We start from the raw sequence: 102638 nt of genomic DNA, 5'->3' as shown, positions 1-102638 counted from the left end.
AGACATACTTGCAGACATGTGATTCTTAAACAAACTTAGTTTCTTTCCACTTTATGCACCGATGTTCATCACACGAGTAGGTGAGTAAAACTCAGAATTCACGATTCCTGATCACCTTCCTACAATTTTTTTTTTCTTTTTTTAATAAAGGCACACAAACACACACACACTTTCTGAACCGCTTTTCCCATACTGGGTCGCAGGGGAACCAGAGCCTACCTGGCAACACAGGGCCAAAGGGGGGAGGGGACACACCCACAACGGGACACCAGTCCATCGCAAGACACCCCAAGCGGGACTCGAACCCCAGACAGAATGACCCGGTCCAACCCACTGCGCCATCGCACCCCCCGTGGTACACAAACATTTAGGTACAATGCAGGAGTAGAGGCTGTGTAAAGGCTTATCTGGGGATGATCTTAAAATTATGGTGCATGAACATTTACACCTTACATGATCTTAAGAGATGATAGGCAAAGTGAGTCTGAAAAAGGTGAGTTTTCAGACCCTTTTTAAGTGTGGACAGACTTTCAGCAGTTCTGAGTGAGAGGGGGAGGTCATTTCACCACAACAGAGCCAGAACCAAGAGCCTCCATGCTTTACCTTTCATGCACGGGACCACCACGCGAGCAGAAGTAAATATATAGAGTATACAGTATAGCAGAGTACAGCATACAGTGTATACAAGTATATACATATATAAATGCAATAATTATAATAATATTTACCTAAATGACTTGCTTTTGTTTAAGTGTTGAAACACAATCAAAACAAAACAAAGCAAAAGCAAAGGCAAATCTAGCAATATTCTAATTTTAGTAAAACTGCTGGATCCTTAAGCATACTTTTACGATTGTAATTAAAGTAATTCACATATGTGGTTACTTCATGTTAAGTATTTCATTTCATTCAAATTAATCCCCAAGCTTTTATTGCTTCCAAGTACAGAAACTACTATATATATATATATATAGTGTGTAATTTAACATGTACTGAATGAAGTGTGGTTTTGAGGGCTCCACAATGCATTTAATGTACATTTAACATAAAACTAGCTTTTGCTGAGTTGTGATAATTATTTTAAATTCAAGTCTCTGTAGAAGTGCAACCGACTGTAATTTCATTAGCATGTGGCAGCTGATGTCTTATTTTGAACGAAATAGCTTCTTAATGCTGTCTTGGATCACTTCTGCCATTGCACTCATGGGCACCTTCTTCAGGGCTGTTTCACGCATATTATAATAGGCATCTTTGTTCTGCTGGAACAAGCGAAGTTCCACCTCTGTCTGTGTCCGAATTGCCTGGTGACACAAAGTAAACATGAAGCAAAATACAACATTAATACATTTAATGAAATATTGTGCAAATGTCAATTAATGAAATGAGACATGTAACTCGTCAAATTATTTACAGTGGAATTGTAACTTATGTGAGGGCTGAGGGAAATGACATGACACGTGAAGCCAAAAACGGCAAACAGCAAGTTCATCATAGGAGTCCTCACCTTTGAAACACAACTGATACCATAAATCTGTTCATAACTCAGTTTGTTTGTAAATCCAAAGTCACCTTCACCCCAAGTCAAAATCAATAAAACCTCAATAATACAGAGGCTGTATTTGCTGTATATGAGTGTACATGTGGTGCTAGGAACTGGGCACTAGGATGGGTAAAAAGAGTGCGGCGATTAGGATGCCATGCAGAAAAAAATCCTTGAGTAATGATCATCTTTTAGTCAATCTACACAAAACCTTAAGCGTTTTAAGTCTGACATTTATCATTGGATAAATGGTACTTTGACTTTATTTTAACATTTTTAATAAGTTTGAGCTACATTAAAATTTAATTGACTTAAACTAAAAATACATTGTCCCTACAAACACCTATTTAGTCCTGATTTGTTGTCTGATTAATTCCATAAGCTTACAAATGTTTGCATCTTGTTCTTCATCTTGGACTTTGAAAAAAACCCACATATTGATAGTAAACACTAAAGAATTGAGCTGAAATAAAAAATAAAATAATTTATTTCATTGGGTGCAAGGTTATTGATTTCTTCCAAACCCACACTTTTACTGAGTGCTTCATACTGCTGACTGTCCGCTGGGAACATAAGTTCACCTGAACTTCTCAGACCAGAAGTCTGTTCATAACTTGGAATTGAAGTCCAACCACTGTGTCAAAATAAATTAAATTTTCATAGTACACTTTAATCCCCAGATTAAGCTGTGCGGTCCTCTGTCCTGAAAGCACAGAGTGTGAGGCAGGAAACACTGTGGGTGGGATGCCAGTCCATCACAAGGCTTTTATTCTATTGTGTTTCATTGAATTCAAACTCCAAAACTAAAGATGACTTTAAGATGACTGAAAACTACATAATTCCCACAATTTTATGTTATGTTCTGCTTTATATATGCTGAGATAAATAAGCAATGCCGTGTTCCTCAAGTGCATTAGGTAAAATAAAAGTGTAATAAAGGATCAGATGAGGGAAAGTATTAAGTGTTTGACCTTAAAAAGCAACCGCATGTCTCATTTGCAACTGAGGACACGACAAAACGGGAGATGAGTGTCTCATCCCAGACAACCGCCCAATAGTTCAAGAGAGCACACTTGCACTGAGTTAAGGGGAGGTATCAAGGAAGCACTGTCTGAAGTTACAGAATCTCTAAGATTCTACCTAACCTGCGTCAGTGATTTCTTCTGCTCCTGCTCCTGTTGCAATAGCGTTGACCTACACTCTGCCTCTTAACCTGATTTTTGGACTTGGCTTTGACCTGGACCAAGAGCTTGACCATGACATTAATCATGTCTCCGCTCACACAATAAAAGGCCTGACTCTTCTCAACATTCAACATCACTTGCAATCCCTAGCTTACCTGCGTCCCCTGTATGTGCCAGCGAGGATGGGAATGATTCATCAGATAAATATGTGTGATGTTTGTCAGAATTACATTTATTCATACAGCTGACAATTTTCTACAAAACAGCCTACAACACTAGTCTGCCTATGATTGTTTATCTATTTATACAGCTGGGCAATGTAAGTACCATGCTCAAGGGCACTGCAGTGAAAGGTGGGAACTGAACCTGGGATCTTTGGGCCCAAAGGTAGGAGCTCTAACCTACTACCAGCTATCCTGGTGCTACTGCCTTCCTTTCCTTTCCTAAAGAAGCATAATAACATATTTACTGTATATTTGTTCTCTGGGTATTTACTATGAAAATCTCAGGCAGTTTTTCCAACTTAGTGCTGCAAAGGTCCATGAAGTTATCTGGACAAACAGTGCTATTGTTTCTATTCTATTTCTGTGCGTTTTGCTGCAGAACTAATGGCATAAAGCAGAAATATTCATAACTTGAGGGACCAGTCTATAAATCATGCTTGCACCGCAACAAATAGAAATTGTAGACAATTGATAAGACTTTGAAAATGTGAGATAATAAAATAGAAGACATTTGTATCTTCACAAGTTCATAATTTCTACATTTGTAAAATGTTATTCTAAGGTTATATCTTAAAGTGGACAGTGTAGCTTCTATGTGAGGCAGATATTATGTAAAATGTACAGCCCCATGCATCAGTCTCCTCATTACCATAAGCCTGTTCTTCTATAAAACAAAATTATCACATATGATAATAAGCATGTTTATGAATACATTTTAATTACTCATTAAGGTATAGAGTAAAGCATGTTTAAAAAACACCAATATACAATAAAGCTGACTGCACACAAAACAATACACTTTAATTGAGAAGGAGAAAAATGGCTGAGGACAATATCTATCCATGAGTGACCTAGGGTGTGGTTCATGTCCGTCCTGTCACTCAGTTTGCATGCAAAGCATTCAGAACCTCATGTTTTGCAAAGTTTCAGAAAATCTTTTTTTCACATATGTTACGGCATTTTCTTCTGTGAACGCTCTGCTGTGGCAGAGTTGAAACCTTGCAAGGAGTTTAAGATGCAACTGGACTTTCCTCATTGCCACTGTGGTGTCTATATACAGGTAAATGACCTGTAGATGTGTTTTACTCATTTTGTGGAGGCAGCTTTTTGGAAACTGTCAGTTTCAAATTTCAAGAAAAATCAACATCCATCCAAAGTAAAATGGTTTTTAAATTTACAGAATAATCAGCTTCTCGTTGAGTCAGATTATTCATTATTTATTCAGACTATTAGTCCTAACAATGGTATTTAAACACGGTTCATTAACTATGTGCAAAATGGAGCTGACTTGTAAATCTTTGAGGGGTCATCATTACCTCCAGGTCCTTGGTGATGGAGTGGGTGGGCCCATGGGTGATCATGAGGATGCCATAAGCCTTGCATATCATGCTATGTCCAACTTCAATTTGGCCAGCATGCCAGTGGGTCACTCCTGCCCGCATCAACGCCATACCCAACTGGGCATTGTTTGGAGGGTAAAGCTTCCTGTGTCGTGAAAATGAAGTAGTTGCAGAGATCACACAAACAGGCTCTTAGTGTAGAGTTTCAGGCTAGTATAGGAATGAATATCATGATAAGCGTGTCTGTCTGAAATTACAGTGGAAGAATTACAATAACATGTACCTTACGTCATGATACATTCATTTCACACAGTAAATGTAAAATCCAGAGGAAATAATCTCAATATCCATCTAAAAATTTTAAGTATAGTTTCTTCAGTTGAAAATAAAAATCCTAACATTACTTACATTTTGACGCAAATGATTCTGACATATACCTTATAAAGTCTACATTTACGTTTATTCATTTAGTAGATTAAATGAATGAAATGAAAAATTAAGTAAAATGAATATTTGAATTTGTATTACAGCTCCTCAGCATTCTTTTCCTTATTTTGTCCTGAAGCCCCCAGCGACTGAGCCATATTATCTAGAATTATATGTCGAAGCAAACAGGTGTTAACACTTACATATATCCCTCTACCATCCTTCGTGCGTAGTCAGCAGCCTCAGAGAAATAGTGCAGGTAGGACAGCACCTCGCTGGCTGTGCTCAACACTCTCAGCTTGTACAGGTGTGTGTCTGCCAGCACCAGCTCTTGTTTTTCCAGGCATTCCTTGCACAGGTTCACCACCTAATACAATAGCAGACCTCTACAATGGAGCTGCATAACCTGAACCTCATAAGTAAAGGCTGATTCCACATCTGTAGCAGTTTGTCCAGCTCTGGATGACGGCAGTGCAACAGCATATGGCACTGAGCAGGACACAATCCGTCAGGATCCGGGACCCCAGCCTATCCCAGGATAGCTCAAGCCAAACACATTCACTCACACTGACACACTACACTCAACAGAGAGTTCAGAATACAGCTGACACCTTCATTCGATCACACAGCCCAGGTGCTCTGAGGCATCCACCCTGCACACTACAACACTGTGTAAGCCCAGGTAAAGCGTGGAATACAGCTTCTAATTATACATTCGTCAGCATACAGAACAAGAGTGCACAGGTTTCGACATTAACAAATGTCAGAATTGTTAGTGTCTATCGGTTCTGAGAGAATGTGAACCTTACCTCATGGTAGTTTCCCTCAACGCGTGCCTTTTCAATCTTCTCCAGTGCTTTCAGGCTCAACTGTGTCACCTCTTTCACCTCTAGATCAGATGGCTGGGAAATGGAGGGATATTAGAAATATACGTTCACAGTTCACTCTCCTTCGGTTTGTGTGCTGCACTTTTCACATTGTTCTCGGAGATGTGCGTCACTTTGGATAAAAGCATCTGCCATATGAATGTAATATGTGAGGACAGCAACTCCAGCGTGAAATGTAAAAGACAATGCAAAGTGAAGGTGCTCATGTCACCAAGATGTAAATGTGTTTGTAGCGGTTCATAAATGGTAATACATACACTTGGTCTTCAGTTTAAGGAAACTGTAAGTACATTCATAAATCTCTCACTGCACCAAAATGAACAAAAGCTTAGTAATACAGGCATCCTTCGATTATTCATAGATTGGGTTTTGTAATAATCTCAGATAAAGCTATGATTAGTTAAAAATCCATTGTAAGACTTTATTCTGTTTTCATCAATACGCTTGTTCTGTGCAGGGCTGCTGTGCTTCAGAGTTTGTCCCAGAAAGAATATTTTTTATGACAAAATACTCTGAGAAGTCATTTTAAATGACCGAAGATTAAAATATATAATGTCTACTAATTCCTGTTTAATGCTGATTCAGTACATAAACATGTGCATAATTGAAACATTCACTTGTGTTGCTGATCTATATCTGGAAGAGCAGGCGAGAGCTGTGAAAAGTGGCAGCAACTGAATGAAGACAGTCCCAGATTCCCACATTCCTATGTAGTGTTTTACTTTTAACTGATGGCTAGATGCAGAAACGCAGGTGACACAATTTTAAAAGTAGACAAGTGTTAGTTGAATAAATAAATAAATAAATGGGAAAATGTATCCTTGACAAACCATAACTCAAAAGTTTGTCACAAATAGTCTATACAGTGACGTTGTTAGTGCTTTCGTAAAAAGGCATTTACTGCTGTTCTGTCATAACGTTCTTGTCATGGAGTTTAATGTAGTTTAAGCTCCTTGTTTAGATAAGAGCAAAAGAAAAACAAGAAAGAAGGAAAGTTATTGTCCATGAACATTTACACCTTACATGAACTTAAGAGATCATGGGCAAAATGAGTCTGGAAGAGGGGAGTTTTAAGTCCCTTTTTAAATATGGAGGGAGATTCAGCAGTTCCGGCAGAATCACATCACACATTCATTCAGGTGATGTTTTCCAAAGCGACTTATAATGTTGTCGTTACAATTATTACAGGTACAAGCTTACAGATATTTACCTATTTACAGAGCTGGGTAATTTCACTGGAGCAATTTATGGTAAGAACGGTGCTCAAGGGCAGTACAGCATGCAGCGGGATTGAACCTGTGACCTTTGGATCCAAAGGCAATAACTCTAAGCACTACAAAACCAGCTTCAGAGAGTCTGGAAAATTTGCGTAATTAATTTCTTGCATCTGAGAACGCAATATATTCACTCCCCAAGGCATCATTCTCTAAGTACCATTCTGCAACCTAAAACAGTAATGGATGAGTTAAACCCATGAGTATAAAGAGAGGAAAATAAAACTTAATTCCAGTTTTATTGAACAACACTGAGTTTTTCAGAATTAGCCCTCAGATTCGCCCTTAGTGATGTTGTCGCCAATGAATGCACAACCGTCATGCTGTTTTTTTCGTACTAAATTACCCCTATTGTAACCTTCTGTGTTTATGTGGTTCACTCCCACACATTGGAAAAAGATACAGTCAATAAGTAAGTTCTGAGATTGGCTGCTATGTCACAGTGTTGTGCCTTGTGCACTCCTGGCTTGCCTATTGTTCCTGTATGCCAAGCTTCTGAAATTTCAAGGAAACAGGTTGACATTAAGAGGGCAGAAACTGCTCTTGGACTCGCAGTGATGGATGCAGATCTGCAGCTGCCAGTATAATGGAAAGATGACAGTAAAACGTAGCACAGAATGCAGGTCAGTGGGAAGAGGAAAGGCAAGGATTTACCAACCTTCTTTCCATTCACCTCTTTGATGGCCATCATGAGGTCATCTTTCAGGTGCTGGCTGCAGCACTCACAAGTACAGTCAAAAAAGTACTGCTGCTTGAGCAGCTGCTGGCGATCTGTGGACACATTGAGCAAGTCCACATAGCTCACTGTGAGCTCCTCCCCTTGAGAGATCCTCTCTTGGGCACGCAGCTCAATTCTGGAAATTACCACAGAGCGTGAGAGAACTGATGGTGAACAGAAAAGGCATTTCATGGAACTATGAGCAATGGAATTGACATTTTAATGAGATGAAATTTAGCCAGGCATATTACTGGAAGTGTTATTGGAAGGCAATACATGAAGGATGAGGTTACATGTTTACACGGTATCTACAATGTTGCCACAAAGTTAGTACAGCCACTGGAAAATGTTTGCTTGAAACACAGATATCAGTCCTCACTTACTGTAAAGGCAATCAAGGGGTTAAAGTGGCCAAATGTAACAAAAGCATGTTTTCTCAATTGTTAAACTACAAACCCAAAATGCAATTTCTTGGGTCTAAAAAGTAAGTATTGTAGTTTTTCAGTACATTGTGTGCAGCCCCTCTGGGGAATTTATGTAAACATTTCAGTAAAAGCACTTTGGCCTCTTTTTGTACACACAACTGCTTGCATGGCACGATGTTTGAAGGCACTTGACTCCTTTCAGCTCACCCAGCACCATTTCAGTTTGATTTAAACCTGGAGATTTAACTGTTTTCTGATTATTTAAATTGTGTTCTTTAGCCAAAAGGAATCAGTTTTCTTATTCTAATAGCTCTATGCATATGTGCCTAGCATCTCCACATGCGAACGTTTAGTCTAAGAAAAAATAATAGTCTTTCTAAAAGAGCTTTATTGACATTCCTATTTTAGATGCAAAATGTTGAAAAAGCTGTTTTATTAGATAAACATATCATTGTACTTTATTTGCTTCTGTAAAAAAATAAAACAAAACTCATAATACATTGCAAAATGCTTTTCTGTTGTAACAATTAGTAATGTCTTTCATTATGAAACAACAACTTGATCTGTATATCATGAAGTACAGAAGGTCCTCCACTTACAATATATGTCTATGTTGAAAACACAACCCCCAGGAGTGGTGGGCAGCCACTAGCACAGAGCTTTCTTTTTCTCTTGCCTTTTGCTTGAAAGTTTTTTGTTTTCCTTTCTTCTGTGGCCACTGAGCTTACTTTCTAGTTTTACTATCTAGTATTGCTGTATGTATTAATGAATGAATCAGTTAATTAATTTAATTGTTAATTGAAATTTTAATTTTACCAGCCTTTTATATTTGTTGTTATGTCTTCTGAACTTTTGTTCAACACTCCCGAGTCACTATATGAGAAGAACTCTGTTAAAATAAATTTGAGTTGCGTTGACATTGTCTGTGTGAACCAGGATATTAAATATGCATTAACATAGCTGAGTGTTATCATTCATGTTAAAATAATACAAATATAGAACAATAGTTATTATTATATAAATACGGTGTAGGTAATCATATTTTAAAGTTGCACTGTAACTTTCACTTTCACTTCTAAATCTGCTTTATTCAGCAGTGATAGCAATCATCATTAGACATCACAACCAAACACACACACACACACACATTTTCAGAACCGCTTGTCCCATACGGGGTCACGGGGAACCGGAGCCTACCCGGCAACACAGGGCGTAAGACCGGAGGGGGAGGGGACACACCCAGGACGGGACGCCAGTCCGCCGCAAGGCACCCCAAGCGGGACTCAAACCCCAGACCCACTGGAGAGTAGGACCAGGTCCAACCCACTGCGCCACCGCGCCCCCACGTCCACAACCAAACATTGAAACTCAAAAGCAATATTATAAGATTAATGGGAGAGAATCATAAGTTGCATAGTCGGACGTCATTTATGCTAAAGTCTACAAAGATTCGGTGACCTTCATATGAAGCCAAACTTAAATCTTCTTTGTAATCAATATGTTGCACTTTTGAGTAAAGGTAAATTAGAATTACAGATATTGACAAAGTCTTTTTTGTTATGCTGCAATCTAATCTTTTTCTAATGATGTTATTGTTTGTTAACTCATATCAAATGTAACCAGGGACAAGTTGCACAATTGTGACAATTTTCAGTTTTCTAGTTTTTAGCACGTTCACTACAAACATTCAAACCATCTACAGCCTTCCACTGAATAATGAGCATAATTCACTCCTGAAACTGTGCTCAGTGCATGGTAATTAATAAGAATATTGTTAAGTGTGATCAAACACCTTGCAAGCTTACATGCTGTTTGACTAAATTCTCCATTCCTTGTTTAAATCGGAGCTAGTATGGCAATATCTGGAAGTATCTGAGGTATTGGGGGGAAAAAGAATAGCCTGATATCAGAGGAACATTTCTTCCACAGGGAATGCACTGGTGACTCAAACTCATAAGTCACTAGAGGGTTAGGGTTAGCTAACCACAGAACGTTAATTTTCCACAGAAGATTGTTTAGCTAATTGGAAGTCCAGGACTGAAACTAATGCATCTACCAGAATGCATCCAGCTGCAAATCCTTGCTTTACAACAAACAATACATTGGAGGTAGACATGAAAATAGAAAAGCAGACACACAATGTTAGTCCATCCATATTGCGCACCTATGACCCCAGGTAAAGGATTTCCTGGCATTAAAGGAATACAAATATTTCATATCTGCTATATGTTACAACTGAAAGACAAGCAACATAATTCTGCTCTTCCATGAACCCAAACAAAACAGCATGTACTGTAGAAGGGTTTGCAGTTTTCTTCACTGGGTCTCCACTGGTTATAGATGGAGGATGTGTTTATTTTTCAGTGCAACAGCATTTTTCCCCTGTTAGGTCATCATTTACTTCCATAACAGGTATTTCATTCACTGCTTACTATTCATTTTGCTCTGCAGTATATGCAGACACTGTGATTCTTCCATGGTAAAACAAACTACACCCATTCTCGCATAATGGGCTTAATTTGTTCTGTGAAAAAATGTTAATTTAATTGTGAATTTAATTTAAAAGTGAATTTCTATTGTGAGGGAGTCAAACTACTATTATTTCTAATAAAAGAAAAAGAGTTGGTTCCCAGATTTAAAAATTCATCACCTAAAATAAATTAAACTATTTAAATAAAAGTTATTGTCATGTGAAAAATAATAATATTAATCATAATTAATGAATAAATTATTGAATATATAAAGCTAAAAGTTAAGCAAGAAATAATCCTTTTGTTATGAATATTATACATGATACACTGAATAAGTTGTTGGACTCTCCACCGTGTAGCACTGTTTTGGTTGCAGCTCTTGGTGTGGCACAGCAGGTATGTGGGAACCAGCCTTAGAATAACTGACTGTACAGTGTAAAATGTATTGCCTTTTTATTCTGGTATTTTAATTTGATCACCTCACAACAGCAATTTGGCTAGAAACAAAAGGTGGTTTTGCTAAATTAGTAAAGCCTGTTATAAAAGGAATAGGTGTATATGTCAGCTATGGGGACAGACTTTGTACATTCCTTGAATACAAAATTGTGTTACTCTTTGCGCAATACAAGCTATGATGCTGTAATCACAGTGTTCGGTCTATAATAATAGTAGTAATAATTATTATTATTATTACAATAATAAAAACTTCAGAGCTCCCTAGCAGACTTGTTCACAGACTTTGTATTACAATATTCCCTCTATCATTTTAACACCAATCTGATGTCATGTAATCTAAAGTGAGATCATATCTGTGACCTCCAAATGTATTATTTTTACCTTCCTTTTTGATTCTGCTTTAGCCACTATCATGCTGGCTTCATAGCAGGATGAAATAAAAATTAGAGGGAAAGTTAGAGAATGATCAGGGGGTAATTCACACCAAACAAACCCACCTACTCTGAGTGTGAAAGAGAGGGTTCAGAGCAGTCTGACTGGAAGAGAAAATATCAAAATCATTTAAACAAGGCACAGGTAGGTATACTCAAAACACTTGTGAGACAAGCTCTTTACTCAAGACACAGCCAATAGAGAAAATGAAAGTAAAACTATTCCATCTTTTCCGTTTCTATTGCTCTACTTACAGGATATGTAAGAAACCCAGCAAAATAAAATTCAGCTGTTGCTGTAACAAATATTGACAAGCATTCACAATGTTTCTGTCTGGTAAAAGGTAAAGTTCAGCTTCTGAAACATACCTCCCATGATTGAGGATCACAGTGCAGTTGGGTAAGCAGTTGTGGTTCACCAAAGACAGGTTGGGAAACAGTCCCACACCGACAGCTTGCAGGCCTCTCTGGTCACTCAGCGTGAAAGCATTACATTTAATCTGGGAACGAGAGGATGCATGAGCAAACAGTTTCGGAAACAGAAAGTCAACATTTCATACATGGATACTGGACATTTAGATTGTCTGTTAACATAAGATTGTTAACTGCATTATAATTACGTCTCCGTCCAGGTTATCTGAGTTAAACTCAAATGTATTCACATGGTCTGACGTAACAGAAACACAAGCTTTCCCATTAAAACTACATGTGTATGTGATGCAACTCATTAAATATTAAGGGACTTCCTTTTCCAGCAAAAAATGTTGGGGCAACCCAAGAGACACTGAGTTACATACCACTCCAAAGATGTGTGAGACCCTGTCCACTTCATGCTGTTGACTGCTATGTGGCCAGTAGTCCAGGAAGTTGTGGACATTGCCTTTCAGCTCCTTCAGGCCATCGGCACTCATGTCTGCCACATGATCCTCAAGTTGGTCCAGTGTGGTGAGCTGACCCTCGGAGACAATACTTCCGTCTTTCTCAATGCGCCACAAGGCACGAGCTGCTAGACTGGACATTCCAGGAGGGGCATTTATTCACACTCTTGGAAGCTCAAACTTTGGTTAATTTAAGAATAAGCTGTACACAAAGACATTCCACCTCACAAACTGAGTAATGTGTATAATCATATGTTAACCATAAACAAACATACATGGTTGGATATGGATTGCATCAGGCATATAGTATATTTTGTGTGATCTCTGTTAGTTCATATTGTGGAATTTGACAAATGAACTCTACTCTAGAATCACGTGTCTGCATCCAAATTTCTCCTACTGTTGATGTAACGCACTCATTGTATTTTTCTCTGAGATGTTTGTTGCTTTGGAAAGAAGCATCTGCTAAATGAATAAATGTAAATGTAAATGCATACAAAGAGAAGTTTTGTTGTTTTTTCAAATATTGTATGTATAGGCCAGAAAATTTTCTTCAGAATTGAGCCAATACCTCACAATATTTTTTACAGAGTAGCTACGTTCATAAAAAGTCTGATGTATCACACCCTCTGACCCTGTACATCTTCCTCACCGGATGGTCTCATTGGGCACCTTGCTGCACTTCTTGATGGCAGCACACTCTTGTTTATGCTCATCCCATCCAGCACGCTGGCAGGTTCGATCACAGTAGTGGGCAAACCTGCATTGACTACATCGATGAAGCTTGTCCTGATGCCGGAAGCAGGTGTGACAAACCTGTTGTGAGAGACTGTGGGATGGGTATGATTATGAACAGTACTGAGTGATGGTAATATTGGATAACAGAAAGCTATTTTTGATTTTTTACAAATTCGCTGGGTCACAAATACACATGCACATTGGCTGAAGCTGCTTGACCGAGTGGGGTCGCGGCAAGCCGGAGCTCAATGTGGCAACACGGGGCCTAAGGCTAGAGGGGGAGGGGACACACCCAGGACGGGATGCCAGTCCATCACAAGGCACCCCAAGCAGGACTCGAACCCTAGACCCGCCAGAGAGCAGGACCAGACCAAGCCGCTGCGCCACCACACCTCCCAGTCACAAACAGACATGTTAAAAGTTTTCAAGGACATTAACATTTTCATGTTTTTTAATTTGGGGGTGCGGTGGCGCAGTGGGTTGGACCGCAGTCCTGCTTTCCGGTGGGTCTGGGGTTCAAGTCCTGCTTGGGGTGCCTTGTGGCGGACTGGCGTCCCGTCCTAGGTGTGTCCCCTTCCCCCTCCGGCCTTACGCCCTATGTTGCCGGGTAGGCTCCGGTTCCCCGTGACCCCGTAAGGGACAAGCGGTTCTGAAAGTGTGTGTGTGTGTGTGTGTGTGTGTGTGTGTGTGTGTGTGTGTGTGTGTGTGTGTTTTAATTTTTGAGTCTCATGTTTCTTTTTCAATTTTGTTTGTTGTGACCTGCATTTCCGTGAACAGACATTAGTCAGCAGTAAAGAGCACCTGAACATAGCAGGAATTTGAGACCATTCATTCAGTCCATCTCTGCAGCACTTTAAAGCTCATCCATGGTTTTCTTTAATGTTGGTGAGCAATTAAAGAGGAGTAATCTTCCACATTAATGGGATGAATCACTTAACAGTAAGTGGCATTAAATAGCAATATTTTGGAGGCAACTTTTTCATTGTTTTAAATTAGTAAAAAATACAGGTGAAAGCCAATAAAATTGTTAAAATAAATAATGACAATATCTGAGCTTTTAACAGAGCCTAACCGAATGAAGGTATATATCTAGCTTTCATTGATTTCAAAACAAAAGTCTCAGTCAAAGCAAAGAAGTGGATGAAATTAAAATTAATGATTTTCCAGCTCCTACCAAAGAAAGCAACACAATAAAGAAGGGTCACAGAAATAAAACACAAAAAACATCAATTAACAAACTAAAAACTTCGTATACCTAATCAGAAATAGTTTTCACAGATCTTCATTTGTTCCTTTTTAACAATAATTTCACATTATTTCAATAATGTGTTAACAATCACATTATTGGCAATGACAACAGTGCTTCAGAAATACTTGTTTTATACATAAGGTTTGCACTTTACTGTTTAAAACAGTTTCCACATCCTTTCCGAGATGTAAGAAGAAACAGAGACCTAAGTCTCCTCAATAAAATTCAGCTTTGAACATTGCTGCAGCACGATAGATGGTTTGCAACTGAACTATTGAGGTATAGCTATTTCTAGCGCATAATTTAAATACGTATTCATTTTATATGTAAACGCAGGAGTGATTATACAGGCAGCCCCTGGGTTACGAACGTCCGACTTACGTACAACCCGTAGTTACAAACCACCCCCTTATTGACCTGAAGGTAATTTTTTGTCACCCTTAAGTAACAATCAGATGAAAACTTCATAATTAAGCCTACTGTATAAAAAAATTGAGTTACCGTACTTACACTGGTTTTTAATTACAGATGAGTACTACTTTGTGACGCATATCAAAACATTGTGCATCTACAGCTGTTTGTCGGCTAGTGGGCAGGGCGCATGAGCCCAAGGTAGGACAGACTTCATTCTTTTAAGTCGGACCAAGTTGCTGTTAACAGTTTCTTGTGTGTTACTGTATTCGGCTTTATTTTTTTGTTTTCACCCTCTTAACCATGGCAACAAAGCGTAAATGTGATGCAAGTAATGCTGATGCATCCAAGAAAAGGGACTCAATCATGAATGAAACTAAAGTGGAAATAATAAAGCAATCAGGAAATGGTGAAATGCCAACGAACGTTGGAAAAGCGAACGTTTAAATGTCTTTAATGTTTTGCGCGTGTGCACACAGACATACTCTCTTTCTCTGAGAGAGCACTCGGCTATAAAAAATACTTCTCAACCTCTTCCCAGTTGCGGAATCTTACTTGAAACAATCGTCCTCTCTGTTCTCAAACCTACCTCGCTTTGCTCTTCCAAGTCCTATCCCTCATTGTTCCCCAGTCCCATTCCATGTCTCTTTGACAACGACTGCCCGCCTTGTCCCTCGACCACAATTTCGGATCCTATCCTCTGTCCAGTTTGCTGATCGACTGAACATTCGCCAGTCCCCAACCACGAGAACATGTCCTAGTCCTTTGATTCTGAATAAACGATCCTGCACTTGGGTCCAGTTTCCTCCATGTTATCTGTTCACCATGACAGCAGTAACATTTATTATTATTTCTTTCTATGCCTCTGCCTATTTTAAATACTGTAGTTACATTTATCTTTGTTATTACTGTATTCTTATATTAAAGATGTTTTAGTGTATCCAGAAGTGTTTCTTTAATGTTTTTATGCACAGAAAGGTACACAATATATGGTATAGTAAGACAAACATTTGACTAACTGACGTTAGATACCCACCATACCTAATTGTTCCGACTTACGTCAAAATCCGACCTAAAGACAGACTGAGGACAACGGAACTCATTTGTAATCCGGGGACTGTCTATACACTTTTTGAATGATGGTCTTCTCAGCAAGCTGACACAGAGGACTGCATACTGGCAAGTGCATTACTATTTCATTATGAAGAATACCACATCAAAATGACAGAAGCATTAGATATTTTTATATCTCTAGTACCTGCCAATGATATCCTCTACTAGCATCTTTCACTAAGGGAAAAGATTTGCATGTACAAGGGTGATCATTCAAAATTTGTTCATTTATTGTGTTTCTATTCTACCTTTTAATAGAGTATTACAGAAAAAAACTCAGGTTGAAGCACTGAAGCATAGCAGAAGATATTGAATATGCATTACATGACCACTGAGAAGCTCCAGAGAGTAAGAAGAAAGTGAAGAAGGAAAGAATGCATGTCTCCGTGGGTTTGTGCAGCACAAGAAGCAAGTATGGTTCTGTCTTGCATGCGATTTACCACAACTGACATTTTGTAAGCATACAGCCAGCAGTCTTGCAAAGCTGGTATTTTCCCATATTTTTTTTGCTGCAAAGTGGACATGACATAGGGCTGAATTTCAGGAGATTAGGGGATCTGCCTTCCTTTCATCCCCTCTTATTTCATCCAAACATAGCCCGCCAGGACACATAAGCTTTCCTGACCTTACTTGACATCGTCACATGCTGAGGGTGGCATAGCTGTGATTTAATAACTGCAGTACGGACACCTTGGGCTCTCCCCGGACATTTCATACTGTCACATTAACATCACTAGAATCAGAGAGTTTGGAAACTCTCTGGTCCAAACTAAATTTAACTCAAATATAGAAATCATAGTTATTACAGTAAATGGTCAGATTGTGAAAACAATAAACAGCTGAGCTGTAGAACATTGTCATTGTTTGTTAGAAAAATCAAACTGCACAGTCGACTCACACATTAGACTCAAGTTCATATAACTATGTCTGAACGAAGAGATTTGCAGTGCTGTCTCAGTCATTTTACCAGTTTCACCTTCGCCCTTTATTTAGTTCAGTTCAAGGTGACATGTGGTGTTAGGTTTGTGTACTGAGCTCGTTAATATTTTATCCATTTAAACAGCTGGGTAATTTTTACTGGAGAAATTCAAGGGACTGCAGCAGTTAAGGGGATTTGAACTGGAACCTCCAGACCTGACCACCACATATAGAGCTTATGAACTACACAACTTACACTGTATATTGGTATTAAGGCAGTGGAATATACCGTTATAAAATCATGCGCAGTTATGTTGTTGTATTGTTTCACATAGCTACACGTGCAAGAATTTCTACTTTCACTTTCAAAATTCAAGAGACTCATTTCCAAACATGGTCTGCACTGTAGAAGTAGCGAAAGTCGGGTAGAATTTCATACCTTTTAAGTGCAGAAAATCCCATAAGTACTATGTGCTGACCAAAATGTTTCACTTTCAGTCAAACTTCCATTGTAAGTCAGGACTTACCTGTCAAAGACCACAGCCGCAAAGCTGGGTTCAGTAAAGATCACATCCCCAGCTTTGAAGACCTTGGTGGCCCTCAGGCCCCTGCCCTTGTTCAATGCGTCAAATACTTCCACATTCTCCATGGTTTCCAGAGTCGTGCCAAAGAGGCAGAAGGACAGAGATGACAGGGGATAACAAGAGTTGCTGGTTTTCACTGTACCGCTGCAGAGGAACTGCTCTTTCTTGGCGCTGAAACCCTCAAGTTCCCTGACTAAAATAGATAACTCCACAAGCTTTCAGTATGCTTGTGTATGGAGTTATAGTGGGGAGGGGTGTCAGTGCTAGAGGGGATCCAGAGATGTTTGAGGTGGTCAATGATACTACTGAGAAGATCAGAAGACTGCCTTCATTTCCTTTCGATGGTAGGAGGAGGTCTCATTCCCGTTTTCAAGAGAACATGTGTCATCACAAAAGTATTTTTATCTGGCAGCTGTGCACGCCTGTCAGAGCAGGAGGCCTAAGTATGAAACTTGTGCTCCAGACCCAAGTGGTGCCCTGTTGGAAAACCTCTTACTCTGCAACACCCCTCATTGCATATAACGTGATCGTGTTGTAGGGTCACATTCAGACCTGCTTGCTTTTCTCGAGTCTCATTGCCTTCCACTGCTTTCTCCGTACAACCCATTTGATAGACACGTTTCTTTCTGAGTGTAATACAATTGTTTTGCACCTTGCTTTCATCACTTCACTGACACTGTGAGCTTTTCAACGCTGACCGGTTATCCAGGCGAACTGCCTAAAACGGACAGAAGTACAAACAGCAGTAACAGTATAACAGTGGCGAGTACAACAATCTACATAATTGTGATTACATGTTGTTTAAGTAGGTTTAACAGCTCTCTCATTAAACTCTGCCCACAATCTAGATTTAACATTTTTAATGACTCACCCAGGTTATATTCATATTTCACATGCAGCACCGATCAAGACTGTCAGAAACCATTTTTGTTTTTCACAAGGCATTTGATGCACAAGTTTCTGCAGGACATCCTTTAGCACATCTTCCCAGCTCTTCTGCAGTAGTTCCCAGAGGTGTGGGCTACTATTGTGGTGCTCTGCTTTGACCCATCTGTCCAGTTGATGCCACATGTATTGCCCAAATGTACTCAAACTTTTGGCAGGAACTGTATGTTTCTGTGTCAAATAAGACGCTATGAAGTGAACCAGAAGAAAAATCCTGACTTGGACTTAAGACTAGAAATAGGACTTGTCACTTTCCTAGTGTGTACAGAGTGATTGATTCTCGGAAAAAGTGCCATCATCATAAACAAGTAAGGAGGCTTTCAAGCCTTCTGCTGTCTAATTTAGACAAACTGTTTGGGTAAAAGAGCAAGAGCATTTTAGATTTGGAGGGAATGGGGCAGACATCCAAAAGTGATCTTTTCCAAGAGGTAAAAACAGAACAGAACTGAATACTTGACAACATATAGTATTGCCACAACCATACTAAAATGTTCTACAAAACTTGGGCACATTTATGAAGTTTCAGCAAATGAGTCTGCTTAATATCAGCCCCAAAGTAAAAAAAAGTGTGTATTTTATTCAAATGTATCTTTGTTCTAGTTGGCGAAGACAAAACCAATATCAAGGAATAAAACATTCCAAAAATTTGCAGAACAATTATGTAGTTTTAATTTTAAAAACATGCTAAAGGTTATTCATGGTTAATGTTTATATGATTAATTTTGAATAATTACCTAGAACCTGAGAAAAACATAACTCTGACATCATCAAGTCCTGGGTCTACTAGATGATCGCCACCCTGGGTGCAGTGAAGGCAGATCTCTGGCATTAGCGTTCATAGGCTGCTTCCTCAAATATATGGAAGTTCTACAATGCCACAATTAAATAAAATACAATGGCAATACAATACAAAATATAAACAATACTCTGAGTAGCTACTGCCTTACATTTATGATCCTTAAATAAAAGGAAAATACTAAGGCACATTTCATGAATTTTTCCCATCTTTTGCTAATAAAAGCACAAATATAATGTGCTTTTATTATATACAATATAAATATAATACAGTAGTACACTGTTTTCATATCAACACACACTGTAAAACACTGAGGAGAAACAACAGGATGACCTTATTATCACTTTCCAAAATGAAGAGCGCTGTTGCCCCATCGGACCTACTACAACACATTTCCAGACTGATCTGGAACTCCTGGCTCATGAGAAGAACAGTCACACCCCAAGATAAAACCACTCAGGTTACGAGAATTCTGCGTAACAAGGAGTTTTGTTTAATGCCCCAACTTACACTGCCTTTACATTTATTCATTTAGCAGACGCATTTCTCCAAAGCGACGTACATCTCAGACAAAATAGTTTGTGCATTATGTTAGAAGAAAGAGAGACATAGTTGCAGACATGTGGTTCTAAAGTAAACTTAGTTTGTTTCTTTCCACTTTATGCACCGATGTCCATCGCACGAGTAGGTGCATAACACTCAGAACAGACGAATCCTGATCACCTCCCAATTTTTATTTTTTAAAGGCACACAAAATCATGCAGATACAGGTCAGGAGCTTCAGTTAATGTTCACATCAAACACCAGAATGGGGGGGGTGATCTCAATGATTTTGATTGTGGCATGATGGTTGGTACCAGATGGACTGGTTTGAGTATTTCAAAAACTGGTCATCTCCTGGGATTTTCACGTACAAAAATCTCTAGCGTTTTCTAAGAATGGTGTGCAAAAAACATCCAGCGAGTGGCAGTTCTACGGATGGAAGTGGTAACAAAGTGTCCCATGATTGTATGCTGACAAAAAAAGTAAAAGTTTACCAATTTCTTTATCTGCTGTACTTGAGAAAAGGCTAACAGACTTGCCCAGAATGAAGATAAAGGAACTCCGCAGAATCGTTTCTGGAGTTAAGTGCTACAAGAGGTATCGATAGGAGCTGACCTTCTTTCATTGACACATTATTTATATTTCAAGTTTTTGAGAAAATCAGCTTGTCAACCTGTAGTTTTCCAATTTCCATAGTAAGGCAAATATTTTTCAAAAGAAGTGGACAGATGTGTGGTGTTCAATGCTGTCTGTACATCTCAGTTTATGGACATGAACTTTTCCACAAGGTATGTAGGCAGACCACTGATGGTGTCGAATTGTCCTGCTTCAGATCTGTATTTTCAAAGAATAATTGTTCCTTTCAATGCATACATTTTATCATTAGCAGTGAATAATGAGATGTTTTTACCCTTGTTAGATTCAGTGCACTCATTTTATATATATTAGCTAGGTAAATCAGTTATTTGACAAAACATAAATCTTTCCACTTTATCTTGTGTTGTTTGAAATCAGTGAGAAACATGAGGATTTCAGTGCATAACTGAAACACTCACAAGAGCACTTTTCCTTGACTGAGCCAGTGAACTCCTGTGTAAAATAGTAAGAACTTGTAATCACTCATCTCATAGTAAAACCTTTCACAAAAATAAAAAGCACTACATCACTGAAAACAAAATCAGACATTTCCAGAAATCCCTGAAAATCTACTCTCTAGAAACAGGAATGGTGTAAAAATGCATGTTCACATGCAGTCATCTGAGAAATGTTTAGTCAGAAAGTGTAAATACATTTTTTACTAAAAATGAGCAAACGAAAAATATGCCAGATTAGATGCAACTCCTGAGGTGCCTTGTACGCCTTGAGGTACCTCATGGGTTGCCATATCCCCATGTCAAAGTCAACAGTCTATTTCTATGACTGTTCCAACAACCCAAGTTTGTATACACCTCCTACTGTTAAATAATAATACTTTTGATATGACATTACACTGACATTAATGGATGGATGGATGCATGGATGCAGTTAGTAGAGACTGTCAACGTAATAGGACATTTATTACCCATCTTGCCTTACACTAAAAAAGTTTCTGGACACAGTGTGAGCTGGTGAGTGATCTAAGCCAGGATAGGAGGTGGGAGGAGAAAGATGAACAGCTCCCAGGGACCTGCTCCTGCCCGAGTTGAACAATAACCAGTCGTACAGATGTAAGAGTCAGTTATATGGACAACAAAGGCGGCAGTTTTAGGCTTCCTGCCAGTATGTGAGTGGTTTGCTTTTGGCCCTGATAAGCCTGCAGCTAAGGTGGAAAATGTGATCGTGGTCAGTCTGACCTGAGGCGGAAGTCAATTGAAACCCTAACTGAAACAAAACAACTGCAGACACATAAGAGCAAATTATATCAACAATAAAGGCAGCTGGCCTGAGGACTTGAGGGGATGGTATGCTTTGGAACCGGTCTGGGTTGAGACTCGGGCTTTCTGTTTGTTTGTCTGATAGAGTGCTGTTTTGTGTCTTTTTGGTCTGTAATAAACCTATCTCTGTAGTTTAAAGTCCTGCTGAGCTGAGCCTTAATCCTGCCCTGTGACCGCCTCTGCCCCAGAAAAGGCCAATTTCCAGAAGAGACTGCCCACTAACCTTAATTTACTTGAAGATTTTAATATTTAAGATCCTCAGAGCTATTCTGATGTAAATTGGTATAACTGTGATAAGTCTTCAACACAAAAATTTTGCCAAACATTAGATGGAAACATGTATACTGTAAATTGAAAGTGGATAAGCAAAAGATAAATGTCCACAAAAATCTTTACTACACAAGCTCCTTTTTCCTTTGCACTGGGTGGCAGTTGTCTGTTTTCTCCTCAGCTAAACAAAGGAGGTCATTCTACAGATCATAAAAATCAAGGTGGGCACCAGACTGATAGCTGTCCTCCAGCAACACCTTTATCAGTTTGGCACTTGACTCTTCACATGTCAGTAGCTGACCTTGGGCCTGCATGGTGCTGATGGTAGATCTGAGATTGGGGTCTCCTGTATTAACTCGTGCTTGTACTTGCATCTCTGTGTCAAGAGGGCCTAAGGGGACAGAAAAATAACTTGTATAGACAATTTGGAAAGGTCTGAATTCAAACAGTCAAGGCCAGTCATACATGCACACCTGTTCTAACATGCATTCAACAGTAAGTACTTAAACAGTCTACCTGGGGCATAGCTTAGAACACGAAGATCAGGCTCTTCCACAGCCAGCACCCGGAACATCATGTCACGAGCAGCTTTGCCAGTGCAGTACAGGACCCAGGAGGGAAATGGCTGCAGGGCACACAGGGAGCTAATGTTGACCACGGTGCGCCGCAATCCAGGTCGCCGCGGGAACACGCTCAGAACCGCTGCAGTTAAGCTGAGTGCAGAGCTGACATTTAAGGACAAGTAGTGGTTCACTTCGCTCAGGTCCGTGAAGCTTGTGGCAAAGCGAGATACATCACCCAAAGAGGCTGCAAGACAGGAATAAAATATTGTAATGGTGCAGAGGAGATTGCTGCAAATAGTTGGGTGTGTGTGTGTGCTCGTACATAGTCCTGCCTGTTCATTAGCATGGTTTGTGCTGATTAGGTGTTCAATAGCTTGATCAAGGGCTTACAACCATGGTGGGACATTGGAAGGCTCAGAGTTGCCTGGTGGTGTGCAAGTGCTTTCAAGTTAGTGTTTCCTATACTGCTCACTGTGTCTTTGTTAAGACAACTCAACACATGAAGAATACCTAAGGCAATCCAGTGTCCGGAACTTTCCACTTGGTAGGCCACAGTTTCTTTTTTGCTTTGGTCTATACTCTTTACACTGAGGTAGGCAGCCAAGTTTCCATCAATAGCTCCCCTGCTGAGTGGATGCTCCAGTGTAGCGAAGTAAGGCTGGGATGTCCTTTGTTACCTCTTCGTGATGCACTTTATTTCAGCGACTGTCAGCAGCCATTCGGTCCCACCCAGGGGTAGACAATCTGCCTGTCACTGGGGGTTGGTGCTAAAGTTGACTCAGTACACAGACAATACTACTCTGATCGTGTGCTCAGACCAGTCACTTGGTCAAGTGTAGAGCCTGGTCCAGTCATTTAGGAGGGCCTCCAGCACAGCACTAAACCCGAATAAGATGGTAATTAAGTCATTTGGTAGCCACTAGGTTGTCTTATCCTGTGACGGACCTCTCAAGGTACTGGAAGTTAACTTTTTCCCCACATCAGCTGAGCAGACAATTTCAAGGGAGATAGGCAGAAACACCCCCTTAACCGTTTGTGAATTGTCTTATGAGGTTTAATAGTGTTTTTGCTAAAGATCTGTTTTGATTGGGATTTGCGGTGGTGTTCTTCTATGCCTGATATTTCAGTATGAATATACTCATTTTTCTACAAGTTCTTTTCCTTCATGTTTTAATTTATAGTGTTCTACTCTGTATGGATATACAAAATTCTCATCAGTATAATTAAGACACCCAGTGCTTGATTTGTTTAAAATTATATTTTAATATGTACAGCAGTTCTAATGTGGAACTTAATTCAATAAAGTTATTATGAAACAAATCAAGGCTGCAACTCAATGCATGTATACATATGAGTATTTATTTGGATTCTTATCTTCAGACTATTTCTGTAAGGGAGGTGGATGCTACAACATATCTGAGTACAGTGCCACAAAAAAAATGGCAAACTGCTATGTTGGCAAGTTATCAAGGCTGAACGAACTTCTGAATTCTCATCCTTTAACTGAGAAGCTGGACATGTTTATACAGATACCTAAATATAGTATGTAATGTTGAAGCTAATCTGATGTACTTTCAATAAAAGATTTTTTCTTAAGACATAATGAAAAATTGAGTTCACATTAGCTGGATCTCTCAAACACCAACAGCCAGCATGGCAGGGAGGGGGGGGAAGAAAAAAAAAAAAAAACCTCTACTGCCCCAGGCTAACTGTGGTTGGGGTGCAGCAGTTGATCAAGTCTTGTAAATAGCTGGGAGCAGTTCTATTGATGCATTTGTAGGCAATAACCAGGGTCTTGAATTTGAGCCGGGCAGCTATAGGAAGCCAATACAGAGAAACGAGGAGGGGAGATGGATGGGAATGCTTTGGCAAGTCAAACAATTCGTGCAGCAGCATTCCGTGTCAGCTGTAGAGGTTTGATGGCAGTAGCAGGAATAAAATAGACAAGAAAAAAAAAAAAAAAAAAAAAAAAAAAACACTCCCCCTCACCCCCAGTGGAGTAGTGCATGAGTCTTCCTCAAGCTCAGGTCCTCTACCCACCAGTTTGGGGGTCACAGCCCCCGAGTGCTCCCATTACCACTGGGACCACTCTGGACTTCACCTTCCATATCCATTCCAGTTCTTCCTTTAGCCGTTGGTACTTCTCAGTCTTCTCATGCTCCTTCTTTCTGATATTGCCGTCACTTGGGATTGTTACATCTATCACAATTGCCTTCTTCTCCTCCTTGTCGACCACCACTATACTATGTCTGGTGGTTGGCCAGCAACTGCCTGCCAGTCTGGAACTTGAAGTCCTACAGAACCTTAGCTCTGCTGTTTTCAACCACATCTCCCATTTGGACTTAGGGACTTCCAGTCTATGCTGCACAGATATTTCTATACACTATCCCAGCCACTTGGTTATGCCTCAGTGTACGCTGTCCCAGCTTGCATCTTACACCCTGCTACTATGCCTCTGGAATAGTCCAGCACATCTTTGCACAGCCTGCACCTTGGATCCCATCTGCTGTGGTAGATCCTGGCCTCTGTGGCTCTGGTGATTAGAGCCTCTATGCTGTCCTTCAGACCAGCCTTTTTCAGCCACTGGTAGATGGAGTGGCTGATGACAAGAAATCTTATCTGCCGATGGTAGATCTGTGGAGGGACTTGGTTTACATGATGTCTCCTCTTCTTCCTCATCACCCTCCATCTTCTGCTGTCTGAAGTACTCACTTAGCAGTATGTCCTAAGGGGCCATGTTCCTGATGTACTCATGGATGCTCCTTGTTTCATCCTGGATAGTGGCTCTGACACTCACTAACCCTCGGTCCCCTTCTTTTCACTTATTGTACAGTCTCAGGGTGCTGGACTTCGGGTGGAACCCTCTGTGCATCGTGAGGATTTTTTGTGTCTTGACATGACATACAGTATATAAACTGTCAAAACAGCAAATACTATGCATGGAGTTTAAAAAAAAGAAAAAAGTAAAGCCAAACTGCAAGAACTGGAATGGTACAAAAGACAATGGAACTTACATCTCTGTGGGCTTGCACAACAAGGAAAGGGAAACATTAAACAAGAAGTGGTGGATAAATGTGCCTCCATTCTTCCCAGTGAGGAACGAGAGTTGCAACACTTGGGAGGAAATTAAGAGGGAATGATAAGAAACCAAGAAGTGTGAATGTGCAGTTTACGTTAAGAGCCGTGAGGGACCTAGTGTAGAAAGCTATGAAGGAATGCTCCAATCTTCAGGAAAACAAAAGCTGAAGTTCGGTGAAGATTTGACCACATCGGATCAGGCTCACAGACAGGCACTTTGGCCGAAGGTGGAAGTTACTCAACATGAAAGGAAACAAGCATATTTCACCCTAACGACACTGAAGAAACAACACGAATGGGTAACAGTAGCAAGAGGCTGTTATGATTTTAAGGCCAAATTCTTCTGGAAAGTATTTGAGTTCTGATTGGATTATTGAACCCAACTGTTATTGGGGAGTGGAGACAAGTTCAGAACTTGAGCAAGTCCTCAGCGTCCCCGACCACAGCTTTTTGTGTTTCACATTTCAGAGTTTAATACAAAGAGAAACCACAAAAATGCTGTTTAATCAGTAGCAGTTGAATAGTTTTTTTTTTTTTTTTTTTTTAAAAAAACTTCTTTATATGCTATTTTTCTTCTCTTTTTAATAATGTCATCTTTTGTTTTTGTTCATTGAATGTTAGGGGTTTACATGACTTAGTAAAAAGAAAAGCCCTTTTTGTTGGGTAAAAAAAAACACTCAGGTGTGATTTTGTTTTTATACAATAAACTCACATATGCATCAGATTTAAATTTTTGTTCAAAATATGATGTACACTGGAAAGGAGTATGGACTGTACTTGGGAAACAATGTCACACTAATGAAATAAGTTTTCCTTTAAAAATATCCATCTGATATATGATCAAACAAGATATTGAAAGGATATCAATTTATGCAAACTGCTCTAGAACAAGAAACCACATTTGACTATTTACATTATTTGTATATAATATAATAATTGTGAATAATAGATAATTCATAGCATTTCCTAGTTATCGTTGTGTATGTATATAATATGGATAAATGTATATACATATTTTTAAAGATGTATGATATATATGTATATTATCTATACATACACGGTATACTATCCTTGCTACTGCTGTACATACTCTATAGATATTTGTATACACATTATTACTGCTACCTGCTCAACCGTTTCTGTACATACTCTCTGCCATATTGTATTTATTTCATTGTTGTACATATATTTAACTGCACTTGTTCATTTCCACAATTCTACTATTTGCACTTCTGGTAGATGCTAAACTGCATTTTGTTGCTGCGTATCCGTATGCAATGACAATAAAGTTGTATCTATCCATCTAAAACATTCTGGTGTGAAATGGGAAGATTAAGGTAAGATACCAGAAAGTAAATGTGAATTTCACAGATAAAGATGCCTCCTATATATTCCTCAACCCACAATCAAGAGACGTGTTTAAGTAAAGCTGTGCACAGTTTTTGCCAATATTATTCAGAAAGAAAAATAGTCAGAGTAAAACTAATATGACCCTTGTGAAAAGTGAACAAAAATACTATGGTAAGATTTTAAGACACAGAATAAGAAAGCAAGACGTACTACTGACTTGTTTGAATTGCGGTGGCTCAGGGGGTTAAACATCGGTGCCCCGCAGTGACGGTGGTGTCGCAACACCAAAAATGCCGTTGGGGGGGGGAGGAGCAGTATTGAGGGGGAATAGTGAGGGGAAAAGGGGGGAGTTTTGTGAGGGGGGAACAGAAAAGGGAGTTTTGTGAAGGCAAACACACGAACGACTCCACAGGTAAAGCTGCAGCGCGGCAAACGGAGCTCCGCACCGAGAGCCTCACCGGCGTTGTTGACGAGCAGCAGGTGCTCCATCATGTCGGCCGCGGCGCTCTCCTTCACCACCCGCAGCGTTTCCTCCACTCCCCGCTGCTCTCCCAGGTCGGCGACCACACAACGGACGTGGAGCCCGTCTCGGCCCCCGCTCGAGGCGCCTATATGCGCCTGGAGCTCCCGCAAGCGGTCGCCGGAGCGCGACACGAGCAGGAGAACGGAGCCCGGTCTCAGCAGGGCGGCCGCCTGCGCGGCCAGAGCTCGGCCGAATCCCCGCGAAGCCCCGCTGACGATGCAGAGCGCGCGACCCAGGTCCTGGGCGCCCAGAGCGGCGACGCCGCCGTCTGACGTCTCGTCCGAATGGAGCATCGCCAAAAAAGGAACAGCGAGCGCTCGCTTCGTAGGTGCGGCGGACCAGGCTGAGCCGCGGTTTACCTACACGGTAGTCACGTGACGGCGCCGCCGCGGGTCGGGGGAGGGGGTGCTTAGGGTTGCCAACCGCTGCAGGAGGAAATGAGGAACACTTCTGCCTTTCTTTGAAGGAAAATAAATAAGGGACACTCGGAATTTCTGTGTAGCTAAATGTATATGTTAAAAAGAAGTCCTGTTGACTGAATTAAATGCTAAAATGAATCTGAGATACATTTAATTTGCTTTAGTTCGCTGACATACGTGTCAGTTGTAAAAAATAAATTGATTTTATGTCATGCTAAAGGGAGGGGGGTGCAGTGGCGCAGTGGCGCAGTGGGTTGGGCCACAGTCCTGCTTTCCGGTGGGTCTGGGGTTCGAGTCCCGCTTGGGGTGCCTTGCGATGGACTGGCGTCCCGTCCTGGGTATGTCCCCTCCCCCTCCGGCCTTACGCCCTGTGTCACCGGGTAGGCTCCGGTTCCCCATGACCCCGTATGGGACAAGCGGTTCTGAAAATGTGTGTGTGTGTGTGTGTGTGTGTGTGTGTGTGTGTGTGTGTGTGTGTGTGTGTGTGTGTCATGCTAAAGGGGGGGGGCACGGTGGCGCAGCGGGTTTGTCCGGGTCCTGCTCTCTGGTGGATCTGGGATTCGAGTCCCGCTTGGGGTGCCCTGCGACAGACTGGCATCCAGTCCTGGGTGTGTCCCTCTAGCCTTACGCCCTGCGTTGCTGGGTTAGGCTCTGGCTCCCTGCAACCCCGACTGGGACAAGCGGTTTCCGATGGTGTGTTGTGTTTTTAAGCACAGCAACTGATTGAAAGTAAGACTGCATTTCACCAGTTTTTATGAACAGCACAAACAAAAGTGCAATATTCTGACCAGTTAAACAAAAAGTCCCTTCTCTTTCCTTCTTCTTAGATCCTCCTTATTTTTTCCATGAGTACTTAACTTCTTCTCACTTCTCGCAGCAGCAAGAATTTCTTTGTCCTTGACCCTCTCACGGGGGGTGTTCCCCTTGCCCCCCTACTGTCAAAGGTATCATCCAGGTAACGTAGCAACGACTAATGACAGTCGGACTCACGCATGCAACACAGCTGTTTTACATCCATTCTTGCGATGTTTTCCGAATCTCTGAACACTTTCATGCGAACTGCTAAGTTTATTTATGCAGTCAATATATGTTATAAATACTTTTAAAGGTCTCTGGGTGTGAAAGGTTAAAATACGGGACAAATGCGTTCCGTATGGTTTTAATACGGAACGATTCCATATTATTTACGGTTGGCAACCCAATTTGTCATGTTAAAGATACCAACGGTAATTTACCACACTAATAGAGCTGGGTACCTTTTACTGGAGCAATTCAGAATTTAAACAAAAAAAGACAAACCAGTTGTGGTGTTTTACACCAAGAACAAATCATTGAGTTTTGTAAATGAAAGGTTCCTGCCAGCCTGTAGGGTGTAAGCTGACCAAGGATAATTGTCATTGGTTAAAGATGGTGAAATGGAGTAAGGTCATTCCGGCAGACACTGACGCAAGTAACCTCCTCAAGCACAAAGTGTTATATAATGCTTTGTTGGAGATGAGGGGAACGCGAGTGATGTTGGGCCTTGGGGAAGACATTCGGACCCGAATTCAGCCAAAGGGGCTCGACAATAAAATACAGGATTTAAACTGGCAGTGCCTCCATGAAAGATTACCCGTAATGGAGAAACTTTATAGGTACGGGTTGACCGGACGTCCCAACTGCCCGCGACCCCAGTGTTTGGGTGCGGAAACGATCAAACGTTTTTTGGGATTGCGGTTATGCCGGGACAGTCTGGTCACTGGTTGAGCCCTTGTGCGGAGAGTTAGACGGTAAAATGGCGTTGACTTTTGATGATATCATGAAGGGACTGTCCCCCAAGGTAAACCAAGCAGCCTCTGGTAGGATATGGTTGATTGTGAGTTTGACAAAGAGAGAATTGTGGAATGCACGCATTAACCTTGTCCGAAAGGGGTTGGAAATGGGAGCCTATGGCGTGTTTTTTGAAAATTCGAGCTGAACTGAAGTTTAGGATTAAGCGGGATGTGATCGCCTGGGGCTACCACGAGGCAAAGGACAGATGGAAAGGCCTCGTGGAAAAATGTGCTTGAAGCTCTGAGGATGGACGTCTGCTTTATGGAACTGCATTCTTTTAAAACATGTTGTACTTTCTTGTATCCTACCCCCATGTATATTTTTTTCTTTTATATTTGTTTAATATGTGTGGCTTTTACCTGTGTAGTATTTTATTCAGAGATTTTGGTAAGTCTTGTTTTATAAGGTTTGTTCTGTGCACTTCTAAATTTTTTATATTCATGACTAATTTATTATGTGTATGTCTGCTTTGTATTTGTCTGATTTTAGGTTTTAGGAGGTTTGGTAAAGTTTTATACTGTAACTTATAAGTATTTTATGTGTTTTGGAAGATGCATGTATGTGATACAATGACTCAGGTTAAGCTGCTATTGGGGGACAGTCATTTCATGGGTGTGTTGATGTGAGGAAGACGTAGGTCAGTTATACATTTTGAAGCCAGGAAGGGGGATTGTTATGGGAAAGAGACTTTGTTATTGTCTTGTCCAGACCTGGGCATTTTACGGCCCCCGGGCCACATCCGGCCCTTTGGCTGTCCCTGTCCGGCCCGTGAGAGATCAATCGGAAATTAGAAATAAAATCTAAATAAGTGTACGCCATGCACAGAATACAACCGCATTGATTTTATTTTGAAAGTGACGGCTATTTTTTTTTTCAATTTACGTATGTGTGTGCGTGCCATAACGAGAAGGATCGAGGACATCGGTCGCGGGAAATCTGGAGCTTCAGCTGCAAAACAAAGCGGACAATTTTGACTTTTTCTCCTTGGCTTTGATGAGAGCTGCGATGTCCGCAACACAGCCCGGTTACTCGTCTTTGTACGTGGGATAACGAAGGAAAGTTTAAGGTCACGGAGGAGCTGGCAGCAATACGGTCAATGAAAGGGACGACGACAGGCGGGGAGTGATTTGTTCATGGAGGTAAAATGCATAGTTGGACAAGCTGGGACTGAAATGGGACAAACTGGCAGGTGTTAGGATGGTTGTCCAAATCTCATGGGGAAATTGTCGGACTTTTGAAGCGGATGCAGGATAAAGTGACTGAAATTAACCCAGAAACTGGGATTTTTACATTGTATTATATCAGGAGGTAAGTCAGTGTAAAAATTAACCATGTTATTGATGTTGTAACTAAAATAGTTAAATTCATCAGGGCATGAGCACTGAATCAGAAATAGTTTGTTGCACTTTTCTTTATCCCCCTGCAGTGTGGATAATACACCCAGCAATGTTCAGCTCAAGGGGGTGCGGTGGCGCAGTGGGTTGGACCACAGTCCTGCTCTCCAGTGGGTCTGGGGTTCGAGTCCTGCTTGGGGTGCCTTGCGGCGAACTGGCGTCCCGTCCTGGGTTTGTCCCCTTCTCCCTCTGGCCTAATGCCCTGTGTTGCCGGGTAGGCTCCGGTTCCCCGTGACCCCGTATGGGACAAGCGGTTCTGAAAATGTGTGTGTGTGTGTGTTCAGCTCAAACTCATTGACCTGCAGTCTGATACACTACTGGCAGAGCACTTTTAGTCAGTATCACTGCTGGATTTTTACTCTTCTCTCAAAGAGGAGAACTTTCCACACATGAGGAGGCATGCTCAGAAGATGTTCACAAATGTAGGTAGATCCATTCTCAGTGATGAAGTTCAACAAATCCTAGATACAGATCCTCTCTCCCTCATGATCACCTGTCAGCTGTCCTTCGCATATCCACCTCAGACATTCAACCAGACTTCAGTGCACTTCTTCAAACCCAAGACAGACTGGATCTCTCTCACTGAACATGAAAAAAGAACCAAAAACATCAAAAGCACTTATTGCTTTTTATATAAAGTGAATTAATTGCTGGTCTTTAACATACTGCAAAGCATACACATTTTCAGTATTGTTTTTGTGAAGGTTAAAAGTATGTTATGTTAAAAATAAAATGAAATAGTGCTGTAATGATTGGTTTTTCTTCTACTTTTTACTGCTATATTTGACCTACTCCACATTTTCATACCCTTATCGTAACATGTATTCTTACATGTAGCAGCTAATCAGAACCATACAACTTGCTGCTTTTTATGAAGCGATAAAATTAGTATTGATCAGAATTAAGTTCAGCCTATTGGTTTGGCCCTCCACAACAGTCCCAGTTTCTCATGTGGCCCCTTGGGAAAATTAATTGCCCATCCCTGGTCTTGACAATGCATTTCATGTAATGGCTTTTTGGTAAGCTTTGTTGACCAACTGTAGGAAATGTGGTTTTGGATTTGTTTGATCGTAAATTTGTTGGTTTGTTTTTAATTGTGTATTGTATTAATAACTTTATTAAATAAAGTTTAATGAAAATAAACTGTCATTGGTTAATTCTTAATTGAAGCGGGAATTGTTATAGGCTGCACTATGTATAACGGGGGCTTTTCCACACGGGAAACAAAAAAAAGGTTTTACGGTGAGAAGTGAGATTATGACACGAGCTGCTGTTCTTAATAAACTCTTTTATTTGTGCACTCCAAGTGTTCCAATGCTTTGTTTCAGTAAAACCTCCAAAGAACGGTGCACTTTCATTTCGGACACCACACCAGTCAACAAGAAAGATGATATTGCAAAGCATTAAACTTAACCAGTTACTATAAATTAGATATTTCCTCATTTTTATATTATTGTAACAACCCGAGGGGGGTGCGGTGGCGCAGTGGGTTGGACCGCAGTCCTCCTCTTCAGTGGGTCTGGGGTTCGAGTCCCGCTTGGGGTGCCTTGCGACGGACTGGCGTCCCGTCCTGGGTGTGTCCCCTCCCCCTCCGGCCTTACGCCCTGTGTTACCGGGTAGGCTCCGGTTCCCCGTGACCCCGTATGGGACAAGCGGTTCTGAAAATGTGTGTGTGTGTGTGTGTAACAACCCGCGTTACTGCGTGTTTGGGCGCGAAGATTTGCTTCTTGTACATAGTTGTATTATGGTAAATTGTAAATAGAGTGTACAACCACTGGGTGAAATGATGGGATGACCATGTTTACCAGTATGTTGGAGAAGAGCCTGGGTGTGCTAAGCATACTGGGAAGGCTGGTTGTATGAAAGCACGCACGCACACACATTTTCAGAACCGCTTGTCCCATACGGGGTCGTGGGGAACCAGAGCCAACCCGGTAACACAGGGCATAGGGCCAGGGGACACACCCAGGACGGGATGCCAGTCCGTCGCAAGGCACCCCAAGCAGGACTCGAACCCCAGACCCACCAGAGAGCAGGACTGTGGTCCAACCCACTGCACCACCGCACCCCCTGTTGTATGACAGCATTAAAGCATTAAACTTAACCAGTTTGTATGAAAGGAGGTTGTATGAAAGGAGGGAAGATTAGCACTCTCCTTGACAAGGATGGAAGAGGTCCTAGTGGCCTTCAGCACACATATGGTTAAGGCATGAGGCACAGGTCCTGGAGGAAATGGGGTCCTTGGACCAGGAGCATTATTTCCCTGTGTGCTGATGTTCAAATAAATCATTTGACATGAATGCTGCCTCTGTGTCCTTCTTTGCCCCATCCAAACCCATAGCGTTGCGTGCCACGTTACATTATATTATATTACAGGATAGCCATACACACACACACAGTCACTCACCCATTCACGCACTACAAGCGATTTAGATCCACCAGTTCACCTAAACTGCATGTCTTTGGACTGTGGGAGGAAACCCACGCAGACACAGAGAGTCCATGCAAATTCCAAGCTGCCTGAAATGCATTTTAAGCCATATTCTCTTGCACCTCCAAGGTGCAGTGGGGCAGCGCAAAATATTATATTATGTAGTATTATATTGTCTTTAACCATCTAGTACGTAGTTGGCCTATAGGGCGGTCAATGAAGTGCTACAACATGGGACAGTCTTTGCTGATGAGCATTTGGCATGTCCCTGTCTTATGTAATACTGTATGCTCATGATTTGTCTCTCTTCTGTCCTCATAAACATGCCATGTCCTCATTCTAAGTGCCATGTTTTGGGAAGCGTTAGCTTTATTTCAGTAACTAAATCATCTTATGTAAGCATTTAATCTGACCAATGGAAGTTGTTAGTAGATGACAGTCACTCTAATCGTTTTTAAGGAGTGTTTTGTTTTTGCTCAGGAAACCCTGCCTCCCCAGCGCTGGTTTGAGTGCTGAACTGCTGTCCAGCGGTCTGCTGAATGAAACTCTACTACTTTTTTTGCTGAGTGGTGTTCAGTGTTAACAGAATTCCCTGACACTTGGTATGTCTACTTTTTTGAGTGTCATATCAGTAATGGTCTTTTCGGGGTGCCATTGTTTAATGGTTTTTTTTTAATTCCTTTTCGTAAGTTCAGTTTTCTATTATTTGCTTCATATATATTATTGCTACTATTACCATCATAATTACAGCCCACATTGTCACTGAATCATGTTACGTGCACCACTTAATTGCTGGCGTCTTGTGTTGCGTGTCCAATAATAACATCAACAAGCACATGATCAATAAACTCATGTGATGTGAATGCAATCAGTGGGAAAGTGTTTGTGTTTTGGGCACAATTAAAGTTGAGTCTGTTGGACAGTCCTGCCCCCTTTTTTATTCTGAAGGAGTACATTCAGAGGGGGTTTCAGCACCTGAGCTCAGTCACTTGTGATGTTGTCGGCTGGTGGCGCAGAAACGGTTCACTTTTAAAGCTTTACTATTCCACAGTGCACTCTTTCATTTAACGCTGTCCCCAACTCCTTGCTGATGGAAGCCTTGTCCCTGATTTTCAGTCCAGATTCAGATTTATACTGAGAGAAAAGCAGGTGTGAAGGCCACAGCACAGGAATGCAACATGGAATCTTAAAGGTATCTCTTACTCTTTTTTCCTTGCGCATCCCAACTGTGGCCCCTGTGGCAGTCGGTCAAAACCTAGACGCACAAACAAGGAAAGCAAATGATGAATATATGCAAAAATATACTCTGACCACCTTGTCTCTTTTTAATTCTAAACAATTCTAATTCAGATAGGATTTTGGCACCCAAGCTCAGACCCTACATTTACATTTATTCATTTAGCAGATGTGTTTTTTCCAAGCAACATACATCTCAGAGAGCAACACAGAAAGCGTATCACATCAACAGAAGGAGAGATTTGGATACAGAAATGTGATTCTTAAGTACAGCCAATTTGTCATTCATGCCAAGATATGAAGCAGTATACATCACATGAGTAGCTGCATATAGGCCTTTTAATGATTAAACAAAATTTTCTTAAAAATTATTGAACATGTGTTTATTGAGCTTTATTGAGTTTATTCAGCACTTATGAGATCAGGTCCAAAAGAGATGTGTTTTCAGACATTTCTTATATGTTAAGAGAGATTCAGCAGTTTTGAGTGAGAGGGGAAGGTCATTGCACCACACTGGAGTCAGAACTGCCAGAACCGTGCTTTAGGACTTCTTGTGCGTGGGACCACCAAGCAGACAGTTGTGGAGGAATGTAGCAGTCTGGTTGGGGTGAGGCGAGTGGTCAGGTCTTGTAGGTATTGGGGAGCAGATCTATTGATGGTTTTGTAGGTCATAACCAGGATCTTAAATTTGATCCGGGCAGCTATAGGAAGCCAGTTCAGAGAAATGAGGACGAGCGATATGTGGGAACGCTTCAGCAAGTTAAATATGACTCGTGCAGCATCGTTCTGTTTCAGTTGGAGAGGTTTGACGGCAGAAGCTGGGAGACACCTGTGGATGTTCTGGAGGATGTGTCTGTGGCTTTGTTATGTTTAGACAATGACAGGCATGAGTCAATAATTACTCTTAGGCTCTTAGCCAGCAAAGTAGGCAAGATGAGGGATCTATCAAGTTTGACAGAGAGTTCTCAACAGGATGACGGACCAGCAGGGAGGTGAAGGATCTCCATCTTGCAGAGGTTTAATTGTAGGAGGTGGTCAGATATCCAGGTGGTGATGCAAGAGGAAATATCTGTGGCTCTAGGGGGGAAAGAGCTTTGAAGATTCGTTATGCAAACATTGCTAATATGAGGACCTAGTGTATGATACAAGGAAGGATGACAGCGTGGATAAAAAGAATGCACTGTAAAAGGAAAAAAGCAGGACACTGGTGCACTGGGTAGTGATGCAACCTCGTGGCAGGGTTGTTCCAGTGTAGGATTTGCATGGGTTTCCTCCAGGTGCTCTGGTTTCCTCTCACCATTCATAGGCATATCTTACCTGTTGCATGTGGGAGGGGCTACCCTGCGATGGACTGGCATCCCACCTATGGTGTACTCTCATTAACCAGGAGCCCTGCGCTTCCGGGATAGGCTCTGGGCCGAGACCCAGAAAAAAAAAAATGAAAAAAAATACAGCGGCAGTGAACCACTGACCCTGTGCAGCAGCAGCACATTAAGATGTAGCCCGACACATTTTTTTTTTCAAGATTAACTCAGGGCTGTGCCTGCGCCTTTAAGAGTGCTACGGCTCATTTCCTGTACTCGAGCCGGAAGGGCTGACGCAAAACGCGTCGTGCGCATGCGCTGTTGGGCCCCGCGCGGAGGAAAGTGCAACGATGGCGACGAGGAGAGCAAGTGGCGCGGAGGCGTTCGAACGCAACGTTACTGCTCGTGTGCCTTGTATAAATGCTGTGCGTAGAAAGTGGTGATCCTCGGCGGAGCTTCCGTCCGTCCGTCTGCCTGCCTGCTTGCCACTAGTAGCGGTGGTCCTAGGTGGGTATTTGTGTTCTAAACAAAACAGAGCTCAGTGCTAACAGACTCAGAGCTGAGCGCATGATGAGACGAAGAACTTAGGTTTCCCGCTCGGTTATATTGCCGACTGTTCCGTTCCTCTCCGTTCTTTTAGCTAACAGTTTCACTGCTCTACTTGGTCTTGGGGACACTTGGCTGTCTTCTTCAGCGCGCGCGCTCCGCTCGGTGTCGTCAGACTCAGTGGTGTCTGAACTGAAGTGAAGCCGGGCTCCACGTGGACACGTCACGTGTAGTCGCGTGACACTGACAGTTGTGGCCTCGAGGCCTTACAAGTACCTTTGCAGAGATCCAAAGGAGGAAAGTAATATTGACAGTCATTTCTGCTTTAAATTGTTGTGTATTAATTGTCTGCATTTCCCTCCAAGTCACAAGTGTACATGTCTTCTAGCTGTGTCCTTCCCTTTCTTTCTTTGGCTGAAGCACTCGCAGGGATTCCTTTGTTCGAGGCTCTACGCTACAGCACGCAGCGATCCAGTGGCGCCCTAGGCAGGTCACCTTGGCACGACAGCAACGGGGACCGTAGCTTTGGTACAGCAGTGTGTGGCGCTCCTGTCAGCGTGGTGACGCATGGCGCACGCACCTGGCACACCGAAAGTGACCTTAAAGAGAGACTCTCGGCCTGCACAACTTTTGCTAGCATTGCTATATTTGTGCCCTGTTTTCTCTATGAAGTTGCCTACAGCGAAGGCTGTAAAGCACATGAGAGTGCACACACACACACACACACACACACACACACACAGTCTGAAACTGCTTGTCCCATGTGGGGTTGTGGCGGACCGGAGCCTAACCCGGAAATGCAGGGCGCAGGGCTGGAGGGGGAGGGGACACCCAGGACAGGACGCCAGTCTGTCGCAAGGCACCCCAAGTAGAACTCGAACCCCAGGCCCGCCAGAGAGCAGGACCCAGCCAAACCCACTGTACCCCTACATGAGTGCAGTGTAAGTTATACCGTAATGCCCTGTTGCGTGTACTGAACGTGGCCCTCTTCACTGCTCTGCTAACCACACTAATTACCCTTCATATCATATGATGCATGAATATACAGAACACACTTAAGTGTTAAAACATAAATAGTAAGATATACACACACACATTTCGGAACCGCTTGTCCCATACGGGGTCACGGGGAACCGGAGCCAACCCAGCAACACAGGGCATAAGGCCAGAGGGGGAGGGGGGACACCCAGGACGGGACGCCAGTCCGTCGCAAGGCACCCCAAGCAGGACTCGAACCCCAGACCCACCGGAGAGCAGGACTGCGGTCCAACCCATCGTGCCCCCCATATACATTCATATATTAATTATGCAGTTTCTCTGCATTTTTACCCCCTTCCCCCCCACCCACCAACTCTAGCAACAATACAGCGGTGCTCTAATTCCTTTGTTCTTACACAAATTTTAATGCTGTTTGCTGCTGCTGCTGTATGTTTGTGTACATGTTTGAGTGTTATCTATTATACTGGTTTTTATTCATGTAATGACCATTGGGGGAAGGGGGCTGTGTTGCTGCTGTTGACCCCTGTATTGTTCAAGAATAAGTGTGCTCTCAGAGTCCTTTCTCCTGAGCCTCTCACTGGTATCGCTGCTGCCAACAGCATAGCCAAGGTGGGACGTTATACAGTGTTTTTATGTCGAAGCAATTAACGCACATTGATTTTTTTACTCGTCGTACACCTGTAAGCAATGCATGTTCACGAGGTGCACCCCCTGCACAGCAGCCAGTAGTACCAGCTGCTCTCCCATACTCGGTGGTACACGTGAGCATCGATGAACATGAACTTGTTAGTGTAATTGTCATGTGAGTGTTGGCTTGGCGGACGTTCAGCCAACGTGGTGCCATCATCGTTGGCTGTGCCTTGAAAGGCAGTATTGCGAGCGTGGGTACACAGTACCCTTCAGGTATTTCCTTGCGTCTCCTTTAGCCACTTGGTGCAGTTTTAGTTTGGCCTCAGCTTTTCCCAGACCATGTACTAGGGAAGCTTTGGTGCAGATAAAGGAACATTGCATTAATATTTGGAGTACAGATAAGCGAAAATCTGGGTGGTTAACGCACTAGTTTCTTCTTCTTTGAGCTTTGCAAATGTATATTTTAAACTGTAAAGCCAAAAGAAAGCCTTTTCTATCAGTTTAAAACTTGAGTCAATCAAAAACTGTGCAGTAGAAGGTATTGGCAAACTATTTCCCTACCCTCCCTTAACAGGAAAACCATGCAAATTTGCAGAGTCAGAGTTGATGCAGTGGCATGATTTTCCAGCTCCTAGTGAGTAAATGAAGGCCTTTCTGTATTTTTATTCTTTTATTGATTGAATAGATGAACTGAAAGTGCCCAGGTGCTATGAGCACAGCATACACTTATGTAATGAATCAAATAAGAGCTTGGGGAGATTAAATTTTTTTTTTGCTAAGTTTTAAATGTAAAACATGAATGACTTTTAATTGTTTAAACTTAATAAAAGACCAGACCCTGCCTCACACCATAGATTTTCCAGAAATGCACTGGAGCACATCACACAAGCAGGTGATGAAAATTAAATGAATACAACAAATTTTTAGGTCATTGTAGCTTTAACAGGACATTTGGTTCATATGGTGGAAAGAAACAAACTGTACTTTAGAATCACGTGTCTGCATGTAAGTGTCTCTTTCTTCTAAAGTCATGAACACATTGTATTTTCTTTGAGTTGTACATCACTCTGGAGAAAAACGTCTGCTAATTGAATACACGTAAATGTAAGAGGACCCAGTGTGCTTTTAAATGTTGTTTAAAATGGTTGTCGGTTTCCATTTATCTGGTTCAGTTGACAACAGAGCACTTGAACTGCCCAAATGGGAGAATACTGTACATATTCAGTCATATTTTGCAAGCATGTTGTTTCTATGATGCAGAACTGTAATGGAAGGAAAACCTAACACACACACACACTGACTGAAATCGCTTGTTCCAAGAGGGGTTGCGATGAACCGGAGCCCAACACGGGGCATAAGGCTGGAAGGGGACACACCCAGTTGAGCTCATTTACACTTACGGTGGGGAACCCTGCTTATCAGATGCTTTACAGTATGCTGCTTTTTGCTCCGTCTTAATTACTGACCTTTATTGGAAGTTTAATGACTGTAATGCATTACATGGTTAAAATAATCTTGATGAGAATTTGTGGTGGTTCTGCATGCATGTCACATGGGTGTGCAGGGCTAATTTTAGCTGGCAGTTTTATTCTTGAAATGTAAGAAAAGATGATTTTCTTTAACACGGATTTAAAGTCCCCTTTATTTAAGGGCAAAGTATTTTGATTAATTGAAATATTACTCATTTAGGAGTGTTAAAAGCATTTAGAAAAACTTTTTCTTTCAGGACATAATTTCTCAATTAAAATTATTCTGAGTTGTCAACTAATGGATCGTTTTCCACAGAACTAAACAGATATCAGTTCTCCTCTACATAGACTTCATGTATGATTCTTCAACAACATTTCCTCAGGTTTTGTGCCTCTCTAGAAGGAAAACACTGATCAGTATCACTGATTGATTGCAACAGTAAAAATTAGAAGTTGTATAAATTGTAAGAGTTTCATGGAATCATTCTTTTAGCTGTCACGTAGTTGTATGGGCTGTGCCCATCTTAATACTTTGCATAATTTATGGAACTGGCATTTTCTGAATAAGCTTATTAAGCTGTTTGCACATACTTAATGTTATTGTCAGTAATACAGTCAACTCTGGCTGCTTTAAAACTGTTAATTTTAACAAAATGTTCCATTAAATAACTGCAGATGTTTGGTCTGAACTGTAAACAATATCTGTATATTATCACTTTGCTGTTTTACCTTGATCCTTTTTCTGACAAGATTTTTTTTTTTTCTCCCCTCTCTCCTGTTAGTATTTGGAAGTAATGACTTCTGGAGGACTGAATTGCCTTGTGTCTGGATCCTGTTTCCTTACCTCTGCCTGTAGGAAAAGGCTCTGGAGGGCCCAGTTCCTGCATAGAAATGACGGAGTGCAGAAACGGGACGCGGAGGATCACAATGGCAGGCGGCATTCAGACCACAGGTGTCCTAGTTCACAGGAACACCCCGTACAGTACAATCCTTCAGCATATCCATGCCCATGGTCACAGTCTGACTTGCCTCTATTGGCAGGCTGTGAGACAGATGAAGATCTAACACCATCCACTCTCACAACCCACTTTCGTCAGAAAAGTAACCCATATACTGTCAGTTCCTCACGCCATCTCTCAAGCTCCAAGAATATCTTATTGGACCTGGCCTTCAACCAAAGTGATCCGGGAAAGAAAACTGCAGGTCCCACTAACAAAAATGAGGAACTGACTCCTGATATCAGCATTGAACCCCGTGCTTTCCAGAAATGCCGTCAGGAATATCGTACCATGAGCTATGACCGGTCCCTGAAACCACCACCTATCACAATAGATGAAGCTTTCTTACTGCTCCAGAAGGTGAAAGTATTAAAGAGCAGTCTTAACCCTGCAGACATTGTTCACATCTTGAGTAAGTTGGGCCACCTTAGACCTGACCAGCAGCCTTTGGTGCAGGTTGACACACGGTTCATCATGCTGCTACGGTACAGTGTAGAGAATTTGCATAATTTTACACATACACAGCTTTTAGAGATTCTGCGGGCTTTTGTGCTGCTGGGCATGCCCAATACACACAGCATACTGGGGTTGTATGAGGGAGAGCTGAGCTGTCGTACAGAGGAGATGGATCTGAAGCAGTTATTGCTCATTGCAGACTTATGGAGGTGTTTAGGTAGACAGGTGCCACATTACCTGGAACAGCTTTATAAGCGTGTTTATTGCAATTTGGAAGAACTTGGAGTTCCAGAGCTAGTGCAGTTGCTCTATGTAGTAGGGGAGAGCCGGCAATGCCCATTGACTTTATTCCCAAGTCTGGAGCAAGTCCTACTCCGACATTTGAACCAGCTTTTGCCAGAGGAGATGGGTGCTGTCAGTCTAGGTCTCTTCAAATCTCAAAGCAGCCTGTCGGAGAGAAGTGCCCGCATGCTGGCTGATCGCGCTTATGAGATGGTGGATAAGTTGAGCAATTTTGCCTTGGTCAATGTTCTTAAACTCTTGCGGTTCAACCACATAGACCACCGCGGACTTCTTTCAGCCTTGAGGAAAGAGATTCCATGCCGTGCTCCCCAGATGGGAGTCCAAGGTCTTATGCATGTGGCCTTGGCCTGTTCTTCCTTACACTACAAAGATGACCATATACTGTCTGCTGTGGCTGAATGCCTGCCACCTCTTTTACCTCACTGCCGAAGCAAGGATGCTGGAAAGCTGCTTTGGTCTTTTGGTATGCTTGGGTTTAACCCCAGTAAAGTTCCCAAGCTGTACCCCTGCCTCACCCATGCCTTGCGTCTCCGGGAAGCTGAGTTCCAGCGTTTTCCTGAGCATCTGCTGACAGGATTACTGGGCTTGGCCTTTGTAGGCCTGTACCCTTGTGATCTACTAAACCTAGCCCTTAGCCCAGACTTTGTGACTGTAGCCACAAGGTTGCAGCACTTGGATCTGAAGAAGGACTTGTTTACCCTGGATGCATCAGTGGGCTTGGAAATTCCCAACTGGACAGGCCCGCGGATTAGTCCAAGCCTGGGAGACGAGGTGCGCCAGCAGCTTTGGAGGTTTGCACAGAGGGATGCCTGTGTGAAGATGGAAGTTCTGGAGGCTGAGGGGTTGCTACAGGAGCTGCTTGGTGGAGAATCCTTTGTGCATAAGCACATGATATTGCCACATACACGTTCAGTCGACCTGGAGGTGTGGCTGGACCATACAGGGGTCCCTGTGCCTCTTGTTTCTGAATCCAAAGACAGTGCCGCTAACCAAGGCAAAACTTCATCATCTCACCCCTGTACATTGAAGGGAAATCATGTTGGGGTTGTCATTACAGAGGATTTGCTAGCTCAGTTGACCAACATTAAAGGATGTTCAAGTCAGCTATCACATGGAAACCTTGACTCTAAGAATTGCACGGTGCAACTTAAGGAAGAGGATGATGATAGGATATTTAGAGGTGGAGTGACACTGACCAGTGGTCTTGTGAATGCCCTGACAAGACCCATCTTGCAGTCACTCTCAAGCCAAGAGTCCACCTGTGGATTGACCCAACGCCTAGCTCTTCAGGTGCCAACTAGAAACCATTTCTGTTATCAGTCTCAACAGCTGCTAGGGTTACAAGTGTTGAAAAGGAGACAGCTGGCGATAGCTGGCTACAGGGTTGTAGATCTGCCACCATGGGAGTGGTTCCCTATGTTGCATCGCTCACGGGCTGAGAAGCTGGCCTACCTGCGCTCTAAAGTCTTTGGGAGTCGAGGCTGAGTAGTCAACCTGCTGTCAGTTTGATGTCAAGCCATGCAGTAGAGCTGCTTGAATTAACTGAATGTGTATGGAAACAGATCTGTATGTAACTTCTGGCCTCAATTTTGTTCAACATTATATTGTTGAAAGCAGGTTACCATAATCAGTATTGAACATGTGAATTTTTTTTTTGGGTTAAGATATTGAAAAATTCTAGTTTATTTGGAAATGATTCCAGTGCTGTGATTCAACTACACTAGTACAACCCCTGCCAAAATTATGGAATCACCACACTTTGAGGATGTTCACACAGCTTTTTTACGTTGTAGCAAATAAACAAATCACAGAGAGAACACAAAATTTTTGTTTAATAGCTGAATATTCTGGGTTCATTAAACATACCTCAAACAAATTAAATTAAGTTAATGCAATTTTTTTTCAAATGAAGTAGAAGAAAAAATTATGGAATCACTCAATGTTAAGGAAAAAATTATGGAATCACTTGGTGTTTGCATTTTTAAAACAAACACAGACACAAGTCAAAAAATGCAAATTAGTCTGCAGTTAAAAGAGAGAGCTTACTCAGCTTAACGAGCTGTTGGACTTGACTGATTGAAAGGAAACATGGCCCCAACAAGAGAGTTGTCAATAGAAACAATGGAAAGGATAATAAAACTTCTCCAAGAAGGAAATCCAACACGGAGTGTGGCAAAAGAAGTTGGTTGTTCCCAGTCAGCTCTCTAAAATTTGGTGCAAGTATAAACAAAATGGGAAGGTAATAAAAGGAAAACGGGGGTAGACCAAGGAAGACATCAAAGCGTCAGGATAGAAAACTGAAAGCAATATGCCGTGAAAATAGAAAATGCACAACAAAACAAATGAAAAACAAATGGGCGGAAACTGGAGTCAATGTTTGTGAAGGAACTGTAAGAAATCGGCTGAAAGAAATGGGATTCATATATAGAAAAGCCAAACGAAAACCAGCACTGACACCTAAACAGAAGAAAACAAGGTTACAGTGGGCTAAAGAGAAGCAATCATGGAGTGTGGATGACTGGATGTAAGTGATATTCAGTGATGAATCACAAATCTGCATTGGCCAAGGCGATCATGCTGGAACTTTTGTCTGGTGCCGTTCTAATGAAACATATAAAGATGACTGCCTCAAGAAAACAATCAAATTTCCCCAGTCATTTATGATACGGGGTTGCATGTCAGATAAATGACCAGGTGAGATGGCAATCATGACCTCAGCAGTCAATGCCCAGGTGTACATTCTTCAGGAAAGGCATATCAACTCAATGACATGGCCAGCAAACAGTCCAGCTCTCAGTCCGATTGAAAATTTATGGTGGGAATTGAAAAAACTGGTCCATGACAAGGCTCCATCCTACAAAGCTGATCTGTTAACGGCTATTCGAGAAAGTTGGAACCAGATTGATGAAGAATATTGTTTTTCCTTAATGAAGTCAATACCTCAAAGAATCCAGGTCATCATAAAAGCCCGTGGAGGAACGACAAAGTATTGACTATTTTTTTTGTTGATGATTCCATAATTTTTTCCTCTACCTGATTTTGGAAAAAAAATGCCATTAATTAAAGTAATTTAATTTAATTTGTTTGAGGTATGTTCAACAAAGCCAGAGTGTCCAGCTATTAAACAAAAAATGTGTGTTGTATCTGTGATTTGTTTATTTGCTATGAAGTAAAAAAGTTGGGTAAACATGCTCAAAGTGTGGTGATTCCATAATTTTTGCCAGGGGTTGTACCACACTCAGTGGCTTTTCCTGAACATCTAACTTTTTCTTGCCTTTTCATGGTTGTATGTACAAGTTGACAATTTCACTTATACAGATTCAAACTGAGTGTACTTTTCAGCCATTACAATAAATCATGCCTGTTGCGTGTGTTAAATTGTAACATCTTTCTTCTTGCTAAAGCATCTGAAAGTCTTGCTTTGTGAAGAAAAACTTTTATAACAATTATAATTAAAAGCAATAGTAACATTTACTTGGAAGCAATTTGACTAAATGGAAGAATTCATGACTCGTTTGTTTTCATAATTCAAGTTTTATCGTTAGCCATGTATTACTAAACTTTACATTATAACTTTTTGCTACATATTTAGCTAGCATCTTTTCTTCTAGGTGAGCTACAACCCTTTATATAGGTTCAGACCCTCAACCAAATCCATAGCTCAGGAGCTTCGAGGCAACAGCGGTATTACAATCCGGGTCAGCTACAGTCATGAAGAGTGCCGAATACCACACTTTTCAGGTGGAGATGGAATTTCTCGATTAAAGGTGCAGATCTTAAAAGTCTTGGGTAATATGAAGATGACTTCATGAAAAACCACAAAGAATGCTGCCCAAGTAATAATTTGCACAGCCCAATAATCACGCACAATGTCTACAACTGCTTGTCCTGAATGGGGTCGCAGTGAGTTACGGCCTAGCCTGGCAATTCAGGGCTGGGGGGGTAAGGGGACACACCCCAGATGGGATGCCAGTCTGCCACAAGGCACCCCAAGCAGGACTTGAACCCCAGCCCACTAATAAAATCTCCTATTCTGTTAAGGAACCTTCCCTCTTCGGGTTGGGAAAGCTTGGAAAGTTTAATCCGTGTCTTCTTCAAAAGATGACAGCAGACAAAGTTGGGATAGAATCAAAGACAGGAACCTTCAAAGGTGATCTCGTATCTCTTCATTGCAGATCTTGTGAATTCTTCCTCATCTTCACGTCTGGTGTTTGTAAGGGATGGGTAAATAAGTCAACAGCCGGCACTAACAGATTATGGACATATCTTTATTTTCAGTACTTTAGGGATAGCTGGTTGTGTATTTGTCAGAATGGGGGGTGTGGTGGCACAGTGGGTTGGACCGGGTCCTGTTCTCCGGTGGGTCTGGGGTTCAAGTCCTGCTTGGGGTGCCTTGCGGTGGACTGGTGTCCTGTCCTGGGTGTGTCCCCTCCCTGTGTTGCTGGGTAGGCTCTGGTTCCCTGCATGGAACAAGTGGTTCAGATGGTTTTTTTTTTTTATTTTGTGTGTGTGTGTGTGTGTGTGTGTGTGTGTGTGTGTGTGTGTGTGTGTGTATCAGAGCTACTTCCTTTGGATCTAAAGGTTGCAGGTTTAATCCCCACCTGCAGCTGTAGTACCCTAAAATTACCCAGCTGTATAAACAAGTAAATAATTGTAGCTTTAACATTCTTAGTTGCTTTGAGAAAAGCATCAGGTAAATGTAATTTTAAATTACTTCTAATTTTAATATGGCTTGAAGATTGTAAATGTCTTACAGCATATTTTTATTATAGCTTTGTCTGAGATTTTTAAAGATCCTACTCAGTGAACAAATTAAGGTACACTTCTATTATTAAGCTTTTACTGACTGCATAGATAGCGAAGTTGAAAGTGGCCAGAATCTGACAAACATTGCACGCTTTTGGGATGGTCAACAGTACATGCAAAATATGAGACTACAGAGATCTCTCAAATTTTTAAGACAGATGTAATTTGAATGTTACTTCAAGTCAATAAAAGTCCTGTGATGGACTTGTACCATGTTTTCAGTACTGTTTCCAGCACAGGCCCTAGACCAATGCAACCCTGCACTGGACAAGTAGTTGATTAACAAAGCAATAAAAAAGTAAAAGTCTTACAATTTATAATATAGTCACAGTCTTATGTAAGGTTTTTACAGGTCCTAACCTGTGAATAAATTGAAGGATGTCTGTCACTAAGCTCTTATTGTGACATAGTGGTACAAGTGACTTTGGTTTCGTGAACAAATCAAGTTACCAACAAACTTTCAGTCCCAGTTGTCTCTGTAAGCTGAGAACCCCATATTTTTACTTTGTAACAGAATTCATGTGTGAAAGAATAATTGTAAATGACTGTACCACAGGTCTCACGTTATAGTAGAGCAGTATTTGCCCACTTCTCCATGTAGAAATGATTTAGCTCTGCGACATTTGTGGATTTATGAGTATGAACAGCTCTTTTCAGGTCTTGCCATAGCATCTCAGTTGAGTTTCAGCCAAGGCTTTGGCTATTCCAGTTTGTAACTTTGTATCTTTCAGCAATTCCGGTGCTGATTTGGTTGTACATTAGAGATCAATGTTTGCTGCATGATCCAGCTGTGCTACAGCTTCAGCCCTTGGATAGACAGCCTGACACTTCCCTTTTGTGTTTTCTGATGCAGAGCATCATGTTCAATGATGGCAAGTCACCAAAGCACAGAAGCAGCAAAGCACTGCCAGTCCATGATAATAGCATCACCATGCCTGATACTGCACGTTCCTACTTGGAATGTCATGTTTGATTTTCACTAGATGTAACAGGGCCCAGGGGGTGCGGTGGCGCAGTGGGTTGGACCACGGTCCTGCTGTCCGGTGGGTCTGGGGTTCGAGTCCCGCTTGGGGTACCTTGCGACGGACTGGCGTCCCGTCCTGGGTGTGTCCCCTCCCCCTCCGGCCTTACGCCCTGTGTTGCCGGGTAGGCTCCGGTTCCCCGTGACCCCATATGGGACAAGCGGCTCTGAAGATGTGTGTGTGTGTGTGTGTGTGTGTGTGTGTGTGTGTGTGTGTAACAGGGCCCATGTCCCCCAAAATATTCTCCGATTCATCAGTCCACAGAACCTTATTCCAGGAATCTTGAGAGTCATCAAACTGTTTTTTGGCAACCTTTCCTGTTCTTTCTAGTGATCAGTGGTTTTGCGTGTGATGAGTCGAAGTGTAGCAACATCTCCCACATTGCAAAGTGTCTGTCTTATTAAGAGTCAGTGACACTAACTTTATTTTAAAAAATAAAAGCCCTGCAGCGTGAAAATAACACGTGACAAAATATAACAAGTTACAAAATTCTACGTGGTGTACTTCACACGGGAAAAGTTTCCGCTAAATGAATACACGTAAATGTAAAATATAGCATCCATGCATGTTGACTGTTTATGTATTGTTATCGTTCATGCAACAGAGTGTGCTGGAGATTTGTCACTTAACACAAGGCTGTCCAAACTGAACGCCGTCAAGTCAATGCCCACTTCTCCGGGCAATGTTAGTCCCATGAGTTCCCTTGAAAAACATCTTTGTAGAGTGATACACAAACTCAACACACACCAAGTTGGACTTGAACCCAGGTGCTGTAGGGCACCACCATTACCTGCTATGCCTCCATGTCAGGCATTACTTTAAATTATTTTATCATTTATTTGTACATTTTAACATTAAATTCTAGTTACTGCTATAGATGCAGTTGCTGTACCTTGGGAGGAACTACATTTTCCCACCTTATGAATGCACATTCACTTAGCCTGTACACCAAAGAAGAGGAAGATGAACAATGCTGTTATTTTTTGCCATCAGACTCTCTTTATGTACTACTAGAAGTAACAAAGAGATTGGATCAAACTGAAAAAGTTACAAAAACAGGGAATCAGAAAGGGTCAAATACTTTTTTTATGGTACTGTATGGCTAATAGGACAGTGAGATACATGTTGGGAAAAAACAAAAATCATTGCATGTCACAGTCAGCCCAAAGATGAAGAGGTAGATCTTCAAGACAGAGTGAGAAGTGAGGAAACTCAGCAGTGACTTGATGTTATGTGGAAGCTCCTTCAATCCTTTCTAGTGTGTCCGGAGGAAGTACACAGTGAAGGGGGTGAAAGCGAAAGGTGCTTTCGACTAGAGACAAGGAAGAGAATCATATAGGGACCTGACTGCAAGTGTGAACGCATGGAGCTGATCCTCAACGAGAGAGCGACAAGGAAAGAACCAGAGCTCATGAACAGCATGTTTATCGAAAGGAATGCTTCACACTAGACAAGCAGCTGCATTCTGAATCAACTGGAGAGCCTGGATAGCAAATGCAGTGGAAATGCCTTCCAATGCACACAAAACCTAGTAGCACTGGCAGTGAGGAAGGGCAGCAGAAACAGGGATTGGGGGGAGGGGTTCAGTTCAGTTTGCTACCACTGATCACAGCTTGTCTGTAGTATCACTGTAGTGTGTAGTATCACTGCACTCTTCATTGGAGCTCCTCAGAAATCTCTCATCACACCTTTGATACTAGCTTTATGTAAAGAGTAAAAACTGCAACATAAAATTCATAACGGAGTACTCTCTCTATATACATACATATACATATATATATAGTACCCTATATTAGTATTATTTTAAATTGTCATTGCATTGTTGCGAATAGCAGGCAGCCAAAACTGTTTTTTACATGGCAGTACAGGTGAAAAGTACACCTGAACTGATGAACATCTGACTCATCGATTGGGATACATTACCTGACTCCAACTGCACTCTTTCCAAGATGTCAAGTTCACACACTTCCGCCATCAGTTACCTTGATTGTTCAAACCATTTGTTAGATAAAGACATGTGTTTGTTCAAATCAAACTCTCTACTTCATGGCTCATATGAAGATGAGACCACATTTTTGGAGCCAGTCAAGCAGAAATCCAGGTAACCCCCAAGAGGTCAAATCTTTTCTCACAACTATAAATTAAATGTTTCTTACAAACTGCCTCCCCATTTGCCTTTCTTTGGCCACATGACCTGAGGTTGGCGACTTGGACACCAGTGGAACTTGTGTTAATATTGTGTTGATTTCAGTATCTTAACACATAAAATACCCATAAAAATGATCCTCTTGGATTTTTCGCATTTCATTTTATGCACCCAGTTTTTCTTTTTTTTTAAATCAGTGTGTGAAAAGCATAGGCAAGTCCATTATGATTCCACTCACAGTCTGATTAACGGTCACTCCATACCGGGCACAGCCCCTCTCCTGCTTCACAGGTACGCTACATTACTGATGATGTGACATTCAACCATCACGCAGTGGTGGAAAGATGCCTTCAGCTCCATCATCATGAAAACATGAAAGAAAAAGGGTGAGCTATAAACTACCAAATAGAAGACTAACAAGTAGTCACTAAGTCAGCCAGTAAGGCAGTAAGCCAAGAGAATGGTGATTGTGGAACCTCAACTGATATAGCTGGAGAAAATTTATGCGTGGAAACACTAATCACAGTTGTGTGTGTGTGTGGCAGGTACTGAGTAAAAACACACACACACACACACACACATTTTCGGAACCACTCGTCCCATACGGGGTCACAGGGAACCGGAGCCTAACCCGGCAACACAGGGCGTAAGGCTGGAGGGGGAGGGGACACACCCAGGACAGGACGCCAGTCCGCCACAAGGCACCCCTAGCGGGACTCAACCCCAGACCCACCCGAGAGCAGGACTGTGGTCCAACCCACTGCGCCACCGCACCCCCTACTGAGTAAACAGATACACATAAACTTCCTCAATCAGCTGTGAGTAATGCATGTCCATGACAGACTAACATGACACAAGGGCTGACAAAATCCTGTTTGCTGTCTGGTATATTTGTGCATTGTGCATTATATTTTGCGCTGGAGGTCCGTCGCTGCTGTTTTTGGTGTTTTAGGTAAGTGTAGTTGTTTTGCTACTGCTTTTTCCCGACGCACATTCGTGTTGTGTAGCTGTGCGGATAGACACAATCGGTTGTGTGTCTGTGTAGTGTTGCATGTCACTGTAATTAGTTTGTTTGTTAAATAGTATTTAGTGGTTTGTTGGGCGCACGTTCTCTGGATCACTTCTGTGTCCCGCAGCAGGGAGTGGACGTGGCTCGGTGGTTCGATTAATTGCGTCTGTTTGGTTGTTTTGCTCGCCATTGCTGTAGTAGTTTCAGTTTCGATTAGGAACCTCCAAATAGCAGCTGATGATCCGTAGCGGCAGCCTCTTGGTGCAAACACTCGGGGTGCAAAGACAAGGGAGTCTAACTGCGGGAGTCATTCCACCGAGGAAGGCCACCGGTACAGTTGTCCGCAAGGGATCATGCGTCCAACATGTCGACCATCAAAATCTTCTACGGTAAGCGAGCCATGCGACTTCGCCAGCACCAGAGACCTGGGCACTCTCGCTGCTACAGCAACCTGGTCTACCCTTACCTGTCAAACGTTCCATCTTGCTTTACTTTGTCCATGGGACTCTGGAACTGCCAGTCTGCTTTGAGAAGAGCTGACTTCATACCAGCCTACGCCTCCCATCTCTCACTGGAATCTCCTGGCCCTAACTGAAACCTGGATCACCCCAGACCACTCTGCCACACCTGCAGCACTCTCTACTAACTACTCCTTCTCTCACACCCCTCGTCCCTCCAGCAGAGATGAGGCACAGGCCTGCTCATCTCTCCCCGGTGGGAATACTCTATTCTTCCTCTTCACTTGCATGATCTGTCCTCCTTTGAATGGCATGCTGTCTCTATCACTGCCCCAATCACTCTTGTTGTGGTTGTCCTTTATCGTTCTCCTGGCCCTCTTGGCCGCTTCTTGGATGACCTTGACATCTTGTTGAGCTCTCTGCCAGGGGACAACACTCCACTGATTCTCCTGGGTGACTTCAACCTGCATGTCGATGACATTCATGCAAGCGGCCTTCTGTTGCTCATACAGTCCTTTGATCTCTCTTCGTCCCAGCCCCCTGCTACTCACAAAGCGGGCAACTGTCTTGACCTTGTATTTTCCTGCAACTGTGGCTGTCCCGTTCTCTCTGTCACTCCGCTGCATATCTCTGACCACTGACCTCTTCATCATTTCCTTTCAACCCTCCCTCACCACTAACTCCTTGTCTCTTTCTGCACCCGTTGTCACCTTTCGCCGCAACTTAAAATCTCTCTTACCTTCCTGCTTTGGCTCTGCTACTCTGGCCTCTCCCCCTTCTGCTGCGCAATTCTCAGCTCTATCTACAGATGATATCACAAACATTTTCCTCTCTGCCCTATCCTCCTCCCTTGATTCTCTCTGTCCCCCGTCTTCTAGCCCATCACACCCCATTTGCTACCCCGTGGCTGTCTGATACACTACGTGCTAACAGGACCAAACTGCAGGCTGCAGAGCGAAGGTGGCGTAAATCCAAAACTCCATCGGACTTGGATGCTTACCAGCCACTCTTAGCTGCTTTTCAGTCTGCTGTCTCTTCAGCTAAAACCTCCTTCTTCCACAACAAAATACAGTCTGCATCTAAAAAAACCACACACTCTTTGCAACCTCCTCCTCCCACATCTCTCCCTGCTGACGACTTTGCTTTGTTTGTTTCAGAGACAAAGTCAAAGCAATCACTGATAAATTCTCATCATCAACCTGCCCGGTTCGCGCTGGACCCCCCTGCAAAGCTATCCTCTCCAACTTCAAGCCACTCTCCGAATCTGTAGTCGCTGATCTCCTGATATTGCGCAGAGCCACCACCTGCTTGCTTGATCCAATCCCATCATCACTCCTTCAGAAGATTTCCCCGCAACTCACCTCCTTCATCTCTTCTATCATCAACTCCTCACTCTCCTCTGGCTGTTTCCCAGCTGCCTTCAAAACTGCTCTAATTTCACCTGTTAAAAAAAATCCTCCCTGGATCCCAATCTGGTTGAAAATTACAGACCAGTCTCTCTCCTCTCCTTCCTGTCTAAAACCCTAGAGCGGGCAGCCTGTGATCAACCGTCTGATTTCCTCACCCGTCTCGTTGATGGTTATCGGTCTGGTTTCAAAGTTAGTCACTCCACTGAGACGGCCCTTCTGGCAGTGTCTGATGCTCTCCAAGCCGCTAGAACCGCCTGCCTCTCCTCGGTCTTCATTCTCCTTGGTCTGTCTGCAGCATTTGACACAGTCAACCACGAGATTCTACTCTCCTCTCAACCAGCTTGGGATCAAAGGTGTGGCACTAAGGTGGTTTGAGTCCTACTTATCTGACAGATCATGTCAAGTGGTTTTGGCAGAGCTCTCATTCTTCTCCTCTGCCTCTCAATCGGTGTCCCGCAGGGCTCGGTATTGGGTCCTCTCCTTTTCTCGATCTACTGCTATGCTGATGATACTCAGCTCTTCCTCTCCTTTCCACCTGGTGCATCAGACATCTCCGCACGCATTTCTGCCTGTCTGTCGGACATCTCTTCATGGATGTATGATCACCACCTCCAACTCAACCTCTCCAAAACAGAGATTCTTTACCTCCCAGCTGGCCCATCCTCCTGTCAGAATCTATTGATCAAACTGGACAACGCACTCACCTTGCCTCTCTCCTTCGCTAAGAGTTTGAGAGTAACGATGATGCGAGTCTCTCAGCACATTAAAGCTACAACCTGGTCCTGCATATACACCCTGTATAACATTCGTAGGATCCATCCCTACCTCACAACTGACTCTGCCGAACTACTTGTCCATGCTATGGTGACTTCCCGTCTGGACTACTGCAACTCTCTCCTGTGTGGCCTTCCTGCTAATGCCATCAAACCTATGCAGCTTCTACAAAATGCTGCTGCACGCGTTGTGTTCGATTTGCCAAAGTGTTCCCACGTATCTCCTCTTCTTATTTCTCTGCACTAGCTTCCTATAGCTGCCTGAATCAAATTCAAGACCCTGGTTATTGTCCACAAATGCATCAATAAAACTGCTCCCAGCTATTTACAGGACTTGATCATCCGGTACACCCCAGCCAGGCCCCTTCGCTCATCTATTTCTGCTCAGTTGGTCGCATGCACAAAAGGTAAAGCACGGAGGTTCTCGGTTCTGGTTCTGTTGTGGTGGAACGACCTTCCCCTCTCACTCAGAACTGCGGAAACTGTCTACAATCAAGAAGGGTCTGAAAACTCACCTTTTCCGGACCCATTTCGCCCAAGATCTCTCCAGCTCATGTATGCTGTAAATGTTCATGCACCGTAACGTCATGCGCATCACCAGATAAAGCCTTTAATCAGCCACTACTCCAGCATTGTATTTGCTTGCTTGTGTATCTTAATATTATTTTAAAAAAAATGGTAGGAGGGTATCAGGATTTGTCTATCCTGTGTTTTATGCACCTCCTTGAACAATGAACCTCGGTGCAGCAAGTGGTAGGCAACAAACTAGGTTTACTTGAGACTTTCATGTCTGCATCTATGTTTATTTCTCTTAATGTAATGCATAAATTATACTTTTGCTGATGTATGTCGCTTTGGACAAAAGCATCTACTAAATTAATAAATGTAAATGTGACTGACCAGTAAACAAAGCACTAGAATGATCAATGCAAAACATACAAAACATAGTTTTTGGCCAGAAAATCATAAAAAACAAACGGATTATCTTTTCCATACATAAAATCTTTATTTACCGAAGTATGAAGGAACAGTGCTCTTGTGGCACATTTATGAACAAATGTCATGTATAGATACCGTGGATCATCCTGTCGTTCTGCACGAAAGGTCTTTCAATATGAGTGAGAATTTTATAAAAAAAAAAAAACATCTAAAAGAGAAAAAAACATTTTAATCTAAGTATTCAAGAAACAAACTCATATTTGGACAAATCACAAAGACATCCAAAACATGTCAATTTACCCCAACAGGGTTAAAATGCACCTTTAGAGTAACGTGACAAAATTGCCACTACCACTGAAAGCTGAAGTCAAACTGTCCTACAGAAACTAAACATAACTTTTCTGCCCTTCGTCTTACATGCTTCTAGGGCCACATCTTGTGGCAATGCACCACCTTGTATTTGAAGAAAACTACCATATTTTCTGGGTAAACAACATGTCCCCATGTAACAGTTGCTACAAAAAAAGTCCAAATCTTAACTCATTTTTATAATTTAAATTCAACACAAGGCCAAGAAACACTTTTATTCCAGGCATGAAGTATCACAGTCCAAACTCTACAACCACCACAGTTCAAATTAAGCCTGGCAATGTCTCCAGGGTAAAATTCATATGGTACTCTACATCAGTATGTACTTTTTCCACAGAATCTGAAAAGTAACAACACAAACAACAGCATCAACAGAGACCTTTGACTTTTTGAGGAGCACATCAGCCATTTCTTCCTGCTCTTGACCCAGTGTCCTCAGGAGACTGTCGGTTTTTAGCGCTACTGTGAAAATCAAACGGAAAACTATTTTTTAATAAAAGGACGTCATTATTATTACAACAACCTGAACAGAACAGAAGTGATGCCTTAGTCCAAAGTGACTCAGAGTGTCACACAGGGTTTGGTATTTATGCAGCAGGGTACTGTGAGTGGAGCAATTCAGTGCAAGTGTCAAGGGTACTAGAGCACGAGTGGGAATCACACTAGGGAACTTCATATGGCGAGCGCACTGCCCTGTTGCCACACTGAAGTAACATGTTCCAGTACCCATTTCTTGCGGCAAACAGACATTAAGTCAGCAGAGTTGAAAACGTTCCCTTTCAACTGACAAATTCTACAAACATATTGTATTCTCGCTGTACCACGAGTGCCATTTAAAAGATGGACAAGACTCGTCCCAAGAGTGTCATGGGTTCAAGTGCTGAGTACAGTGACACTACTGTTAATATTTCTAGGCACATGATGAATGAAGAAACTGTATTTTATACCTTGCGCTGCTGTGCTTTCTCTGGGATGTGCTGCCAAAGCTGGATAAGCTGGACTCCGACTTGTGGCTCCAGTTCCTTCACAAGGCAAAGGAAATAGACACTTGGCAACTGAGTGGATCATGAGGCTCATGTGGATGAGCACGAGCGACATGTGGCTTAGCTGACAGAGGCCACAGTTTGGACATTCACGTGTGGTGGAAGTTCTTGAGAATGCTGCTTTTACTGAAACACTGTTCTGGAAGCATGCGTGGACTTGCGCTGTTTGAGCTGACAGAACAACTGAGCTTGTCCCGAAAGCCAACACTGAACCAACAGTCCCTGCTGTACTGCTCTAAGGTGTGCTGGGCTGAGCAGAGCATGATCCTCTGCACACAGGTCCTCTGGCACTGAACAAGTGTTAATATTGATTGTGTTCACCAAAACAAACTACACTGGCCTCGAGTAAGCTGGATGGACAATTTGGCTTTTGCCAAGCTTCTTGGGTGTCTCGCTACAACCTCCACCTCATTACACCACAATAAAGGTGAAATGTACCACCATGTGATCCAGCTGTTTGCTTCCTGTGCTGGTGGCTCTTCCGTTATTTACCTCAGTGCCTCGCATGTATAAAAGTTACTTACGAGTAGTTACGAAAGCACTTTATACAGGTCAACGCAAGGAATTTAATACTTATGAGCACCAGTCTCATCTGGCTGTTTGCTTCATATATCCAGACAGGATTCAGGAGGCCAAGATAAAGAACCAGTGCAGTAACGCCTGAAGTAATACCATGGTACAAAAGGCTGGAAGCCTGGCTACTTACAATAAGGACAGTGTGGCAGCAGCACAATGCAGAACCTTGCTCACTGACCATTGTTTTGTGTGTATTGTGCCTGATAAACTTTTTCTTAATGACTATTTATTTAGCTTTCATTCCCCGAGTCACAATGTGTACAGCCCTGGTTACATAAAATCCAGTAAAACGTAGTAGCTCTGACCACTGCGGGGCTGTCTGCTGCTGTGCTTAGCTGTTCAGAAGGATAACTGTCACGTATTTTCCTCGTGACTGCATTCATGTGTCCACACACAACTTTCTCAAGAGGACTTTTACCATTTTCTCACATTTGTTTCATTCGTGCTGCTTTGTTGAAAATAGTGCTCGACTACTAGACACCCACCTGTCCATCTCTGCTGATTTGTACCTTTTTATTCTCATTCCAAGGGTTGAGCAAGTGTTGTGAAAAATGGAAGGGAAGGTTCTCTTTGCGGATCCACTCCACTTTGAACACCCCCCCTAGCAAAGTGGAGCCCCACTCCTGGCATCGCTCTGGGCCAATGTCGGAGGACATCCTCCCATAGCCCTGAAAGACATTCACATTTACTCATCTACCAGACACTCTTCTCTTACAATGTTAATTGCTACTTACAATTATTCACCATTAATAAAGCAGGTTTTTTTTTTTTTTTTTAAAAAGCTGCCGCAATTCAGGTAAATAACTTGAAGGGTACTGCAGAAGGAGTGTGGATTTAAATCTGCACCACCTGCTACCGTATGTGCGTGTGGGTATTTAGAAGACGCTTTTCTCCCTTCCAATGAACTCTATGTAGTATCATGAGCCCACACACCTTATTCACCAAGGTGACTTACACTGCTAGACACACTACTTACACTGGGTCACTCATCTATACATCAGTAGAACACACTCTCTCTGTCACTCACACACTATGGGGGAACCTGAACAGCATGTCTTTGGACTGTGGGAGGAAACCCAGACAGACACAGGGAGAACAGGCAAACTCCACACAGACTGAGCGGGGATCGAATCCACAGTCTCGCACCACCCAGGTGGTGTGAGACAGCAGCGCTACTCGTCGTGCCACCGTGCTGCTCATTTTCAAGAGATTTACTGCAAACTGAAGGAATGAGGCATTAGCCAAAGAGAAGGCAACTTAGGCAGGAACAGATCACCTGGAAGTTTCGGGAGCCCTGTACAGAGAAAATCAAGACGACGACACTGCTCTCCAGGAAGGCACAACTGAGCTTCAGCTCATTGTTTGGAGTGGTGGACCAGATGCCCTTCTGCTGGGAGATCTCTATGTTGCGCATGTTGCTGCTCTTCATGATGAAATAGCGCCCAGTGTTACTGGGTCGTGACATGAAGAACTGCAATGTACAAGCCACACAGCTTACATACATATGCATCATGTATACAAGCTGCAATAAAAAAGTTTAACTGCAACACAGAATATTAATTGAAAATTTGCAAAAAGTTCTAAAATGCTGTTTTCATTCTTGAGTATTGAGTGTCGATTAATGGGGGGTTAAAATAATTTTAGGGTAAGACTGTGACATAAAACAATATGAAAAAAGGGTCTGAATACTTTCTGAATATACAGAATGCAAGTGTTTTATGGTCTCTTACTGATTCCAATGGCCTGGGAACGCATTATTATTTTTCCCCACTTAAGATGGGAAATTGCCTTTCAATATCCGCACCTCTTTCAGGAATGGATTAATTCAGTGAGAATTTGCTGTAATGTGACGTTTTTCTTAATTTAGTGCCTATTTATGCATCTTAACGCCTGCAACAATTTCCAGTTTACCACAAACATGCAATTAGAAGACAAATTGCCTTTTGTCGCATAGGGCTAAATGGCAGAGTTATGAAGTACTTGTCGTCACTTTGCCAACCAGCAGTGACCAACGTTTCATAAAATAACAGCCAAGGGACTGTTGCTTGTTCATTCATACCTTTGCTCCAGGCGGCAGCGACAAGGAGCTGCCACTGCCGTTTCTCTCTGTACTTACGAGAGAGCAGTGATCTGACTGGTCATCTCCCAGGTGTGTGGCCAGGGACACACTCTTATCCTTGTGTCCCTTCACCTGTAGCAGCACTGGAGACGACGACATCCTCAGGACTCTGAAGACACAAAGTCGAAAATAGAGAATGGAAGCTGGGCTTGATAACATCATTAAAACTCATTTTTGGTCTTGGTTTTTGCTGGAAATTTGCAGAAAGTTGGTGAACAACAGTGCCAATCATCCCATTGCTGCATCCATTAGTAAGTTGTCATACTACACTACAAAACTAAAACCCTATTGTGACAAAATAAAATATTAATATCTAGCTACCATTGTGCTGTCATGATACAGACTAGCAAAAAATTTAGCAAAATTTTGACTTGAAAAGAAACCTCGAATAAAAAAAAAAAATTTCACTGAATGAGAGAACTCATATGTACAAAGGATATTTATAGTCATTAACCTGCGGATTAGGGACTGAAAGAGTCTTGCTACGGGAACTTATCCTTTAACCGTGCTATTGGCTGCTACTGTTTATGTTAAACAACTGGGAAAGTGCTGCATATAGTAGCTACTATATAATTACATTAGTATATATTTCACTGCTACAATAAGATAGTTTCTTAAAGTCCTGACTCCCAGGTCCAGATTAGCACTGCTGCTCCCATCCTTTGAGAATATGGTTTCAAAAAAATTTTAAATTTTCACAACACAAAACGGTAACAGTTCCTTTTCGCAGCACCTTGTAGGCAAGATACCGTAACATCTATGTAGGAGTGTGGACGGGTAGGATTTTACGATACACAGGAAAATGTACCAGCGCGAGGGTGTCCATTCTCACCATGGAGGGAGGGAGAACGGGAGGGCACTCCTCAGCCTCTGTGGCACAGCATATTGCAGGGTGCTGGAAAGGTGGCCATGCTCAGCTTCAGGAACATCAGCATGGATTGTCTCCGGGGCAGTTGTCCGGACTGGATCTTTACATAAGGCCATTAAGGACCAGGAAAAGTCTCATGGCTATAACTTATGGTATTTTACAGGCGTTGTGGGAATATGGGGTGCCGAAGCTGGCGCCTGTTTGCTGCATTTCATATGAAGCTAGAGTCCCAATTACCTGGCCACAGGCCTTTTTGTTTTTTACCAAATGCCTTCGACTGAAAAGCCATGCGGTTCAGATGCGACAAAAAACATCTGCACACAGTTCCAGAGTTTATTTACAAGTGGTGAAGACGATCTGTGGACGCTGAGGACAAGATAATACCTTGCAAAGACAATGACACAGACACGTTCCCAGACTTGGTCTCAGCAGAGAGGACACACAGCAAGACTGAGAGGCTACTGCTCTCTCTGTGTGGTCCAGTTGAGGTGTGTGGGGAAAGGACTTACCGTACTGTCAGACCCCTGAGGACATCGTATTAAATGTGCATGCAACATCCTGTGGCAATGTGTGCGCCTCTCTAAACATTTTACCCCACATGGCCATTGGTTTCTGAGTTTCTGAACGCTGAGATCTTTTTTAACCCTTGTTATCTGGGTGCTGAATTGTAGCAATCCAAAATGAAAGTTGTGCTTTCCACCCAAAATTTAACTGTAAAAACTAATTTCTAGAGTCATTACCATCTAGACTTGGAAATATAGAAATTAAGGTTCCTATAGCTTTTAATCTTATTACTGAGCCTAATGAACAATATTTCCAAATACAGCTCATATGGTTCTGTATTTCCTTGATACTTCTGTTATCCAGCTCCTGTTCAGGCTCTACTGCTCTGGACATTCTACAGGCCCATCACTTCCTATGGTGAGTAAAGAGAAAGGGATGACGGGACTGCTGCTGATGGCACACATTGACAACAGGAGGTCAGAGAAATTACGGCAACAAAAATACCTACTTTAATACAAAAGGCAAAAATGCTGTAAATCACTTTGGAGCAAAGTGTCAGCTCAGCAACACTTTTCACAGGGATCAACATATCCAGACAAATCTTCTCAAAGCTTTCCTGAACTTTCTCATAGTTTTTTCTTGTATAGCTCTAATTGTGCATTGCTGTAATGCTGCAAATATGAAAGTAAACTCAATTTTGAACAGAACAATATAAAGTCATAATTTTCCAATACAATGTTTTAATGGCGTATTGGTTTTTGCTTGTCACTGATTGGATTGAACTGGACTGAATAACTGGGGGAGGGCATTGGGGATGTGACGCAGCAGGTTTGACCAGGGCCTGCTTGCTTGTGATGGACTGACGTCCCATCCGGGGTATGTCCCCTTCAGCTTTGTGCCGTGTTGCCGGGTTAGGCTCCAGCTTGCTGTGACCCCGCTCAGGACAAGCAGTTTCTGACTGTGTGTGTATGTATAATTGAAAAACACACTGATGTTCACATGCATATTTAAATATCAGTAATACTCTTCACAGAAAAGTGGTCATTCTTAAACATGTGCTGATCAAATATGTTAATAAAATTAAATAAATTATCTAACCCTTTTGTAATCATTCACTCAGCTGTGGCCGAACATTAATACCTCTCAGGCTCAGTGGGCTCATCAGCGAAAGCAGCTTCCACAGAGCTTGGAAACCTGCTAGCAGTCTTCCATGGAGACAGCCGACTGGCCTCTTCAGAGGACACGGGACGCGGTCTTTGTCCAATGCCAGACGGCTGCTGCAGACCAGCTGCGCGCTCCTCTGTGGTCAGCACAGAAACCAGAGCCTGCAAGGTGGCCTCATCCACTGGAGTCCAGGGCTTGGAAGGTGCACGGATCCGACGGAGGAGCAGGCTGTACCACTTCTGTCTAAGCTGGTATACCAGAGTGGCCGTCTAAAGGGCACAGCACACAAGTGCAGCACATGTGTTCTCATTAGCAGAGAAACCCAGAACATAATTTAAACACTATGGAGCAGTACCTTTTGCAATATACATGATGGCCACTTTTTGCAGAATGAAATTCATTTACTTATTCATGTATTTACTTGTTGCGGCAGTTTGAAACTGAGCCACTCATCAATCTTTATCTGGGCCAGATGGGCTGTGGAGTGCTCCTCCATGTCACTGTCACTGCTGTCACTGACGGCACTGTCTGTTCAAACGGCAGGGTACAACATTCACATTTCAGTAGTTCACATCGTGATACCGCATCAAGAAATTATGAAGACTACTAGTAAAAATGCACCCATGTCCTGTTTTGAACACTTCAGGGGACTCATCACTCGGAGGGTAAACTCCCAGTGTATGAAATGACAAATCTTGCAGTCCTAGTCTGCTTCATTACATGGAACGTGCACAGTATGACAAGCTTCACTAGTTATTAAGATTCCTCAGGACTTTGCAACCCAGAAATACCTGGATAATTATAGAATGAAGAATGAAAATGGCATTAAGTAAGGTAAAAAAATGAGAAATCCTCACATTACATGTACTCGTTTTTATTTCCAAATGTATGCCCTACCTTTGTGAACAGCAGGCTCTTCTAAAGCACCGTTGGGCATCTTGGCACAGCCTCCAAAGAGAACCACGGTAAGGGGGGTGACCGCAGTGCAGCCGCGAACACTGGCACTTGTCTGCGCTCTTCTCATCTCATCGTAAATGAGCCAGTCTGTGGGTAAGGACTGAATGGCTGCAACCTGACCACTCACAGGGGATATCTGGAAATAAATTGTATATAAATAAATCAAACAAACATCCACTATTGGACAATCAATAGTCAGATCACTGCCATATGAAAACTGTGCCACATCAAAGTAACAAAAAAGTGATTCATAAAGGTTTCACAGAGTGACAATTTAATAGTGAAATTCTACAGAAGTAAACCAGCAACATGTGCAGGAGAGAAAAGGAAAAACCTTTAATAGTTCACAACACTACTACTAACCACTGTTGTTGCAGGACAAAGCTGGTTGCACACACACACACACACACACACACACACACACACATACACACACAAAGTCAGGACACAGCCGCCAGACCTTCCGTCCTTGCAATGCCCATAACGTGTGGAATCCGTTCCTGGACATCTGCTCGTAAAGCGAATTCTCATAAAAACAAAATCTTCCTTAGCAGTCATGTGAAGGGAACAATAATGAGCCACAAATGTTTCACCCGTTTCTCCACCAGATACACAAACTTCCTGCCTTACCTTTTAAACATTTTGTTTTAAATGCAATCCAGGTCAAAACCAAGTGCAGAACATGAAAACTGCAGGCTTATGACCCACATGTTCAATCTATCTCAAACTGAGCGCAAACACATTCATTCTTTCATTCTTTATCCTCTATTCTTCATCATTTGACCAGATGTTTTATTTTTTATGTTTTTATCTCATTTTCCCCTGCTGCACTTTGAGGGCATGCTGGCATCACTGACAGGGGCATATCTCACAGCTCCTAGGTTGTGGCACCAAACAAGGATTTGAATCAAGCTTTCTCCCTGTATTCGCTGGGGTTTCCTTCAGGTGCTCCGGTTTCCTCCCACATTCCAAAAAAGGCCATACTGAATATCGAAACACATTATCAAATCATTGTAATTTCATTTACCATCGTTTTAATATTGATGGAATTCCATTACCATCACACTCATTCTCACACACACCAGGGGCAATTTCGAGTCACCAATGTTTGGGATGCCAGTCCATCACAGGGTAGCTTCCCTCCCTTTCTCTATCTCTCTCTCTCTCTCACACACACACACACACACACACACACACACAGCAATTCACCTGAACTACACATCTGTGGAGTGTGGGAGAAAAGCAGAGCACCTGGAGGAAATCCACCCAGTCAGACAGTTCATTGATGAAAATAACGTGAATAGAACACAAGGCAGCATTTCGCACATATGCCGTTCTCAGCCTGTTCACAGAGCTCATGGATTCATTTACTGGCACTCTTTACTAAAGTGAGGAGGCAGTGCCATCAGTTTTGATGGTCAGAGCTCACAGTCTTCACACAGTGCAACATATCATTTAAGTCCCTATTAGTGATTATCTGTTTCATGACGGGGGGCACGGTGGCACAGTGGGTTGGACCAGGTCATTCTCTCTGGTGGGTCTGGGGTTCGAGTCCCGCTTGGGGTGCCTTGCGACGGACTGGCGTCCCGTCCTGGGTGTGTCCCCTCCCCCTCCAGCCTTACGCCCTGAGTTGCCGGGTTAGGCTCCGGTTCCCCGCGACCCCGTATGGGACAAGCGGTTCAGAAAGTGTGTGTATGTGTGTGTTTTTCATGACTATCTGTAACAGACAAAAAGTCACGAAGAAGCTTGTAAGGAGACATCAGAACTTAGTTGGCTCACCTCTGGCCTAATTAGTTGTTGCCAGTTGAAGGAAACACAATGTTTAACAAGTGGTTTCAGTTGGCACTTGATCCCAAATTTTAGGCAAAAACACAAAAGAAATATATGTGCTTTGTAATTTCCTAATCTTAGAAACTGACAAAATGCAATAGATTTTCTGTCTGCTGCACACCTCCAGGAAGGTGGTGAAGAGTGGTTCCAGAAGCTGGTCAAGATCACACTAACTACAACCCAAGCAGGAAATGACCACACAATCTTGCAACCTGCTCTGCATTGTATCCGCTACAGTAATACCTCGCCCTACGTCGTTAATTGGTTTCAAAGGGCGCGAGTGAAATCGAAAAACAACGGAAAACGAAATAACTCCTAAAAACCGATTTAGACCCCCTATAAAGCCCTAATGAGCGTTCCCCTTAAGTGTATACACTTCAATTATAAAATGGGATAAAATTCGTGCACTGACAATACTGTCATCCGACTCAAACCGAAGGCATAAGCTATAGCAGCAACCTTTTCACCGTTTTCATGACGTTTCATCATAGCCGCTTTATCTTCCAATGATATAGCATGACGCTTACCACTAGCACTAGGAACTTTCTTCATAGCCATGGGGGCAAATATTAGTCACAAATGCAACGAAACGAGACACTGCGAATAGCACAAACACAAGTTTGAATCGACTGGCGGCAAACGACGACGCCACGCGGCGGAACTCAACGTTATCGGAGCCAAATAGCAGGTAAATGAGACAATATTTTTATTTTTAAGCTTTTAATTGATTTTAGAGATTACAATGTATCATCTTATATATTTTAACGTATATTTTTATTTGATTTTACTTTTTTATTGTTTTTAAGTGATTTTTAGATTAACAATTTTTAATATTTTCAGCTGACAAAGTCGCGTCAGCCGACTCAAGACTAACTGTATTTTTTCCATATATATTTAACAAAAAACCGACGTAAAGTCGAAATCAACACAACAAGAAACGACGTAGGGCGAGGTATTACTGTATTAAGGTAACCACACAATAAATTCCAGTAGGCTGTGCCTTTTTCCTTTTAACCTCTTTAAATCATCATTCACTAACAATTTCTCTCTTGTTGAGCATTATTTCTCTGTGATGAAACCTGAGGAGGCCAACCATAAAAGCAGCGCCCCATGCTGACTGAGGGTTATGACTGCCTGCCACGATGGATGAGACATACCTTTATGAAGTGGGACATCAAGTTCACACTCAGCTACGATGTTACTATTACCTGTAAATTGACTCAAGTCTTTCAATCTAGAATGCCCAGGATGGGTAGGAGGGGTGGGAGGGGCAGCCACTGGCACTTGGATCCTTAGAAGTTATTTTTCTCCCTTGACTTTTTCAGTGGGATTTTTCTGTTCCAGTCCTCCACGGCCAGTAGAAATACTTAAGACTTTAATAACTGCATGGATAATGTATTACTCTAGTATACAGTCAATTGTCTTATTTGTTTCTTTGCCCTGTTGCCTTTGTTCAGTGATCTGCATCACTGTGTGAGAAGAGCCCTATAAAAAAAATACATTTAACTGAATCAATGTCTGGCAAGCTTTTGCAACTGAAGTTGCAGGTCTATATTGTACCTCTTTCTTCACCACTGCCATAGTGCTTTTCCCAGACATGGTGCCAAAACAATGAAAAATACAGTTCACCCCTTTTTCTTGGGTGTCTTCAAAATTTCAGAAAAAACTGCTTAGATATCGGTAAGATACTGAGAATTGTGCCCACAATATTTCCACACATACAAGTTAAGTGAAACTATTATGAACAGTAGTTGTTGTAGCCACAGCTGCCCTAATATTTTTTGCACACCGTATGTCAATAACGTAAGTAGTGAAGGAGAAGGTTCAGAAATTGTCATGACTTACCTTTTTAAACTGAGTCTGGCTGAGCACAGAAGTGGGGTGAAAATGGACCTTCTTCTCCTTGAATGCACGAAGGCAGTGACTCTCCCGATCCACAAGTATGACATTGGGGTACATGCCAGCCACCAGGGCAGCTTTCACCACCGACCAGTTCTCCGAGTTCAGGTTCACATCCCGAATGTCCCCCCCACCTCGTGCCCGTACAAATCCTACACCAATCAAATGTCAGGTTAAATATGACCCAACACAAATAGTTACAAAAACACCATCTTGAGCTGCACACTGAGGGCAAATAAAAGCACAAAAGAAAGACAAGAAATTTAACATGGTGTTTCAGTTGCCAGTAAGTTTCAGTGACAATGCAATGGGAGAGCAATACCTATGGCTCGGAGCTGTCCCAGCAGCTGAGTCCTCATTCCAATAATGGTCTCCAAGGTCGCTTGTGACAGGAAGTTCTTCTCACAGAAAACCCTCTCCCAGCCATCACTGCACGCCTTCTGCCATGCCTACACACAATATCAGATATCAGTTCCCAGTACGAGATAAACAGCACGTCATACACACGAGGTACATGACCAAAACAGTCAAGATGTCACTTATTCCAAGCACACATCCGATTTATATTATGATTTTATTATGATCTACCATTAGTCAAGTGGTCATCAATACATACAGGCTTTTGAAACTGATGCATTGGGCCAGTATTTCCATATCTGCATTTCATCAACCCTGAGGAACATTTCTCAATTAAAGTCTCTTTATACAAACATGTAGAGCATGGTGGTGCAGCAGGTAAGGCTCGTGACTCACAAGCACTTCCTGAGCTCCACATTCAAACACAGATTTAAGACTGGCTCAGGGTGTGCACAGATTACATGTTTTCCCCATGTTTGCAATCCAAACACATACGCAAAAGGCAACAGTAAAGCACTTCTGTATCCTCCCTTACCATGAAAAGCCATGAGAGGTCACTCGAAGTACAATCCCACTTAACAGCAGATACCCTACCTACCCTACACAAATACAATGAAGCATTTTTTGTGCCAAATTATGTAGAATTTATATATAGCCATTTTCCCTAAACATTTGGCCACCTGATGAGGAAATGCCTGTACTACATACATCCTTACTATAGTACACAATGCTTCCTAGATGTATCTCTCTGTATTTGTGACCAGTGACTTGGTATGATAAAGCCTACTTTGGGGATATTCGATTCTGTTTCAGCACAGAAAGCTACACAATGTCTTGGCATCAGTTGCAGACTGGAATTATAGTTGGCTGTACAATGTCAGCACTAATGTCCACAATGGTAATGGAAGTTATAAGGGCTTCCAAGTGAGCTGTTGGCAGCGAGAGGCTGTGGGACAGGACACAGCTTCCTCCCTCCCATTACAACATTTATGGATGTTACAGCAACGACCCCTTGTACTTGGTGTTTGTGCTCTAAATTGAACGATAATTTGAAATGGGCTAAGTTGGCAATTAAACCTAGTAATCTGAGGAGTCTGTCGAAAGCTGGTGGAAAGGTGGTGCAGGAGAGGTTCTGTATCGGTGAGAAGGTAATTCCCACTATTGTAGAGAAACCAGTCAAAGGCCTGGGTAGATAATATTGTTCCATGTGGAGTGATAAGAAGGTCGGAGGAACTAAGAGAGGTGGTAGTGACGGGTATTGACATATTCCTCCTGCCTGGGAAATTAAAGTTGTGGTGTTTGTGGTTTGGGTTGTTGCTGCAGATCAGGGAGGTAGAGAAACTGAAGACAATTACTAGTAAGGCGCTACGAAAGTGGTTGGGATGTTTAAGTAGTGTAACACGATGCAGTAAGGGTGTGTGCTGGAGCTACTGCTGACCGGTTTGGTGGAAGAGTATATTGTGCTAAAATGGGTTCAGAAATGACATTGGTGGAGTCGAACGATGAGATGGTGAGTAAGGAGGCTCCGTCGGTAAGGACAGGTACGGGGTGGAACCCTAGGGTTGCGCTTCAAAGGGTCTCTGCAGCTGTTGGATGTTGCTGGTGAGGCACAGAGGGGAAGGTGGGGTTTGCCTCTGGCTGGATGCAGCAGCTGAAGACTGTTCCGGAAACTGCAGCTGGTGCTGGAACATGCTCGGGAGCAGCGAGAGGAGGTGAGGTGTGCAAAGGCAGTCACACAGGTAAAGCAGGGTCAGTGGGTGAACTGGGATGGCATGGAGAAACGGAGGCTACGCTGGCAAGACGTGTAGGCTGTGGAGGCGAGTCGCATCAAATTCATCATTGGGGTGACGTACGACGGGCTGCCGATGCCAGAGAATGTGAGTATGTAGGTAGTTGGCAATGGTTCTTGTAAGTTGTGTAGCGGTGTGGTAAAGGTGAGGCACATTTTGTCCGGATATAAGGTTAGTTCGGCACAGGGGAGCCTTGGCACCATAATCAAGTGCTTCAATGCCTAGCGGGGGCTTTAGAGAGAAAGTATGTTGTGGTGAATACATTTCCCATCAGTAGTGTAAATAGTACAACTGAGTCTGTTTGGGTGGGAAAGAGTAACGTTGTAAGAGCAGACATGTCTTGGAAGATGGGATAAAGTACGGGATTAGAAGTTGCTGGCTGATATGGGTAAACAGCTCCAGGTCCCTCAGGCTATTGCGTTTACTTCATTGTAACCTGACGTTATATTCTGAGTGCACACGGACTGTGTACTTTGTAGAGCTAAAAGTGCTGTTTGAAGATGCTATAGGAGAAGCATATGAATGGAAAATGTTGAAGTATGCAAATTTATGGGTGGAGGCAAGAAACTGTGGGTAGCTGTTTTATGCGAGACTGGTAGGGGTAGGTGTCAGGGGGGTTGGTTAAATCAGTTACATCACTGTTGGTGGAATTTGGTCTTTGAAGCCGTTAACTAAGGGTGGCAGTGAAGGAGCTGTCTGAGGCTGCTGAGAAGGTAAGTCAGTGCATGAGAAGAAAGCAGCTGGGCAGTTGGGGTTGCAGGTTGGGGGGAGGTGTGTAATGGTTCTGTAAAGTTGGTGGCCGTTCACTAGCAGTGGGAAACAGCCTATGAGTAGTATGTATGGACGTTTGGTTCAATTGGGATGGTTTTGAGTTTGTGGACCTGGTGCGTTTGCTGTGTGTGGAAGAGGGTGGGTTTGGGACACTATTCTTCACTGGTGAGCCTTACTGAGGTGTCATGGGCCTAATTCAGCAAAATGCAGATGGTGGGAGGTGCTCACTTGAGAACCTCAGTAAAATACCCATGTTGGCACCCTGTGGTTGGTATGGCGGTTGGGGGAGGAGATTAAGCCACTTGGTCTTAAGTCACGGAGATGCATGAGGACGATGCTGGTTGTTTTCTCTGTGGCTTCTTGTGCAAGGTGGTGAGGTCGGTTAAACTGGGCCTTGTGTATAGCCGTTGTTATACACGCACATGTTGTAACATCTTATCCTGTGTATGTTGAATGAACGTACAATCTCCACAGCTATTTCGAGGAAGAACGCATTTAATTCAAAACAAAGTTAACAGAAGTAAGTCATCTTATAAATTCCTATGTAACAACTATCCTAGGATTATATAAGGCAGTTTTATGAAAAAATTACACATACTACATGTCTTTGGGAGGGGGGCGCGGTGGTACAGCGCATTTGGACGGGGCCCGCTGTATGCTGGGTCTGGGATTCAAGTCCTATGGGGCTCCGGTTTGCCGTGACCACACCCGGGACAAACAGTTGCAGCCAGTGTGTACATGTCTTTTATAATGGAATATTGTGTTTGTTGTTGCCTCCTGCTACCAATGTGGAATTTACTGTGGTACCTACCATAACATACAAACAACCTCCTAAAACATTAACCAAACACAAAGTTTACTAATAACTTCATAAAATAACATCACAAGGATGGAAAACTGAAATACCCTAACAAATGCATTAGAAGGCTAATACAAATTAAATGTGTCTGATGAAGCCTTTTAACGCATGTTGTCCGCCTCCATGGATTATCAGTTTGCTTTCTGCTACTACAGTCTTGCTTTAAATCTTCCTTGCTCAAGGTATGAATTTATACGGTACAAGATAACATCTTGTATTTCCATCGTCTGTTCATCACAAGTATCTTTAAGACTGATCAAACACAATCTAAGGCATCCCCAGAAAAAAGAATGACAAGCTGAATAGATAGTTCTTCTCAAATGTTTATGCCACACTGCCCACTTTTTTGGTCTATCTTGGTGATGTATAGCAGAGCACACCTTGTACATTATATGTTGAACTCTTAAAAACAAAAACCTGCCTAACAAGATAAAATTTTAACCACGTCACTGAAAACCATACTCAGCGCCCTTCAAAGTTAATGATACACTTCACATGAATTCACGAATAGGGACTCACCTGAAAGGCTCTGAGAAGAGCCATATGATCACTAAAGGAGGCAGCAGTGAACCGTTTCCTGCACAGCATGGCTGCCCTCCTGTGAGATGCTTGGGTAGGCAGAACGAAGGGCTCTCCGTGCGCCAGTGTGCAGGCAATTGTCAGGATGGGGTCCAGACACTTGAGAACCACTGCACACAGCACCATCTTTCCAAGGCGTGGCTCAATGGGCAAGTCTGCCAGATGATACCCTAGTTCTGTCAGGTCTTCCCACTGGTCCATGGCATCAATTGCCTATGGAAGCCCAAAATGTTTTGGGGGTGGACATTGGCAAAGAAGGGTCAACAGCATAAGAGGCAAAAAAAAAAATTCTGAAATTACCTTCAGCATTTGCACTGCATGTTTCACAGTGAGTGTTGGTGGAGCCTCGGGTGCTTTAGAGAGAAACTCCGGAATGGTGCAGTTGATAGGGGCCAGCAGCTTGGTGTAGAGACACAGCTCCTTTAACAACAAAGGAAGATAATGAGCATGACAGTCCCTCCCAGCCAAAAATGATTGCTGAAACAAGCAGAGAGGAGCAGAAGTGAAATACCATGCAGTATCCATGACTATTGTGGATGCTACACAAAATCGGTGTCCATGCAAGAAAGGGTGATGATGCATTTATATTTATGCATTCATAGACAGGCTGGTACCTCATGTTACAAATATTACACTTTTTTTTTTAAAATACTTTCCCCACTAAACTGTGAACTTTCTTCACTTATTTTTCTGTCAAATGCACGTGACCCATTTTAGGAAGGGAGCTGAAAGAACAGTATAAGAAGAGTAGGCATGAGAGACAACAGAAGTTCAACAGGCTGCATGGGGCATCAGCTTTTTGTGTCCGTGATTGTTTTCTTGATACTAACCCTAATAATGTAATGCAAATGCAAAGGTCTTAGTCACTAACAGCACCAATAAGATTTTCTGCATCACTTCTTCAGGATGTAGACATGGCAGTGATTTCAGCACTCAAGAGCTACGTTCATTAAGCAAACGCTTTTCTCAGAAGCGATGTACGTTTCAGAGAACACCACAAAAAGCGTATCACATCAACAGGAGAGATTTTCTTCTTAAGTACAATCAGTTTGTCACACATCAAGATATGAACCACTATGCAATACACAAATAACTGCGTATGTTATTTTTGTTAAAAATACACTCAATGTATACAGGACAAGATTTTACATTCCGTGCCATTATATCAAAGGCTGCACACTAGGCTCAGTTCCTCCAACCTCAGCACCTTGCACATGATGCCACAAATAAAAAAAAAAAAAAAAAAAATTCAGGCAATGGTATATATGTAGATCTCCATGACTCACTGGCTTACTCTCCTCCCCAAACACCACATTGACTCACAAGGTGCCAACATGGGTATTTCATTGAAGGTATCAAGGGGGCACCTCCCCGAGTTGGTGTTTTATTGAACTGGGCCCATAAACCTCAGGAGGTCTCAACAGTGAAGTCTGGAGTCCAGATCCACCCTTCTCCACACATGTCAGACTGTCCACACACAGCAGACACACCAGTTCAGTAAACTATTACCATAACTCAAACCATCCTGATCAACACCAGCACAACACACCTCCACATGTACTACCAACAAGCTGCCCCTCCACTGCAAGCCACCTCCTGCCCACCTTACTGAAATATTACTAACTGCCCTCGGACCCCTGCAACCCCAACTAACCTGCTCTCTTCTCATCCACAACCACTGTGGCCTGAGACAGTTCCTTTAATGCCAACCTTAGTGAGCAGCCTCTCAATACAAAATTCCACTAGGAGGGATGTAGCGCCTTTCTTTAGCCACAAACCCCCTAATGCCCAACTCTACTGGTCTGACATGTGCCAGCCACCCATGGTCCCCCTGCCACCAGATCCATTTACTTTCACATTTTCCATTCAAATGCCTCTCCTATAGCATCCTCAAATAGCACTTAACTCTATAAAGTACACAATCTGCTCGCTCTCAGAGCATAGCACCACATCAGGTCGCAACTTACTAGCCACAATACCATGCAACACTTGGAATTGTTTACCCACATCAACCAGAAACTTCCAGTTCCGGGCCTTATTCCATGTAACAGAACCCAATTCACTCTTGAAATTTACATTTACTCATTTATCAGACACTTTTCTCCAAAGTGATATATATATGTCATAAAAAATACAATGTGTTCAATTACACTAGCAGAAAGATACAAATGCAGACACGTAATTCTAAAGTAGTTTGTTATTTTCCACCACATGAACCAATGTTCATCACACAAGTAACTACATAACTTACTTAGGACTTAGGTCCGCCTGTGCAACTGGGCACATTGGGCAGAAAGCACTCTCCAATGATTTTGACTGGCAGCTATATTTTGTGCATCTGCAAGTTGGACGTCTTCCCAGGCCAAATCTTCCTTGGAGGTGTTTTTCCAAGTCTTTTTGGGTCGGCCTCTTCTCCTCCTCACTCCTACTGATGTTGTCCAGGTCATTGCCGTCAAAGAGTGCCGATGGTCCAGCATTCGCAACACGTGTCCTGCCAGCTGTAGTCGATATTTGCCACTATTTCGGATAGCGGCTGGGTGCACTCCATGTTAGGATTTCTTTGTTGGTGACTCGATCGTGGTACGTTACTCGCAAGATTTTTCAAAGACATCTCTGGTGGAACACATCTAGCTTGTGGGCTATTTTCAGTGTTCTTTGACGTTTCGCTGGCGTATACGGCTGTTGGTAACATGATGGACAAGTATAGCCCAATTTTCAGTGCAGTGGTGATGTTTGATGCATTCCAGACACTGCAGATATGCTGGATAATGCGTGGAGCTTTCCAGAGCCATTGGAAGACGTCATGCTCAACATCACTGCCTGCTGTAATTATGCTCGACTGTTTCAATCGCCTCATCAGCAACTTTCAGCAGAGGGTGGGTAGCTGTATTGTCACCAGTTTTCATCAGCTTTGTCTTCTCTGCGCTGATTCTCAAACCAACCTTGTATGCTGTTCTTTCCAGTTCAGTAGTCAATTTCTGCAGATCATCTCGGTTCTCAGCCAGAAGGGCAGTGTCATCGGCGAAATCGAGGTCCGTCAGCCAATTTTGATCATTCTATAGAATTCCAAGGTGCTCTGTGTCCACCGCTTGCCTCATCATGAAGTCCAGTGCTATTAGGAACAATAGAGGTGACAAGATGCAACCCCGTCCGTCTCCAATAATTACATCAAAGTAGTTGGGGGTCCCATTGATTGTCCTCGCGCAGCATTTGGAGTTGTGGTATAGGTTATAAAAGGTGTTGACAAATGACTGTGGTATGCCATAGGCCCTACAGATTTCCACATTGCCAGGTGATACACACTGTCAAACACCTACTTGAAGACAATAAAATTGATTTCCAAGGGGCGTTGAAACGCGATACATTGCTCGATGATGTTACGAAGGGTGAAGATTTGCTTGCAGCATGAGTGCCCACTACAAAAGCTAGCTTGTACTTCACGCAGCTTCTGGTCAACCACGTCACGTAGTCTTGTAAATAGTATGATGCTAAACACTTTGCCAGGGACAGGCTGCAGTGTGATACCACGCCAATTGCTGCATTCCATGTTTCCTTTCTTCTGCAACTTGACGATGATTCCTTGCCTCTAGTCTTCAGAGACACACGTTTCTTCCCAGCATCTATTCATGATCTGGTTCAATACATTAACCATACTGTGACCTCCCTGTTTCAGAAGCTCTGCAGGGATCTCATCACACCTAGTTGCCTTGTTTTCTTCACCTTTTTCAGAACCGCTGTCATTTCCTAATTTGTGATGGCATCTAATTCGACTGGCAAGTCATTAGGTGGGGTGGTACTCTCAAAGTCAAAGGTGCCGCGGGAATTGATTGGTTAAGGTTTTCGAGGAAATGCTCCACCCACTGTTCACTTTGTTCTTCCTCTATCAAGGAATGTCAAAAAAGATTTTTTGTTCCTTTCCTCCATGGACAGGATGCATACTTACAGCTTTAATAAATCCATTGATAATGTGCTACGCTAGGTTGTAGTCAACAGTCATCCTTGTTTCTTTGCCCTTTTGCCTTTGTTCAGCACTGTGTCACAGCATGAGAAGAGCTCTATAGAAATAAACTGAATTGGAAAAACCCAAAGCAAACACTTGAGCATCTATCTGATCATGGTGGCACATATAGCGCCCTGCAACAAGCTAATCTTATAACCGGACAAAACGTGTGTCACTGTTGCAATACCATTACACAACTTAGATCAACCTCTCCAGCTGACCCACTGCTTAACATTCCAGAGTCACAAGCACATCACCATCACCCACCCTTACATCAGCCCTATAGGAGGGACATCCAACTGCAACTCAAGCTTGCTACCCTGTTTGCCAAGCCAAGTACACCTTACGCAGATAATGATCCAGCTCCTGCCTTTCCACATCGAAAGTGACAGAGCACTCCTCACCAAAAAAGTCCTTAAACTTTAACGGTTCCCTAAAAAATGTTACCCTGGACCGCTCCGTTTTTATCCTTTTCCGACAATCTCCCCCCTCAATACAGTTAGTCTACTCCTTAACCCAGCCTGTAATAATCTAATTCCCTACCTTTCCCCCTCCTCAGCTCGCTTCCATTGTTTTCAAGGCTGCCTTCTCTCTTGAATGAATCTATCTGTCTGCCGCCTTGACTTCACTCCACCTCGCTGTTCCTTACTCCTCGCCTGCTGCACTACAAATTTTTCCACCAGATAGCTCAATAGAACCGTACTGACGTGAGAAAGGAACTAAATTTAGATGTGCAGGAGGAAGAGGAGTTTAAAGAGGACTTGGAGTCGGAGTCACAGAGAATGGACAAGGGTATTCTTGAAGCCTAGAACTTATAATATGAAGGCTATGACAGAAACTTTCCAGATGACTGAGCAGCGCTCTTTTCTAATTTGTTTCTTGAAATTACTCTTAATTTTGCTCGAAAAATAATGTACTACAAGAGGAGATTGTTGTGCAGAAAGTCCTACGAATGGAAAAGAAAACACTGACCAGGAGTGGAAAGAATAGTCAATATTTCACAGGTTAAGGAAACCAAGTACATACATTTATATTTTCTGTGATTTTAAGATAGCTTTAGTTAGTAAAGTTGATTTCACATTTACTTTTCAGCAGTTTTTTTCTCCAAAGTGACTTCCAAACAACTATGTAGTTTTATCAGCCCACACACCTTATTCACCAAGGTGACGTACACTACTAGATACACTACTTCCAATGGGTCACTCATCAATACAAAAGTAGAACACACACTCCCTGTCACTTACACACTACGGGGGAACCTGAACAGCATGTCTTTGGACTGTCTGAGGAAACCCACACAGACATGGGGAGAACATTTAAACTCCACATACACTGAGCAGGGATCGAACCCATGTCTTCTCGCACCACCCATGCACTGTGAGACAGCAGTGCTACTCACTGTGCCACCATGCCATGCATTTTAGCACAAAGTTCAGGTTCAGTGTGCTGTGGTTCAAAGTTAACATCCAAAGCAACTTCCAACTGAACACTATATATATGTCACACCTTATTAACCAAGGTGACTTAAAATGATAGAGACACAATTGTACATAAAAGATACAACTGTGTTTATACGTTGAGGTCCCAGTGTATGCATATCCATTGTTAAATATGTGCATTACCTGAAGGGGTATGCGCAGTAGCTGAGGAACTGGGTACTCTAACATGTTGTGGAACCTCAGTCTGCTGAAGAGGTGAAAGCAGATACCTGGTCTGCAGCGGCCAGCTCTGGAACAAACAAACAAAATGTAGTATTGTAATGTCATCCTCAGAGGGGTTTCAAAATCCACTTTAAACAGATTCCACATTTTCAGAATTTAGTAGCCACAATGCTGACCAAGACTCACACATGTGACCAAATTCCATCCAATTTAAAATCCCAGCAGTCTTTCTAAAAGGTTTACCTTGACTTCAGAAGGGTCACATTTACTACCTATAAAGCTCTACATTTCCTGGCACCGCCGTACCTCTCAAACCCCTCAACATAATGAGCCAACTCCCCAGCATATATTCCTTCTTCGTCTCACTCTGCTCAACTGCACGTCATTTAGGCTCAGCTGCATTTTATGGGGGTCAGGGCTTTCTCCTGCTCTGGCCCTAAACTATAGAATGTCAGACACTCTTATTCCGGATACCTTGAATTCGAGACTTAAGGCCCACATTATCAAAATCAATTGGATTAAAAAGGGCACATGTTTTGTATATCTGCTTTCCCACTAACCATTTACTGTGCAGTGAGTTTGCATTTTACATGAATTCAAACAACGATTTTAAACTAAGTCCATATACCCTAAAGTTTTTGTTTAAATTACATGGGATGAGTCAACATAATGCAAATTGTTACACCACTGGTCGTCAGAAGTTAATGACGAAAGGGTCAGTTTCAGGATAATACTTGCAATGTTTCAACTGTGTAAACACTACTTTTGTGTGCAATTTGTCTGCGAGCATGGCTACCAAGCATTTTGCTATAATTGCAAAGTGGTAGTAGTGATTCAAAGAGTGTACATCCATTAGTCACACCTACAGGGTGTAAGCAGGGTTAAAATTAGATGCACAGAACATCAACTATTTTTCTATTAAATACTGTAAAATTTACCACTGTTTTCAATGGGGAAAAATTGCTTAAAATATGCTAATTTTAAATACATATGTATTAACAGAACACAACTCCGGAGAACCCTCTTGACTATTAAACTTAGATTTATTCATTTAGCAGATGTTTTTCTCCAAAGTGACATCCATTACACAGAAAATACAATGTGTGCATTACATTAGCAGAAAGAGAGACTTGGATGCAGACATATGATTCTAAAGTAGTTGGTTGGTTTCTCCTGTAATTGGCACAAGTGCTGTACTTTGAAGCAATGACAAAATTAGCAACATCTGAAGTGACAGAAAAATTAGGTTAAACAAAAATGAAAGGACAGAACAGAAAATTAAATGTGATTTGGTGTCATAAACAATGCACAGAAGAACTAACACAGCAAAACTGCTAATCATATAGTTCTCCATCTGACAAAGTAGTCACAGTATCTTTGGCAGTGTTTCACTTCTCACTGTGCTGTGTACTGTATGCCTTCCAGCAATGCTAAGTTGGTACATTCATTACTAGCCCAGGCCAACTAAGTATACTGTGTTCCACTGATGTATGGATGAGTGACCCATTGTAAGTAGCGTATCTAGAAGTGTAAGTCACCTTGGTGAGTCAGGTGTGTGGGCTGATAACACTACATAGAGCTCACTGGAAGTCGCTTTGGAGAAAAGCATCTGCTAAATAAATGTAATGAACTGTGAACTGATAAATACCTTCCCTTTCTCTGTAGTGCGCTTGTCTTTGAAATCCACACAGTCCTCAGCATTGTCACGTTGTTCAAAGCATCAAAAGATTTCTGCAATAAAATGTTTGTTACAAAAAATATTACAGAATATTTGACCAAAGCAACTCTCATATGACCTTAAAAAAAGGCAAAAAAAAAGACACAAATACCTCTCGGACCATGCCAGAATCAATGACAAAAGCAACGTCACTGACAGTAATGCTTGTTTCAGCAACACTGGTTGAGAGAATCTGTGGGATACAGTGAAGGTATTAACTCAGTGAAGATTCATTTCCTGAAAAGTCTTGGTCTCCACTTAACTACATACTATTTTGCGGATTCCAGGAAGAGGACATTTCAGCACTTCCTTCTGATCAGAGCTTTGCATATTTGGATGTAGGGTGAAAATCTGGAACCTGAAATAAAGTTGCATTAAAACTCAGAAAAGGTACGAATAAAACCAATTAAAGATCCTTACATTTTTCAAGTGTGCCGCCCCCCCACCATTCAGAGGCCTAAGAAACTTCCAAAAACTATTTTTTGCAAATATGGGAAAAAAATTATACAAGCTACAATTTTAAAAAAACTAGACAAATTATACAGTTCATACTGGACAATATGGCTCAATTTGTTAAATATGACCAGCTTGTGTGTTAAACGCATGAAAGATTGTGTTCACTGTGAAGTTTCTTATGCGTTGGTCTTTACCTTTGAGAGCAGTCAAATCGTTTATCGTCATAAAGAATGCAGTCTCGCAAAACTACAATCTCATCATATCCAGGAAGAAAGATTAAAACTGCACCTAAACAAGAACAAAAAATGGAAAATTAAGAAACAAAAAGAGACCTTTATGTCTTCAAATTTTATGACCTCCAAATTTACCAGTTACAAATTAAGGCCATCCAGATTTACTGTATATGATGAAGTTTTTTTAAAAAAATTTTATAAGGCAGATACAGAAAGCAGTATGTCATCAACAAATCACTCATGTCTGCAAATGAGTCATTTATAAAAACTGTTTTCCAGGAAATGCTTGATAGGTTAACAGAAAGAAGCATTAAATCAAGCAAACATTAACTGTACTTCATATTACTGAAAAGAAAAGGTTATTATTGATAGCAGTAACTTCAAGTTATTGTACCGTCACGAGTGAATGGTTAGAATTAATGTAATATAAGTCTTGAGGTCAAATTTAGCTCATCTCAGAATTAGTACCTACAAGGGAAGGAGAGTCGGATGTGAAATTACCCCAACAGAGGCGATAATTCCGTAATACTATTTGTTCAGTGTTCCATTATCCGCCCGTTACTGGTTTGGTGAACTGCCAACACCATTTATGCAGTCACCTCCATTATCATTCTTACCCATTATTTCCTTTTCAGGGTGGTACTACTGGCACATTTTGTTTGTACTTTCGTTATTTATTCCTTTACGCACATGCAATGCGGACTTCTGATAAGCATAAAGAATTGAGTGTTAACTCATTTTTACAGAGGGTGCCATCATGTGGTGAAACCGAGCTCCCAGTTCTAACATATAACGACGGTAGGTGGATACTAACCATCCTCTGAAGTCTGGCAAATGTTGTAAAGCAGGTGCATAATAAGGTCCAAATCCACCTTCTCATCATCAGCACTGTGGTGGTAAGCCTTAAGAAGCTCCGTGTCCTCAATGCAAAAATCTGTGCTTGCAGTCTGAACGAGGTGTGATTCATCCAGCTTGCCTGTCTCTAAGATAGACCTTCAGACCATATGACAGCAGCTGAATGAGGTGTTTACTGAAGGTACTGTATGAAACACTGTAATGGCCACCATACTTACATGTAAGATTCAAGGAGATCCACCACTTCAGACTGGTTGAAGTGCTTAGCCCAGTGCAATGCAGTCCTGTTACAGATTAACAAAACCATGCACTATCAAAGTCTCTGAAAGACTGAAAAGTGCAGTTAAGTAAAGAAATGTACTGCTCTGGATAAAACAAGTGTGAAAATTAAAGAGGAACTGTTTTCTCATGACTAGGCTTCCATCTCACCTTTAAACAACAAAACCCTCACCATGCTGAGATGGCTGAACACAGGCAGACACCTTCGCTAACGTGCAGGATGTAAGCTAGCTATTCAGGTGATGACACGTTTGAAGGACAGCACTATTCACCCAGTTCCACCCGAAACCTTTTTCATGTCCAGATGAGGTGGGGTGACTCCCGCCTGACATCATGCAATATTACAGTTTTAATAAAAATATGAAGTTGTATGCAACATATGCAAAGCATAAAGCGCATACTCAACAAGTAATAAGGTAAGTGTCTTTCATTTTGCAAGACAGTATATTTGAGTTGTAACTTGTGTGGGGACTGAGGGAGTGACAGCACATCAAGTCGAATCTCATGCGATCTGCTACCATAACGTTAAACCACACAAAACAATCACAATGTAATTGTGAAAATAAAGAAGACAGTAAAATTGTAAGAGACAGAAGTTTACACTGCAATTAAGAAATTAATGACAGAACACATGAACTCAGAAAGGGTGCTGAGGGGCAAATTGCAAATTATTTCGTGTTGGAGTTCACTCATTACTTTGTGGCATTTACCTACTGACTAGTCATCATGTCACTCATACAATTTGTATTCTTTTCACTATTTATTACTGTGAACTATGTGTTGTATTGTAGGAAAAGCAAGAACTATTACAATCAATAAAGTGAAAGATTTTCTTACTATAAGTGAGGTTCAGCCGAAGCACTACAGACTACTTTCAGCAACAGGAAGCCACAAAGTGCTTGTGAGGTACAAGACCATTTCCAAAAAAAGTTGAGACAGTATGTAAAATGCAAATAAAAACAGAAAGCAGTGATCTGTAAATACTCTTGTACCAAATCAGTACAAAAAAATTTAATGCTGTGCTTCATACACTTAAAATAAATTTGTAAATATAAGCTAATTCCGATTGTGATGCCTGCAACACGTCGCACAGAAGTTGGGACGGGTGCCTGTTTACCTGTGGAAATGTTTTATTAAAAATAAAAACCTGTTTGGAACTTTCCACACATAAATAAGTGAATAGGTAACAGGTGACGCTGTCATGATCGATGTTAAAGGAGCATCCAGGAAAAGCTCCAACATTTACAAACAACGATCTGTTGAGGCCCTTGCTACTTTGCGCTGAACTGCTTCAGTGAATTGAACAGTTTAGAACCAACACTGATCAACATGGAATTGCAAAGAATTTAGGGATTTCACCATGTATGGTTTATAACATTATTAAAACACTGAAAGAATCCAGGGAAAACTGTGTGTAAAGGGAGAGGCTGAAAACCAATACTGAATGCCCATGATCTTGGAGCCCTCAGATGGCACAGACATTCTTCTGTAATGAATGTAACCACATGGGCTGGGGAGGACTTTGGAAACCATTGTCAGTAAACACAGTTCGTCACTCCATCTACAAATGCAAGTTAAAAGTAGACTACGCAAAGCAGAAGCCACACATCAGCAACATCCAGAAACGCCAATGACTTCTTTAGGATAAAGCTCAGCTGAGATGGACAGACAAAAAGTGGAAATATGTGCTGTAGTCTGACTTGTGGAGTGTACCTTTCAACTTGTTTTTGGAGAAAACGGATCTCGTAAGAGGGAAAGGATCAGCCCGATTGTTACAAACGCCAAGTTCAAAAGCCACCTTCCATCATGGTATGGAGGTGTGTTAGTGCCCATGGCATGGGAAATAATCAGGTTTAAAACAAAAGAAAACACTTCAATAAAATATGGAAAAAACACACATAGTCTATCATAAATTCCTAATGCGTCTGGAAAAAAAAAATGTTGAAACACTGAAACACTGAAGACTTAGAAGATACGGGGGAATGATTTTGGGCTGGGTAAGAAGTTACTCCCAGGTGCATCCTGGAGCTGCTGCCCATGAAGATAAGCAAGAATTCTTCTAAGGAGAATGCTTTATTACACTGACCAGGGTTTCACCCTAGCATCATGGTGCAGGGACAGGATGCTGAAAAGCATTGCCAACATTGTTGAGAACATAGCCATGAGTAAGTTTAGGGAAGAGTTACAGATCACACAGGAAAAGGAAGGACACTAATCACTGGTTTATAGAAAATAACTAGTATTGTATCTTTCCCTCTCTAACCTTTAATAAGTTTTTCATACTTTCATTTTTTACTCATGGCTTTATCCACTTTTGCATATTCTGTTCTACAAAAAAATTAAGAAAAATTCTGATGATTGAGCCCCAAAAAATAAGAGTGCAGAGGCGTGATGTGCAGAAGACGTGACTGCACTATGCACTTAAGCCAAGCCTAACTTACTCACCAGCCATTGGAAGCCTTCATACTGATATTGGCTCCCAAGCTCAAGAGCTGCTCAATCTGAGTAAGGAAACCTCTCCCTGCCGCTACCATCAGCGGAGTAGCGCTTGTCCTGCTATGTTTGTAGTCAACTGGTGTCAACAAGAACGAAGGAGAAATGTAGATCAAATACAGCATGCAAGTAATAAGTGCAGCCAGTGAGGTTCCTCATCTCCCAGTTATCATTACAATCATAACAGACTAAAAGACATCTTACCGCTGACGTTCTCTCTTGTGATGAGATTGAACAGTTGTGCAAATGCATCAACATTTTTATTGAGAAAAATATCGGAGATACAAGAGTCCATTTCTTCCACTAGCCATGGCTCCAGTGAAGCTACATCTTTTTCATTCTGTGCCAAGTTGTAAAGGGGAAAAAAATGTGTGAATGGGATGTGACTGAACATAACGGTGAAAGTTACTTCTGGTCTGCAGGAAACTATGAGGAAATTTTTATTCCCTATGCTCTCATTCCACCTGAGCTAAAATTGCTCTTTAGACATGACTTTTTTAAAATTATAATTTTTAGAAATGTGTTGCTTTTAGAGGACTGACTAATGTGCCGAGGTACAAAGGTAGGCTCACAATTAATCATGTCTAATGTAATTCACAGTTTGACAAAAATGATGGGAAATGCATTACACATCACCAGGCACATAGGTTTTATTTACTTACAGGAACTGTAAATTGATTAGAAAAGAGCAAACATCCGATTTTCACAGAAAAGATCAGGGCATGTACTAATTGTCAGAAAAAATGATGAGCTTTGGCACCTGGCTGAAAATACTGCCAGATACCTGGCCATCATCAGGTAGGTTGTTCTTCTGGAGGACACAAGCCGCAACACTTGGCTCCTGGCGCTCTTGCCGGGAGCTGCCCTCTTGATGCGCACACCACTCCGTCAGAGAGAGTTGTTGTTTCATTACTGCTCAAGAGTAAATAGGTAAGAAAACAATAAAAAAGAAAAAGAATTTTAAAATGCAATTTTAAAAATATTTTATGTTCTTACTTTGCATTACACTTATTAATTTTAGCTGATATGAAAGCAATTTACAATTATTTACACAGCTCGGTAATTTAACTGGAGCAATGTAGGATAAGCATCTTGCTTAACTGTACTATAGCTGGAGATGGGATCTGAACTTGCAGCCAGCTCCAACCACTTCACTACCAGCTGCCCCTAACAGTTTAGCATTAAAACTACTTCTTGGATTTTGATACAGAAATCTTTTGGCTATAAGTCAAGGTCCTTAATTAAGCTACTTATAGCCCACCAGCACAGCTAACATTCACAGGCACATGGTCCAGTAACCAATTTCAGGTGGAACATTACAATATAAATCTGAAATTCCCAGGATCATTCAAAGCAGACAAAAATCATATAAGATGCTAATCACCTTTTTGGATCTCCTTTTTGTATTTCATCATATCTTTATTTCTATATCCAGTTGTCCGCAAGATATCTTCCAAAAAAAGTTCTTTTACTTCAAATGATCTTCCTTTAACTATTATTGAAACACAACAATGCAATAAATTAGCGTAAAATTCTGCTTGAGTATTTGTATATATATTTTACATTTCAGAGATCTCAACTACATTTATTCATTTACCTGACGCTTTTCTCCAAAGTGACTTACAATATTAAGCTACTTACAGTTGTTTGCCCATTTATACAGCAGGATAATTTTACTGGAGCAATTTTCAGGTAAATACAGGGTACTACAGCTGGAGGTGGGAATCAAATATGTGGCCTTTTGGGTCTAAAGGTGGCACCTCTAACCACTACATTACCAGCTGTCCAAAATACAATGTTTTATCTTCGTTGAAATTATGCCATATAATTAACAGGCCCAAACCTGTAATATCAGTATGTTCAAATTTAAATCAAGATGCCAGAAGTCTCCTAAGATATTTTACTTGTTCTTATGTGCACATATTGGTATTTTACTGAAGTTTAAGTACCTTACTCAGATTTACTACAGTAACAATCCCAAAACATGAGGTAACAAACTGCAGCATACAAAGCCATGTTCCCAACATACCACCCTGTACAATTTCTGTGAAACCCTCCAATCAAACCCTAACAGACATCAGCTGGATAAAAACCAGAATACAGAGTAGCGCTGCATTATTATTAACTTTTTCCACTCGAGCCTTTGTCCAAGGCAACTTATAATGATGAGCAGTTTTGCAATGAATTATACATAAAGCAGATAAACTTGCTTAAGGTATTAGAGCAGCAGTGAAATTTTAGTTGAAGACTTTCTAACTAAAAGGTGACAGCCCTAAGCACCAAATACTTGTAATGCTTAGAAAAAAATCACTTACTTTGAATAACTGGACACAAGCCAAAGTATCTGACAAAAAGATCATCATCAAGGGCAGCACTGGACAAGATAAGTTTTAGGGTAGGCACATTTTGTAGTGTGTCCCTCAATTTTTCCAAGAGTAGATCACTTAGAGCATCCCTCTCATGAATTTCATCCTGATTCACAAAGGGTGGGGTGGGGGGGGGGGAACACATGCATCAAGTGAGCTTCATTTCTGACCCTGTGCTGAAAAGCTCTAAAAAAGACTTAGCAGCCAAAGCTATCAGGGTTCATGGGTTTATGTCACCTGCTCTTACAAATCAAGAGCTGATACAAACAGCTACAAGAGGAAGACCGAAGACTTGCTGGCCATACAGGAAGTATATTCTTTACCACAATAACATGAGTGACAGTCGACAGGGTCATCTCTCCTGCCATGAGAGTTCGCAGCAAGACTCCACAGGTACAGAACGTCACCAGTGTTTTGGGGGATACTCTGAAAGAAAACATAGGTACATACAAAATGGTCCTATATAAAACGATGTGTCAAAGAAACAATCTGTTTCTCCGTTCAGGTATTCACACCAGGGAAACTTTTGTCCTTATAGTCACATTCCCCAAAAACGGGAATTAAAATATTTTCTGCCGCAGCCAGCACCTGCTCTCCAAGCGAATTTGATAGCCAATAGTCTGGCCAACACTCTCCCCACGTTCAGCTGCCACACGCTCTGCCACAGCAATGGCTGCTAGCTGTCGAGGCTGCGTGCAGAACATACGGACAGGGATACCACGTTTGTGGCAGTCGTCCAGAAGAAACTGGGGTATCTGAAACAAAAAACAAATGGCCACATCCATAAAACCTAAGCATGTCAATCACTGGGCAAAACTGAACAACATATAGAAACTTTGACACTTGTTACACCACAGCATTAAGATGTTAATATTATAGCTTTTATGTGGGTCTATGAGTTGCTGTAATTCTGTAGCATATTTACATTTTTTAGGTAGGCCAGTCATTCACTGCAATACACTGGACATTACTGGCATTCGTGCGGAACGTTGCTCAGCAGGGTATCTACCCCCTTACAGACGTCTACAGCAACAATATGGGCCCTGACACTGCATACAACAGTCTTCTATGGTTCCTCTAAATTAACTACGTATTGCGTGATGGTTAGCAAACTTGTCATCCAAGAAGTCGACTTTTACCTGTGTAGTCTTTCCAGACCCAGTTTCACCCACAATCAAGACAACTCTGCTCTCTTTAACTGTGCTGACGATTTCCTCCTGATGTTCATACACTGGAAGGGAGCTACGGAACGAGTCAAACTCAGTCAGGACCCTCTGTAGGGGGATCTGAGGAATTCCATTATTCAGACGCCCGCTGGTTCTATTCCTGTCTCGGCCACTGTCTACAAAAACCGGGGAAGACAAAATAATGGAAACATCACATGAAAAGCAGTATAACTTTCAAGTAACTAATTCACAATTACAATCGCAGCAGTTGCAAAGGTGAGTCAAATTAGATTTGTCGTCAATTAGCAATGTGTCAGCTACAAAAAAACTCTGACAAATACAACTTTGAGTTTTCAAAGCAACATGAGACAACTACCAGCTGTCCAAAGTGTATAAAATGTCAGTGCCTGAACTGCAGGTGCATTGGTCACAAGAACCGCTAAATTATTTCACGTCATGGATAACAATCTCAAACATAATGACAGCAAGTGCCAAACATGGGCAAACTGCATCGGCAAAGAAGAACAGTGGCTCCCAAGTCAAAGCTGGGCGAGGGGGATAGACGGACACTTGACAGGATATATACCTACTAAATGCCCAAAAGTACAACCTCAAAAAATACCACAGAACTGAATCAGTGTCTCTTGTGAACCCAGTCTCAACAAACCTCTACGAATTTTTGGCAGGGCTGCCATTCATAAAGTACTTGCATTCAAAACCAACACATGAAGACATAACCTGGTGTAAGGAGCACATAACTTGGACCCCTGAAAAATGGCAAAAAGTAATATGGTCTGATGAGACATCTTTTACCCTTTTTCCTACATCCGGACGGGTTTAGTTTTGGAGAAATTACGTGTTCAACCCACAATGTCTGTTGCCAGTTGTTAAAAATGGCAGGGGATCCATAACAATATGGGCAGCCATCTTGCAGGAGTCATTATGTCCAATGAGTTATCTGCATGGTCATGCAATAGCCAAGGGTTATGAGACCATTATACAGGAGCAGGTAGACCCTCTGGTGCAAATATTATTTCTTCATGATGTTCCCATATTCCAGAATGATAAGGTCCCCATACACACTGCCAAACAAATTAGTCATTTAAGAAACATAGGGAGTCAAATGTCTTCCATGACCTCCCAATCACCAGATCTAAACACTGAACATTTATGGGAAGTTCTGGAGCAGAGTGCAAAGCAGATGTCGATCTCCTTTGCTCCTTAAGAACTGGCGACTTTTATTCTTGAAGAAGTGGTGCAATATCCCAATAGACACAGTTCAGGACTTATATGACAGCATTCCAAAAAAGAGTGAAGCTGTCTGTGAGTCACCCTTTTCATTAATCCCTTGATAGCGGCAGTGTAGAGTACCCGGCCTTTTTGGAGTCCCTGGGGGGCCTGCTGGAAAGCGCTCCCACTGGGGACTCTGTCGTTCTACTGGGGGACTTTAACGCCCACGTGGGTAGCGACAGTGACACCTGGAGGGGCGTGATTGGGAGGAACAGCCTCCCTGATCTGAACACGAGTGGTGAGTTGTTATTGGATTTCTGTGCTAGTCACGGTTTGTCCATAACAAACACCATGTTCATGCATAAGGGTGCCCCATCATTGCACTTGGCACCAGGACACCTTAAGTCGGAGGTCGATGATTGACTTTGTAGTCGTTTCTTCTGACCTTCGGCCATATGTCTTGGACACTCGGGTGAAGAGAGGGGCTGAGCTGTCAACTGATCACCACCTGGTGGTGAGTTGGATTCGATGGCGGGGGAAAAAGCTGGACAGACCTGGCAGGCCCAAACGCATAGTGAGGGTCTGTTGGGAACGTTTGGCGGAGGCCCCTCTCAGAGAGGTCTTCAACTCCCACCTCCGACAGAGCTTCAACCAGGTCCCGAGGGAGACTGGGGACATTGAGTCCGAATGGACTATGTTCCACACCTCCATTGTCGGGGCGGCGGTTCGGAGCTGCGGCCATAAAGTCTCCGGCGCCTGTCGCAGCGGCAATCCCCGAACACGGTGGTGGACACCGGAGGTAAGGGATGTCGTTAAGCTGAAGAAGGAGTTCCATCGGGCCTGGCTGGCTCATGGGACTCCTGAAGCAGCTGACAGGTACCGGCGGGCCAGACGGAACGCGGCTCTGGCAGTCGCCGCGGCAAAAACTCGGGCCTGGAAGGAGTTTGGTGAGGCCATGGAGGAAGACTTTCGGTCAGCCTCAAAGAGATTCTGGTAAACCGTCCGGCGACTCAGGAGGGGGAAGCGGTGTTCCACAAACACTGTTTACAGTGGAAGTGGTGTGCTGCTGACCTCAGCTGAGGATGTCCTCGGGCGGTGGAAGGAGTACTTTGAGGATCTCCTCAATCCCTCCGACACGCCTTCCGTAGAGGAAGCTGAGGCCGGGGACTCAGAGGGGGACTCTTCCATTACCCTGGCTGAAGTTGCTGAGGTAGTCAAAAAACTCCTTGGTGGCAAGGCTCCGGGGGTGGATGAGATCCGCCCCGAGTTTCTCAAGTCTCTGGATGTTGTGGGGCTGTCTTGGCTGACACGCCTCTGCAGCATCGCATGGAGTTCGGGGACGGTACCTCTGGACTGGCAGACCGGGATGGTGGTCCCTCTTTTTAAGAAGGGGGACCGGAGATGGTGTTCCAACTATAGGGGGATCACACTCCTTAGCCTCCCTGGGAAAGTCTATGCCAGGGTACTGGAAAGGAGAATCCGACCGATAGTCGAACCTCGGATCCAGGAGGAGCAATGCAGTTTTCGCCCTGGCCGTGGAACACTGGACCAGCTCTATACCCTCACTAGGGTGTTGGAGGATTCATGGGAGTTTGCGCAACTAGTCCATATGTGTTTTGTGGACCTGGAGAAGGCATTCGACCGTGTCCCTCGTGGCATCCTGTGGGAGGTGCTTCGGGATTATGGGGTTCGGGGCTCGATGCTACGGGCTGTTCGTTCCCTGTATGACCAGAGCAAGAGCTTGGTTCGCATTGCCGGCAGTAAGTCAGACCTGTTCCCGGTGCATGTTGGACTCCGCCAGGGCTGCCCTTTGTCACCGATTCTGTTCATTATCTTCATGGACAGAATTTCTAGGCGCAGCCAGGGAAGGGAGGGTGTCTGTTTTGGTGGCCGCAGGATCTCGTCTCTGCTTTTTGTGGACAATGTGGTCCTGCTGGCTTCATCGAAACGAGACTTACAGCGTGCACTGGAGAGGTTTGCAGCCGAGTGCGAAGCGGCGGGGATGAGAATCAGCACCTCCAAATCCGAGGCCATGGTTCTCAGTCGGAAAAAGGTGGACTGCCCCCTCCGGGTTAGGGGGAGCTGCTCCCTCAAGTGGAGGAGTTTAAGTATCTCGGGGTCTTGTTCACGAGTGAGGGAAAAATAGAGCGGCAGGTTGACGGACGGATTGGTGCGACGTCCGCAGTAATGCGGTCGTTGTACCGGTCTGTTGTGATGAAGCAGGAGCTGAGTCGTAAGGCGAAGCTCTCAATTTACTGGTCGATCTACGTTCCTACCCTCACCTATGGTCATGAATTCTGGATCATGACCAAAAGAATGAGATCGCGGATACAAGCGGCAGAAATGAGTTTCCTCCGCAGAGTGGCTGGGCGCACCCTTAGGGATAGGGTGAGGAGCTTAGTCATCCGGGAGGAGCTCGGAGTAGAGCCGCTGCTCCTCCGCATCGAGAGGAGCCAGTTGAGGTGGCTCGGGCATCTGTTCCGGATGCCTCCTGGACGCCTCCCTGGGGAGGTGTTCCGGGCATGTCCCACTGGTAGGAGGCCTCGGGGCAGACCCAGGACACGTTGGAGAGACTACGTCTCCCAGCTGGCCTGGGAACGCCTTGGGGTTCCCCCAGAGGAGCTGGAGGAGGTGTGCGGGGAGAGGGAAGTCTGGGGGGCTCTGCTTGGACTACTGCCCCCGCGACCCAGTCCCGGATAAGCGGAGGAAGATGGATATCAGTTTTGTCAAAATACATACACACAAACTTATTCCATGAGAAACATATCCCAAACCACTCTATCAGCCCCCAAAAGAAAGACTAATTTCCCAAATCTAGTAACATGATTCATGTTTTCACATATTGCACAACTCAAATCCCTTTCTAAAATACACTGCTCAAAAAAATTAAAGGAACACTTTGAAAACACATCAGATCTCAATGGGGAAAAAAATCATGCTGGATATCTATACTGATATGGACTGGGTAATGTGTTAGAAACGAAAGGATGCCACATCGTCTGATGGAAATGAAAATTATCAACCTACAGAGTGCTGAATTCAAGGACACCCCGAAAATCAAAGTGAAAAAATGATGCGGCAGGCTAGTCCATTTTGCTGAAATTTCATTGCAGCAGCTCAAAATGGTACTCAGTTTGTATGGCCCCCACGTGCTTGTATGCATGCCTGACAACGTCGGAGCATGCTCCTAATGAGACGACGAATGGTGTCCTGGGGTATTCCCTCCCAGATCTGGACCAGGGCATCACCGAGCTCCTGGACAGTCTGAGATGCAACCTGGCGGCATCGGATGGACCGAAACATAATGTCCCAGAGGTGTTCTATTGGATTTAGGTCAGGCGAGCGTGGGGGCCATTCAATGGTATCAATTCCTTCATCCTGCAGGAACTGCCTGCATACTCTCGCCACGTGAGGCCGGGCATTGTTGTGCACCAGGAGGAACCCAGGACCCACTGCACCAGCGTAGGGTCTGACAATGGGTCCAAGGATTTCATCCCGATACCTAATGGCAGTCAGGGTGCCATTGTCTAGCCTGTAGAGGTCTGTGTCCCCCTCCATGGATATGCCTCCCCAGACCATCACTGACCCACCACCAAACCGGTCATGCTGAACAATGTTACAGGCAGCATAACGTTCTCCACGGATTCTCCAGACCCTTTCACATCTGTCACATGTGCTCAGGGTGAACCTGCTCTCTTCTGTGAAAAGCACAGGGCGCCAGTGGCGGACCTGCCAATTCGGGTGTCTTATGGCAAATGCCAATCGAGCTCCACGGTGCCGGGCAGTGAGCACAGGGCCCACTAGAGGACATCGGGCCCTCAGGCCACCCTCATGAGGTCCGTTTCTGATTGTTTGGTCAGAGACATTCACACCAGTGGCCTGCTGGAGGTCATTTTGTAGGGTTCTGGCAGTGCTCATCCTGTTCCTCCTTGCACAAAGGAGCAGATACCGGTCCTGCTGATGGGTTAAGGACCTTCTACGGCCCTGTCCAGCTCTCCTAGAGTAACTGCCTGTCTCCTGGAATCTCCTCCATGCTCTTGAGACTGTGGTGGGAGACACAGCAAACCTTCTGGCAATGGCACATATTGATGTGCCATTCTGGAGGAGTTGGACTGCCTGTGCAACCTCTGTAGGGTCCAAGTATCGCCTCATGCCACCAGTAGTGACACTGACGCTAGCCAAATGCAAAACTAGTGAAAAACAGTCAGAAAAGATGAGGAGGGAAAAAATGTCAGTGGCCTCCACTTGTAAAACCATTCCTGTTTTGGGGGTCATCTCATTGTTGCCCCTCTAGTGCACCTGTTAATTTCATTAACACCAAAGCAGCTGAAACAGATTAACAACCCCCCTATGCTACTTAACTGACCAGATCAATATCCCAGGAGTTTAACTGACTTGATGCTATACTGATTAAAAAGTGTTCCTTTAATTTTTTTGAGCAGTGTACAAGTAACACCATGCATTTATAAATCAGAAGCACTCCACATTACATTTAAGTCATCAGAACCTCAACTTCATTAACACACAATTGTCCAGGTGCAAACATTATGCAGCAGAATTTTTCACACATCACTCAGAACCTCACGATGAATAAATAGGGCTATAGGTGCATGAACAATGGATCCCAATTCCAGGGACGTGGGTGAAGTTTTGTGGTATGACAGAGTCCAGAGACATGATGCTGCATCTGTTATTTTGTATTGGTGACTTCTGGGACACCACTTCGAGCACCGAGACAGCTGACAGCATACTGGTTAGAGCTGCTGGCTCTGTTCCAAATGCTGCTGGTTCAAATTTCACCTACTGCTGTAGCACCCTTGAGAAACGTTATTACTGTAAATTGCTCCAGTAAAATTACCCAGCTGTATAAATGGGTATATAATTGTAAGTAGCCTAACCTTGTAAGTTGCTTTGGAGAAAAACATCAGCTACAAGAGTAAACATACTGTACTCAGGAATGATTTTGGGACTACTTTGCTTCTGCCTTTTTTCCCCACTTACAGTATTTTCTCATCCGAAACCAGTTTTCTATACCGTCAGATTTAAATCTGACTTTTTATTTTTTAAATCTTGATCTTAATATTTTAATAGCAACATTATAAAATTATTTTATTAACTTCCTGAAAATGTTTTAAATTGTTTAAAATTTTAATTGTTAAAAGTGATTGATGCAGAACGCACGTCTGCTGTCAATCAGCTTCTTTCTGCCACTGCATCGTCTGCAGGCATAGAGCGTGTCTTCAGCACATAGGGACTTGTCCAGTGTAAACTTAGGAACACTCTTGGCACAAAAAAAATGCAGCAAAACATCAAGGCCCTAAACAAAAACATTGAGCTGGGTGAACCATAAGCAACCCACACTTCTAGTAAGATTTGTGGTGGTTTCATTTAATTTTTGATGTGCTATAAGCTGCTTAAGGCTGACTTGGGTATTAAATGCTGGTTTAACTGTGCCAGAGTCCTTGTTGTTTAATTCATAAATGTCATGTAATTCATCTATTGTATTCATTTCAGTACTTTCAGCTGAGTTTGCTGCAAATTAAAGCTGTTTTTAATTTTACTAAAACCTTTGATTTGATGAAAAATCATAATATATGATACAATATATTGGGGGAAAAATAAACTTGATTTGAAGCAACATTTTTTAATCATTCAAATTGATTATTTACACCAGCCTGATTTAAAACCTCCATCCGTGTGCTGCTGTACATTTATTAAGTTTAACAACTTAATATTCTTTAAATGTTTGCTAAGTTTGGTAATTTATTGATATAAGAAGCATAGATTAGGAAAGTTCAAAGTGTATAGCAAAAAGCACATCTCAGATTAATTTCAGTAACAAAGCTTTCACACTGGCATTTCGAATTGATCTCAGTATATAATTGGTATTCGGTAATGAATATCTACATCTGATGACTGCTGTGGTAAAGTTATTTAAATGGAAGATAGGAGTTTGTATAGATCAGTGTGGTTTGCAGGAAAATAGTGACTTTTTAAACAAACTGCCTTAATGGCTATAAGAGGCATTTCTGTGATTTTGCACAAATATATAAGTTATTGTCTTGCTTAGTTGACATTTTTTCCCAAACCCACAATCTTACCCATTTATACAGCCAGATTGTACTGGAAGATTTTGACTAAACGTAAAATCTGAAGTATATCGCCAGTGACCCAATAACCTTCCTGCAGGAAAAGCGAACACTGTCAGCCACAATCAATTCAAACCAGAGAGATTTGTGTCACAGAGGAATAACCTTCAGTGCTCCAAGTCTTAGTAGCTTCTCCCCAATGGTCCCAATAACAAACTTACCAGCTTCCATGGGCACAGATGGACAACGCTCTGTGCATAGCAGCAGTTCTGTGTGCTCTTTATTTGTGACTGGGAATCTCTGCAGGAAGCTGCAGATCACATTCTTTGAATTATGGCACAAACTGATTTTCATCATCGAGTGCGTTGTCTCGGGCCCTTCCTTCTTCCTTATTTTAAGGTATCGATTTGATCCTTTACTGCAATAGAATCAATTTAACATTGTTCAAGTTTATGTGTTTACCATATATGGTTATAACATCCATAAGGGATTCGGTTTTATGTTTAGTAGCAACAGAGCACATTTTTTACGTACTGTATGAGAAAAGAAACACACAACAGGCAAGATACTTGCCCTTCACTTTTGGAAACATATCCCAGGGACTGGGCCAAGCGATGTATAAAGATCCTTTCAGTGCTCGTCAAGGATGAGGGGAATACCACTTCTGTGGCAATAGAAGCAGAAGGAAATAACTGCAAAGTTAAAAATAACAACTGGAGATGTTCATGGAGATGGGACATACCCTTCTGGCAAGCGGTAAACACAGAGCAATGCATTCAGATTTCAGCATTAGCTAATCTAATGTGGAATAAACACTGTTAGAAGAAAGGTAGTGTTCTCCTCATTGTGAAAAAGCATTACCTTTCTGCTCACTCAACTGCAGTCTCTGTAAACACACATTGACAGCAATCTTGACTTGTTCCTCTATGCCCATTTCTTCCACTGCGGAGGTCCTGGAGGATCCGCTAGGGTCCAGCTGTGCTGCCACAGGGCGGGACATACTGTACAGGGACACAATAAATAGACACAAGCTTGTGTGTCTTATGGGCTATAACTGAACTGAAGCATGTCAAAAATGTTTTAATTAATTAGCTTGGAGGAAAAAAAATATACCGACGATAAGATTGGAATAATTGTTTTTTCCAGCCTCCCTGCCTCGGGATTTCTGGTAAATGCAACAAATGAAGCATTTAATAATGCACAACCTTTTATTTAACTGCTATTAGCGTCCGAAATGCAGCCCGTCGCTTACAGCACTGCTAACTAACCGCTAACTAACTAGTAGCTACAGCTGAGTCAGTGAGATCACCTCAGTTCGCCACACTTGTCCCGTACAAACAAAGCAAACTCGCTGAAGGGACAATCAAGTTTTATCGAATAACCTCGGGATACTTCATTTCAATGTGTTTAACTTTAAATAACTCCCAGCCGCTTCCTCACATAATATTTCATGTTAAAAGGTTTGCTCTTCAGAAACCGATTCGATTAGCGAGCGATCACGTAACTTACTCTGGTCTTAAAAAGAGTTCACGCAATATTCTGTTATTAAAATGCGAAAAGTTGTTTAGATTATCTGCTATTTAAAAGGAAAAAAAAAACGATTTAACATGGATGACATCGTTCGTTATTTCGAACGGTGTATTTTAAAATAATTTTTGTAACACAAACGTAACGGACATAATAGCTTCTTCTCGAGGCGCGGACCCGCTCAAGCGCTGCGTGCAGTTGCTGCGCACGTGTGCCTGACGTCACGTGACTGCGGATATTAGCGCGGTGAACCTTTGGTCCAATCAAAATGCTCATTTGGACAAGTGACTTTGGAGCAGTTAATGGAGGTTCAAAGACATGCTGTTCAGGTTTCCCCCTAGTGTGTGAGTGTTTCACTGATGTATGGATGAGTGACCCAGTGTAAGTAGTGTATCTAGCAGTGTAAGTCACCTTGGTGAATAGGTGTGTGGGCTAATAACACTACATACATAGTATCCATTGTAAGTCACTTTGGAGAAAAGCATCTGCTAAGTGAATGAAATGTAAACTAGATCTTGCTGAGTGTCCTTGCCCAATTCATAATTTATTTTACAGTACACACACACACACACACACACACACACACACACACACGCTGAAACTGCTTGTCCCCAGCGGGTCACAGCGAACTGGAGCCTAACCCAGGAACACAGGGGACAAGGCTGGAGAGAAAGAGGACACACCCAGGACAGGACACCTGTCCATGCAAGGCACCCCAAGCAGGACTCGAACCCCAGACCCACCAGAGAGCAGGCACAGGCTGCACAGGCTAAACCTGCCACGCTACCGTGTCCCCCCTGCTAGATATTACAACAATTACTAAAACAGACAAACAAGCAATAATCTCCTTTTCCAGTGCACACACCACCGCGACCCTGGCTTGGACACAGTATGGGTAACTTGCACTTCTGTGAGCGCACCATTAATGTGGAAAAATATGTACAAATACTGGAGCAATATATACTGCCATCCAGATGCTGTCTTTTCCACGGATGTCCCTGCGTTTTCCAGCAGGATGACACCAACTCACATTCTGCCCAGAAGTGCATGGCTGCGTGAGCAGAGAGTGCGGGTACTAGACCGGTCTGCCTGTAGTCCTGGCCTGTCTCGGATTGAGAATGTGCGGCGCATTAAGAATCAGAAAATACAGCAACGAAGGTCCTGTACAATTGTCCAACTGAATACCTGTATAATAGATGAATGGGGGAAATTCCACTTGCTGAACTTAACCAACTGGTGTCTTCAGTGCCCAAACACTTAATAAGTGTTATTAAAGGACATGGTGATGATGTAAAGGTAAACACAGAGGTAAACACTCAACTGTCCCAACTTTGGCAGATTTGACAGATTAGGCGTTAACATAGGCAGTCTGGACATGTCCCTCGATGCAGACAAATTCAAACTCTCTGATGTCATTTTTGTTGGTTTCTCTGCAGTCATCTGATTGTTTACCTGTTGCCTAGTTTCCTGGTTGTTTACCTGTTGCTTAGTTACTCCACATGTATTTGCAGTCCTTCATCCTATAATGGAGTTAATTTTTTTAAATTCAATTCAATTTATTTTTATAGAGTGCTTTTCTCACGCAGTGACACAGAGCACTTTAACACAAGCATAAGGCAGAAAAAACAAATACATCATGTAAGAAACAAAGAAGACAGTTGACTACTGACTATCATAATATAATACTTTTATAGACCTATGAGTATGCCTACTGGCCACAGAGGAAAGAAACGAAAACTCCCAACTGAAAATCGAGCGAGTGGAATTACTGTTTCTGATCAAAAAATATGGAAAAACAAACGTTAACTAGGGGACAGTTGGTCACATACAGGTTAGAGCTGCTGTCTTTGGACTCACAGGTTTAATTTCCACCTACACCTGTATCCTTGAGCTAAAATTGCTCAGCTTTATCAGTAGGTAAAAAATTGTAGTACCTTAGCATTATTAGTCACTGTGGAGAAAAGTGTCAGCTGAATGAATAAATATAAAAACTAAAATAAGGTATTTCATACATAACAATGATTACACCAGTATATTTGGTATTTGTCACAAAAATGACTATTTCTAGCTTAACCTTTAATATGACATTTTCATTCATTCATTGCCAGTAAACCTTTGTCCCATGCAGGCTGGTGAAGGTCCAAAACCTTTCCCAGAAACAAAGGGCATGAAGCAGAATATTTCCTTGAAAGGGTACTGTGCCCTCACAGCTGTTCTCAGTGTTCACTGCACTTTCTTTTCAACTTTTCCTTCAGACATTTTGAGAATTTGGCTTATGGATATTTGTGAAAGAATTAAAGTTTACAAGATCACTGCCTGTATTTCATTCTGCACAGCCCACATGCACCGGGCTTCTGGTGCTGCATATCATTGTTAAAAAATGTTTGACATCGCATAATCTAAATATAATTGCAACATTAAGGCTTTATTTACACTAGAGGGTATTGCTACCAGGGAAATTTAAAGGTTAATATAACCAAGTAATGTAAATACTTACACTGATAGATACACCACTCACAATGGGTCACTCATCCATTCATCAGTGGAACGCACTCTGTCACTCATGGAGGCAGTGGGCAGACTATCATACATTTTTGTGAAATCAAGTTTGCCAAGCAAGGGAACAGGCTTTATGCAGACGTTACTTACAACTTATTAATGTAATCCAATACATTCATTTTAGGGCTCAAGTCCATTGCCAAAAGTTTTTCTTTACTGACTTTTAAAGCCCCCCCCAGAGTGTCTGAACATCAGTTCAGCAGGGCTAAAACCTACAGACTCTTGTACAGCCTCCCATACTGCAAATAAAACGAGAGGAAAACCTTCATCCCAGTCTTTACTGGAGTCCAAGCAGTACTTCTATAGCACAGATTTCAGAGTTTGGTGGAAGCGTTTAAGTCTGACTTTGGGGGTGATAAGCATTAGACGCCTGGTGTGGTATACCAAGGGATTTCAACACTTGGGCAAAAACCTAGGAAAGAAAACTGGACCCTTGGTCAGATTGAATGACCTTGGGCATTCCAAATGTTGAGAAGAATTTAACCAGTGCTCTGACTATAAATGAAGGTCTCCCCAGCTCTCCAAGAACTGCACTTGTCCAGAGTCAGTAAAAGGGCTAGCAAAATCATTCTAGACCCCTCACATCCAGGCCACTTCCTCTTCGAACCTTTGCCATCTGGCCTGCACTACAGAGCACTGAGCACCAGGACAGCAAGGAGAAAGTTTCTCCACAAGAAAGTTTCTTTCCTCAGGCCATCTACCTCATGAACAGCTAAATCCCCCCTAGACAGTAAACCAGTGCAATACACATCGCTATTTATATTTATAATTATATCTATTTATCACATCATATGTCTTACTCACATTCCCTTGCATTTGTATAGAACATACCTGTACATACATATGTCTAGTGACTATTTTTTTGTATATTGTGTACTTTATATTTTTAAATATTTTTTATCCTTCATTCACATATTCTATCTTCTCATCTGTGTCTTGTCACTGTCATTCTGTCTGTGCTGTGGAAGTTTCTGTCACCAAGACAAATTCCTTGCATGTGTGAACATACTTGGCAATAACGCTCGTTCTGATTCTGATTCTTCGGAGCGAAATGGCCTAGGGCAGTCGACTAGCAGCACACATGACAGTAAGCAAAAACTGATTTCCTGGATGCTGAAACAAAGGCAGAAGCACTGAGGAGCCTCTTTAGTGCCTATGATCTTCTAGTAAATGCTATGTTCTAGTAAATGATGATGTGATGCTCTTCTAGCCCTCCTTATGTACCTGTGTGAAAATGACTTAGAATGGAAGCTCTCATTACATGTAAATTTCGTGTTACATTTATTGTTCTGCTTGACAAAATATCCATAATACTGTCATGCATTTCAGACCGAAAAGGTAGATAAGCCAGACATTGCAGACTTGGCATGGAGAATGAAGACCCAAGGTACCTTGTTCAGTTCAACCCTGCCAGGATTGCCATTGTGCTGGAAGATGACTTTGTCCTGAGTGACCTCCCATGGACACTTGATGCTTTTGTCATGTTGTTTGGTTTGATGTATGTGCTGCACCGTGACTATCCGAAAGAACCTTCAACTTCATTCAGAAAGTTCTTATGAGCGGAGGTGTGGGAGAGGCAACGCCTGTGTATCAGCATTGGCAACCTGCAGCTGGAGCACCAATTTTGGCTTGTGCTGATCTAGGACCTGTGTATCGTGCAAATGAACTTCCTCACCAAGATGGATGGGAGATCTCTCCACTTTGTGGGGGAGATCTTCAGTCTCGCTTCTCCTCCTCTGCAGCAGCGGACTCATAATAGAACTGAGAGTCTTATGCCCAGGCTTGGACAAAGGCTGTGTGGAGCACAGCCGTAAGCAAGGAGGAGCGTGGTGAAGCCCAGTAAGTGCAGCCAGTCCACCACAGACGTGGTATGCGATTGGCAGTCCTCCACAGCAACATGGGAAGCAGTGCAGGTGCTGTGACAGTGCAATGGGGCGGAAGTGGAGGATAGCAAGCAGCAGAAGTTGTGGGAGTCTGGAGTTTTTCTCGGACCTCATTGCAGCCAATGATGAGGACTACACCAAAACGATACGGGCAATGCAAATGCCATCTCTCTGCCGCCTTGCTTGGCCCTGTCCAAAAGGCTGATTGCGGAGGAGAAAGTGAAGAAAATGATCGCTGCTGGAGTAATCCAATCTGGCACCCTCATTGAGTGTGTTGGTGTGAACAGCATGGGACCCTCCACTAACTGGAGTAACTGCAACATACTCGCAGTGGTGGACTGCTTCACTAAGTGGTCTGAGGCATATGTGGTGCTGGACCAGAGCACAACCACAATGGCAAAGAGTGCGGTCAAAGAGATGTTCTGTTGATTCGGGGCACTGGAGGAGAAACTGCACAATAACCAGGGAAGGAACTTTGACTCTCAGGTCATGAAGGAGGTGTGTGATTTGCTTCGGCTGCCAGAAGACACACACCCCACCTCTGCACCTGCAGAGCGACAGGCTGGTTAACCATACACACAACAAGCATTCTCTGCCCTCACCTCTGACACCAACTTGACTGGGACCAGTACCTGCCCCTTGTCCTGTGGCCATGCGGTTCTGCTGTCTAGGAGTCCACCGGTTACACCCCTGCCCTGCTCGCTTTCGGCTGAAAAGTACGGACCCCAGTGAACTTAGCAACCTTTTGTCTCATTTCATTTGTCATTCTCTGGTCTGATGGGACGGACAACTAAAGGGGTTTGGCCTGTTTGTTACCTCACATTTATTCTCCAGTGAAGTAGAACACCGTGGATTACCACTTAAGAGTTCCTCAAGACTCATGTGTGCTTTTTAAAGGTAAAACATCCATCCATCCATCTTCCTCCGCTTTATCCGGGGCCGGGTCGCAGGGGCAGCAGTCCGAGCAGAGTACTCCAGACTTCCCTCTCCCCGCACACCTCCTCCAGTTCCTCTGGGGGAACCCCAAGGCGTTCCCAGGCCAGCCGGGAGACATAGTCTCTCCAACGTGTCCTGGGTCTGCCCCGAGGCCTCCTCCCAGTGGGACAAGCCCGGAACACCTCCCCAGGGAGGCGTCCAGGAGGCATCCGGAACAGATGCCCGAGCCACCTCAACTGGCTCCTCTCGATGCGGAGGAGCAGCGGCTCTACTCCGAGCTCCTCCCGGGTGACTGAGCTCTTCACCCTATCCCTAAGGGTGCGCCCAGCCACTCTGCGGAGGAAACTCATTTCTGCCGCTTGTATCCGCGATCTCATTCTTTCGGTCATGATCCAGAGTTCATGACCATAGGTGAGGGTAGGAACGTAGATCGACCGGTAAATTGAGAGCTTCGCCTTACGACTCAGCTCCCTCTTCACCACAACAGACCGGTACAATGACCGCATTACTGCGGACGCCGCACCGATCCGCCTGTCAACCTGCCGCTCCATTTTTCCCTCACTCGTGAACAAGACCCCGAGATACTTAAACTCCTCCACTTGAGGGAGCAACTCCCCCCTAACCCGGAGGGAGCAATCCACCTTTTTCCGACTGAGAACCACGGCCTCGGATTTGGAGGTGCTGATTCTCATCCCCGCCGCTTCGCACTCGGCTGCAAACCTCCCCAGTGCACGCTGCAAGTCTTGACTTGATGAAGCCAACAGGACCACATCGTCCGCAAAAAGCAGAGACGAGATCTCGCGGCCACCAAAGCAGACACCCTCCGTTCCCTGACTGCGCCTAGAAATTCTGTCCATAAAAATAATGAACAGAATCGGTGACAAAGGGCAGCCCTGGCGGAGTCCAACATGCACCGGGAAAAGGTCTGACTTACTGCCGGCAATGCGAACCAAGCTCCTGCTCCGGTCATACAGGGAACGAACAGCCCGTAGCATCGAGCCCCGAACCCCATAATCCCGAAGTACCCCCCACAGGATGCCACGAGGGACACGGTCGAATGCCTTCTCCAGGTCCACAAAACACATATGGACTGGTTGGGCAAACTCCCACGAACCCTCCAGCACCCTAGTGAGGGTATAGAGCTGGTCCAGTGTTCCACGGCCAGGGCGAAAACCGCATTGCTCCTCCTGAATCCGAGGTTCGACTATCGGTCGGATTCTCCTTTCCAGTACCCTGGCATAGACTTTCCCAGGGAGGCTAAGGAGTGTGATCCCCCTGTAGTTGGAACACAATCTCCGGTCCCCCTTCTTAAAAAAGAGGGACCACCACCCCGGTCTGCCAGTCCAGAGGCACCGTTCCCGAACTCCACGCGATGCTGCAGAGGCGTGTCCGGCAAGACAGCCCCACAACATCCAGAGACTTGAGAAACTCGGGGTGGATCTCATCCACCCCCGGAGCCTTGCCACCGAGGAGTTTTTTGACTACCTCAGCAACTTCAGCCAGGGTAATGGACGAGTCCCCCTCCAAGTCCCCAGCCTCAGCTTCCTCTACGGAAGGCGTGTCGGAGGGATTGAGGAGATCCTCAAAGTACTCCTTCCACCGCCCGAGAACATCCTCAGCTGAGGTCAGCAGCGCACCACTTCCACTGTAAACAGTGTTCGTGGAACACCGCTTCCCCCCTCTGAGTCGCCGGACGGTTTGCCAGAATCTCTTTGAGGCCGACCGAAAGTCTTCCTCCATGGCCTCACCGAACTCCTCCCAAGCCCGAGTTTTTGCCGCGGCGACTGCCAGAGCCACGCTCCGTCTGGCCCGTCGGTACCTGTCAGCTGCTTCAGGAGTCCCATGAGCCAGCCAGGCCCGATAGAACTCCTTCTTCAGCTTGACGGCATCCCTTACTTCCGGTGTCCACCACCGTGTTCGGGGATTGCCGCCGCGACAGGCACCGGAGACCTTATGGCCGCAGCTCCGAACCGCCGCACCGACAATGGAGGAGCGGAACATAGTCCATTCGGACTCAATGTCCCCCACCTCCCTCGGGACCTGGTTGAAGCTCTGTCGGAGGTGGGAGTTGAAGACCTCTCTGACAGGGGCCTCCGCCAAACGTTCCCAACAGACCCTCACTATGCGTTTGGGCCTGCCAGGTCTGTCCAGCTTTTTCCCCCGCCATCGAATCCAACTCACCACCAGGTGGTGATCAGTTGACAGCTCAGCCCCTCTCTTCACCCGAGTGTCCAAGACATATGGCCGAAGGTCAGAAGAAACAACTACAAAGTCGATCATCGACCTCCGACCTAGGGTGTCCTGGTGCCAAGTGCACTGGTGGACACCCTTATGCATGAACATGGTGTTCGTTATGGATAAACCGCGACTAGCACAGAAATCCAATAACAACTCACCGCTCGGGTTCAGATCAGGGAGGCCGTTCCTCCCAATCACGCCCCTCCAGGTATCACTGTCGCTGCCCACGTGGGCGTTAAAGTCCCCCAGTAGAACGACAGAGTCCCCAGTGGGAGCGCTTTCCAGCACGCCCCCCAGGGACTCTAAAAAGGCCGGGTAGTCTACACTGCCGCTAGGCGCATAAGCACAAACGACAGTGAGAGACCGTTCCCTGACCCGAAGGCGTAGGGAGATGACCCTCTTATTCACCGGGGTAGACTCCAACACATGGCGGCTGAACTGGGGGGCTATTAATAAGCCCACACCAGCCCGCCGCCTCTCACCTTGGGCAACGCCAGAATAGTGGAGAGTCCACCCTCGATCGAGTAGAGTGGTTCCAGAACCCAAGCTGTGAGTGGAAGTGAGCCCGACTATATCTAGACGGTATCTCTCAACTTCCCGCATCAGCTCAGGCTCCTTCCCCGCCAGTGAGGTGACATTCCAAGTCCCAAAAACCAGAGTTGGCGCCCGAGGTTTGGGTCGGCCGGGCACTCGGCCCCGACCACCGCCCAAATCACAATGCACCGGCCCCTTACGGTTTCTCCGGCAGGTGGTGAGCGCACCGAAGAAGGTAAAACATGAATGCAAATATATGTTAATTATATTCTGTTCATAATAATTTCTAGAGGTGCCAATAATTGTGACAGTTGTGTCTTGCAGAAAATGTAAAATTTTTTGTGAGGATTTTTTTTGTTCTTAATGTTTCCTCAGTAGAAGGTTATATTTCTCTGATAGCTTTAGTGTAAACTCAAGGTATTGAGGAAAAAAAAGAAATTACAGCCTGTTTTTACCTTTACTGTGGGTACTCATAATTCTGGAGGACACTGTAACGATTTCATAAGCAACCACTCGCCCCTGGACCTCCATTAGTACATGACACTTTTTCGTTTTAGTTCATGCTTTTCTCTGAAGCCACACACAATTATTCAAATTCAAATTTTATTTGTCACATACACAACCATACTTAGTACGACGTGTAGTGAAATGCTTTTCTGATTGTCCGTAATACGCACTATTGGGCAGCATGGTGGCACAGCAAGTAGCGCTGCTGTCTCACAGTGCCTGGGTGATGCAAGAGAAGGTGGGTTCAATCCCTGCTCAGTCTGTGTGAAGTTTGCATGTTTTTCCCATGTCTGCGTGAGTTTCCTCCGGGTGCTCTGGTTTCCTCCCACAGTCCAAAGACATGCTGTTCAGGTTCCCCCATAGTATATGTGAGTGACACAGAGCAAGTGTGTTCCACTGATGTATGGATGAGTGACC

At 43.0% G+C, this 102638-nt stretch overlaps 4 protein-coding genes and 1 non-coding gene across 11 annotated transcripts; 2 read left to right on the top strand and 3 right to left on the bottom strand.

Annotated features, from left to right (window-relative positions):
* Nucleotides 1-595: 595 nt before the first annotated feature.
* smyd1a (SET and MYND domain containing 1a) lies at nucleotides 596-17589 on the bottom strand. Of its 2 annotated transcripts, none has more exons than XM_018734331.2 (10): nucleotides 17211-17589; nucleotides 12907-13083; nucleotides 12174-12387; nucleotides 11746-11876; nucleotides 11443-11481; nucleotides 7534-7729; nucleotides 5524-5616; nucleotides 4918-5081; nucleotides 4265-4433; nucleotides 596-1301 (listed from the first exon to the last, which is right to left on the bottom strand). In XM_018734331.2, exons 1-10 carry the CDS (start codon nucleotides 17330-17332, stop codon nucleotides 1146-1148), a joined length of 1461 nt encoding a protein of 486 aa, XP_018589847.1. In that variant the 5' UTR covers nucleotides 17333-17589; the 3' UTR covers nucleotides 596-1145. The 2 variants fall into 2 exon arrangements, with proteins under 2 accessions (XP_018589847.1, XP_018589849.1); XM_018734333.2 differs by having other exon boundaries at nucleotides 7549-7729.
* A 2171-nt stretch (nucleotides 17590-19760) lies between these two features.
* On the bottom strand, nucleotides 19761-27784 carry spra (sepiapterin reductase a). The gene is made up of 3 exons (XM_029252498.1): nucleotides 27184-27784; nucleotides 22251-22541; nucleotides 19761-22125 (listed from the first exon to the last, which is right to left on the bottom strand). Exons 1-3 carry the CDS (start codon nucleotides 27539-27541, stop codon nucleotides 21935-21937), a joined length of 840 nt encoding a protein of 279 aa, XP_029108331.1. The 5' UTR covers nucleotides 27542-27784; the 3' UTR covers nucleotides 19761-21934.
* A 5210-nt stretch (nucleotides 27785-32994) lies between these two features.
* Nucleotides 32995-33131, top strand: LOC114910614 (U6atac minor spliceosomal RNA). The gene has a single exon (XR_003797730.1). It is a non-coding gene; the product is annotated as a U6atac minor spliceosomal RNA (small nuclear RNA).
* A 3049-nt stretch (nucleotides 33132-36180) lies between these two features.
* fastkd5 (FAST kinase domains 5) lies at nucleotides 36181-42869 on the top strand. 3 transcript variants are annotated; one of them, XR_001965234.2, is made up of 2 exons: nucleotides 36181-36351; nucleotides 36811-37111. XR_001965234.2 is itself a non-coding variant. In XM_018734334.1 (2 exons), exon 2 carries the CDS (start codon nucleotides 40283-40285, stop codon nucleotides 42728-42730), a length of 2448 nt encoding a protein of 815 aa, XP_018589850.1. In that variant the 5' UTR covers nucleotides 36181-36351; nucleotides 40271-40282; the 3' UTR covers nucleotides 42731-42869. The 3 variants fall into 3 exon arrangements, 2 of the variants coding, with proteins under 2 accessions (XP_018589850.1, XP_018589851.1); XM_018734334.1 differs by lacking the exon at nucleotides 36811-37111 and adding an exon at nucleotides 40271-42869; XM_018734335.1 differs by lacking the exons at nucleotides 36181-36351; nucleotides 36811-37111 and adding exons at nucleotides 39104-39420; nucleotides 40271-42869.
* An 11150-nt stretch (nucleotides 42870-54019) lies between these two features.
* On the bottom strand, nucleotides 54020-94976 carry ythdc2 (YTH domain containing 2). 4 transcript variants are annotated; one of them, XM_018734397.1, is made up of 31 exons: nucleotides 94750-94976; nucleotides 92899-93038; nucleotides 92611-92701; nucleotides 92259-92455; nucleotides 84692-84894; nucleotides 84141-84307; nucleotides 83876-83978; nucleotides 83502-83658; nucleotides 82571-82678; nucleotides 81947-82098; nucleotides 81391-81526; nucleotides 81139-81265; nucleotides 78633-78698; nucleotides 78374-78552; nucleotides 77521-77614; nucleotides 77141-77228; nucleotides 76983-77063; nucleotides 76802-76884; nucleotides 75115-75220; nucleotides 69793-69912; nucleotides 69433-69705; nucleotides 65459-65585; nucleotides 65083-65288; nucleotides 61348-61543; nucleotides 60872-60978; nucleotides 60427-60719; nucleotides 57855-58023; nucleotides 57072-57266; nucleotides 56281-56463; nucleotides 55124-55198; nucleotides 54020-54638 (listed from the first exon to the last, which is right to left on the bottom strand). In XM_018734397.1, exons 2-31 carry the CDS (start codon nucleotides 93035-93037, stop codon nucleotides 54636-54638), a joined length of 4224 nt encoding a protein of 1407 aa, XP_018589913.1. In that variant the 5' UTR covers nucleotide 93038; nucleotides 94750-94976; the 3' UTR covers nucleotides 54020-54635. The 4 variants fall into 4 exon arrangements, with proteins under 4 accessions (XP_018589913.1, XP_018589912.1, XP_018589915.1 ...); XM_018734396.2 differs by lacking the exon at nucleotides 94750-94976 and adding an exon at nucleotides 93547-93767; XM_018734399.2 differs by lacking the exon at nucleotides 94750-94976 and adding an exon at nucleotides 93547-93767 and having other exon boundaries at nucleotides 57912-58023.
* Between the last annotated feature and the right edge of the window lie 7662 nt (nucleotides 94977-102638).

Source organism: Scleropages formosus, chromosome 5 (genome assembly GCF_900964775.1).
Source record: "Scleropages formosus chromosome 5, fSclFor1.1, whole genome shotgun sequence".
Classification (NCBI taxonomy): domain Eukaryota; kingdom Metazoa; phylum Chordata; class Actinopteri; order Osteoglossiformes; family Osteoglossidae; genus Scleropages; species Scleropages formosus.
This window is presented reverse-complemented; position numbering and strand designations above follow the sequence as displayed.

Excerpts from the sequence above, each read along its gene's own strand:
- smyd1a (XM_018734331.2), bottom strand. The coding sequence starts at position 17,332 with ATGGAGAATGTGGAAGTATTTGACGCATTGAACAAGGGCAGGGGCCTG. Across the intron at positions 13,084-17,210 it reads GCGGCTGTGGTCTTTGACAG|TCTCTCACAACAGGTTTGTC; the intron begins GTAAGTCCTGAC and ends CCCATCCCACAG. Across the intron at positions 5,617-7,533 it reads AAGAGGTGAATGGAAAGAAG|CCATCTGATCTAGAGGTGAA; the intron begins GTTGGTAAATCC and ends TCCATTTCCCAG.
- spra (XM_029252498.1), bottom strand. The coding sequence starts at position 27,541 with ATGCTCCATTCGGACGAGACGTCAGACGGCGGCGTCGCCGCTCTGGGC. Across the intron at positions 22,542-27,183 it reads GCTGCTCGTCAACAACGCCG|CCTCTTTGGGTGATGTATCT; the intron begins GTGAGGCTCTCG and ends CCTGTCTTGCAG. Across the intron at positions 22,126-22,250 it reads TGTTCTAAGCTATGCCCCAG|GCCCTCTTGACACAGAGATG; the intron begins GTAGACTGTTTA and ends CTGTCCCCTTAG.
- fastkd5 (XM_018734334.1), top strand. The coding sequence starts at position 40,283 with ATGACTTCTGGAGGACTGAATTGCCTTGTGTCTGGATCCTGTTTCCTT.
- ythdc2 (XM_018734397.1), bottom strand. The coding sequence starts at position 93,037 with ATGTCCCGCCCTGTGGCAGCACAGCTGGACCCTAGCGGATCCTCCAGG. Across the intron at positions 82,099-82,570 it reads CAAAAAGGAGATCCAAAAAG|TAATGAAACAACAACTCTCT; the intron begins GTGATTAGCATC and ends ACTCTTGAGCAG. Across the intron at positions 69,913-75,114 it reads TACTGCGCATACCCCTTCAG|GAGCTGTGTCTCTACACCAA; the intron begins GTAATGCACATA and ends TTGTTGTTAAAG.